The 113,620-nt window shown below is 45.2% G+C and overlaps 6 protein-coding genes across 12 annotated transcripts; 2 read left to right on the top strand and 4 right to left on the bottom strand.

Annotated features, from left to right (window-relative positions):
- Positions 1–656: 656 nt before the first annotated feature.
- Positions 657–2,456, bottom strand: LOC146261640 (inhibin alpha chain-like). The gene is made up of 2 exons (XM_084668613.1): positions 2,408–2,456; positions 657–1,111 (listed from the first exon to the last, which is right to left on the bottom strand). The coding sequence occupies exons 1-2, from the start codon at positions 2,454–2,456 to the stop codon at positions 657–659; spliced, it is 504 nt and encodes a 167-aa protein (XP_084524739.1).
- Positions 2,457–9,650: 7,194 nt separating this feature from the next.
- On the top strand, positions 9,651–26,822 carry LOC146261639 (LIM domain only protein 7-like). Its single transcript, XM_084668699.1, has 30 exons — positions 9,651–9,751; positions 9,942–10,029; positions 11,358–11,428; positions 11,591–11,660; positions 11,799–11,905; positions 12,919–12,949; positions 13,048–13,161; positions 13,400–13,571; positions 14,006–14,177; positions 16,941–16,970; positions 17,826–17,952; positions 18,180–18,322; positions 18,619–19,465; positions 19,855–20,181; positions 20,413–20,527; positions 21,720–21,881; positions 22,049–22,206; positions 22,374–22,437; positions 22,632–22,691; positions 22,925–22,960; positions 23,370–23,395; positions 23,478–23,585; positions 23,682–23,971; positions 24,352–24,399; positions 24,502–24,557; positions 24,662–24,851; positions 24,962–25,198; positions 25,478–25,586; positions 25,934–26,036; positions 26,113–26,822. The coding sequence occupies exons 2-30, from the start codon at positions 9,961–9,963 to the stop codon at positions 26,133–26,135; spliced, it is 4,065 nt and encodes a 1,354-aa protein (XP_084524825.1). The 5' UTR covers positions 9,651–9,751; positions 9,942–9,960; the 3' UTR covers positions 26,136–26,822.
- A 10,090-nt stretch (positions 26,823–36,912) lies between these two features.
- LOC146261638 (BTB/POZ domain-containing protein KCTD12-like) lies at positions 36,913–38,187 on the bottom strand. Its single transcript, XM_084668136.1, has one exon. The coding sequence runs from the start codon at positions 38,139–38,141 to the stop codon at positions 37,287–37,289; it is 855 nt and encodes a 284-aa protein (XP_084524262.1). The 5' UTR covers positions 38,142–38,187; the 3' UTR covers positions 36,913–37,286.
- A 6,029-nt stretch (positions 38,188–44,216) lies between these two features.
- Positions 44,217–51,337, bottom strand: LOC146261637 (poly(rC)-binding protein 3). 3 transcript variants are annotated; one of them, XM_084667614.1, is made up of 12 exons: positions 51,263–51,337; positions 51,102–51,125; positions 50,328–50,360; positions 49,970–50,086; positions 49,695–49,826; positions 49,329–49,457; positions 48,717–48,860; positions 47,873–47,914; positions 46,889–46,967; positions 46,114–46,169; positions 45,183–45,352; positions 44,217–44,271 (listed from the first exon to the last, which is right to left on the bottom strand). In XM_084667614.1, exons 1-12 carry the CDS (start codon positions 51,335–51,337, stop codon positions 44,217–44,219), a joined length of 1,056 nt encoding a protein of 351 aa, XP_084523740.1. The 3 variants fall into 3 exon arrangements, with proteins under 3 accessions (XP_084523740.1, XP_084523741.1, XP_084523739.1); XM_084667615.1 differs by having other exon boundaries at positions 46,114–46,166; positions 48,786–48,860; XM_084667613.1 differs by having other exon boundaries at positions 49,970–50,096; positions 50,329–50,360.
- A 12,853-nt stretch (positions 51,338–64,190) lies between these two features.
- On the top strand, positions 64,191–70,994 carry slc19a1 (solute carrier family 19 member 1). Its single transcript, XM_084667591.1, has 7 exons — positions 64,191–64,510; positions 65,318–66,063; positions 67,508–68,137; positions 68,424–68,601; positions 69,800–69,992; positions 70,116–70,257; positions 70,447–70,994. Exons 2-7 carry the CDS (start codon positions 65,650–65,652, stop codon positions 70,648–70,650), a joined length of 1,761 nt encoding a protein of 586 aa, XP_084523717.1. The 5' UTR covers positions 64,191–64,510; positions 65,318–65,649; the 3' UTR covers positions 70,651–70,994.
- A 730-nt stretch (positions 70,995–71,724) lies between these two features.
- On the bottom strand, positions 71,725–110,408 carry LOC146261635 (collagen alpha-1(XVIII) chain-like). 5 transcript variants are annotated; one of them, XM_084667590.1, is made up of 42 exons: positions 110,159–110,408; positions 90,520–90,926; positions 90,133–90,267; positions 89,154–89,234; positions 88,967–89,023; positions 88,690–88,765; positions 87,543–87,700; positions 87,405–87,422; positions 86,972–87,178; positions 86,773–86,799; positions 86,556–86,618; positions 86,342–86,425; positions 86,046–86,096; positions 85,730–85,864; positions 85,142–85,195; positions 84,976–85,017; positions 84,213–84,296; positions 83,735–83,866; positions 83,530–83,595; positions 83,421–83,447; positions 83,219–83,317; positions 83,096–83,131; positions 82,783–82,869; positions 82,530–82,565; positions 82,246–82,305; positions 81,932–82,009; positions 81,793–81,828; positions 81,546–81,599; positions 81,188–81,259; positions 80,850–80,909; positions 80,459–80,489; positions 79,621–79,674; positions 79,498–79,532; positions 77,899–78,015; positions 77,626–77,782; positions 77,344–77,408; positions 77,103–77,231; positions 76,876–76,908; positions 76,187–76,642; positions 75,876–76,073; positions 75,568–75,677; positions 71,725–74,285 (listed from the first exon to the last, which is right to left on the bottom strand). In XM_084667590.1, the coding sequence occupies exons 1-42, from the start codon at positions 110,244–110,246 to the stop codon at positions 74,069–74,071; spliced, it is 4,212 nt and encodes a 1,403-aa protein (XP_084523716.1). In that variant the 5' UTR covers positions 110,247–110,408; the 3' UTR covers positions 71,725–74,068. The 5 variants fall into 5 exon arrangements, with proteins under 5 accessions (XP_084523716.1, XP_084523711.1, XP_084523713.1 ...); XM_084667585.1 differs by lacking the exon at positions 110,159–110,408 and adding an exon at positions 97,983–99,310; XM_084667587.1 differs by lacking the exon at positions 110,159–110,408 and adding an exon at positions 98,631–99,307.
- Between the last annotated feature and the right edge of the window lie 3,212 nt (positions 110,409–113,620).

The following is a 113,620-nucleotide window of genomic DNA, read 5'->3' as shown; positions in this document are numbered from 1 at the left end:
CCAGATTCTAAGGGTAGCAAGCTAGGTAACCATATAGTAAGCAACAAAATGATTAGTTGACTTACTTGTCCGAGGTTTGTAGCTGGACCAAGGAGTACTGATCCAGAATGTAATTTCAGCCGGTCAACAAGGCCAACTTTGTATTGGCTCAAGTTAAGGAAACAGTGGTGGCTGAAATGTTTGGCGCAGACATGCAAAACTTTGAGAGGTTGTGTCGGCGCATTTCCAGCGTAAACAAAATTAAGGTACTGATTGTGCAGAGACTCGGATGAAGGAACTAAAAAAATACTTTTGTTTTCATTTGTACATCCAAGCACTGAGCAACTGTTATGCTTTGTTTGCTTGCCATGATGTCTCGCCATGATGTCTCTCCAGGAAAAAACGATATCGCACTCGCCCTTGCACGGTCGTAGCTCAGTTTCTCATGGGCGGGCCAGAGTATCTGGGTGGGCAAAGTAGAGAGACGGGAGGTAACCTTCCTCCTTGTGACGTCACAAGTTGGAGATTTTCAAACAGAGCAATTGAGCCTTCATTTTCTCAAAGATGGAGAAAAACACCCAGGGCTTGGTTTACACCTATCGACAATCCTAGCCACTGGGGCAGGGCTCCAGACGAACTTTTCCCTTGGTTGCACTGGTGCGCCTAACTTTTTTTGTTTAGGTGCACCAGCACAAAATGTAGGTGCACCCACACCTCGCGCGGCGAGGGGAGCGGTCCGGCCCGCGGGGCTGGCTGTGGAGGTGGATGAACGGCGTTTTTTCGGGTTCCCCGGCCTCGCGGCAGTCGCAAACCAGGCAGCGCACCTGCAGGACAAAGGAGCTCTCTGCCAAGGCGCCGTGGAGGTGGAGGTTGAAGCGGTACGTGACCCAGCCGTCTGCTGCGGCCTTGAACGGACCCTCAGCCGCTTGGAGGAGCTTCTGGTCCGAGGTGAGGATGAAGAGAGGGGCGGAGGAGGAGTTGTAGGTGGATGCTGCTGCCTCCCCAGCGTAGAACCAGAACAGAGCAGAGGTAACCACGGCCTCCTGGCTGTTGATGGAGGGCTGGAAGTAATAAGTGAAGTGTCTGGAGGAGGGGTCCTCAGATGGAGGTTCTGCAAGGTTGCAGGTCGAGTCTGAGAAGACAGGAGGGAAGGAAGGTGGAGAGATGAGAGACAGGAGAGAAAAGGAGGTCAGAGTAAAGAAAGAGAGAGATGGCGCTGTTGTGTTGTGTGTGCCTGCTCCCTTTTCTTAAAAGTCTGCCAGTGGCCCAATCACTTATGTCACTGACTTTGACTGTCTGGAACTAAGCACCGCCTTTCTTTCGAAAGACTTTTACCTGCATCTTGTCCTCACCCCTTATGGCTTCACATGTTGTTGTAATCAGGCATTCGTCATACGTCTGTTTATCTTTGATAGTTGTTCAGTCATCTGTTGTGTTCTTCAGCAAAGTGGGAATTGGGAGGGAGAGAAAGACACACGTTTCAACAGAACGACAGAAAGAGAGACGAGAAAAAGAGAAAAGGTGGATGGTCACAAAGTACAGATGGTGGGATTGAGGTTCGGAGAAAGAAGTAGATGGTTCTAATTAGCGCCGGTAAGCAAGTTAGTATGGCAACTCACAGTTGGCCCTCCTTTAATCCTTTAATGTTATATTCAGTATGAGTTACCTGTTGTTCAGTAATACATTTTACATTTAGTCATTTAGCAGACGCTCTTATGCAGAGCGACTTACAGTAAGTACAGGGACATTCCCCCCGAGGCAAGTAGGGTGAAGTGCTTTGCCCAAGGACACAACGTCATTTGGCACGGCTGGGAATCGATCTGGCAACAGCAGGGGTGCTGGAGGTGTGGTGTGTACATCAGGGGTGGGGAACCTTTTTGGGGGTAGGGGGTGGGAACCTTTTTTCTGCCAAAAAAGCTTTTTTTCTCAGGGGTGGGGAACCTTTCTTCTGCCAAGGGCCATTTGGATATTTATAAAATCATTCGGGGGCCGGACAGAATTATCAATTTAAAAATATGCCTGCCATATGTGGTCAAACATTAAATTAACTCACCCCTAATATGATGGCTGGAACTGCTTCTCTTTGGTGAGGTTTGTGATGTTAGCTGGCAGGGCCGAATGCAGCCTGCTTTGACTGGGGGTCCAGTGAACAATTCTGGTGGGTATCATGATTGTGGAAAGGGATCGTATACATTTTTATATTACTACCATTTTTGAGAATGCTTATCGATCCGAGTGTTAATCAGGTGCGGAGCCTGACGTTGTAAACATTCGCCCAAACCAACTACATATTCTGGGTTTGATTTGATGCTAGAAAGGAAATTCCACACGTAATGCAAGCTCCCAGAGTGCACAAGCAACATTGTTTTTTTTTGTCTGTTTTTGGAGAGATAATGAGTTCAGTAAGATTCCATAAAAAATATCTTACCCTTGGAGAGCATGGCCAGTAGTACGATGGACAGGAAGCTGAAAGACATGGCTGTCTCGAGGTTCTGATCCAGTGACTGACGAGCATTGGACAGGCATGGCTATAAACACTGCTGACTGCACAAACAACACACCCTCTATATGCACATGTTCCAGAGAGTCTACTTCAACTTTTGAGTCTGGTGTGGAGTCTCTGGTACCTTCTCCCAGATGGCAGGAGGCTGAACAGGGTGTGGGAGGAATAGGTTGCTTCAGCTTCATGCTGATTGCTATAGGGTGAAACAGGTGTTGTAGATGTCCGAGAGTGGGGGGGGGGAATGGGGCACCAGTGATCCTGCTGGCTGCATTCACTATACGTTGCAGGGTCTTCCTGTTGCATGCTTTAGTGCCATACAGTGATGCAGCTGGTCAGGATGCTTTCAATGGTGCCCCGGTAGAATGTGCACATGATACTGGAGGTGCCGGGGCTCTCGTTCTCTTCAGTTTGTGGAGGAAGTAAAGTCGTTGGTGATCCTTCCTAGCTAGTGATGTGGTGTCGGTTGTCCAGGGGAGTTCCTCAGCGGTGTGCTCTGCCAGAAATGTTGCACTGCTGACCCTTTTGACAGCAGTGCAGTTGATGATCAGTGGTGGGTGCTTGGCGGTACCTCTCCTTCGTTTTCTCCACATAAAGAGAGAGGTTGTTATTCTTACACCACTTGGCCAGAAGGCTCGCCTCCTTCCTGTAGTTTGTCTCGTAGTTGTTGCTAATGAGTCCCACTACAGTTATGTCATCTGTAAACTTGATGAGGTGATTGTGGCTGTACCTCGGCACGCAGTCATGTGTCAGCTGGGTGAAGAGCTGGGGGCTGAGCACACATCCTTGGTGGACCTCAGTGGTCAGCATGATGATGCTGGATGTTTTGGTGCCGACCCCTTCACTTCTCTCAGTGAAAAAGTCCAGCAGCCATATGTTCACTCCAAGCCGGTCCAGTTTCCAGATTAGCTGCTGAGGGATGATGGTGTTGAATGCTGAACGAAAATCTATGAACAGCATTCTCACATACGACCCTTTAAGGTCCAGGTGTGTGGGGCTGGGTGGAGGACAGATGATGGAGCAGTTTGTCCCATATGCAAATTGAAGAGGGTCCAGGCAGGGTGGGAGGATGGATTTGATGTGCAGCATGACGAGCAGCTCAAAGCACTTCATGATAATGGAGGTCAGTGCAACAGGGCAGTAGTCATTGAAGCATGATGGAGGTGACTTAGTTGGCACAGTAATAATGTTGGTGGCTTTGAAGCACGTGGTAACAACAACCTGACTCTGAGAGGTGTTGAAGATGTCTGTGAGGACATCTTTGAGCTCCTCTGCACAGTCCTTCAATACACAACCAGGTATGTTGTCTGGACCAGCTGAAGTGTGTGGGGATGCCAGATTTGAGGTTTGAGTGAGACAGATGACAGAGGCAGAAAGGTAGATGATCATGACAGGGATGATAATTAAGAAGGCTGACTAGGATGATTGTGGTATTTTTAGAACACGTTATACTTTTTAAAATACTGTTCAGTACTTTTTCAGTGTCAGGGATGTTGATCAGCCTGATGAACACTAGTAAGTCTGAATGAATGAGCTAGTGAAGACATGTTTTAAACAAATATATAAAGATGATGTTTTGTTCTTGAGTCATTTCATATTTAAACATTATGAGCTAAAAGGTTTTTAGGACTGCTTTGACATGAGGGTGGGATGGTTGACATATGAACATCACTGATATATTCAGCTCAGTGTGACAAAGGCCAGTCAGTGTTCCATGTCACTGTCTCTTCCCTCTCAGCACCTGCAGTAGGTCTCAGCTGTAGCAGTGCAGTCACTGTGCAGTCTGACTGAGGGAGGTTTTTGTACGGCTCTGTATCACTGTGTGAACACATGGACACTGTTCGGGTAGTGGAAACTCTGACAGTAGTAATCTCCTGCATCTTCAGCCTGGACTTTACTGATGGTCAGAGTGAAGTCACTATGTGATCCTGTACCACTGAATCTAGATGGAGTCCCAGACTGAAGTGTTGTAGAGTAGTAAATGAGGAGTTTAGGAGCTTCTCCAGGTCTCTGGAGGTACCAGGCTAAACGGGGAGTAGAGCCTCCTGCACCATACACATCACTGCTGGTTTTACACTGCAGAGAGACAGACTGTCCTGGGAGAACAGCTTTCACTGCAGGAGTCTGAGTCACAGTGATCTGTCCTCTGGACTCTGGGTGTGAAAAGAGAAACAAAACATACATATAGCAAAAAACAGTTAACATCAGAGGTAATTCTGAAATTGATCAAATTCTGTATCTCTTACATGAAAGAACTCTCTTACCCTGTATGTAGACAGCTAGAGTCCAGATGAAGATGGTGATCAGAGTCATGGTTGTTGTGGGTTCTGTTGTCATGAAGGAGAAGCTCTCAGTCAGGAGGTGTTAAACTCACAGGACTATAAACACTCCCAGACCACTGAAGCATGTGCTGCCTATGCAAAGTGTCCTCTCTGTACAGTCAGACGTTTTTGGACTCACAGAGAAACTGTATTTGAAGAAATGTGTGAACTGAGGCTTGATGTCTCAAAAACCACAGTATGTTTCTCTCTAGTGGTCAGTGTGGGTACTTCAGAGTGTGAGTGGGTTAACAGAGTCCAGAAGACAGAACACTGTAACTCAGACTCCTGCAGTGAAAGCTGTTGTCCTTTAAATCAAAATCAATGTCTCAAAGACTCATTATACCACACTCCACAAATGAATATAGAACAAGTATAAGTGTTTTACAGATTCCACTATTGACAGTGACAAGGGGACTCGGGGGTATCATGATTACGGAAAGGGATTGTATTATAATTTTTTTATTGTTACTATTTTTGAGACTGCTTATTGATCCAAATGTTAATCAGGCTCAAAGCTTGACGTTGTAAACCTTCGCCCAAACCAACTACGTATTCTGGGTTTGATTTGATGCTAGAAAGGGAATTCCACACTTTTTGAATCAGTTTTAATGAGTTCAGTTAGATCCCATTAAATGAGCATGGCCAGTAGTATGATGGACAGGAAGCTGAAAGACATGGCTGTCTCGAGGTTCTGATCCAGTGACTGACGAGCATTGGACAGGCATGGCTATAAACACTGCTGACTACACAAACAACACACCCTCTATATGCACATGTTCCAGAGAGTCAACTTTCAACTTTTTTGTCAATTCTTCCATATGAACACGACACACAGAGGATCAAAATGAAGTTTCCCTCAGACCAACAGTGCATGAATATAAAAAGGCAGACATACAATATTTTACTAATATTTTTAAAACAGTATGTAGAAATATTAAAAGACAAGATGTACAGATGAATCATGTATGTATTAGAGAATTGTGTACAACATATACAACAGATGGGATATTGTCTTTCATTGTGTAAAGTGGCTGGTGCTTGAGATGGGGGAGGGAAGTAAAGAGTTAAAAAATGCGTATGGAGGGATTTATGGGAGCAGGGAAGAGGAGTGGGAGAGCAGGGAGAGAGTTCAGCATCCTGACAACCTGATGTGTGAAGCTGTTCAACGGTCAGGTGGAGCTGGCCCGGAGGCTCCGGTACCTTCTCCCAGATGGCAGGAGGCTGAACAGGGTGTGGGAGGGATGGGGTGCATCAGCAGTGATGCTGATTGCTAGAGGGTGAGACGGGTGTTGTAGATGTCCGAGAGTGGGGGTGTGGGATATGGGAGCAGTTTGTTCCATATGCAAATTGAAGAACGTCCAGGCAGGGTGGGAGGATGGATTTGATGTGTTGCATGACTAGCCTCTCAGAGCACTTCATGGTAATGGAGGTCAGTGCAACAGGGCAGTAGTCATTGAAGCATGATGGAGGTGACTTCTTTGGCACAGTAATAATGTTGGTGGCTTTGAAGCACGTGGTAACAACAACCTGACTCTGAGAGGTGTTGAAGATGTCTGTGAGGACATATTTGAGCTCCTCTGCACAGTCCTTCAGTACACAACCAGGTATGTTGTCTGGACCAGCTGACTTGCGGGCATCGAGCGTGGAGAGAGATCTTTTCACACTGGCTGTAGACAGACAAACAATTTGGTGTGTTGTCTTGTGCTTCAAAGCGACCAAATAAGTTATTGAGGTTGTTTAGTGATATTGCCAGGTCTGTGGTGGAGATTTGTAATCTGTGATGGCCTGGATACCCTGCAACAGACTCTGTACGTCTCTGCTGTCTCTGAAATGTCTGGTAATCATTTTAGCATATTGCTGTTTGGCCTTCCTGATGCCACGGGACAATTTTCCTGTCAGTCTTTGGGTTAGCCCGGGTGGTGATGGTTTTGTCGTGTGTGACATCAGTGTTCTTGGTGATGAATGCAGTGACGGTCTCTGTGTACTCCTGGATGTCTGTGTGTTCATTGTAAGTGGCTACCTGCTTGAACATATTCCAGTCTGTGGTGTCAAAACACACGTACCTGCTTCTGAAGCAGTTTGATGACTTTCACCTGTAGTCTGAGAGCCGGTTTCAGCATGACGGTGATGTGGTGATGTTGTCAGAGGCACAAAGGTAGTTGATCATGATAGTGTTGATGATGATGATTAGGAAGGCTGATTAGGAAGGCAAAAGGATGATTTTGGTACTTTTAAAACAAGTTACACTTCTTTTAATAATTGTCCAGTAATTATTCGCTATAAAGGATGTTGATCAGCCTGATGAAGGTATAGTCTCTGATGCACACTTAATGTGAATGACAGTCAGTGAAGACATGTTTCAAACATAATACATAAAGTTAGTGTTTTTTTCTTCAATAAGTCATTTTCAATCTAAACGTTATGAGCTGAAATGTTTTCAAGATTGCTTTGACAAGAGGATGGGATGGTTGACATATTGGCATCACTGGTATATTCAGCTCAGTGTGACAAAGGCCAGTCAGTGTTCCATGTCACTGTCTCTTCCCTCTCAGCACCTGCAGTAGGTCTCAGCTGTAACAGTGCAGTCACTGTGCAGTCTGACTGAGGGAGGTTTTTGTACGGCTCTGTATCACTGTGTGCACACCCAGACACTGTTAGGGTAGTGCCAACTCTGACAGTAGTAATCTCCTGCATCTTCAGCCTGGACTCCACTGATGGTCAGAGTGAAGTCACTATGTGATCCTGTACCACTGAATCTAGATGGAGTCCCAGACTGAAGTGTTGTAGAGTAGTAAATGAGGAGTTTAGGAGCTTCTCCAGGTCTCTGGAGGTACCAGGCTAAATGGGGAGTAGAGCCTCCTGCACCATACACATCACTGCTGGTTTTACACTGCAGAGAGACGGTCTGTCCTGGGAGAACAGCTTTCACTGCAGGAGTCTGAGTCACAGTGATCTGTCCTCTGGACTCTGGGTGTGAAAAGAGAACATGAAAGGGAAAATAAATATTAAGGATGAATCTTGATGATACAAAGCATACGCATTGCAGAAAACAGTTCACACCAGAGGTAATACTGAAATGTATGAAATAATTTATCTCCTACATGACAGAACTCTCTTACCCTGTATGTAGACAGCTAGAGTCCAGATGAAGATGGTGATCAGAGTCATGGTTGTTGTGGGTTCTGTTGTCATGAAGGAGAAGCTCTCAGTCAGGAGGTGTTAAACTCACAGGACTATAAACACTCCCAGACCACTGAAGCATGTGCTGCCTATGCAAAGTGTCCTCTCTGTACAGACAGACTCTCCTGGATCCATAGAGAAAGTGTAGGTGAAGAGATTTGTGAACATGGCTTGACGTTGTTTCTCTATAACCAGTCTCTGTCACTCTCTAGTGGTCAGTGTCAGTACTGTGATTATAATGAGGACTGATTACGATTGTGGTATTTTTGAAACTTAAAATAATTCTTATATCACATCACAGTTGGCCTCCTTTAATCTTTTAATGTTATGTTCAGTATGAGTTACCTGTTGACCAGTGTGCAGACATAGCCTACCAAGAGAGAACCACCAAGTCGATTTTAAAAATAAGTGAGAAATTCAAGGAGATGGACGACATCAAATTAATTCTCGAAGTTGAAAAGCACAGGGAGTTGTATGATCCCCAGCACCAATTTTACAAGGACAACGTAGAGAAGGATCAATGCTGGGATGCTGTTGGGGCGGCTGTTGGAAAAGCATGTTTCCTAAATATAGCCTATGCCGTTATGTACCATGTCAGCGTGGAAGCCGTGCATCTGTTGTCACAACACCTTGCTATAGGCGACATAGGGTGCCTAAGGCGGCATGAAGAGGGGGGCGCTGTTTCAAACGAACGATGAAGTCGGTGATTAAGATGCCAGTGAAACACACATATATAGATATATAGATAGCACAGTACCCACGATAATATCGGATTTCTGGAATTAAAAATAGATAAATAGATGTGCAGTGCCCGTGATGCAGCTTCTGATGACAGTTCTTCTCGGTGGCTTTTGTATGTTTCTCAGATCACATTCTCTGTCATCTCTGAAGTACTTGTTCAACTTCCTAAAAGCAGTTTATCATTATTTTAAACAAATAGCCAATGCTCTGGTATATTCATGTAAATGATTATGTAGCCTAAGGGGTGTTTGCTATGTTTACATTAACTTTTGTATTCCTTTGTGCTATGCAATGCTGTAAAATAGTTTTGCGTTTTCTCCATGTATTTGGAGGTCATTCATTTATTCCAAGATGTAAACTATTGTGAAGCGAGGCAGACTGTGTACATGGAACATATAGGCTAAAGGTCATCATAATCATTTAAAACAATGTTATCATTTTCTTATTATGCCAACTAGATTTTGAAGTTCAGCTGTGTAATTGCCATGCAAGTAACTCGGCTATGCAATGAGTAATATTACGTAAAGTAAACTAGGTGATGGGCTGTGTTGTCTGTGATGATAAAGACACTCAAGACACTTGAAGTGAGATTAGACAATGAACGTGAGAACTCTGATGGTCTGTGGCGCCATCTGCTGGAAACATGAATGGAGCAAAAGATTATTCACTTTTCATGAAACCAAAAAGTGATGTAGCAAATAATTAACTTAAGTCACCTGTCAGTCAACTAAATTAACTATGAAAACGAGAGTGAAGCATGAAGACATGTAAACAAAATTAAACAGGAAGAGAAACCTACACCTCAAATTGGGACACAAAACAAGAGAAGATTGCAGCTGAAGAGCGGTCTTATGTTCGCGGAGCGGAAACGCCCACAAGACCCGAGAAGGGAATTTGTTGAGCATCATATAGTAGTTCGTTACCGAAAGGTGGTTGAGTTAAACCTGTCAATTAACGGGAAAGCTTTAACGGGCGAGCACGGACGTTTTTTTTCCTCCTAAAGTTTTCCCGGCGAACCTTGCAGTTACAGGTGAGCTGTGTCATTTGTTGAGAATAATAGCCTGCCATGATCATTTTTGCCGCTGTGTTGGCAACATTGTTTGTAGAGGGGTTAATACGTGGAGAGGCCATGTAGTTATCCGGTAAACCATTCATCAAATCACTAGCAGTATACTATGTTTTAAGTCGTTATTTAACGACTCATTTTGTTTGTCTTTCAGGCACCTTGGCGGATTTCTGATGGAGTGGCGTGAGCACACCACCGTAAGCTGCGAAGATGCCTACAGCGAGGCGCAGCGGTGGCTGGAGGTCAGTCTCGTTACAACAGCTACTATTCTAAACGATTTGCTGCTCTATTCCAAAGACTGTGCTTGATTCCTTCTTATTAACCTTTTTACTAATTGACACAGTCTAGAACATGTTTAGTCAGTCAGTTAAGTCAGTAATAAATTGGACAGTTCTTGTAGCAAACACATTATTCCCCCCCCCCCCCCCCCCCCCCCCCCCCCCCCCACACACACACACACTTGGCTATAGTGAGTCCATTCTATACTTGATAGCCCTTACATCATCACAGGCAAACAATGTGGTAAGGGTGTTTTGAGAACACGATAATACTGAAATGGCTGGTAGTGCCAATAAAGTAAGCGTTTGCTTAGTTTTACAGCTTATGTGCTGATACAAGCATTTTTTGCATTAGCAAATTAGCTCAGATAGACATTGTAGATTCAAAGTCCTGTAGGCCTCCTGTGTTTTTCGGCATGCTAGCATGAAAACTCTGTTTTGCATAGTCGTTCAGTTATGAATTGGCGGCTGTTCATTGCCGTCTCAGAGCTGAGGTAGTTGGTAGCACTTCTGGTGGACAAAGGGGAGGGGGAAAGCTGCATTGCAACCTCACAGAGAACACAGAGAGTGTATGAGTTTTGCAAGGGGTCTAATTAGGGTGAGCCAGTGATAAGTGGAGAGGTCAATTGTGAGCCTAGGGGAAGATCAGAAAATGAGAGGAGCGCACTGATGAGGGACCCATCCCCTTTCACCCCACATTCTCTCTAGCCCCCCCCCCCCCCCACCCCCCTACACACACACTGGTCCACCTCACTATGAATGAACAATGGGGGCCTGCTCAACCCCCCCCCCCATTTGTGCCTCCTCTTGGTTACTGAAGTGACCCCGTCACGTACCTGCTCAGCTGACCGTGTGAATCGCCCTCAATCAGGAAGCAGCTTTCGGGGTCATTAGTACCCCTGGCTGTTATGGAACCCCAGTGCAAAGTGAACCTACCAAGACCTGGCATTCCGGTTGGCACCCGGCCCATGTCATGCTCTCTTAACTAGCTGTTCCCCCCCAAATTATCTTTCTCTCCCGTACTCCAGTTAACATTGGATGAAGGAAGGGAGAGTAGGAGTGGCTGCTCCTGTAGAAGTCAATAGTGTGTGTGTCCATGTTCCTGTGGACACTATGGTTTGTGTGTTCCTGTGAAAGACATGATGGTATGCTAATTGGAGGTCATTATAGTGAGGGTCAGGTCTAACAAATTGTTAGCCAGGTGTCTGGGGCTGATGGACCCAATAGAGGGTGTGAGAACTGGGATCTGATTGGAGCAGACAACTATGAATGCCGTTTTCCTGTCTCCACAGGAAGTGACACACAAATCATTTAGAAGTAGCAACTTCCGCTGTGCCCTAGAAGATGGGGTCCTGCTCTGCGAGTGAGTACTACACTATACTAGACCTGATACTAGGGACATTAAAGCAGGTGTAGTGCTGCCCAAGTATTCTACCCTTACTTAGCAAACAAAAACATATCTTAAAGCCAAACTACTAATAACAAACATAACATACTTTCTCTTTACACCTCTCTGATTTCTCAGTCTGATCAACCAGTTGAAACCTGGGGTCATAAAGAGAGTTAACAGGCTGTCTACTCCCATTGCTGGACTGGTAAGTGTGTGTTTGTGTGTAAGCTTACAGAGTACCTGTGTATGCCAGGAAGTCAGCTCTGCTGCGGTTTCCTGACAGGCAGATTTTCTGCTGCATGGCTGATCGAAACCTCTCCTCCTCCTCCTTGCCTCCTTGCAGGACAATGTCAACGTGTTTCTGAGGGCTTGTGGGAAACTTGGTCTGAACGAGGCTCAGCTGTTTCATCCTGGTGACCTGCAGGACCTGTCCACTCGTGTCAACCTTCGGTGCGCACACACACACACGCACACACACACCCACACACACACACCATTCTCCCTTTGACCCCGTATTAATAACAGGAGATCCCACTTGTCCTGTGTGTACATTTATCGTCAGTCATTTGGATTTCCATGTCAAGTGAGTCTGTGGTTTTGCAAATGTAACTGAAAACTCAAACACAGGTCATCTGGTGACTTAACCAAACAGAAAAACGAAACCTAGAACAGGCAGGCACATGCACCCACACCTCGTTCCCTTTATAACTATATACAGTAACCAGAGCCCAGACGCACACACAGTACACATGCTAAGTCACTAAGAACAGTTGGAGCATAGTTTTGGGGTTCAGCCTGGTAACTTTACCACTGACTGAACTGGGAGGATGTCAAAGCAAGGAGAGTTGGGATCGGGAAGGTTATTTATAGGAAGACTACCTGGTCGGGCTGCACAATTTTTGCAATCACAATTGTGGCTTCCCACAATCAAATTTGCGTGATCGAGCGATTATTTAAAATGCATCATTCCGTATATGTTTTTTTTTTTTGCAAAGCCAATCTAGCACTACGTAAACCAATGGGTGCGTTCAACATTGGCTGCGGCTGCATGACATGACCAGCGAGAGTTGCCGCTTGCAGTCGGGGAGGAGTTATGAACGGCTCCTTAAAGTCGGACATTCCTGCCTCTCGTGGTTTGCTGCGTTGACATCGTCATGGCTGATCACTGTTGGCTTACTTTATCACTGACAAACTGCATGGTATAATTAGCCTATATGATCAATATTTATCAATATAATCGTGATGATCCTTTTGGCCATAATCGTGCAGCCCTACTTCCTGGTGTGTGTGTGTGTGTGTTGGTGTGTGAGAGAGACTTTTGCTGCTGACTGCTATTTACACACTGTCATGTTGACATTCTAGTGTGGAGTGTGTGGTACCAGTTTGTGCCTCACTATGCTATATCTTAACCGAGCCACGATGAGTAGTGTGCAGCTCCTAACATCTCTCTCTTTCTCTTTCAGACGTGACGAAAGCAACAGAAGGTTAAAGAACGTGAGCACTTTAGTTCTGTGTTTCAGTGCTACGTGAAAGTCTGCTTATGTTCGCATGACATCCTTACACCTTTTCTTCTTCTCCCCTCTCTCTCTTAGGTTCTGATCACCATCTATTGGCTTGGTAGGAAGGCCCAGGTGGACCCCTGCTACAGTGGGCCTCAACTCAACCTCAGGGCCTTCGAGGGCCTGCTGGGCATTGCTCTGTCCAAGGTAACCACTGTATGTCGTTCTGTCACGGCTCTGTCCAATCACAGCATCCATATACGGCTGGTATACTGCATGTATGTCGCTTTGTCAGAGCTGTCAGTCCAGGATTGCTCTCAATCCTCTACCCTCAACAGTCATTTTCTATTCAAATCACTTGATCTACAGTCTTTCCGTCTCTCTGTCTCTGTCTCTCTCTCTCTCTCTGTCTGTCTCTCTCCCTCTCTCCTGCCTTCCTCCTCAGGCTCTGGAGGAATCATCGGGTCCCAGGGTGGGGGCAGGTTTGAGGGACAGTGGTTACAGTGAGGCCTGGTATCCAGAAAAGGAGCAGCTCCAACATCCAGCCTACTGGAGGGAGGAGTCTTTGGATGGCCTGGACTCCCAGGAGACATGCACCATCAGGGCCAGCAGTCAGGGTGAGAACGCCCAATGTCTCCTGAACGCACCTCTCGGTACCCAGGAACCCTGATAGCTTTCACCGCAACACTCCTCCTGCCTATGGCTCTTTTAGCCATCTGACATGTTCAGAATGTGTTTTTTTTTTCCGAACGCACCCCTGCCCTGCATGCTCTGCTTTCGTCAGTGAGACATTCCGGCGTGTTCCACACGGGGGTGTGGAGGGATGGGCCCGGGACTGGAGCCGGGCCCCGGGGCAGGGTGCGTCACCCTCCTCCGCTGGACCTCTGCAGGTTCTCTTCCTGTTGCCTTTCGTTCTTCATTCCGTGATGCTGATCTCTTTTACTTTTCAGTCTCCCTTCGTCCCTCCGTCTTCTCTCTCCCTCTCCCTGCCCTCTTACTCAGCGGGCCTCTGCCCTTGTCTCTCCACCCCACTCCCTTTGTGTCTCTCCAGGTTGTGGGAGCGAAGCAGAACAGGGCTTCAGGATGGAGAGCATCTCCAGATCCACTGACGCAGCGGCCCAGCGAGATCGGGGGTACGTCCCAGCACCCCTGCGCAGGAAGCGGCTGGGGCAGGAGGAGGACCGGAGAGCGGCGGGGGCGGCCCCCCCCAGCCCTCTCATCAGGTATGGTCACCCTGCTAGCTTTACACTTTCCCAGCACAGCCTGGAATTGGCTTTTACACACCCCAGCTTGAGGCATTCCTTAAATACTGTTCGAGAAGCTTAAATAATTGTACAGAAACCACAATATGTCTGTATAAGCTTCATATATATTTACAAATCGTCAAGGTATTTAAAGATCAAAGGTTGTACATACTTTTTAAGGAAGCTGAAAATGCTCTTGCATAGTTTGTCTTTTTATGCTATGCTGGACAGCAAGCAAGTTACTTTTGAACTTGAACATGAACATTTGAACATGATGGAAAAAGCTGGATCTTGTGGTCCTGTCTCTTTCACAGTATAGTTGTTACTGAACAGCTCTGTAGCTTAGCTTGGCTGAGCTGGACTCTAGGCTACCAGGGCTTCTTGTGAGCATCAGTATTCAGCATGTTGGTGTGATGAAATGTGCTGTGGCTTTGCTGAGACTTACTTACATGGTGAGATACGTTGCTTATTTATTTTTCTCTGCAGATTTGGCATTTCTATATATATTTATTTGTCATAATGCCTTGTTGCTTGTACACTAAAAACCTGACCAATAAGAATGTACACATGAACTAGTTGTTAGATTCCGATTGCTGATTGTCTCCACCTTGACCAAAACCCAGACAGGACCACACCCCTTTTGATTACCATAGCGACAGTGACTCTGACAATGCTGATAGGCCGGAACCAGACCTGGTGACTGATGATTGGGCCAGCCGCAGGTTTCACTTCCCCACTCCCGCCCCTCCCACAAACTTTGCCATTCCCATGAGCGTGTGGGGAAGACGGTTGACCTTGGAAAGCCCTCAGAGGTGGGCAAAGGTCACGATCCCTCTCAGACGAGGCTTGGTCTCTCCCAGTTCCGACTGGAGGTCAGTGTTTTTGATGCTCTGCAGTGCATGACCTACTTACCCCGCTGGAGCTAACCCTGTTAGGTAAAAGAGAGTAGAAAGCTTGATCCATTGACATCATTAACGCTACTGTGGTGGCCACTGATTGGAACTGCACTGTGCGTGTGGTGTGGTACGTTGCCTTGGTGTATTTGAGGTGTATTTGATTAACTTTACAGAGGTTGCACTCTGGAACCGTTTCATAGGTTTCTTTGCACTGGGTAATTGAAATCAAGCACACCTCAAGTAGCTTATCGCAAATAGCGCTTGACTCCAAGTGTGGTGTGTACCTGTCTCCGGGGCAGAAGCCCCTCCACCTCGCCGTCCTGTATCCCCACGCCACGTTCCGACACGGACCGAACCTTGGACGAGGAGATCCTCCTACGGGCTCTCTGTGAGAGAGACTCCGAGGACGAAGACTCCTCCGAAGGGGAGCTGGGGGAGGCGGACCCCGTCCTAGATGACCTGTACACCAGGAGGGTGGAGCAAAGCCTGCACCAGACCTCCAGCAACCCAGCCTTCGACCGCTTCCTGCCCCAGTACTGGACCCCCGAAGAGGAGACTCGGGTGGGCCGCATCAAGCTGGGCTCCCAGAGGAGACCCTGGTACCGCAAGATGGTTGGCCTCAGGTTAGGCCTGGGTGGGGAAGGCGGGATATGGTGGGTTAAGGAGTTGGCTCCGGGGTAGCTGGATTTGAAGTTTGGGAACTGGAGCATAGGGCTGACTTGAAGTGATTTGGCACTTGGGGTTGCAGTGCTCTCAGCTAGAGTTGGGTGGTGGTAAGAGTTTGAGGCAGGCTTCTCAGAGAAGACCCTGTAGGGCCTCATGGCAGTGCTGTTGGTCGGCTGGACTTGGGGCTGAAGAATGAGGCTTGGTGTCTCATAGGAGACCCAGGTACACCATGGCACAGGGCCTTTGGCCCGAGCCTGAGGCTTTCTTGAGCGTTTCCCCTCATGTGGTAACTTATTTTCTTTCTGTCTTTCTCTCTTTGTCTTCCTTTCTTTCCGTTCATTCTCACTCTCTTTCTCTCCTACCTCCCTGTCTGTAGCAGGAAGATTTTGGGCTCCCATGATGGCGACATCACCTCTGGCTCAGCTCTCCTGTGTCCCACCCCCCCTCCACTGCTTCCTCCGCCCTCCCGCACCGCACCTGAACTACCTTTGTGAACTGTCACAATCTCTATCCTGTGTTGTGTTTCTGTGAATCATGCAAACGACATGCAGCTCCCTCATCTGGATAACAGTGTCTGCTGAATGACCAAATGTAAATCTGTTCTCTCCGTGTGTGTTATCAACCTTATCTCCAGCCTCTTCTTGGTTCCACACGCGTTTATCTGCTATTGAAATACCTCGGATGAGGGCTTCTTGACAAAGAGATGCTTGTTCTTCTAGAGTTCTACTGAGACTAACATGACATACGCACTTCTAGAGCAGGCTCAGTTCGCTGTGTGCCTCTGTGCGAAAGATACCGAGAAATACTGCAACGTGCTGTGTTTGCTAAGGATGGACCAAAGCGTCTGTATAACTGAATCTGCAATAATAAAATACTCGTCACAAGAAGTAGCTGTTTGTGTAATGAATGTGTGTGTGTGTGTGACAGAGATGGAGAAGACCGATTTATGTCTATCACACCATTGTGTGATCAGGGTCATCACACGTCAACCACACTCTTCTGTCAGGAATAATGTGTCAGGGACAATTCTGTTTTCAAATGTGTTGGCATCTGCATGAGGTTAAAGTTCTGGACTCTGGTTCTTTCAATCATTGTTAGTGCTATTGACCGTTATTATGGTTTCATTATTGGTTTATGTGTAATTCAGTGACACTTTGGGTTGGTTTTTCTGGTTCTCTAGGCCCCCCCAGGTCAACCCTGGTTGGATATGGTAAGTTGACATTGCCTATACCCCCCCCCCCCATCCCCCCCCCCCCCCGCTACCCTTGCCCTGAATGTGATTGGCTGTTGCATGGTTGTGGTTGCTTGGTTGTTTTCCAGTCTTCAGGTCAAGATTGCCAGATCTCACAGAAGTTGTTTTCAACAGCTAATCTATATGAAACGGGTTGATGTTTGGTGCATGATTACCTAGAATGCGTCTGTAAGTGTATGGTTGGGATTGGTGTACTTTTTTGCCTCTGACTGTGTGTGTGTGTGTGTGTGTGTGTGTGTGTGTGTGTGTGTGTGTGTGTGTGTGTGTGTGTGTGTGTGTGTGTGTGTGTGTGTGTGTGTGTGTGTGTGTGTGTGTGTGTGTGTGTGTGTGTGTGTGTGTGTGTGTGTGGGGGGCTCTATGACTTCCCCCTCCCCAGTCACTCTGGCTGGCTTGTGACCCAGCTTGCTGCTTGCTCTCCCTCCCAGCCTGATGTGATGCTGCAAGTATGAATGCTATGTGGCCCTGCTGTGTACTGTGCTTTTATGTTCTTGCCGTCACGGTGATCATAAGGTTGACGATAAGGTCTGCTGTTCATCTTATGTCTACTGCAGCCAGCTCACTTGTCTAAAGGTATGGTTGCTGTGTGTCCATGCCTATGCCTGCTTTACAGCATGTTTGACTTCAGTGTTTGTCATGACCTGACCAGAAGTGGGCGCTGTTTCTCCATGCATTTTTCTATCCAACGTAATGACGGTACAGTTAAGATAAAGGGGGCCCTCGCCTGTCATATCACTGCCATGTGTGATCAGCCAGTCCCCCTATAACCAGATAACCAGTGTTATGGTAGTGATCAATCTCTCCTCACCTAATCAGGAGCAAGTCTCTGAGTGACATTGCCGTGAGCCAGTGGACCCAGCAGCCTGTTCGCCAGGGGTCCGAGGGCTGTGTTGGCATGGCAACAGATATCAGAGTGAAGGACAGCGAGGCAAAGTGGCAGGATGTGAGGCCCAACCCTACTATCCTGTACCCTACTCCACTGCACCCTCCTCTACCATACTCTACTGTACTCTTCTCTACTCTATAGTACTGTATCTTTTCTACTCTTGAATATTATAATAATGTACTTACTATATTCCAGTAATATACTTACTACTAAGTTCCATTTTACTCAGCTGTTAAGCCATAAGGTAAATAATGGCTTTGTGTACTGGTGTGTGGTTGTGTTAGGCTCTGACCAAGTGGAAGAATCGTCGCAGGAGCACCACCTCTGACCTGCGCAGGAAGGGACAGGAGAGGGACGTGACTGGCGAGCTGAATAATGAGAGTGGCCCCACAGACACGAGGTCACTAGGCGGACTGCAGGACGAAAGGTGTGACTTGTCACTTGTCTTGTCACTCACAAGACGTAAACAAACTATTGCATGAAACATGCTTTGTGAAGAAATAATTCATCTTCAGTGTGATCATGACTTCACTACCAGGCTTGTTTGACACCTTTTCTTTGTGTGTGTGTGTGTGTGTCTCAACCCAGACTGAGTACCTGCTGCTGTCGTTCATGCATGATGATAGCACCGTAATCTGACCCCATCCCTCTTCCTCCCCTCCCCTCTCCTTTCCTATCCTTCCGCCTACTCCTCCCTTTTCCTTTCATCCTTCCATCCTCCAGGGACCAGCAGCCTCCACGCCGTCAGGCTTCCTCCTCCTCTCCCCTCGATTCCCCCACAGGCAAGGAGCCCTCTGCTGTGCTCAGACCCCAGACACGAGCTGCGCTGTCCCGTGGCGTTGCCACCGAGAGCCCCTTCCCCCCCCTGACCCTCCAGGCCCAGGGGCCTTCCAGCCCCACCATGCTTCCCTCCGAGGCCTCTCCTCTGGACGAGAGGAGTCACGCCGTCTCCCTGGCAGCAGACGGCGCTGGAGGAGCTCCCGTTTCCACTGTGGACTTCCCGTCGTCCTCCCTGACTGTGGAACAGGACCGGGCTCGAGTGGTGGACAGAACCACATCTGTGCCGGGTTGGAGCGGACCTGCTCTCCCGGAACAGACCAGAACCACAACCAAGCTCTCCAATGGGACCAGTTCGACCCCTGCCAACAGTGCTGTCCCACAGTCGTCGTTCTCCACCATGGACCCCCCAGCTGATACCCAGTTGCTTGTGTCCGTGGACCTCACCACTAGGGACTCTGTACCAAACCTCCATCTCCAAAACCACCCACCCCAGGGTGGATCCAGACCCTGGGAAGAGGCGAGGCTCAATGGCCACCCTCCCATGGATAAGCAGCCTGAACGGGGCATGGCTGAGCCAGACGCTGGCCTGTACAGATACAGCTCCAGGACCGGGCCCTGGTCAGGGGGGTCTGGGGCGGCCAAGGGCAAGCTTGGCGGGGCCAGAGTATCCGCCACTCTCCCCCGGGGGTTTAGAAGGTCAGAGGGTAGCTGCCGCCTCTCTGTGGTCGTCACACCGAGGCCTTTTGGAACCAAGTCCTCTTTAGTGTCCACCCTACCCAGGCTCTTCAAGGTGAGTGAGGTGTGTGTGTGTGTGTGTGTGTGTGTGTGTTTGGGAAATTTGGCGTGTGTCTGGTGTGTTTTGAAGCCGAAATGGCTCAACGCGTGACCTCAGCTGACTTCCACAACACTGGACCTTCACTGTGGCCACTTTCGTGAACACTAACTACTCACCTACCTGGCTTCAGTCAGTCATCCACATTTTATTGGCCCACTAACGGCTCTGCACACTGTGTGTGTGCTTGTGCAAGGGCTTGTGTTACCCAGTGTTCTCTGCTCACCTTGCATCTCTTATGAATAATTGAACGTGCGCTTGGTGACCGCTGCTAAACACACGCGCGCGCGCACACTCACACAAACACTTTTGTTCCAGCGATTGAACCTTTCCTTCTTTTTGTGCAGGTAGTCAACCGTAAATCGGTCACTTTCAATGCAGAGGAAGACCAACCACCAACCCAGGCTAGCCCCTCCTCCCTCAGACGGGTTAAAAGTCAATCCTGGCCGGCCGACACTCAGAGTAACAACAGCGAGGAAGATGGAAAGGATGAAGAGGAGGAGAGAAGAACTTTGGCCTCCCTTCAGGCCAAAGCGTCACGCACAGAATCACAGACCCCCGTCCAGGCCCAAGCTTACCCCCAGACCCCCTTCCAGACCCAGGCACGTGGTGGTCGTGCTGCTCTCCCTTGCCCAGACACCCCCAGACCTGGACACAGGCCCCACATCCCACAGGTGAGGGGGAGGGTGTGCCTTAGTAGATGGTGTTTACATGCCAAAGATGCGCGTGAGAGTACGAGAGAGCGTATGTGAGAGTGTATGCGAGAGGGAGAGAGAGAGTGTCTGTTTTTTTTTTTGTTGTTGTGGGATTCTCACCTCGTCCTAGTCCATCATCATGTCAGAGGGTTTTAGTTACCGGCAGGAAGCACAGGATACCAGATCGGCGTGTGTGTGTGTGTCTCCCAGCGTCGTCACAGTGACATGAGAGTGAGCTTGAGCCTGAAACCCAACAGCAGACCTGACTTTGGTTTCCAGACACAGTGGGACTCTACAGGAGCGCACGTCCAACTGGTCCATCCAGGTAAGTTGGACCCCTCCTCTCAACCCCCAGGCCTGTGACAGAGCGAACCCTTTGTTCTCCTCATCCAGAGATCAAAGATTGGGGACTTGGAGAGTTTACCCGTTCGATTAGAAATTCATTGAGTTGGCTGCTCACCTGGTGCTAACTGTTCATGTAGTTTGCGAAGTATCAGAGGGTATTTAAAGGCGTACGTGTGATATTGTTTTGTTGCTCCTACTGTTCAAAGGGTCATTTAGGTTATGTGAGTCATACTGTTTGTGACAATATGATGCGGTTGTTTGTTAGCGAAGGGCTTGTGTTGCAGATGAGTCGATTCACTGGAATCAAGGCAGGTCTTGGTGGAGAGAGTGGAATTAAGCTCAGGCGGGGAATGTTTTGTCTGTAAGTGATCCATCCAAAGTTCAGGGAACGTTCTAGACCTGGGGGGGGGGGGGGGTTGTCATATTGTTTCCTTCACTGCATTGCAGGCATCAACAGGCAAAAGACCATGTTTATGATTTCATACTCTACATTTAGGGGGTCTACAAAGGGCTCCAAGCTTGTTGTCACAGGGGCACTGCCCCTCCCCCAGAACCCCCCTTGCAAATGTTCCAAAGGGAGTGTTGTCACTACCTAGGTTTCTGAGCATGTGTCAGTGGGGCATGTTTGTGTCTGCCTGTGTGTGTCCTGCGAAGGTGTGTGTGTGGCCACGAAGCATGAGAGGTTCATGAATGTTTGACGAGGGAGATGTGAGAAGTGTGTCTTCCCAAGGCGCATCACACTCAACACCAGACTACCTCCCAGTGGATCTCTGACCACAACTGGGGTCAGGGATCTAATCTGGAAATCTTTGACCAAAACCGGGGTCAGGGATCTGGTCTGGAAATCTTTGACCAAAACCGGGGTCAGGGATCTGGTCTGGAAATCTTTGACCAAAGCTGGGGTCAGGGATCTGGTCTGGAAATCTTTGACCAAAGCTGGGGTCAGGGATCTGGTCTGGAAATCTTTGACCAAACCTGGGGTCAGGGATCTGGTCTGGAAATCTTTGACCAAACCTGGGGTCAGGGCGACTTACAGTGAGTACAGGGACATTCCCCCCGAGGCAAGTAGGGTGAAGTGCCTTGCCCAAGGACACAGACTGGAATCGAACCTGAAACCTTCTGATTACTAGCCCGATTCCCTAACCGCTCAGCCATCTGACTCCCTTCCCCAGGTAGCCCTGCCGAGCAGTGCCAACTGCAAGTGGGTGATGAGATAGTGGCGGTGGGTGGGCACAAGGTGGCGCAGATGAGCTTCAAGCAGTGGAAGGGTACCATGAGCTCCGCCATGCATACTGGTAGCCTCACCATGGACGTACGTCGCTACGGCAACAACGGTGAGAGAGCTTCATGTTCTCGTTATCGTTACAATGTCGCAGCCGTCGGATTCCTCCAGCCAATATAGAAAAATGTTGCAACGCCAATTGAGCCATTTCACCAATGAGTTGATCAGTCAATCAGAGATGATGTTTTCTCGGTCCTGTTGTGCTGTATTGTGGTCCAGATTGGGCCAGTGGTGCCTCGCAGCATCAGAGCTGTCATAAGACCGTCAACCTGACATCGGGAGCTTCCACTCTGATTGGTCGCCCCAACCAGTGTGCAAATGAGCAGTCAGAAGACGCTGACGTCTCCAAGACAACAGCTATGACCAAACCCCTCCAGGTCAGTGGAAGTCCTGCTTCAGGGGACGTGAGTATTAGATGATCAGTTATGAGAGGAACGTCTTACCGTGGATCCCCAGTCGGAGTTTCCACGTCTAGAAAGTTCCATATGGTTTGTGTTCCAGGGTCTCCATTCCACAATCCTCATGTTTACTCTCTTTATTCCAGGAGGCGGCATCTAAAGTCAAGAATGGCAATTTCCACGAAGACCCAGTCCCCATCAGAAGCCGAGGTAACTACAGTACATAACAGGATCGTAACATTCAGACGCATTACAGGGTAACTCTCACTGTCTTCCGACAACCTTCTTTTCCTTCCGACACTCCTCATCTCTAACTCGTCCTCCTTCCCTCTCTACCTCCCCTTCTCCTTCTCTTCCTCTCTCCCTCCATTTCCACTGACGCGTCTCCTCCTTCCTTCATCTAGAGGTGAACCGTATTACTCTGAGAAATAGGAAGAGGAGAGCAGAGTTCTTTAAGCAGAAAGGTAAAACTGTGAACGCGGATGCAGCGTCTCGCGGCTTGGTAGTGGGGCACGTAGCTGCTTCCGAGTGTGCCAGATCATTCTAATCTAGAAACGGCCAGGCACGTGGAATAATAATCTAGATACGGGTTGATAAAATAAGCAGATCCAATCGGGAATCATAACGTTTTCTCCGCAATCCTGGTTGAATTCTGTTGGTCTGCTGTCTGTCTGTGATGTGTAACCTTTCCCTTCAGGGTCATCTGGGGTCAGCTCCTGGGTCTACCTCTGTGGTAATCATTTACTGTGTGTGTGTGTGTGTGTGTGTGTGTGTGTGTGTGTGTGTGTGTGTGTGTGTGTGTGTGTGTGTGTGTGTGTGTGTGTGTGTGTGTGTGTGTGTGTGTGTGTGTGTGTGTGTGTGTGTGTGTGTGTGTGTGTGTGTGTGTGTGTGTGTGTGTGTGTGTGTGCGCTTATGCATGCATGCATGCAGGGATCAAGAAAATAACGCACTACACAGAGAGCAGCTTTGCTGGTGCTGGCTGGGTCATATCCCAACTGTGATTGGTGTGCAGTGCTTTCTTTTGTCTGAGAAATGGCCCATCACAAGTGACTTAATTTTGTTTAAACACTCAAGAGGAAACTCGGTTTGTATTTATGATTTTTTCTTTTTCTTCTGTCAATCATGCTCTCTCTCTTTTTCAGGGGGCTCGGAGTCCGCTATATCAGACGTAAGTCAAACGAGAGGCAGACATCTCTTCAAGAAATGTGTGTATGTGTGTGTAGTAATGTGAATATGACCCCCGGCCCCAGCTGCAAGTGCCCTCCATCAGCCCCCTGCCCTGCAGCTGGTCCTGGGACCCAGAGGAGGAGCGCAGGAGACAGGAGAGGTGGCAGGAGGAGCAGGAGCGCCTCCTACAGGTCGGGCCTGTCAAAACACACACTCACATCTACATAAAAATGCTGTATGTGACCACCTGACTCTCGTGTGTGTGTGTGTGTGTGTGTGTTTTGTAGGAGAAGTACAGGCGTGACCAGGAGAGGATGGAGGCAGAGTGGCATCAAGCTCAACAAGAAGCAGGCGGGGAGATCTACAGCAAGCCAGAACAGACCAATGGGACTGCCGGCTCTGCGCCTATCTCCAGATCATATCTGAGCCAGCCCACGCCCTCTACCAATGGTGTGACCAATCACAAGAATAATACCGAGTTGGACCAGGTCCAAAAGGAACATGTGTGGGAAGAGGCGACGTCCGAGCCAGAGAAGCAGAGAGAAGAGAGAGCTGGACTGTTTGAGCAGAATAACTGGTGAGGATGAGGAGCTAGTACTGAACTGTCCGAAAAGCTTTGAACCGCTTTACTTTTGTGTTGTTATTTGAATATTATAGTGTACACGCTTTGAGTTTACTCATTGCCTTGAGTTTGTGCTCTGGCTCCCTGACTCTCTTCCTGCTCTGCCTCCATCTCTCCTCGCCCCTCCCCTTACCTGCCTCTCTTCTTGCCCTGTCTTGCACCTTCCTTGCCTCTCTCCCTTTTTCTGGCCCTCCCTCTGCCTATCCCTCTCTCCCTGCCAATCCCCTCCCTCCTTCCCTCTCTCTTTGCCTATTCCCCTCCTCCCTCCTGCCCTCCCCCTTGCCCATCTCCCTCCCCCTTGCCCATCTCCCTCCCCCCTGACTATCTCGCCCTAGGTCAGGGGGCTTCTCCTATGGCTTCACCAAGCTGTCTGCAGCTGACAGGTCAGTCTCTCTGCTGAGGCTGGGGCACCAGTTTGTGTCGATAGTCTCTGCTGTTTGTAACCACTGGTGAATTCTCTCCCGCGTGTGTGTGGAATGTTTCAGGACCAAGTCCAAGTCCACCCCGGCGTTGGATGGCCTTCATAAGCAGGAGACCAAAGGTCAGAGGAGCCCTAATAGCTCTCGCATCTCATAACTCACCTTAACTCCTCGTTGGCTTTCCCCCCCCCCCCCTGAGTTCTGGCCTGTGTCTGGTGGTTGGCAGGAGCAGGGCAGGAGGAGCGGCGAAAGAGGCGTAGCCAGGGGGGGGCGTCCCACGTGGAGCAGGACAGGCAGCGGATCCTGGAGGAGATGAGGAAGAGGACCCAGCTGCTCACAGACAATAGCTGGATCCGCCAGCGCAGCAGCAACAGCATCTACAAGGAGCCCATCTATGTAGGGATACCCATGAGGAGGTAGGGAGATTGGGGAAGGCGTGTGTGTGTGTGGAGGGGGTCAAAAAGGTGGAGAGCAGGAAGGGGGGCGAACGGATACGAGTTTTGAAGAGCTGCTCCTGACTCCATAGATACGAGTCCCTGGACGACTTGGACACCACCACTCCCATCTCCTCCTCGGTCAATCAGAACCGCCCACACTCTGCTGCTGGCTACTCCGCACCCAGTAGGATATCAGCCTCCCGCTATAGTCTGGGGGCGGGGTCATCAGAGCATCACCCCTCCTGGTCCCGCCCCCCCAGCACCTCCCCCACCCCTGGAGAGGAGCCCCATAGCCAATCCCAACCCAGCTTTCAGCCTGCTGCCAGGTATGGGCCAATCAGAGCACAAGCTGTGCCGCTAAGGTTGTCGGTTTCTGTCCTATATTTTCCTGTGTGTGCGCGCATGTGCATTGGTGTATGTTCACCAGTGCAGTGGACGGTATATAGAGTACGTCCTCTTCTTAACAACCACTAATTCCTGCAGAGATTACAGCCGTCACACCTGTGTGTGTGTGTGTGTGTGTGTAAGTAAAAGGTATACGACGTGTGCACGATATTTCCTGTGTACCCCCTCCCCCCCTCGTACGTGTGCCTCCTTGGCTGCAGGTTGGTGAGTGGCAGTCTGGCATGCTGTGTGTGTGAGCGGCCACTGGGCAGGGGGGCAGCCATGGTCATCGAGGCCCTGGCACTCTGCTTCCACCTGGCCTGCTTTCAGGTGAGGGGCCTGGGTCTCAGGGCCTGGAGCCTGGGGCTTTGCCTGAGTCCTTACTGGGTGTTGGACCTGTTCGGCTAAACCACTCTTTTCTTCCACTGCCTCGGCAGACACTTCCACTCCTGTGCACCTGAGCCTTTTTTGGGAGCCCCCCCCCCCCCCCCCCTCTCTCAATTGTTCCCGCACATATCCATCCTTCCTTCTCCAGCGTGTCCCTCCCCGCCCCCCCTCCCCTCCCTGACGGGCTAGGGGCACTGTTGTACAACTAGCAGGGTCTCTGGTTGGCTTTGGGCTGTGCGGTTGGATTCTTCACGTCTAATCCTCTCACTGACCACATGTGGTCTCCCCAGTGTGTGGACTGCAGGCATCCTCTCGGACAGTCAGAGGACGGAGCCCAGGTCAGGATCAGCGACCGCAAGCCCTACTGTGACCGCTGTTACCTCAGGCTCAGAGGTGAATACAGCTCTCGGTCAGTCTCTGCCTTTCTTTAGCTGCCTGTCTCTCAGTCACTCTAGTTTATCCCTTTCAGTTGGACCCCCCGCCTTCCTGTGACCAGCATGCATTGCAACACATCGAGGAAGAAACGGCACTCTTAAGTACGACCTTGCAGAGGCGAACCACGACCACTCCCACGAGTATACAATGACCACAGAACCACCACAAATACGTCCTTCTGTCTGTTAGTTCTTCAGAGGTCTGGGTGTTAATAGTATGTTGTCTAAATTCTATATCATTAACAGAAACAGGGGTTTCTATTTAATTGTCCTTAAGTCTTTAAAGACAGAGAACTGTAGGGAAGAAAGGGCTACGCAGTAAGTAATTAAACGGGTTGTACAACATGTTTTTTTTCACAGTGATTAAATACACTTCCAAATAGCTTGACTGAAATTAATATATAAAAAATTATTACAATCACATGCTAAATTTCTGTGTGTGCAAAAAGAAAAATCGTTGTATTCTCTTTCTCCATCTTGTCAGCTTTTTAGAAATGTTCTTTATTCGAAGGAGAGTATGTCTTTTCTTTTTGAGATTCCTGTGTTTATACGGTAATAGTTCTAGACACATATCTGGTGAAAACCATGTTTTGGGAATATAAGTCAGCACTGGCTACATACCAGGGGCACTTTGTGGCAAATATGGGGGCTGGGGTGGTAAATGTGTGGGGCTCAGTGGAAACAAGGGCATTTTAATTAAACTGATATAAATGTATTGTTTGTAAATAAAAATTACTTAACATGAGTTTGTACTTCTGCAGCCTCTATTAAAAGCTGTACTGCCTGACAAATTGTGGTAGTGCATCCACTACTACTACTCTATAGGAAATACAAATGGATTTGCATCTAAAAAAATATAAAATAAATTGTGAGTTTAGTAAAAGTGGAGGTGTCACCTTCTGTCCAGCAGGTGGCAACAATTCAAATAAGATTTTCAGGTCCACCTCTAAATTTGAACACTGCATTTGACATTGTGGCAAGAAGTCCAAAAGTCTTACAACAACAAGAGCCTTAAGAGGGTGGTATTTTAGTCTCATTCTCTGTCTAGTTGTTTTCATTTTCTGTTTATACTAGAGACCCCCTTATAGAAAGAGACGCACACGCCGCTTACATAGAAAGCCTTCCATACACATGAGAGGCCATGGGAAATGGGGACTCGTGAGGGATCAAGTGTTCTGCTACCGTCCCATGCCCCTCGCACACACACAAAGCATCTCTGAATTGTTTTGTTGAGACAGGATATAACTGTAATAATGGGTAGACTAACTGTAATGTTTAACTTACTGTTGGCATTAACATCACGTAACATTATTAGTGCCTGTATGAACAGAACCAAGCTCTGGTGGCATGTTGACAATAGAAAGACAGCAAACGGCAGTATTCAAGTTCCCCTTTTCTATTCTCTTGTAGCTGTTTCCTAAACTCTCTAGTAGAGAGTTTATACTGACTGCTGTGTTCATCTAGCAAAATAGATTTTGATTTCAACAAGACCAACCTCCTTAAATGAAGGCATTACAATGTCAGTGTGTTATGAAACCACATTAGGCAAACTGGAGTGGTTTCATGCAGGATGCTGATCTGTTTGTTCTAAAACACTCCGGACATTCAGATGGAAACTGGCAATTCAGCAGAATGGTGTTTGTTGGTTGGATGTGATCTCCTCATTGACTGACAGAGAAGTCCATGAGCCATCAGATGTACTTCCTGGATGTACAGTGGCTTTGGGACTACATTTCCCAGATGGGTAATCCATCAGACGCATTATGAATGGTACTTGGATTACATTTCCTACATGAGTTTGGTTAACCCTGGACCTTCCTCATTTGATTCTTGTGACTTCCTGTATCAACATGCTGGGGTCATATACAAAGCATTGACCATGTGTAAGCTATTTTTACAGGGGAGTGAAAAACTGAATGTGTGTATACCCTCATGGGATTTGTTTTGAAAGACTGCATGTGGAAAAATACATGCACACTACTTATCTCTCTCTTTAAGACATGTTGTATGAAGACTAATGTCTCCTACTTCTCTCAACTGTTTACGGCAGCTGAGATGTTTACACATACAATTAAATTGGTTCACTCTAACCAACATTCCACTCTTTTCCCATTGGACAATAGCTTAACCTTTTGACTTCTAACCTCTGGTTTAATGGTCTCTGGAGTGAGTGAGAAGAGACAGTGATTCTCTCTGGACCAATAAGAGGGCCAGATTAAAATGTTAAACAATTTGAGTTCCTGTGGCTCTTGGCCCAATGGTTGGAAATGTTAAACGTTGAATGTGATTGCGGCTGAAAGAAATACAGACGAGAGGAGAGAGAGGCCCAGAGGCTGGAGAACAGAAGAGATAAGTCACATAGTGACATGGTAAATCAGATTGCCTTTTTGTCCCCGCTGTGACCCCATACGTGACTGGCCTGTTGGGAGCAGTTGAAAGATGGAGAGCTGTATTATACATACTTTTTTTTTTTTAAGTGAGAGAAGGAATAGAGAGAGAAAACAAGGGAAGATGGGGATGAATTACCCTAGGGAGATCCAGAAAGAGTTTGGGCAGAGAACATGATGTTTAGGTTTTAGGGAAATTCCGGGAGTTGGAATCAAGGGAGAGACTGGAGAAATGGGGTCAGACAGAGAAAGAGGAGAGGAGATGGAGAAAGAATAGGAAGAGTTGATTTAAACGGCTATTCCATCCAGCGATGCTGTCAGATAATCGAACTGTTCTGACAGATGGATGACCCAGTTTAACTCGGAGGCTGGGTCCAGATCTGGTCAACCGCAGACTCTGTCTCTTTTTGCCCTGTTTCTCTCTGTCTTTCGCTGTGGCCCCTTGCTTTACTCTGTCTGGTTCTCTTTGAGAATATTTGGCAAGGATTTAGAATTCTGACTTCAGCCAGCTGGTGAGATGAAAGAACAGGGGATGGATAAACAGTGGAAAAGAGAAGGAAAGTTACGTAGGCATTTACGAGTGGATTTCTGGAATGGTTGACTAATGATAGGCCATTTTTTGTGCATATGTAGAGTTTGGGTTTTTACATAAAACACGTAAAAAAAAAAATATCTGCTGAACCTTAAACTCAAACGACAGAGAGTTTCAGGCAGGGTGCATGTTTTGTAGCTTTTCCATAAAATAGATAATACATCCCAGAATTGTATTGACAGAGCACAGGGTTATTGTACTGGTTCTACTGGTTCTCATGGCGTTCCTGATTACCGTTGGAATGATGAGGCAAGGGATTCGTAGGTTCCCACTGCAGCTGCAGGAAGTTAGTGCTTGGTTGGTGCCCACTCAAAGGCTGTTGTCAAGGAGACTGTCAGCGTGGTGATGGTGGGGGTGAGGTGGGGGGGGTGGAGGGGCAGGTGAGAATGAATCACTCTTGTACCCATCCCTAAGGAGTCCATCTAACTAACTTGAATGCTGACCTTTGCTGGAGAGATTGACAAGAGGTTGAATAAGATGACAATAGGGCAGTATCAGACAGATATGCAGATTTACAAGCTGGCAAATAGACATCCAAGCAGGCAGACACACAGGCAAACAAGCACGTGGGCAGGTAGATAAGCAAACAGGCAGACACAGAGTGGAAAACATAGACAGACAGATAGGTACAGGAGACAGGCAGGCAGACAGAGAGGTAAAGAGGCAGGCAGACAGAGAGGTAAAGAGGCAGGCAGACAGAGAGGTAAAGAGGCAGGCAGACTGGTAAACAGGCAAGTAGAGGGGCAGGCAAGTGTGTCAGACAGCTGGCTCTATATTGGCAGGTGTGAATATTCCAATCAGGAAGTGTGAATGTGCTGCAATCTAAATGGTTCCCTCAAATGAAATGTTTCAGCTCAAGGAATACGTTCAGTCTCACACCTGTTGTTTACAGTGTGTGCCCGCGTGTGTGCCCGCGTGTGTGCCCGCATGCCTGTGTGTGTGTGCAAGGGTTCATGCATGTGGGAGTGTGCATGTGTGTGCGTGTGCATGTGTGTGCATACCATGTGTATATGGAGGCGGTGGAAATAGATTCACTGGAGAAAATGTATTTATCCATTTTTTGTGGATAAGCGAGTTCAGTTCACAGACCACACAAATAATCAGTGGTAAGAGGTTGAGCAGCGCCAAAGTGCAGTGTCCTAACCTTCTCCACTCGCACAGTCCAGCCCCCATCCCCCATCTCTTTAGCAAGGCCTTTTTCACTCTGCCTTTGTACACCAAGCCCTTTTTCAATTGATTAATTGGTGTATTGGAAAGCTCTGAGTGGAAAGAAACATCTTCATGGTCGTTAAGAGAACCTACGTCACTGATTGCCATGGAGATATGACTGTCCATCTGTCTGTCTCTGTGCCTGACTCGCTCATCACCGTGGTGACCGGCAGGCGCGGTCCTGGTTCAGCGATTGGCTGAGAAATGAGGGGAATCTTATCGGCGTGACACAGGAACCAGGAAGGAAGAAGCGGGAGGCGTCTGGAGAATGTCTGTACTCTGGAATACTGCTGTCACTGCTAGGAGACAAACTCCAGATCACTAGGACAGACAGACGGACAAACAGACAGATGTATAGCCAGCCAACCATGGAGACAGACAGACAGACAGGCAAACTGTTGGACAGATGGACAAATAGTTGGACAAAACAGACAGACAGACAGGCAGGCAGACTATTTTCAGGTATATGGTGATACTGCATCTCCACTACGTAATTTGATCTCTCTTTCTATTTTCCTTTCCATGCCTCTCTCACTCTCACTCCCTCTGACTCTCCTTCTCTTTGTGTCTCATCTCTCTCACGCTCTCTCTTTTCGTTCTCCATCTCTTTCTCTTACTCCTTTCAACTCTCTCTAGTCCCATGTAAACCCACTTTCTCCCATTCCCTGAAGCTGGAACAGAAAAAAACACAAATCTCTTTTCTTTCTGAATTAGTTGACTCTCCAGGAATGACCCCAAGGAAGATTACTTATTTAAAATGGATGTAAAGAGGCTTTGTATCGAACCTCCCCCCCCCCCCCGCCCCCCGCCCCCCACAAAAAACACCAACCAAATGATCAGGCTGTTTAAAGGACGATGGAGTGGGGTGTAACCATCTGACTCGATGAATAGATTGATCGTTAAACGCATCATGTGCTCCTACAGCAACACAAGAGCACACACACACACGTGTACACTGTGGTCATGAGAAAGTGAGTGACATTATATGCCATGTCTAAAGTGCCACATTTCCAGCTACTGCACGACTCTGAGCTAAAAAGACAAAAGTAAGAACATAGATCACTTTCCTTTACCATTTTTTTAAATTCATATTTGATAAGATGAGGTCTGTCAGAAGGCTGGCCGGAAAGATGCACAACTATTAAAAAGAGTTCACTTCATTTGAAGGAGCTGCTCGGATCATGTGACCTTTCCACGGCAGAGTGGTCAGATGAGTGAGGCACATGGTTCACAACCGTCCTTGTGTACAATGGATAGACAAGTTGAAATATCGTGTACACAGAACATTTCCTTACATGGCCAAGCATAACGGTACAGTACATAGGTACAGTAGAAAAGGCTAACAGGTGATAACATCATAACTCATGGAAGTCCTGTTTATACATGTTTCCTTCTTACTGTCTCAGAGGACATAATGCGTTCCATATCTATATGCGGACTGCAAGAGGCCCACTTCATGACCTCTTGACCTCAGCAAGAGACAAGTCTCTTGTATACAAAAACTCTGCGTATCAGTATTGTACTCTTTAGTCTAATTAGGATTTCTCTGTGCTACTTCTTTGTACGTTTGTCATTTCATGAAGCCTAGTTTCTTGGCATTTAAAGCGTCGTTTTGAAGAGAGGCAGAGAAAAACACGGGGGAGGAGAGCAGAGGACAAAGGGAAGAGGAAAGAGAAGAAGGGGAAGAGGAGGAGAATGAGGAGGACAACAACCTCCATCGAGCTCAGTGGGAGCGGAGGATAACCCCTGTCCTCCTGCCTCTCTTCCTCTCCTCCCTGTCTCTTCTCCTCCTCTGCTGAGCGCCCATCCTTTGTTCCCTGCGGCTGATAGATGCCGGTGGCCTTTACCGGTGCTTTAACGGGGCTCAGCTGGCTCACCGGGAGCAGTGCCGGTGTACCACTGGGCCCCGGTATGCTCACTGGCAGCAACCGGAGACATTTACACAGTCCCCTTGGTCTGACTGATTTACTGCAGTATACAGAACAAGATGAGAGGGAGAGAGAGAGGCAAGGTAAAACTCATAGTTGTACAGATAGATTTGTATCTCTACAAATATACCGTAAGAACCTCTTTCAACCTCCCTCTTTCTTTCTCTCTCCCCTGTAGATGGGAAACAGAGAGAGATTCCTGGACTGGAGTTGGGTTTATTAAGAAGGAGACTGGAGAATATCAGAGACAGTATAGGCAAGCCTGGCATTTATTTAGCAGAGGGGAGCTGAGATGATGGCTGTTGCTATATTTCAAAATGGCTAGACACTGAATCTGGCGTTTTAAAAGACGGGTTCATTTTTCTAGGGAGATTGGCTGGGCGTTGCTCTAACTGTTGTCACTGTTGCTGGGGCAGAAGAGTGTGTGTGTGTGTGTGTGTGCATGTCTATGTGCGTTTTTGTGCACGTCAAGGGGTGTAGTCAGACCCGTTTTTCGGTTCCCCAGTTTTTATTACTTTAATTTCCTGTTTTCTTGACCAGCCTTTCTCTTTCTATTCCTCTCCTGCTCCTTCTCACTGTCTACCTCCCCCCTGTCTTCTCCTCTCTCCATCTGTCCAGTCCACTTCTCTTTACAGAGGACTTATAAGCCTGATCACACCGAGTCTAGCAGGTGCTGAACTTTGGTCTTCCACTGCCCAGACACCAAATTGTCAATCCTAGCTGTACTCATCAGACCAGGAAGAAGTCTACACATGACAACAGCTTCCTGCACTAGACTGGCAGTGGGTGGAGCCCTGAGTCTGCAGTTGGAGTTTGTGGAGGGAAGATGGTGACAACTCAACCTCCCTTCCACACACACACACACACACACACACACACTTCCTGTTTGGCTGTACTCTGTTCTGTTCTCGCTTTGGGTTTAAGGAAGGTTGCATGAAGCATAAACTGTGACCTCTGGTGTGAAAGTTGCAACAGGCGGACAGTCACAAGTCTTTGTGACCCACACTGTGTTCCACAGAATACAGAATTGTTCTGTGCAACATCAGTGGAAGTCGGAATGGCTCCCCAGGACATAACCACCCCCCCCCCCCAGCCCCCCAGCCCCCCATGCCATGGTGACCACAGTGCCAGACCTCACTTAAACTGTATTTTCAGATATCTTCCTCACCTCTCCCTCTATCCCTTGCTCCATTCCTCCTTCTCTCTATTCCTCTGTTTACAGTAAAGAGTGGAGCTATGATATAATAGAGCAAACTGTTTTATTGGTTAACAGGAAACTGAAATTACTTTCCACTCTTGCCCACAGGATTTGCAATGAGGTGTGTGTGTGTGTGTGTATATATACGGTTTTGTGCAAGCATATGTTTTGTGTGTTTGTGTGTGTCTCTTTGTGTGTACGTGTGAGTAGGTGTGTGCAAAGCGACACAAAAATTCTGACTGACTGGCAAACTGAAATAACGTGCTCTGCAAAGATGAGGTGATTGGGTCAACAGTGATGCTAAGCTAGGCAAACACACCACTTGTCTGCACAAGCAGGAAGACAGCCTAAGATTCTGATCCAGAATCATTTAAGTTTCCACTTGATCTTCTCCATGATCAGTGAGTGCGAGTGGCTAAACTGACCCATGAACAGTGAAAAAAGAACTTCTCACAGAGATTATAGCTGTGAGGGTTGCAAAACCAATGATAAGACCAAACTGAATAACTCATTGTCGCAGGTTAAGGGGTGTGGGGTTTCCACACCATCAAGCTCATAACAAACTCAATGCAGATGTATATTTCATCCGTCACATGCATCACAGTTTCTGGTGTCGCTCTTATATACAAACACTCAATCAATGAATCGCTCATCAAGACACAGCCTGTCTGGTTGCTGCAGGAAGTCCCTACATGGCTCGGGGGTGGATTAGTTGGGCTGCCAGATATCTTCCCTCAATTACCAATCCCTTCACCTTGTCATCTGCCACAACATGTTGTGACATAGATTCACTGTCTCTACCAACACACACACTTGCACAACCCCCTTTATTCCCCTGCACACAACACACACAAGTAATGCATACACACAAGTTTGCCATGTCTACAGTAAATCAGTTGGATGGCCAACCAAAAGCATTCCCTACATTGATGTTTACCTTGCACCCAGGCAGTAGGAGAATGCGGAGAGGTATATTGTACCTGCCAGCTGTCATCTTGTTTGTCTAGTCCGTGCTTGTCTCAACAGTGAATACATGCCGAATCATTGATCCGGGAAAGTCAATATTCATTAGGCTCTGTAATGCTATAGTTTCTATAGAAAACACTGGAAACGTATTTCTCAGACAAGCAGAAGCTGAGCTATGAGATCTTATTCCTCTCACAGAGTCGAGATTACTGTGACGATCAGGTGATTACAGAATTAATTTCAGACACAAAGACAGCCCGATCGGATAGGGAGTGGGGGAGCGGGTGTACACACTGTAGGTTAGTGAAGTGTGCTGGGCTTCTGTACACTTTAATCTGTGCCTCTGTTATTGGACCCAACATTGTCTAGTTGGTCTCTATTGGTCAATGCCAAAGCTGTATTATATCTCAGGGGACATTGAGGGAATGTTCTTTTCATTTCCACAAAAAGGGACAAATTGCGTGCTTTGTTCTGCTGCCAACACCTCCAGTAAAAGCTTACACACTGTATTCAGTTGCTTCCATGAATTACGAGAAAATATTTGAAGTGTGTGTTTTGTAACATGTTTCAGGCACCACAATTTAGACTATTGATGACATTTTTACCTAGAAAGTGCCTCTGACTCTTTTAAGGGAAGCTATGAGAAATCTTTTATGTTGTCTTCTCTAAATGGACGTTTGACATTATGACACTCTTCATTGAAGTCGCACTGTTATGATGATTACAAAGACAAAAACTATTCAAGACTGTAACAAACCATAAAGCTAGAGGAATGCCAAGTAGCTGGTGGAAAGTATTTTGGGGAAAAACAAGGACAGTATATTAGCTGCACCTGATATCGGTCGTAAAAGTTGAAAGGGAATCAGACCAAACAAAGAACAGGGTTTATTACTGTAATGTCTCCCATCCAGACATCAGAACAACAAGAAGCCTTTTGTCTGATCCCTTGACCATCTGATTGGATTAGGAGGATGTGAGACAAGGGACAGTTCCTGCTTTGGACAAAAAGATCTAAGAGATCAGGGACTGGATGTCTGGCTGGACGCATACTGTGTCACGGAGGAGAGGAGAAAAAGAGAAGAGGGAAGAGGAGTAGAAGCAGTGAGAAAATGAGAGGATGTAATGAAGAGAGAGGAGGAGGGGATGAGTAAAGGAGAGATGAAGAGAGGGCCGGTGAGGTGGATATGAGTAGTGGAGGAATGAAGGGAGGTGGAGGAGAGGTGAGGAGGGAACGAGTACTGGACAGATGAAGATAGGGGAGGAGAGGAGAAGGGAATGAGTGAGAGGAGAGGATGAGTCGAAGGAAGATGAAGAGAGAGCAGAAAAGGAGGATATGAGTAGAGGACAGATAAAGGGAGGGGACAAGGAGAGGAAAGGCGAAGACAGGGGAGAAGAGGAGAAGAGAGGATGAGTAGAGGAGAGATGAAGGGAGAGATGGGGAAGCCGTCCCGGCGGAGACAGTCTAACAGACAACAGATGTATCTGCAGACAACACCACAGAGAGAGGAAGTCCATGTATTCCTTTTCCTGTCCAGATGGTAGTATCAGCTGACAGATGGGGGCTCTGACTCTTGAAACTGTGTGTTTGTGTGTGTGCTTGTGTTGATATGTTTGAATTTGCGTAAGTGAATATGTTTTGACTATGTTAGCCAAGTATTTAGGAGGGAGAATGTGTTTGCGGTCCATGTGTATGTTTGCATAATGCATTTATGTAAATGTATGCCAGATAAGGAGTGCGCGTCAGCATAACAACTTATACCCTAGTTAGTGGCTGTTGTATACCACAACAAACCCAGACACGTATTGCTCTTTTTCCCAGCTGTCTACATTTACAACACAGCACACATTCACACTCTTTCACACACACAAATACCCAGTCTCCTGTCCGTAACACACCAGTCCAAAACACACTTCTTTTTGTATTCAATCCCAACTGCCAGTGTAACAGACGTGGTCTTGCAAGTTCCGTCAAAGGCACTGTCCGCTCCGACCAGGAGTCGAACTCACCACCTCTGACTTCCCAAGCGCCACCACCACCAACTACACCAATGAAAACCTAGCAATTCATTGACTCGGGTGGCCTATTACATACTTGAAGAGTGAGTTTCACCACAGACCGGTTACACCAGTGTAAATAGAAATGTTACCTGGTCCTTGATAGTTTAATGTTCACCCACTGGAAGATTGACAAGCAGTGTATGTGTGTTTTTCGGTGGAAGTGTTTCTGAGTGTATGTGTGTGTGTGCCTTGCAGAGGAAGTCAATGGTCCTTCATGCCTGAACAAAGCCTGTTGTCTCTTGCTGGTGAGGATATCATGTCTGACAGCTGAAAATTCTACAGAAGAAAGACTCCCTTTCAATCTGACATAATGGACGTTCGCAAACATGGCCACTTTCCTTGTAAAGGTCATCTCTGCGTCCTGATTCCTAGCCACAAACATGTTAGATTGAAGATTGACAACTGGTTATGTTCTTGGGAATAAATTAAGTGGGTCTGGTAACAGCCTGAATACCATCTTTGCAACAACTTCTGCATTTTAAGAACAAACCATGTAATTCTTCATGAAAACATGAATTTTATTGTTATTTTAAATCTGATTAAGTAAACATCTTACATTTACAGGCATACTGTATACTAGAAAGAGACTGAAATACATCTAACATTCATGTAGCCTATTCCATATCTTAATTCATTTTGTATATTAAGTTACAGACCTTTGGGTGAACAATGAAATGCATCAATATTTACAAACTTCATACAGACTTTAATTATCATCCGAGGCCATGAAATCAGCCAAGTGTTCATTTACAAAAGTTAAGGCAAAAAACAGGGAATGTGGAAAACAGTTTGAACCAGTAATATTAAACTTTTGGTTTTAGGCAGGTTTAGGTTGAAAGTTCCACCACTGGTAACGCTTAGTTCCAAACGGTTAGTCACGGGAGAACACGTACTCAGTGTAACTGGTCCAGATTTTGTCCTCGTTTGGGTCGTTACTCGTATACGCACAGGTGCCCGTGGAACTACAAGCCACCATGCGAAAACCGACCTCGGCCAGCCTGTCAAAAGCCTGCTCGAGGAAGTTGTATTTCAGGTAGTACCGGGAGGTGTACCTCTCTGGGGGTCTGTCTGGGTCTCTGCTCTCATTCAGCGTGTCCCCGAAAACTTCTTTGGCCAAAGACGTCTTGCTGCACACAGTTATCCTGGCCACGCGGCGGAACTTGGCGTCGGTCTGAATATCTCTTCCGATGGTGTACGACCCTCTATAACCGACCGTTATGTAACCCGCTTTTCCCTGGAGCGGTGAGCGAGGAAAAGAGCTGGTGACGGTGGACGCGTGGCATGCAGTCTCTGTGGACGGGGTTGTAGAGATACTTGCGCGACTGAGTGCGCCCGCAAGAGCAGCCTCCTCCGGATCTACCACGTCCTCCGCAAGGGAGTTGTCTTTGCTGACGGCAGGTCTGAGGCGTTGGGAGAGCTCGTGCAGCTGATAAAAGTCAGCCTCCTTTTGCAGTCTACCCCGCTCTTTAAAAAACTCCGGAAGAACCAGGTTAAGGTCCCGCAGGTATTCTAAAATATAACGGAAAAGAATACCGTCCCGGTCTAAGAAGTAGCGTCCTTTGCTATCCGTCGGTAAGTCCGTCGGTAACCGTTGAGTGAACAAAGTCCACAGGAGAGAGTTAGGTACGGCCGTTAAGGTTGCGTGTCGAGTTACATACAGCTGACCACCGACGTTTAGCTCGATTATCTCAGGAAAACAGCTAACGTGACTGTCACTGTGCGCCATGGCTGCGGTCTGATGCTGTATCGCCGCCCAGGAAAAGAGAAAATACCTGCGTTCAGATTTTGTTTATATCTGTTGGGGCTGCGTAGGAGGGGGAGGAAAGATGTTTTTTTCTCCGAATTGTTAACTCTTTGTATACACATCTCTCTCTCTCGCTCTCGCTCTCTCTCTCTCTCTCTCTCTCTCTCTCTCTCTCTCTCTCTCTCTCTCTCTCTCTCTCTCTCTCTCTCTCTCTCTCTCTCTCTTTCACACACACACACACACACACACACACACACACACACACACACACACACGCGCGCACACACGCACATCAAAAAGTGTCCCTCTTTGGCTCGGCTGTTTTCAGCAATCTGGTAAACCAAATATTGCCTGGCTGTATTTTAACAGACAAACGGATTGCACCGGTATTCGCACATCTTTGAAGTTATGCGTTTATAATTCATGTGTATAAAGCACAACTGCAAATTAAGTCTATAACGCATATCTGAAGTTTTGTTCCGTGTAACTTCTGACCGTGCATCTTGCTGAAGCTGGATGTTGGTTGATCTGTGCTGCTGCAACAATGTCCTCTTAGTGGTTTTTACTGAATATGACATGCCTCGGAAACCGTCCAAGAGGGATGTGCATCTTCATCACTGAGGCCTATGCGATACACATCTCGATGCATTGCAAACGATCCGATACATTCAAATAAACATATGAAGCGACTACTAAATGCGATAGATTTCACCCCATATTGCAATACAACAATACAAAAAAAGATCTAAAGCCCGAATGGAGTGACACGTCCCTCACCCCAGTGTTTTGCAACTTAGAGACAACTGCTATAAAGGGAAACAGTCTACTTTTTGGTCGACTGCTTATGTTGTAAACCTGTGATACAATTCTGTCATCGTGGAAAATTGGTATTGTTGTGTGCTTAAGTTTTTGTAGTAAAGACAATACTTTGTATTCTTAAAATTCCGCATTTGCCTCCTTTTTCCTTTTCCTTTTCTGAGTTCCTGAGTAGGTATTTACTGTAGTACGCTTGTAACATTCTAGGTTAATGATGAACACTTTTCACAGAATTTCACTCTTATGCCTCATATTGGAAAGCCCAGAAAGGGTAAGTAGATGTGAGGAAAGCATACATTTAAGACACTGTCAGGCCAGATGTGGGGGAGGTGATACAGACTTCTCCACTGAACTAAGGCTGGAAGTACTGTATCATTGGGAGAAGATAACTCATTCTGGGATGGGGATGGTTTACAGGATACAGATGAGACTCATATACAGGCCTCTTCATGTGTTGCATGGGTTTTGTCATATTGTCCAACTTAAAACATTCGTAGAAATGTGGTGGAACCCGTAGTTCTTCTTCCTATGACTCGCCCAGAGAGGCGCAGCCTAGAGACGTGATGAGAATTGACCACTCACAGCAGTGGAGAAGGGAGAGCACGCTTGAGAAACAGTTTAGAGAATTGTAATCTATATCAATATACAAGTTTTGTCCACACATTATTGGTCACATTTCTAAACAGTAAAAGCATAGGTCCTCTTCTAATTGTTATATATAAATAAATCAGATTTTACCGATGCAAAGATGTTTGAAGCCTATATCACAAGCATCCCAAGTTCATCGAAATTGTACCCGGGACACAGTTTTTTATTGGGCAATCACATTGTGGACTTTTCTACGTATCTTCGAATCTCACCATCCACAATCCAAGCAAGTAAAACCATTTGACACAAAACTCTTGCTTGCCAAGATTTTCTCATTGCCCAAGGTTGGTTGAATATAGGATTAATTTTGCCACTTGATGAGTGAATAGTCCAACAACAATAGAATGATAGGACAGCTACAATGCATGGAAATAGAGATAGCCAATCTTCACAGAGTAAGAAAGAGACAATTGTATGTATTGGAAATTAATTGGGAGGTACATTTATAGATGAAGTAAAGGAGAAACAATTTTTCTATGTGTGCCTTGATACTCCAGACTCATCTAAACAGCATATAATGTCTGTCATTCTTCTATTTGTTGACAAAGCGGCCAAAATACAGGAGTGCCGAATTTATTGCATGCCAGACACAACTGGCAGGTCATGGAGAAAAGGAGAAATATGGCCTTGATATCAGCTACATCAAGGGGCCAAGGATATGATGGCTGTGCTGCAATGTCTGGGGTGTGCAAGTTATTAGCTTGAAGCTATCATACAACAAAGTTCAAGTTGAAGTTCAAGTCTTTTATTTGTCAGGTACACAGAACAACATAAGGTCAAACTGGGCACTGAAATTCTTCAGACAAGACAAAGCAAGCACCTGGCATAACATAACATATAAGTACACAGAACATAATTTACATCAATGCTGAGCTTAAATAAGTGAAACTTCCTAAATATACAGATAGCAATAAATAATTGACTATACTAACCCTAATACTAAAACTTCCAAAATATACAGATAGCAATAAATAATTGACTATACTAACCCTAATACTAAAACTTCCTAAATTACAGATAACAATAATTAATACACTATACTAACCCTAAATGCACATAAAACCTATTTCAACCTATTTATAACCTATTCTAACCTAAGTGGAGTACAGTACAATGGTGGAAAATTGCAGATCAGTGACTATGTCAATGACCACACAGGAGCCTGGTGGCAAGGTAAAGTGAGGTAAAGTAGTGCAATATTACTGATAGTGCAACCAGTAGCTAAAAGTGACAATGTATAAGTGACTAGTGTGCAGTAAATCAGTGTCCATTCAGAAGCCTGATGGCCCTTGGGTAGAAACTGTGTTTTTCACTGCTTTGTAGAAACAAAGCAGTGAAAAGGCATCATATGACACGTGTTGTAAGAACACAGCCTCATATAACTCCTTTGATGTCATTGAGCTACTCTACTGCTTCATGCTTCCACTAAAAGACATGGCTTGTTCATAGATGTCCAAAAGGAGGATGAAAAATGACTCCAAGGGACCCAAGACACTGAAGGCTTTGAGTGTCACAAAATGGGCAGCACTAATTTTTCTAATTACCATAGATTCTGTGGTGGAGACATTGGATTGGATTCAGACCGGGAGAAATCAGGAACTGGAGAAGGACCCCCATGGCCCCAGCTCAAATTGTGGATGACACATCTGTTTGGCGCTTAATTTCTATGGTATAAATGAAATAATGTCTTGAAAAAATCTCAGAGAGAAAAAAGCTTTATTTGTTTTCATACTTACCACACTTTTTAAAGTAAAACCTAAGTAATTATATATTACTTAAAACTAATATAGATTTGCACATTGCAAACAATCCAACTGAAAATATATGACAAGCTTTGTTACATTTCCCCCAAAATACAACAAAATATACAGCAAAGCAAAACATTTTTCAGTCTTTTCTTCAGTATCTGTTGCTGTCACAGCACAGAAATCAAGACTATTCTCACAACAGTAGCCTACACAATTCCCTCATGTTTTACACTCACAGAAAACGAAATGAATGAATAAATAATTGCACATGTCACCTATTATTGCGTGATTAGCATTATGACTTAGTTTGAGTGGATGTGTTTGCGATTAAGCATAGCCACATCAGTAAAGACAGTTTCAATACACTATCTCAACATATGTATATTAAAGTTGTGGAAATTACACTGACCTCACTGTTTAAAAAACTCACTATCTCAATGATGTTGTATATGAACAGAATTCCCGTTAAAGAGATGACCAGTTCTAAAATGCAAGCTTGCCAAATGAAAATAAATGTAACTTTTTATATGACGAACATTCCATTGAAGTACAGCCTATGACAACTTTTATAATGAAACGTGTAATACACAAACCCATAAGAATATCAATACTAGAATTACTATTTCAGTTTACATGAAAATGTAAGAATTATTGCAGAATAATGGTTTACTATGCATCGCTCAGTACATACAGCATTTGGTCAATATACATATCACGTTTAAAATGATCAAAGCGCTTAAAATGTAAGCTTAGCATTAGAGAAACTCAAAAACCAAGCAGACATGAACAAAATAAATCAGTTGAAACATTGTCATAGAACCCTAATCAACACATTTCTGTGTTGACTGGTTGAAAGCCGTTGGACCGTAAGTGATTGACCTGTGTTAGGAGGGTAACATTCAGCAGCCATCCGTCAAGACTGAGCTGTCTTCAGGAGGCGTAGAACACTACCCACAAGTCCCTTCTCAGCAGCCTTACCAATAAGAGAAAGGAAGTCTGATTAAACTAGATTTATAAACAATGCAACAAATATTGCCGACACTTACCCATGAAATCAACTAAACTATAGACAAAACAAATCAAGCTTGATTCATCATGAAGCAAACAAATGCAAGTCATAATGCAACATTATGTAACACTTAATAAATAGCTTTTATTTTAAAACGAGCAAAATGACTTGTCATCATCTAATCTGTTTTTGAGCAAAACAAGTATTAAGTAGCAGATGTTTAATCCATGAAAAATTAAATAAGACATTCAAACAAACCTAAAGCGTCTTAAAACAAGTAAACCATATGAGAGAAAATAAAATGAAGATGAACAATCGTGAAAAAGAGACTGAGTGGTCAAGTCCCGCCCAGTACCCCATGGGTTCCAACCCCACGAACCCCAAAACATTCCTCGGCCCAAACAACATATAGGCCTTGTCCTAATCACTTGCTTCCTTCCCGTTTCCTTCCATTGCTTCCTCTCCTTCTTGCCTGCTAAGCTGCAGTCCCACAGACAGAGGAAGGAAGCCATTGAAGAGAATTTGGACACAGCACTAGCTTTAGGCCAAACTAACTCCTCCCGCTTCAGAGGCAGTCTTTAGTATAATCAGGAAGTGGGAAATAGGTCTATTGCATGAGTGTCGCGTAGCGGACAAGTGTGGTAACACCACACTAGTCTTAGTTAGAAACAGTAAAAGATATATATCAAGTAAACAATCATTTTTAGTTTCCAGTCATGGATACAGTTTTTTGCCACTGATTATTATTTTATGTCACTAATTTCCATTCATGCAGCAGTAAATTCTGTTTATATAAGGGGGATTATTTAAAGGCTGTGTAGGGAAGCTTTTCATTGTGGGGTAAGAGGAGGACCAGACGTGAATGGCAAAACAAAAATGGGATGAAAATGCTTGGCGGAGAGGATCTGGAGCAGCACAAAGAGACAAACCACAACGAGCAGGAACATTCACACACTGAACTGGCACACTCTAAAACTACAGAAGCACTGTACAGAACACATGCAGAAGAAGTAATCATGTCAAATATAGGAAATAAACATTGTAAAGGGGGGTCTAGGAGTGATACCATTGGCTCAAAAGGGTCATGTGATGCAGCAAAGACTTATGGGTAGAGATTGGATTTGAAGGTAGACAAATATCTGAAATGGGGTGGAAATAGAACCATTCTGCTTTTTAAAAATATCTCTTTTCTAAATAGCTCAAAGTATCATCAAAAGTTGATAATTTGGCTACATCCCACCACACATTCTGCCGATGGCATCACTGAGCAGCTAGAAAATGTAATGAAAAAGTGTTTTTCTGACTTTTACTATTTTTTTGTTTTTTTGGGGGGGAAGGGAGGTGGATTTTGAAATCCAATGACGCAGCACTAACAGAGAGAGAGATTGAAACAGAAATAGATAGAGAGATAGATGAAGATAGAGAAGCGAGACAGAATAGAAGAATAACACAACTTTATCCTATTAAACATTCAACATGCTTCAACATCATTTCTAGAAAACAAAAGAAAAATCTAAATAATCAACAGACATTTTATTCTGTCCTCTGAAAATGTTGTCCCCCCCCTCTCCTTAAGCCCTTCAGCTTTAGAGGAGAGGGACAGGGAGATCAAAGGGCAATCCAGGTTTTATCAGTCTCATCCAGACCCCGTTGGAATACTCTTCAAAATGCAGAAAGGGAGGAAGTGAGGGTGTGCGGAAGTGAGAAAGGGAGGATACATTTCCTAGAGTATTGAGACGGGGCCCCAGAGTCCAGTGGGCATGGTCAGGGTCGTGAGGTGCGGGTCATCATATCTGCCGTGGTCATGTGATGGAGGGTTTTCAGCCAGTCAGGTTCTCAGGATGTAGTCATGGAGGAGGGGTCGTTCCACATGGCTGCCACATCTCTGAACCTGCACAGAGGCATGATGGGAAAACAAACCAGCATTTAGTCGCAGGTTGAATGATGACATATTTATGTATGTGTACACAAATGTAACTGTCACTGTATATGTTTTTTTTAGCCTGTGTGCAGATCTTTCTGTTGAATGATAAGGTAAGGCAAGGTCATCTGAAGTATCCCCACAGGGTAATTTGTTGCACAGCCAGCAGTACATACAATCAATTCATAAACGATTGACACAAAAAAACAAATAACACAAATCTAGAATCTATTGGTCCTGCATCTTGGCAGATGATATCTGTGACCAGATGGAAATAACCTGAACTCATTGAACAGGAGGTAACTAAGGAACTGCGCCTTCTTCCTGCCTCTGACTGTTGGGAGAGGTTATTTAGGTTTGTGCCTGCAATTCTTCTGCACATTTTGACAATATACCTTCAACCATGTTTCTGTATTTCAAGGTAAGAGACCCAAACCAGCTAATACAAGACAAAAAGAAAACTGACTCAATAAAACAGGAATAAAGCCTCCTCAAAAAGTGGTGTCAACTTTAAAACTTCTAAACTTCCAAAAGAAATGCATACAAGGATGGGCCTTTGCACAAACATTTACATGTAGTCACAAACAACATCAGTATTTGGCTAAAATGTTCATTTATGGTCAATTATTGTCCCCAGATACTTGAACAACTTCAACAGTCTGGTCATAAACAAAAGCAGGACGAATAGAGGGAGGCTTCTTCCTAAAATCAATTATCATTTCCTTTGTTTTGGACACATTTATGTTCAAGAACGAATATTTGCCCCAGTCACTAAATTCATCCCACCACAGGACCATTATTTGTTTCAGTGTTACTGAGAAAAGACACTGAGGAGGGACAGGAATGATGTCACTTGTGTGTGTTTGTGTGCATTCCCCAACCTGGCGTTGATTAGGTACTGAGCCAGGCTGATGTTGGCAGGGGTTCCGGTAATGGTGATCTGGCGTTCTGATGACCCTTCCATGGCGTTAGCAATTTTGATCTGTGCCCCAGACATCTGTCGGATCTCGTTGATTTTGGTTCCCTGGCGCCCGATTATGCAGCCTATTAGCTGGGAAGAAGATGGAGGAGGGACTTACAACAAGGGAATGATGAGGGAGGAGGGACACAGGCAAGGCAAGCCCCCACCCCCAGCACAGGGCCCAATGGATCTTGTTCCAGTGATTTTATCCTAATAACTCCAGTTATTACAATTCTCCAATTCTCCAATCATTATTTGTCTGTTCTAAAACCTTGCTCAAAATAATAGCTTTTTCATAAAGATTTTTGCTGAATTATGCTGAATTTGAAAACAAATCCCAAATGGGGAAAGTAGCACACCATTTCTTTGCTCATGTCAAAGGCAGCATAGATCTATTATTAAGCCAGGACCTTATCTAAGTTTTGCTAGCTTTAATTCACCACTCTGCACTGAAACTAACAGGACACCATCTTCATTGATCTACTTAAAAATAGGTCTATGTGGCAAGGTCATCACACACAAACACAGACTCTCACATGCACGGGCACAGACACACACGCATACAATTCATGCATACAATCACTGAGTAACATACAGGCCCAGATTCACGCACACACCCACAGACACCAACACAGACACAGATACAATTAGTCATGGATACAAACACACACTCTCCGTCTCTCTCTTACACACACACACACACACACACACACACACACACACACACACACACACACACACACACACACACACACACACACACACACACACACACACACACACACATACACAAACACAAGTACGGGAATCCAGTGAGATCCTGTAAGAGATTAAATGGCCCTCATACTCACATCATTGGGAATGGTGAGTTCATGAGTACTGGCCTGGTTACTGGCATCCAGACCTGCTGTGGATGAAGAAAGAGAGAGAGAACGAGAGTGGGAGAGAGAGAGGATGAGGGTGAGAGAGGGGGGCGAGGAAGAGGAAAGATCCAAAGGAAAAGATAAAGGGAAAAAGCAAGAAAGAGAGGGATGGGAGTTCAAAGGGAAAAGGAAAGGGAAAGACAGAGAGGGATGGGTGAAGAGAGAAGAGAAACAGCATAAAATAGAGGTGGATGGGGAAAGGTGAAATACTCTAATATTATGTAGCTTTCTAGACCTGCGACTGGTTTTAGGGATCTTCCTGGAAAGGCCACAGATGGTCAGGACCCACCTGTGTGAGCCCAACAAACACGCTGTGTGTTTCACATGTTTTTGTTAGTCGTCCATTTCCAGAGCCTCAGCCCTAAGATACATTCAGTATGTACCCACCACAACCTCAGACAAGACCAAAGAAAGAGCGAAAAGCAAAAAAAACGACCTCCCCGTCAACGTCAACAATAGCAACCACCAGGGGGCGATGACACTGGCAGCACAAAGACCGACAGGAAGAGAAGGCGGAGGAGGAGGAGGAGGAGGAGGAGGAGAAGGAGGAGGAGAAGGAGGAGGAGAAGCAGGAGAAGAAGAAGAGAAAAGGAGAGACAGACCTAAAGAGAGACAGCGAGAAAAGAGGAAAGGAAGAGTGTGTCTCTGGAGGTGTAGAAGAGAAGGATATTGGTAAAGGGTTGTGTTGTAGGTGACTACGTACCGGGGAAGGCAGGGGTGGTCTGTCCAAGGGGGGTAAAGGGGGTTTGCTGCATAGCCAACTGGTGGAGCTTGGTCAACTGCTGAGGGGGGTAGGAGGGACAGCAGAACTATGAGGTCATTGTTAAAACACACGCGCGCGACTTAACACACACACACACACACCCAGGTCTGTCACAGAGAAAGGCTACAAGAAGACAGTGAGGATTGGCGGATCCGCAGAGACACAGAGGCGTGGAAGAGAGTGAGAGAGATAAACAAAGAGAGGGGGGGGGGGGGGGTGGAGGGATGGAAGAGCAGAAACTCATGGAGGACTTGGCCTGAGTTTTAGGAGCATCTGTTCAAGTGGCCTTTTTAGTGGCGGTGAGTATTTGTTGATTGTATTTCCTGGTGCTGTAGATTGAAACACGTGGGTCAGCACAAGCTCAGCCACCCTTACCTGACCATACAGCTTGTGGATTCCTTGTTGCAAAAAGAAGCATTGGCCTTGATTTCCATCTTTAGTGAGCTACCCTTCCTCAAAAACATGAATTGAAGAGATGTAAAAAGAGAGTTGAGTGAATTCAAAAGAGGTATATAATGCCTGGAATTAAGGTTGCTATATGGTAACGATTTCATTCTCCACAGGCACCTGTGGTTGTTTGCCACAGTATATTCGAACAACAAATCTCTTCTTCTAATTTCTGTTTATTCTGTCTCTCTCTATCCCCATGTTTTCACAGGCCAAGCCTTATGGAGTTGGGCTCCTGACAGAATCCAGAGGAAGAGAGTAATTTCAGAGTTGAAAGAAACAGAAATTACCCCTTAGAGAAGTTTTATTAATATTATCGGTTAATATTAATACGAGGAGTGGAATCAGAGAGGGAAATAGGTTGTGGGGACTGGAATAAGATGGAGAGTAGAGAAAGAGAGTCATAAAAAGAAAGAGAGAGAGAGAGAGAGAGAGAGAGAAGGTGAGGAAAGGCTGCAGTGTGTTTTAGAGACTCACATCTGGATGCGGGATGGCATACTGTCCCTGGATGGTGTAGGCCTGGGGGAGGAAGAGGAGAGCACACTTACCATCTGTGGACTGTAGTTTCCCAGTACTACCACTAGATGGAGTGGAGTAGCTTCATTATGAACATCATACACCAGCTACCTTACAACATCCTGTAGGTGCTTTCAGTTTTATATTCTCAATAAATTACCCCTCTACATTGATTACATAGCCAACTAAAGTATACATAGTATATATATAATCAAACATACAATGTAAAACAATATGACAGCAATATGAAGCAAAGCACATGCAGGAATATGTTTTCTGAATGGAGGTCGGGAGACCCATGTAATGTTAGAGAATAAGATCAACTGTGACTAGATTTGATTTTTTGTGTGCAAATGCTCACTTGAGTTAATTGAGAACTAGGCAACTAGCTCTACTCATGATGATCTAAACTGATCCCAGATCAGATGACCTGACACAGGGAGAGTACAGGGTGCTGGTGCTTGCACTCAGACAAAAGAGCCATCCATGGACCTATTATTGAGGGGGTCTTCAGATGAACGTATTTTGATTTTGTTTCCATGTAACTGATTCAAACCCAATATTTCCAATGGTGTAAGAACCCGTTTGTGTTCTCAGAATTGTGTGGAAATGTACTGAGGTAATCAAAATACATTCATATGATTTGTGTGCTTGGGTGGGTCATAATAGGAACACGGTGAACATGGTCATGCTAGTGGGTGTGAGGCAAGGTTGTGGTGAGGTTGTGACAAGGTTGTGACAAGGTAGTGTTGAGGTTGTGACAGGGTTGTGTTGAGGAGGGTGAGTAGAACCTGGAGACACTAACAGGCAGTGGCTGGTGCTGCAGTAAGAGGCTGAGGTTGGCTCCCGAGGCCCCCAGGGGGTCCGCTCTTACCTGGCCACCTGAAAAGAGGACCGGGGTGGAGGCAGGCTTGGGACGGTAGGGGATAGTGGCACCTTTAGGGGGGGACTGGGGAGAGGGGAAAGAGGGGAGAGAGGGTGTTAGAGAAGAGGGAAGTGTGTCTGAGAGAGAAAAGAGAGAGTATATGAAAATAGTTGTGAGCGAAGGAATGCGTGAGAGAGCAAAAGTCAGAGAAAAAGAAACTGTGAATGAATATTGTAATAGTGTGTGTGTGTGTGTGTGTTTGTGTGTGTGAAATAGAGATACAAATAAGGTACAGACTAAGGGATAGCGCTTAGGGGGAAGGCAGTCAGTGACATCACACATGCATGTTCTTTACAGACACCATGTCGTGACATCACTTTCTGGTCCACAAGAGGTGCGTCGAAAATGTAGATTGCCCTGACTGAATCGGACAGTGTGGATTATTGAAAACAAATCCCACAATGAATCCTACAGTTGACGATCAGCCGTGAATACTATTTCTAAGAGTGGGTAGCCTTGATTTGACTCCTGAGTCATCCCACAGTACTCTACCTCCAGCATCACCACACAGATCTGCTTCACACACTGGATGATGGCCTCCGGGGCACCAGAGATGGTGACTGCTCGTTCTGTGGAGTTGGGCAGCATGTCCCCTGCCACCTGCACCTGGGAGCCGGTGGACTGGGGTGGGATGAAAGGGGGAAGAGGGTGGGGGCGGGGGGCAGTGTGCTGTTGTTAGTCCTCAAACCCTTCCAGTCAGGCAGCAATATACTTCTGTCATCACCACCCACCCCCACCAACTCCCCCCACCCCACCCACCCACCCGCCCCCATTGCACCACTCACCTCTCACATCTGTTTACTGTTGATCGTTCTCGTTAAAGCCCTATTGAATGCATTAGTAGCCGTCATTGCTTACCTCCCGCATCTCTTTGATTTTGGAGCCCCCCTTGCCTATGAGGGAGCCACACTGGCTGGCCGGCACAACCAGACGCAGGGTGACCGGGGGCTTGCTGGTGGCTGGGCTGTTGCTCATGGAGTTTATGATATCCTGGGAGGAGTACATGAAGGATGAATGGAAGGAAAGAAGGAAGGAATCAAAGAAGGAAGGAAGGACAAAGTCAGTGTGTGGCATGACAATTTGTGTGTAGACCCCGTGTCTGCAAATGTATTTTGTGTGTGTGTATGTATTACCTCTTCAAACTTGTAAGCTATCATGGCGAAGGCCTTGAAGATGGCGTCTGTGGGTCCAGTGATAGTGACTATCCTCTCTGGACAGTTACCCTCAGAAATGTTGATTCGGGCGCCACTCTGGAGGACCAACACACACATACACACACACACACACGTAAATACATTGTCCGTGTTTTGACCGAATATGCATATATGCAATATGCATCTTTTTAAACTTTGCCCCACAACAGCTTCACCATGTATTTTTCTTTTTTTGGGGGAGATACATTATTTAATTAATTTATAAATCCATCCATTTGTTCACTTTTGATTCATTGGCTCATTCATCGATTCATTCATCCATTTATTCTGCACCTACCTCCTCACGCATCTTCTTCACCGTCTCTCCTTTCTGAAAGGAAAAAAACAGACAGATTTATCAGATACCTGACCAGACCTACAGAAAGAACAGATACAGTCAACTCCAGAATTATTGTCAACCCTTGGCAAAGATGAATAAAAAAGTGTTATAAAAAAGTCACGTTTTTGTAATTCATTTCCATTTCATGTTAGAGCAATCAAACCTTCAATCGAAGAAAAGTTAATTTGAGAAAATCAGATTTGAGAAATCCGTCAATTATTGGCACGACATTGAATGCTTTGTACAAGCTCCCTCCTTTGCCAATAAAAGTGCACCAAGTCTTCTTCTTAACATCTATTAAGGTTGGAGAATACAGAGCATGGAATCTGAGAGCATTCCTCTCTCCAGAATCTCTCTAGACTATCCAGGGTCTGAGGTCCTCTCTTGTGCACTCTGCTCTTCAGCTCAGTCCACCGCCAATAAATCTGGCACTCATGGTTACTAGAAAAACATTTATTTCTTAATGACAGATGAATTTTCTCAAAATAAACACTTAAATTGAAAGTTGGATTGTTCTCTTTTTTACAATGTGACATGAAGTAGAATTACAAAAGGCAACCTTTTCATAACCCTTTTTACTCATCTTTGCCAAGGGGTGGCAACATTTCTGGATCTGACTGTAGATCTATCAGAGTTTGATTTTCCTCACAGTTGGCTCCTAGCATGGAACTGATACACTTGTTTCATCTCACTGGGTACAAAACATATGCGCTCAATTATTATAGTTCTTACCTTGCCAATAATGCTGCCCACCTCCTGGAGAGATAAAAAGACCTGAGTCAGTATGAACATCCTGACGCTAGTGTTTGGACAAGACAGGTAGCTTTGATGTCCTTCGTATTGGACTGCGACCCCTTGTGGCTTGCTATTCTCAGCAGTGGAATGCAGCCTACCTTGCCGTGCATCAGAAGCCTGATGGTGAGGGTAACGTTCAAGCCGCCTTCTGACTGGACTTTGGTGGGTTCCATGTCGGGATTAGAAGTGAAGGAAGGGGTTTGGTTGTGTGAAAGAGGAGCGTCCCAGGGCCAATGAAAGTATGATGGAGCAGCCAGCCAACCAGTCACCTGCAAGACGTAAATAAAGTTCCTTTGGTCTCCATCTTCTCTGCATTCTGTGTTTTTGATTGCACAGCACAGGGCTGATTGTAAGATATATGGTAAAACACATATATATTTAATACATATGTGTCAGATGAGTGTGTCAGTCTGGCTGATCCTAGGGACTAATAAAGGATGTTTGTGATTGGACGTGGCTCACTCAGAAGCCTGTGCACCTTTCTGATCTCTCTGACCCCTGTGATGTAACAACTCCGATTGTTGTGCTAGCGTTGACCACAAGGGAGCACTCTAACAACACAGCCAGGAGAGGACCCGTAAACAGGATAGAAAAAAATAATATAGATATCTAAAAAAGGAAAGAAAATAGGCGACAGATTGAGATCGAAATAGGGTGTGGATTGCAGGAAAAATACCAGTTTCACTCAAAACACCAATAAAAGATAGACGGTGTACAATCCTCGGAGCAGGGGTTCAGGCCATGTAATTTGACAGTCTGGATGGTTAGATGATCATTTGGGGAGATTATAAAATAGTTCAATAGTTAGGTTGAATGTTGAAACATGGCATGGTTGGATGTTGGATGGATTGTTTAATTGTGTGGTTGTGTGGTTAAGTAGTTGGATGATAAAGTGGTTGGATGGTTAGACATGGTCATATGGTTTCATGGCAGTGCTAGGAGTTGTGTGGTGCGGTGGTTGTGGTAGTGCGATTGTGTGTTTTGGTGGTTGGTTAATGGAGTGATTGGTTGGTGCAGTGGCAACACAGATAGACTACAGGAGGTCTCACAGATCAGGCTAGGGAGGGATTCTGCTGCCAGATGTCTCTCTCTCCAATCTCCAACAGGAGGCCAGATTACGTAAACAGCCTTAATCTGGGTTTAAGAGGCGGGCCTGGCCAGTGGTGGAGTTGTGGGCCGAACCAAGGGACAGAAATAAACCCTGTAAGACTGGGGTCCTATAATCAAACACGCACTGGAGAGAAGGAGAGATAGAAAGAGGTAGAATGAAAGAGAGACGGATGGAGAGAGACATTTTGAAAAATAGAGATACGTATTGTCTTTGGGGGCTGAGGCAGTGCTATTGCTCGGTAGACAACATTTTTAATGGCATTTTGGAACTTTGATGGCACAATCTTCAACTTTGCATGACTCAGATACATTGTGGTTGGCAATTCACGACCAATTCACGACCAGTAGGTGTGTATATGGAGAATGAAGCTCTATCTCTCACTGTAAAATACTGTCAACCGAAGTTAAGATTTAGGACTGTCTTTTTTGGTTGACAATTTCCATTTAATTCAACTGGAACCAATTACATTTGATTTTTATTGTTTTCATAAAACATCTTAAAAGTGTGTTAGAGAATGTGTGTTTTGTTATTCTGTCCTGTGTTTGTTTTGGTGAATACGTGTGTGTTTGCATGGTTGACTATGTCCGTTGTGTCTGTGTTTTTACAGTGTATATGTGTCTGTGTGTATAGTGTGTACATGTGTGTCCGTGTGTAAGGTAACACAAGGTAAGAATACACACTTCCCTTTCGGCGTCTTTCCTACGTGAATGAGGTCATCATTGAATTAGATATGTACTTCCATGGTGAAAGCCTGTCCTGATCTTTGCTGTTGCGAAGCACAATAGAATTAGGTCAAGGCCCTCTGAATCATACTGATGGGTAGGGGTGTGTGTGTCTGTGTGTGGGGGGGTTGGGGGTTCCCTGAAGCCAACTGGTTCTATGTTATTAAAACAGAAGGTGCAGAACTTGCAGCAACACACTATCCATCCAACTATCCAAACACCAATGGGATTCTGATGTTCATATTTGAATTTAGTTCTAGGTGAATTTATTGAACTCCAAGGACGTTGAGAACTACAGTAGTCTACTACCACTTATACATTGACATTATACATTGATTCTCATTATGGGGTTCTGAGATCACTAATGTTCACATCATCCTAATGATCTTCATCATGCAACAAACATTTGCACACACGCTACACTTAGTTCCTAGTTTTTTTCCCACAGTTACTGATGTTGATCAAGGAGAGAAGTTAAAGTATTAACCAGCTGAGTGTGATAGCATAATTTAAGCAAGAAATAGAAAATAAATAGAGAATTTCTCGTGACATCTGATGGTGAAAGTGGGTCAGGGCTGCTGGCCTCCTCTACAGCCGCTATTGAATTAATCACGCTTTATGCTCGGATGGACAGGACCGCAGCGCACAGAATGCCTCTTCCTTTCTCCCTCTCTTCCCTCCTACCCTTTCTCCCCCTCATCCTCTCTCCACTCATCTGCCAACAGAAAAGAGTAGCACTATTCGCACTATCTGGGGAGCTCCACTTTGACTCCTTTTTCCTTCCATCTTTAGCTTCTCCTTTTGTGCGTCTCACAATGTGCAGTCTCCAAATATAAAGGTGCACTGGACTGCACATAACAGGAAACTCTTCACTATAACCATGTCTAGAATGGTAGAGAAGTGGGAAACATATGGCAGGAAAGTCTGTGAGACTCTAAATGGTTGAGGTTTGTCATAATGACAGGTGAGAGACTTAAGTTGGCTTCAATTTCCCCTATACTTTCTCTCCCACATGATGATATCCATTCTTCCAAATGACTCTCTCAAATCACAGACCCTGATTATTGTCAACCTCAATAAGTGAGTGTGAGAGAGTAAGAGAGAGAGAACCCTGAGAGGTGTAATAAAATAAATAAGAACATGTTGTGTGGTACAGTAGGAGCAGTATACTAATCTAGGCCAACCCTTGGTCATCTGTCCATACTAATCCTCAGAGCTACAGATATGTCATTATGATATTTTCACATAAACCCTCCATAAGCATAGTACACTGCCTAAGCCCAAAGCCACAGTATCAGAGAGAGAAGGAGAAAAATAGAGAGGCAGTGAGTGAGGGAGCAATCACTAACATCTGATTGGTGCCAGCTACCTTTAAATCTTGATTTAAACAAACAGTTGGAATGCTTTGTTCTTTTGGGGCATTTTCTTTGCTTTTATTGTGGCAACACCGGTGTCTGTCAGCTCTAGTGGTCTTTGATCAGATTTCTTCACTGAATCATTTTAACCTTTAGACACTGAAAAAGCGAAGGAAGTCATCAACAAGTGGGTTGCACAAACAAACACACAATTTGTTGGTGACAATTGGAGAACATGAAGGGGGTTGAGGACAGAGACAGAAGTATTTGCCAAGCTTTAATCATTGAGAAAAACCGTCTGAAGTGTAAAACAACAGAAGTATCTGTACCATGAGTACCCAACTTCTGTTGGCTACATTAATGTCACCAAACTTTGCACGCCTCCCATGCATGAGTGTCCTTGAATAGACCTCGCCCCATGGGGGTAAACCCAACCATTTTTGTTCAACATGTCAGTACATTAACCAAACCTTAAAAAAGACTGGCAATTTCAACCCAATGGCAATTTCAACCCAATTTCTCATTAGTGCCAGGAGGGTTTCACAGAAGGAAGCTGCACATGCTCCATATGCTTTTACTTTGAAATTAAATGTCTTTAGTTTTGGTCTTGATTATCACCCGTATAATTTTTTACTGTTTGGTGGTAAATCCTGTTTTTACTTGTAGTGGTTCAAAATATTTCAGAAATTCAGAACAGATAAAAACCCAGAGCTATACTCCAACTTATTTCAGTGAGCATTTATGTATGATAATTGGCCATGTTTATTATCACTTTGAGCATTTCATAAAGCCCCAAAATGAATGTTAATGAGGACCCACAACTTTTTGAAAACATGAAGTGGCGGGCTGAGGCTGAAATTGGGGTGTTTCGTAACTCTATAATGAGTAATGTACAGAAGAACCACCTACGGCGTGGCAGGTTTGTTCAGTATCTCTCTATCATTCAGCTTCTTTAATAACACTTACTAAGAACAATTCCAGTTATCAAAAAGCACTTCAAAAGGCTCTAAAGGTCCAAATAAATAATTAAAAAACAGACAAGGGTTGAATACAATAGTTGCCTATTGAGGTCTCTAATGTATGCTCCCAGTTTGCTGGATTTGAGCAGCTCTGGCCTTGTTTGGCACTCACACGGCTTGGTGAGTAGGCCTGGGTGGGGGCGTCTAGCAAACCAAACCAAACGCCCCTCCTCTACGCCACTATGACAGCATGCACTAGAGCTGTCACCCCACATCAACCGCTCGGGCGTTGAGACCAGCCTCCCCAGCCCCAGTCTCTCCAGCCTAAGCTTCAGTCTCTTCAGCCCTGACTCTCATCCTAATAGCCTCAGCCTTAAATTTAGCCTGAGGCCCAGCCTCTGTTCGCCCAGTAACAACCCCCGCCTATATCCCTAGCCTCAGTCCCAGCCTCAGTTTGTCCATCCCCGGCCGTAGTTTCAATTTCCTTGTCCCAGCCGCCACCATTAAGCTCTAGCCTACAAACGCCAGAGCTAGCCTGTCCACTGCAGAGTGTAATAATGAGTAGATGGCAGCAAATATGCTAGCTAGTCCTTAGCTAACATTAACTCTGATTCCCCCTCAAAATCCCCCCTCTCTCCCATTTGTCTTCAACAGGGATGACAAAAAAACAAGGTTATTAAACTCCTGTATAGCTACTAGAGTTCAGCAGAGAGCAGGGAAGCGGCAGAGCAATGCGCAGCACGCGCACCATGTTGTAATGAGACAGAGGAGAGCGTGACGTCGGCCATTTTAGATTTGCCACAATCCAACATGAGATCATGATGAAGTCACTGGATACGACAGATGGACGGACGGACAAAAAAACACCCTGAAAAGCCAGACATGCTGGCTGGAATGTCACTAAAGAAGCCATTCAAGCTAAAGAGGTCTCGTGCAAATCAAAAGATTAAAAGTAAACTATTGTGGAAGAGTTTGATTGTAATAGTATTACGCTGTTGGTACCCAACTATTTCCATTCTATATGGCATGATATTTGGTTGAGCACTTGTGAATCGTCGTCTTAACAGTATTCCATCCATCGGTGAGGATGAAATAATAAAACAAAAGATTCACAATACAATAGTAGTAATCATGATAATAAATAAACAACTACCTTGCCATTTTTAACTCCTGATATCAATTCTAGATGTTGCTGCTTTTTAAACCTGACTGTCTCGTCATGGCCGTACATCTTTAGGTGCACCCCCTTCTCTACTTTCACCAAGAAAATTGGAGCTAACACCTAACGACATCTCCGACTAACAAGGCGATGGATAGAGCTAATATCGTCCTGACGATAATTGGGGATAACGATCGTTGTGAAACCCAGACACATCAACTCAATCGGCTATCAGGTTTAGTTAGCGCTCACAAAGGAACAAGGTCAACGCTTAGCTTCATTGTCGTTCTCTATAGAAAAAACATACTCATACATGTAATTTGTCAGACTGGTTAACGAGTGATGTCGGAGCAATTAAAACCATCAGGGACTCTAGCATGTTGGAACAGAGTTTCTAGAAATGCCAGCAAAGGCTACCACACCAGGGACTATGGGGGAGACAACAGTTACCGGGGTACAAACAGGAGTCACACTGTCTATTCTCAGGGGGGATATGGGAATATTTTAACAGCACATGGGGTTAGTCTTTGTATTTGACCACTGGAGGGTACAGAAAGATACAAATTGGTGGGACAATGAATTAAGTTGAACCTATTGTCATTGTACATAGGATCGCAAAGCAAACCTGATCTAAATAACGACAGCAAATTAGATAATGAATCATTGATATGTCAACGAAACACATCTGTGAAGATAAAGTCCTTGATTATGAATTATTGATGCAGTTTCCTGACTCGGCATTGGTCAGCTTTTCATGCAAGTTTGAGAAAAGAGGCTCAACAAGCTTTTTTTAAATCCTGAATAGTTTGCTACTACTGTACATACTTGATCCTATATTTAGTATATTTTTATCCATGAATATTTTCATTAAGTTGATGACACCATTGTAACCAACCATGGCCCTGAAAAAAAACACATTTAACATCTTAAAAAAACAAGCTTTACCTTTGCGCTGCTTCAAACAGATGGCGACTACTTTCGACGTTTCGCAAAAGATGACAATAAAAAAAATGCACAGAGAGAAAATGATTTTTCCTCTTTGGCTCTACCCAGGTTGAATCATGGAACTTGATTGGACAGCGAGACCAGGTCACATGGGCGACGCGTGGATTCCGTCACTTCTCCGAATTATACGAGGAAACGAATACGCCTGGCATCCTGGTTTAGCTATACTGTATATGATTTGGTTGTGACATCCCAACAGGAAGGGTGCAGATATGCAAGGGGCTGACTGTCCCCTTATCGCCCCCATATCACACCCCCCCCACGCCTCTTCCCCCACACACCACCCAAGGGGGCAAGGGGAGGGTGCCCAATGAGATACAGTGGCATCAGGGATTGGGGTTGGGGGGAGGGGTTGGGAGTAGTGGGGAGGGGGATGGAGGGGTACGCATCAGAGCTCAAGTCCCCCTTGGGCATTCCTGTGGGACAATTGAGCACCCAGTCAGCCGGCCCTCATCCATCTACCCAGGCAACCAACCAGCCAGCCAGCCAGTCAGTTCATGTATTGATCATCTATTGATGATCATAGATGTGCGAACCAAAGTATTGAATATGAAACTATGGACAGAGAGAACTACCAACCTTAATACCGTGACAGACTCCTTGGTTCCCCTCCTCCTCACACTATACTTCCTACCCTCTAGTGTACTATAGCCCCTGAGGCGCTGGGCACTGGAGGAAGGTATGGGGGTTCGGTCAAAAGGATACAGAAGGGGTGCAGAGGTCACATGAAACCACAGACACACACACACCAACACACACGCACACACAGACACACAGACCACTACCGTCCTCCTGATTCTATGTTCCCTGGATTTTAATCCGCGTGTGTGTGTGCATATATCTGTGTGTGTGTGTGTGTGTGGAATTACAGTGAGATTTAGAGGCATTCCGTCCAGATTATCCAATCCAGAGTAAATCCAGTGCCTGTGTCAGATGGACAGTTGTGCAGGGTTTAATCCCACGTCGTCAGGCTTTGGCCCTAGCAGCAGCAGAGCGCTGGGTGGTGTGTGTGCAAGGGGTGAGCGGGGGCGGGGCTAGGGGGTTGTTGTACACACATGTCTCCCACCCCCCACAGCAATGACCGCCATACAGTGTGTGTGGGGGAAGAGAAAGGGGGTGATGGGGGTACACGCATTGGATTAGGGTTGACCTAGACAGAGTAGATGGTGAGGCTGCAAAAGAGAAAGAAAAAAAAACATGATTTAACCCAGATGCCCTCTTCTCCGTGCCATGACTGTAGTTGTAATCTCAGTTTAACATAGAAAACCATAAGATCCTATATCCCAAGGTTTCTAAAAATGTGCATCTTGTTTGGCCCCAACCCCCTCGCTCCTTCTAAACACATGCTGGTAGGCCCCCTCCTCCCCCCCCCCCGTCAGTTAAACAGCCCATGGGATAAAGCTACAAATAGAGCATTAAATTTGCTCCACATTGAATCATAAAAGAGGAAGTGGATGTTGGCTAAAACAGAGCAATGCGTCAAAGAAGATGTGCTTTATATTCACAACAATGATGGCGTTCCTCTTCCAAATCCCACACTGGTATTGCAAAATAGCACTAGCTCCCCCAGCTCAGCCCAGATCAATACCAAGCCCAGTCCAGTTCAGTCCAGCTCAATACCCAGCTTATCCCAGCCCAGCACAATACCTAACCCAGCCAGCACAATACCTAGCCAAGCACAGCCCAATACCCAGCTCAGCCCATACCTAACCTGTCCCAGCTTTTCCAAGCCCAGCCCAGACCAATACCTAGCCTGTCCCAGCCAGGCCCAGCCAAATACCTTGCCCAGCCCTGACCAGCCCAGCATGGTGTCAGGGCATGGGGAGCTAATGTGGGCAGAAGACCGTGAAGGACAGAGACATCAAAGGACAGTCGATCCCGGGGACTGTTGACTGGCGCCATGAGAGCAACCAAAAGGGGCGGAGCTGACCCCTCTGAGGTCATAGATGAGTCTATGTCTTTGCATGTATTTGTGTGTATGCCTTTGTGATCCAATGTTTAAGTAGGTTCTGTTGATCTTGTAAAGAAGATGTGAGTGTGTGTGTGTCCTCTTTGTTAGACTAGAATAACAATCTCATTGATTTGAAAGGACAACAAATCTTGGTCTGTTGGTATTGGATGTGTAGAAGCTAGTTCAAACTCCAGAAAACCCAGACCCGAAGAGGAGGGACATACTACACACTGTACAGTGTCCATACTTCATTGTCCTTAGACTGAAGAACAACACAAAGCACCTTCGAGTTTCTCTGCTGCTTCTTTAAAAGGCTTCCTCTCAAATGCTCTCTCTCCTTGTTGTCTCTCTATGGCTAATGGAAAGTATGGCTTGACCCCCTTCTGTTCTGTGGTCAATGCAGCCAGTAATGGCTCCACATTGCCCCCAAGCTAAAACCAATAATGAATGTAGCATGCTGTCTGAAATGGAACGTCCGTTATCCGTGACTCTTGACTGTCTCTGGCTCACAGAAGCAAATGCGCCCTTGGCTTCGGACAACAGGAATGTCAGGGTCGGTAATGCTGGAATGGGCAACCTTTTTGTTTGTTCAGTCATATCCCCAATGTTCTCCTGGGAAATGTACCTACGAAAACGAATACACAGCAAATCCCAATTGAAGATCCACTGTGACAGGCCAAGTCATAAGAAGATTTCCAAACATATTCTCAGTTGCCGTCCAATCCGGTGTGTTGTGTAAAGAGCAGGTTGGTGAACCTGTCCTGTGTGGTAAGGATGGGATTACAAGCTGGAAGTATGGGTGGGTAGAGGGAGTAGCAGAGGAGGATGAGAGAAAACGAGAGGGGAAATGGATGACAGACAGAGAAGAGGGGATTGAGGGTGGGATAAGGTTGAAAAAGAGAGAAGAGGGGGTAGGAAAGGTTGGGGCTGTGATTTGAAGAGGATCTGAGGAGGAGAGCTAAAGTGAAGACGAGAGTAGGAGGCTGGTCTCTTTATAATATCTGTCTCTTCAATTAAAGATGTCGAAAAGGGACTTTGCTTTTTTGTTACAAGGATGAAGCCATTAGCTGCAGGGTATCTCTCTCTTTCTCTCTCTCTCTCACTCTGTATGTATTCATACATACATCTCCCTTTCTCTCATCTCTTTTGAAATCTCTCACTTTTTCTCCATCTTTCCCTCCCTCGTTTTCTCTCTCACTGACATGTCCTTCTCTCTGTGTCTCAGTCTTTCTTTTACAAGCTCCCTTCGGCCACCCTACTCAGCGCAGTGACCCTGCCCTTTTACACAGCTCACACACTCACTTTTAACGGGGTGTCGCATGGACACAGAGATTATTAGCATAAATGTGTGTGTGTTGGTGGTGGCGTTATTGGAGGCTGCTATATGAACGGTTAGCTCCCATAGCTGATTGTGTGATACGTATTGAAGTTGAACATGCCAGGGGCTGAGATCCACCCACACACATGAGAGAGGTGACATCATCCATGCCCCTATACCGCCATCCTCAAGAATATGGAAATCACTCAAATCTTCACATGGTTAGAGGGACTGTACACACACACACAAAAATGCAAACACACTGTTTGAAAACGTCAAGAGAAGGCCCCGGGAAAGCGGCTTCTCCTCATATTGTGTAAAACACCAGACATCGCAGGACACACGTAACACACATGGCTGCAAAACACCAGGCTAAGAGGGGTATTGCATATTTCAGAGTTACCAGACACACAATCCCTCACACAAACACACACACACACACATATACACACCCTTATGAGCAATGCTGAGGCCCTTGGTGAAGACTGCCTGTGAGCTAAAGCTGCCAGTGTGACAGAAGCAGTTGTGGTGACAAAGGACACAAGTTCCCCTGGGTGTCAGAGATCAGACCTTAGAGAGAGAGAGAGGGAAAGAAGCCAGACACATAAGGGTGGAGAAGAAAAGGAGAGATGTGGGACGAGGAGGGTTGAGACAGTGGGGGGAGGCTAAGAGGAGAGATAAGGAGAGTGGGAAAAGAGAGAGAGACATAAAGGAATAGGCAGAGTGAGAGATGGAGAAGGAGAAAGAGGAATACACACGCAGTATGGGAGAGATGACAAAGCTTGTTACAGTGGTAGAGGGGGAGAGGCAGGGGCGGTGGCAACTAGAAAGTTGTCAAGAGTTCAGCCAAACGCTGGGCACTTACATCCAAGTCATTAATGCAATGTTTCATGTTTTGTTTTCGGCATCATTTTACCAGTGTATGATGGGGCTGAAAGCAGGCTGGCATCTCTACATGAGAATGTTATTTGCACCTGGGGATACTTCACACGGCTGGGAGGCCACACACACACACACACACACCATATGTGGGCTTACTTAGCAAGCCTATGCATGGCTGGCTTTCATCATTAGGAAACATCAGAAATACAAAAAAAAATTGAACATCTTTTTCCCCTCTAGCATGCACAACACATCTTTTTGACGGAACGTTTCTGGCTGCTTTGTAGTAAGCTCCTGTTTGAGTGTGTGTGAGAGAGATTTTGGGGGTTAGCCCTGCAGAATCTGTGACCCACCTGTGTTGTGTGATCATAAATATACGTGCATGTCGGTCCTAAATGTTTAAATCCGGTTGATTATTCCACCTGATGTGTAACACCACTCGAGGATGAAGTGTGTGTATGCACATTTGTGTGTGTCTTACCAAATAAAGGTCCGGTAGACCTCCCCGCTCGTCTCCCCTTGGGCAGTAAAGAACCTTGTGTTACCCAACATTCTGAAACATTAGAGGAGGTTCCACTTGTCCCTGCCTAAGCCTCCAACAGAACACAACCGCGGGCAGGTACAAGCAAACTAAACACTCTTTCATGACACGTTTAGAGACATCTGACTCACTTGTTCATCCACACATTTCAGTTTGTCTAAATACAGCAAACCAATAACTAATTTCATAGAGAAAACATTTATTATCTTAAACTGTCAGAACAAAGATTTAATTATGGAAATCTTCTGGACAGTAATTGTTGCTTTTGTTAAGAGTAAAATAAACCATGTGCTTAGATTTTTGGGTTTAACTCCTATTAGATAGCTCCTGATGTGGTGGGGACTGAAGAAGTGACTTGAGGTGAAGAAGACTTTTAGGACAAATTTGCTGAAATTACTTCTTACACACACTACTGGACTAACTGGGAGACAAGCTGTAGGCCAGAAAGTGGTCAACGAGGGGATGTATTCAGTTCAACATGTTAGCAGTGCCCTCTACTGGAACCTGTGTTAAAATTCAATTCCATGGTATGACCCCCTAACAGCGCCTCCTTGTGTCTTTCTCTTGACTAGAACCCTTTTGAATCGGTCTCACTGTCTATGCTGTCTTTCCCACCACTATCAAAACACATATTACAAAACAGTAAAACACACACATATATATATACACGTATATATATATATATATATATATATATATATATATATATATATATATATATATATATATATATATATATATATATATATATATATATATATATATATATATATATATATATATATCTTGGTCACTACAATAGATTTAACCTTGCTGCAGTCACTATAGAAGGATCAGATCCGAAATAGACCAAGGTGCTGAAAAATCAACTAAGCTTCCAGTAGAACACCTTTTAACATTTACTAATTGTGCCTAGACAATGGAGGACTTATCTGACAGTTCATTCCTCACAAGGTTTCCATGCATATATTTAAGTCAACGAAAATATGCAGTGACTCGGAAATCATGAGCTTTGATGTGTACCAAGGCTTCCACCTGAAACCTGAAGTGAAGTGCGTAAATGCAGGTATACCTCCGTGGAAAATAATTTACCGTGAGACAAGCATTGTGATTTGTTGTGTAAATAGTGAGAAACATCAATCTAATTGAAGTTAGCCAGTGGTTAATTCACAGTCATTCATTGTAATGTCAATGCATTTGACAGCAATGACCGTTGACAGGTATGATCTCATAGCCTGGTCCTAACCAGACCCTTGTACATTTCATTTATACAGAGGGTCTGGGATTGCTCCATTGACAAGCGTTAACTTCCTTGAAGGCGGGTCCTCTGTTGAAGTTTAAAACTATTGGATCTGCCCAGAGCCAATCTGACCTGCCATAACCAATCGCAAGCGTTCGCCTTAGCCAACTCCTTCATCACTACTGTAACGGAGCTAGCTGCCGTAGCTAGAAAATCAAACTTTTCCCGAACCCTGTGGGGAGGAGGGCCACAACATCACTGCCACCAACAAAACTCAGCAAGGAATTTTCTTGCTTGGGCTTTAACTTATGGATATTCGTTGCCACAACCGCAGAATAGCTTCGCTTGCATCTTTCTCCGCGGCCATTACTGAACTACTCAAACTAGTGCACGACATTAACGTCATAGTTCTCAGCCACTCCCTCTGTTCGCTGATTGGACCTACAAAAAATGTGTTTCTGAAAACCGACTTCAAAGTCAAACTCCCTTAGTACATAAGCAAAATCCAAATTGAGCGGAAGTACGTAGGAGGGCAGAGCCAGGCTAATTATCTCTCGCCAAACTTGATAAAACGTGAGAGCCCAGACGATTGAAGCGCTCTGGTTCGCCAATGTTTTTTAACCTGAGAAGCAATTCGATCTTTGATTTGAGTCATGAGTGGGAACACAAACGAATCCAACTTTTCGTATTTGCCATAAGTGTGTCTAACACAGTTCTCAACTGTTCTAACCTCAGGACCCACATTTTACTTGGTTATTAAGTCACAACCCAAAAAATGATTTCACAAAACAGTGCAGTAAGTATTTGTGTTCTAGAATGCAGGTGGCACGGTATGGACAGGGCCATAGAAAAAAATGCTATTTTCTATGGCTCTGGGTATGGAGCCTTCGCACATTTCAAAATAAAAGCGCACCATCGAAGGTTTGGTAACTTATAAAAAGAAAAGTTTGACTTTGTGACGGAGCCGAAGCATCCGCCGCGACCTTTCCTCCACACTCTTGAACTTCAACTCCCACAAACATCGTCTGTGAAAAATGACGGCCACGCCTACTTCACGAATCTGTTCTACACACATGTCAGAAGTACTCTGTACAGAATGAAAGGTAAGGAAGAATTATGGATACATAACTCTTTAGCTAGCTACAGTAGCTGGATATCTCACTACTTGAGCTTTGTACCAAACTGCAACCAGTTTGTTGCAGCGTGCTGTGTGAGTAATAAACTAGCTAGCTAGTTGGCTACTTATCTAGCCATAGACTAACATATCTAGCATAGCTAACATTAGCAACTAATATATTGTCTTCGTTATCAATTCATCCATTCAGTTTAACGGTGTTGACTTACGATGCTATGACTTACGATGTGACCTGCATATTAAACTGGCTTGCTAAAATGTAATACAACTAGTAAAAAAATGTAGCACTAAATGTAAACTAAACTGCACGTGTAGCTATTGTATTGCCTGCGTTGGCAGCAACTAAAACACAAAGCATGGCAAGGATTGACCGTGGATATTGGCTTGCTATAGAGTCACTGGTTTGCTGCCAGATTGCAATAAATCAAACACTTTTAAGCAACTAGCTAGATACGAGTTTTGGTTTCTTTGCTCAAAAGTGTTTGATTGCAAACTGTCAGCAAACCAGTGGCCCATACACGTAAACAGACGCAGGAGGAGTAAGCCCTGACCATAGAGCAAAAGGTTTATGTTACAAAACACAGTTGTTTACAACCAATAATGTATTATCTAACCTCAGGGTGTATTAGCTAATCAACTATTTGGGTTGTCAGGAGTCTGTTTAAGTCTATCTACCTCTATACAGCATAACAAATATGGTAGACAGTGTATGTTTAAAACTTAAATGTACAGCTAGAAAAGGATTGAGTAAATGATTGCAAACTTTGTTTTTCAGGGTCAAAATAACCGCAGATTCAGCTGTCAGCTACTGTCATTCAATCATTGTCAAGTTTACAGAATGAAGCAAACATCGTCATTGTCTCTTGTGTGGACTGTACATGCAGAAGAACTGCATGTAGCATTTTAACTCCATTCATTCCATTGTCAAACACCCTCACTCGCGTTTCCATGTAATGTTTAACACCAGATTGAAACAATGAGGAAACCACGGACAGAGAGATAAGGCCGGGCAGAACAAGCTGGCTCACTAACTGCCAGAGGTCTTCTGATTTTGAGGACTTTTTAGCTGCATACGTAGTCACAGCTATTCCATCGTTTTACCACCTCATGTCTATGGAATATCGACTCCTCTTCACATTGTTCAAAAGATATACAGATGTTCGTTGCACACAAGAGCAGATAACCCCACTGTTGATCCGAAAGTCAATATATACACCTACAGACACACACATAATGGTGGACAACGATTCTCTAGCTGGTGGTGACCAGGTTCAGGGCGATGAAGAGGAGGCCAAGCAAGAACTGAAGGAGCCTGTCACTGGAAGTCAGGAGAAGGGGCATCCAGATGTTGCTTCCCCCGTGACTGAGCCCCTCTCCCCCCAGTCGGGCACAAAGGCTGGCACACTACAGTTGTCCGTGTTGTTCCTGTGTTTCTATGGCTTTATGGTGCAGCTGAAGCCCGGAGAGCCCTTCATTACTCCTTACCTGCTGAGTCCTGAGAAGAACTTCACCATGCAGCAGGTCAGTGGGCACGCTTGTGTGTGTGTTTTGTGCGTTGTCGTGTACCTCGATGTTTCTGGTGACCGTAAACTTTCAGAAATATTGATATCAATATTTTGGGATGGTCATATTTAGTTAATTCCACATTCTTTGGGACATTCACAAAAAGGGGCTACTATGAGGGGATTGTTGAATGACAGTACATTTTCATTACACACACACTTTGTTTTCATAAAGCACACACTTTGTAAAGACACGTACTATCCCCAAACCTTAACCCTTGTGCTGCCTTCGGGTCACATGACCAAAAGGTTCATAACAAACCATCGTTGTGTTTACCCAATTTTACCCAATACAAAGGCAAATAAAAATAATTTTCTTTTAACCTTCACAATGTGGGGGGTCTGAGAGCCCAACAGTTAAAAGAAAATGCTTCACTTTGTTTTTGTATGTGGTAAAATTGTCGCAAAGGAAGGTGGGTCACAATGACTGATGGGTCAGAATGACCCGAGGAGAACACAAGGGTTAATCAGCACCCCACCAACAAAAAATTATGATTCTCCATTTTCTTCCACTGTACTGCTGCAACACACTTGTTGATTGCAATGGGGCAGAGGTTACCTTCCTGAGGCAGGACAAAGTTCACATTCCTGCTAACTGGGTCAGTGTTGGGCTTATCGGATTGGTTAGTGTAGACTACTGGACTCAGCAGGATCCAAATGACCCTAACGGTCTGAAATATGCAGAATCATGTGACGCTGGGGGTGGGTGTTAAATTGCAGTGTTGTTTAACAGAATATAAAGCCAGGGCTTCAGACTAACTTTTCCACTGTTAGCTCTGGTGCTACCAACTTTCTCAGTTGATTGCACCAGAACCTGATTTGGTTCATGCCTTTGTTTTGGTACAACATGGTATTCATCAATGACCGTGCAAATTGATGCGTAGCTGTCCCCATTTGCATACCCTAGTTTTGCATAGATGTAAGGATTAACTGTGGCGCCAGATTTGTCAAAAATCGAGCGCAATATAACGTTCAGGGTGAGCAGATATTATTCCACAGGCACACATTAACTGTAACTATATTTCTGCTTGGAGAGCTCTCACAGGGTAACTCTACCCACTCATTAGAGCTCTTTTGGAACTGTTGTCTGCTCTCGCAAGTGAATATGACTAGACTAGAGGCACTGACCCTCTTATGATTGGTCACCATTAATGCCACTCAACACTTTCGAGCAATAGAAATCAGATGCCATAACCATGCACTCGTACAAATACTCTCAAAACACACTCAAAATGTGGTCGTAGTCTGGAGCCTTGAGTTTAGGGATTAGTTGAAACTCTTCTTCTAGGACCCACAACAGGAAAGTTTGCCAAGTCTCCCTTTCATCTAACAACAACATGTTTCCCATGCACACCATCTCATTAACCCCCCCCTTCCCTATTGTCCTTTCAACGCTGCTCTAGGTGACCAATGAGATCACACCACTGTTGTCCTACTCGTACATGGTGGTTCTGGTCCCTGTGTTCCTCCTGACTGACTATCTTCGCTACAAGCCTGTCCTGATCCTCCAGAGCCTCAGCCACGTCTCCATCTGGCTCCTCCTTCTCCTGGGCTCCTCGTTGCTGGAGATGCAGCTCATGGAGTTCTTCTATGGCATCACAATGGCCGCTCGCGTGGCATACTCCTCTTATATCTTCTCCCTGGTCACCCCGGAGCTGTACCAGCGGGTGGCCAGCTTCTCCCGCTCCTCCGTGCTAATGGGGGTGTTCACTAGCTCTGTGCTGGGCCAAATGTGCTTCTCCCTTGGGGAGGTGTCCTACTCCACTCTCAGCAAGGTCTCTCTGGGCTTCGTCAGCTTCGGCCTGGTCCTCTCCACCTGCCTCCCGTGGCCCAAGAGGTCCATGTTCTTCAATCGAGCCCACCGCAAGGCCCAGAGAGAGCTGGCTGAGGCCACCCAGGCAGAGCTGACTAAGATGAAGCTGGATGGAGGGACAGGAGAGACGGGGACTGCAGTTCCTGAGGGACCCACTGCTCCTAACAGCAGAGATTCCACCTCATGGAAGGATTCGATGTTCATCCAGATGCTGAAAGAGGCAAATACAGCTATATAGCTTAAAAAAAATTAAAAATAATATACATCAGTGGTTCTCAACCCTGGTCCTCAGGGACACCCTTTCCTTCATGTTTAAGAAGTTTTCCTGCACCAACACACCTGATTTAAATAAATGGGTCGTTATCAGGCTTCTGTTGAGCTTCATAATGACCATTCATTTGAATCAGGTGTGTTGGAGCAGGCAAACAACTAAAACATGCAGGGCAGGTGGTCCGTGAGGACCAGGTTTGTGAACCACTGGACTAGACAATATGTGGTTCTTGCAGGTGAGAAACCTGGTGCGGAGGCCCAGTCTGAGGCTGTGGAGTCTGTGGTGGGTGTTCAACTCCACTGGATACTACCTGGTCATCTTCTATGTCCACATCCTGTGGAACAAGGTCTACCCTGCTACCGAAAACAAGAATGTGTACAACGGAGGAGTGGAAGCCGCATCCACACTCCTGGGTAAGGAACAAATGAATTGACAAATAGAAAATCTAATTAAGAATTAATACAATTCAGGATGCACTTCGCTGAAAGCTGAAACCAAAAAATACTTTAATAAAAATATAAAAACCTTTAAAACAAAAAAAACTTTAAAACATTTTTATCAGCTCCATTCCCACTCCTTATCTTTTACAAACACTGCAGATTTCAAATTTAATGTCTGTCAGAAACTTTGTATTTCCACACTGCTGACATGAATCTCATGTCATTGTTATTGGGTTAGTGAGAACTGGTTTTAGGAGTAAGGTATTATTAAGATATCAACATTTTAATAAAACAACTTTGTTGATGGTCTGTTACTGTTAGCGGACGTAAGGAAAACTAATGGGGAATATGTCAAATATCCAATCTGCAACTAACTTGACTTTGGTCCCGTGAGAAAGGCTAGATCGAACAAGAGTGAAATTTGAGCACCGGCATATTTCTATACATATTCTTTTGCGAATTGCAAAAATACAATTTTCGGCCGACATTTCTGTGCATCCCTAATTATACTCTATTTGTATTCAAATTAATGGTCATAAGCAGGCTTCTGCAGAGCTGGAACGACCCATTCATTTGAATCAAGTTGGTTGGAGCAGGGAAACATCTAAAACATGCGGAACAGGGGTGCCCTGAGGACCAGGGTTGAGAACCACTGCTCTAGATGTGTGTAGTTTCAGTTAAAATGTTTTATAGCAGTGGTTCTCAACGCTGGACCTCAAGTACCCCTGTCCTGCATGTTTTAGATGTTTCCTGCTCCAACACACCTGATTCAAATGAATGGTCGTTAGCAGACTTATGCATAACTAGATAAAGACCCATTCATTTGAATCAGGTGTGTTGGAACAGGGAAATATCTAAAACATGCAGGACAGGGGGTACTTGAGGACCAGGGTTGAGAACCATTACTTTACTGTCCACTTCCAAGCAAACATCTGTGTGATGTTGGAGCAAGCTCTTCAAAAGTAGTGTGAACATGTGATGTAAGAAGTCAGCCTCTTATCTATACTGAGTTGGCAATTTAGCAGTCAACCGTCTTCCTCGTGGAACAACTGTTCAGAGTTTATACCTCACCTTTCTCTCGTGAGGAATCATGTGATCCTCCCCCAAAAATCCTGGCCACACGACCCACACTTTCCCCAGTGCTTACTTGCCCTCCCCCCTTCTTATCTAGGTGCGATAGCATCGTTTGCGGCAGGATTCGTGAAGATCCGCTGGACGGTGTGGTCAGAGCTGGTGATCGGTGTGATCACGGCGCTCCAGGCAGGCCTGCTGCTTCTTATGGGGACCACAGACAACATCTGGGTCTGCTACGTGGCCTACTCCCTCTTCAGGGGGTCCTACCAGTTCCTGGTACCCATCGCCATGTATGTCGGTGATTATTGGAGTCCACTTCTTGGAAGTATCAAACAAAACGGATTGATAATTGCACGTGTACAACACACTGTTAACTTGCCTCCAATCTCCTGTCCGTTTCCATCTCTGGGTAGATTCCAGATCGCCTCGTCCATGACGAAGGAGCTGTGTGCTCTTGTGTTCGGCATTAACACGTTCATGGGGACCATCCTTAAGTCGATCATCACCCTCATAGTGGCAGACAAGAGTGGCCTGGGCCTACCAGTGCACTCTCAGGTAGGAGCAGGGTAACCACAGACATACACACAAACTATTAAAGGACAAATGCGTGTGCATATGTAAATGTCATTACAGGATAAAGCACACTCAGACACATTTGTAAAGTTGTAGACTAAATATGAGTTCATCATAGGCTTGTCATGTGCATTGCATTGTTGTCGTTAATATTGATGATCTTTATTCCAGTTCCTGCTTTACTTCTGCTATTTCGCTCTTCTGACCGTCATCTACTTATCCTGCGCTGCCTGGGTCATCTTCCGACACTACAGGAGCCAATCAGGAAGAGAGGAAGGGACCACAGACCAGGCCACACCCACTGAACTCAGCCCTGTGGTAATGGACCAATCAGAGGCAGAGCCTCTCTCTAATGGGAAGAATGGGGATGTCTGAGAAAAGCTCAACAGGAAAAGGTCCTCACAATATACTGTTATCCATTTCCTGCTACTATAAACACCCAGAGATGGGGAGAACGTTCTCCTCAGAGGATAAAAGACCGTGGAAAACACTGGAGGTTGGCAGTCATTTAGGATGTTATGAGAAAGTATATCCCATGTAAAGGAAAGGACAAACAAGAGTTACATGTGCTGTTGAGGAAATCTCATCTGTCTGTATAGTAATCAGTGCCTTGGACCTGTTGTGAACACTTGGTCCAAGTGTTCAAGCTGCAAATCCTCTGAAATTGATCGGAAAATGTGTAATGTCACTGCTTAGTCTTTCACTAGTGAGTGATAAAATTATTTTTTTTTTAAATGTAATCCACTTAAGTATGTTGTTCTTTTGGAATTGACAATTTATCAAATCACTGGTTTACAGGGACCAATCTGAAACAGTCAGTGAAGTTGGTCTGACATTAGATTTCTGGATTCATTTTCCCAGGAGTTTTATTTGATTCAAATGTGCCCGTTTTTGCATCGTAAAAATGAGCATGATGTACTAAACCTCCATTATGTTTGGGACAGTCTGCTGTATACTACTCTTACGGGCTACTAAAACGTTGATAATGCTGTACATCGTGTTATCACGGTGTTCCTATTCAGTATTGTGTCCCCCTTCACTTCCCCTCACTGGGTTCCATCTCAGGTGATCACACAGTACATAGCCCCAGGGGCTACATTTTAACTGAGGAGTGAGTTTAACCAATGAATGTTGGTTTAACCAATGAATGTTGGTTTAACCAATGAATGTTGGTTTATAGCTTACAATGAGCTTTCTCATTAAAGGTTCATGATTGCTATGTGATCAATAGGTTTGGCTTATGACAAGCATGACGCCATATAGGCTTTGATTATTGGGCTGCTGAATCTCCCCGAGATGTTGAATAAGTTTACACTCCGTCATTCTGTTCATCCTGATCCATTAACGGTCCTGGCGGTTCTAATCATTCAATGATTAAAGCTCCAGTACTTCAACAGTAGTTGAAACCTATTTTCCATAGTGAACACAAAGTGGAGTACAGTCTAACTTTATAGGTATTACGTTTATTCTTAAGTATTTTTTAACACATTTTTCATCATAGTCAAGTTACTGGAGTAAAAAAAACATGGCTTATGTTGCTGTGAAATTCAGATTCATTTCTTTGTGCTGTTCTCCTTGTGGGTTCTCAGGAGATGCATTGTTTTGAATGAGCATGGATAGGTGGTTGCTTCAGCAGTTGTGAACACAGTCCTGTGATCCAAAGGAATGGCCTAGCTGGAGCCATATTAACCATTTTAATAGGAAATTGTTTGATCTATTTTATCATAGTTTATATCATATCATAGTTTTATCAATTGAATTCAAGTAGATTTTTTTGACAACATTCTCGCACCAAAACTATATTTTCCTCTGGTGTCAAATGCATGCTGTAACTGCAACTTTGAGTGAATGGTATTTCAAATGGAGCACCTATTAACCCTAGGAATATATGCACTTGGTTATGGAGTAGAAAAATACATTTTGGACATAATTTTCAATGTTACTTAAATAATTTTAAAATATCCCTGGCCTATTATTATGGCAAGTTACTATTATGTATGAAAGTACAGACTTATCTTAGTTTTTTGGTTCGAGTAAACACTATGTATGAGATATTTGTACAGATTTAATTCAATGCAGAATCAACACGTTTAGATACTGTGAAAATATTTGTTGTAAAATACATTTACACTGAATACTTTTGAGTACATTGCAGAAATATAGTTTTGATTCACAAATAAATCAGTTGAATTCAAGTTTGAGTGTGTTAATTCTGTCTCATACATTTATACAGAAAAAATTAATTGGTGAACAAACAATTAATCATTAACCAGTGGCTAAAGAGACATGTATTCACACTGTCTGTCTGAACATATCCAATGTCATGTCAGCGTGGTTTTGTATCTCAAAAAGCCTCATCAAAAAAAAGAACACTGGACAAGGTTACAGAGAGTAATTAAAACATGTTTACACTGTAGCATTATCAGCCATTTTGTATGATACGGTTTAACTAAGCATTTAAGACAAACATTGTGTATCTCTTACAAGTAATTCCATTTTACTTGACAATACTATTTATTACTGTATTAAAATACTCAATCTTGAGAATGCGTTTTATGATGGTTGACATTTGAAGTGTTCTTATGTCTCTATGGAGGCTGCTTTATTCATGGTTTCTATTCAAGCATGGTGATTACAACTACTTTTGTGTCAATCAAAAATAAATATTCCATTGTTATTATCACAACATTATTGGAAATATCCATTTCCCTTGAATGTCCAGTAGCAAAATATAAAAGTAAAATACATATCAGTCAAGGTTAAGAACAGTGCTAAAATCGGTTAAATGTACAGATAACAAGACAATGATACAAAAATTACAACAGTGGATAATGAAGGAAACAGTTAATATACAATACTGCAATGTTTGGCATGGCTGGAATGGAAGTACAGTTATGTGCCTAAATGACTGTGGAATGACATTGGTCAGTTCTGTTTCAAAGGCCAGACTGGCTTGTTGATGAGGCATTGCTCTAAAAAAATCTAACTTCAAACTCTTCTAACTTAAAATGAACTGAGAAGCTTTTAAATCAACTCTTTATAACGTTTCAATTTCAACTATATCGTCTTATGTTACTCATCTGGGGCATTTAAGATGGAATGCATCTGGTGGTTTAGATCTGTCTGTCGGTCTGATTGTATGGTGTATTTGCTTCTTTGTCTGAGGGAGTTTGAATGGTTGTTTATGTCACTACTTGCATGCCTGTGTGTTTGTGTTAGGACTGTTTGGTCAGCTGTAGTGAGTGAGCCAAGAGAGAGGACAAGATCCAGATGGTTAGGAGGTCAATCCCCATCTGGTTCTTTCTTATCCAGACCCAGAGCAACCAAGCAAGAGGTGATGGGTTCACATGACCCAGTTTGGCCAGCTGGGGGACAGAATGTGATATATTTCACCTCACCAGCTCAGTGTGGGGAACTTACTGGGTCCTGGAGTTGGATCCTGGTCACTGATTCACTGGTAACCTAGTCTGTGTCTAAAACAGCTAATCTGGAGGATGAATGTGAGTAAGTGTACAGTACAGTACACGGAAGGAGGTGAATCCTGTAAGATACTATTGCTCTATTTACAAAGCACCATACGCGGTGTGTTAATGTTTGTGTAAATGTATTTTAGCCTTTGACATGTCAATGGAGTAACTATTTCTAATGAGCAGACTGAGAAATGTTTGCGAGGTTTGCATGTGAGATTGTCATTGCACGTACAGTATGTACACCTGCCTCTGTGTGTGTATATATGTCCTGGCTCGCTGTGAGTGTGTGTGTGTGGTGGAGTGCGTGTGTTTGTGTTCCAGGCCTATCTCTTGGAGGGCCCAGTGTAGCTATTCTCAATGCAGAGCACGGCGTAGGAGTTGGCACAGCTACTGGGGCTCTGCTGGAGAAGATGGCCGCCATCCCACAGCGAGGAGGCCATACCCGTCAGCGCCTGCTCGCCCACGCGCCATGCCTCACAGTAGTTGTCCACCTGATGGCGACCCCCGCTGGTCGAGCCGTGCCACAACATCTTCTCAGGCCTACCGGAGAAGGAGATGACGATCAGGACTGCGTTTCCCGATACCGACGGAATCGTAGCAACGATCGAGCAAAAAAACGAAACCATCGATATTTCTTACGCGCGTTTCCCAAACATGCTCATAAGGAGCAGGCTAATCTATGCGCTTTCAAGAGCTACGAATTTTCAAGAGACACTTTAGTTACGATGTCTTTGGGAACGGCCTGTAAAACTAAGATTCGTCGTACGATGGATTCTACGTTCAATTTAGGCTTACGATGCTTTAGGGAAACGCAGCCCAGGCTCAGGGCCGGCGCAAGGATTAAGCGAACTAAGCGGCTGTTTAGGGCCCCTGTGGCTACCAGAGGGCCCCCAAGAGCACATGAGATTACAGTTTAATGTAATAAAAAAATATATATACTTTTTTTTTTATAGGCAACGATAAGCAACACTGAGGGGCCCCAAAATCAATTTTCCTTAAGGCCCCTGCCCATAAAGGCTTGGGCCGGCCCTGCCCAGGCTGGTTTATGAACACAAATGTCCTAAAATAAACAGCAAACAAATGATAGTATGCTATCTATGAGAACTATAATGTAAGAGCAAACTTTACGTCTTGTTAGTGTGTGCATTATATTTTGTGCTTTACTTTGATACTCTAACCTCTCCTGTCGCTTCAGTTCCTGCCCTTGTTCTTCTCCTGCGCCCAATTACCTGCTCCTGGGATTAAATGTATCAAACTCTGTGTGAATTTATCTCACGCCAAATATTATTTTCCTAAATCTGAAACTTGGTGTAGAGACACCCCTACACATGTTTCGGCACCAATTTTCATGCGTATGCGCCTTCTTACATTTGGCCCCTGGTCTTTGTCTCTGATATCCCAACTTACATACTCTCTGTCCTTCCAACTTGTAAGATTGTCTTTGTTCTCCTAGTGAGTTTAGTGACTTTCCAGCATTTCTTCTTGTGTTTCATCATTCACTTTTTGACTTTGCTTTTTTGGGGGGGATTGTTGCCACTCCATGGCTGGATTTGTTTGCCCGGTTTCCGACTGCCTTCCCGTGTATTACTGCCTGGTACTAGTAAAGATACCTACTTCCGCCTCGTCTCCTGTGTCTGTCTCTGCATTTGAGTCTCTGTTCTGCCTGGGATCATTACAGACACTTGAAATGATTACCTGAAAATTATTAAACTAAAAACAACTACACAAAAGCTGATATGTTTTCAGCCATTCAGGGACAGTCAGGGTTCTAAGGAGAACTCCTCAGATTTGGTATTTAGACCATCGAGTGTGGCTCTCTTACCAGGCGTTGTCCTTGAGGATGTCCCTGCCATCGAAGGAGTATATAGGCACATTGTCTTTCACTCCCACATCACTGAAGATGGCCTCCCAGCTGTCAAACAGCACCTCGTCCTGAGACCACAAGGAGAGCAACACTGGTTTAGACCAAAATCTACTATATACTGTATGTATGTATCTATGCATGTATGTATGTATGTATGTATATATTTTATATACTGTTAACAATAAAACACCCATCAAAATCAACTGTAACAAACCTAAACAGTGTGTAAAGATTGATTACAGATACTTCAGTTTGGACCCCTGTACCTTGAGGTTCACTATGGGTATGCGGTCGCGGTCCGACACACGGACAATGCTGTGTAGGTCCTGCAACCTGGATGACAGGAAAGCCCGGAACGTTCCTTTCATGCCAATTGCCCGTGCCTGGTTGAAGCACAGGAAGTCTGCCCCACGAATGCCCCTCATGGTACCCGTTTGGGGGGCATTTAGGGCAATAAGATGAAGCTGTGGCGGGTGGAAAACAATTATACTGTTAGAACAAAATGGCTTCCACAAAATGGCCTCTGCAAAGTCAGGTTGAGCAGGTGAGGCTTGAGGTGTCTGTTGTCTCTACTCACTGCCTGCCCAGCGGTGTGGTCGTGGATGGGGGTATGGGGCTCGGGGCGTCTCTTTGGGGGTGTCACTGGGTAGCGTGGAGGGTAGTGGGGGGATTCGGGCTGAGCAGGTTGGGCTGGCTGCCTGCTGTCCGTATGGTACCGGTCCGAGTAGCTAGGATAGCGTGGGTCAGTGGGGGAGGGGTACCTGGGGTCTGCATGGGAGGGGTGCCTTGGGTCTGGCTGGGATGGGTATCTAGAGTCCGGTTGTGAAGGGTATCGTGTCTCTGGGTATCCTGGCTCTGGGTTTTCGGGGTTGGGGTACCGTGGGTCGGGTAGCACCGGGAACTGGCCCTGTCCCTCTCTGAGGGGTCCCTCAGTGGCCCGTCCACCGTAGGAGGGGTGTGTCCCAGAGTGTGGGGGCTGGTCTGGGGCGTAGTGGACCACAGGGGGGGGCTCCACAGCAGCTACCTCGTTACCCTGGAAACGAAGATTGTTTATGATGATGAATGTTGTGTGTAATGTGATGGTGTATAGTAAAATGTTTTTTGTAATGTGGTGGTATATAGTATGAATGTTGTGTGTAATGGGGTGGTATATAGTATAAATGTTGTGTGTAATGTGGTGGTATATAGTATAAATGTTGTGTTAAATGTGGTGGTATGGCATATGAATGTTGTGTGTAATGTGGTGATGATATTTAAAGGGCTCACCTGATCAGGGGGCAGAGGGATGTAGCCTCCAAGCTGCAACAGAGAAGCAAAAACACCATTGCATGTAGTATATATATATATATATATATATGCATTAATATAAAATAAATTGTTTATGCATTATTTGGCACCTACATGTAGACTACCTTTAGTTTGATGTGTGTTTAAGTGTGAGTGTGTGTGTGGGTTTATGGCGTGTGACTTTCAGTGAGTGTGTGTGTGTGTACCTGTATTTGCCTGACACCGTCCCTGACCCTGAGGTAGAGATCGGTCTGTTCCAGGACGTATACCAGGGTCCCCTCCGCCTGCCTTCGGGCCGTGGCTGCCATGGTGTCATACGAACGCAGCACTGTCACCTAGGAGACAGATACACGATCATTCCTCCCATACATCCACCAATGCATGGAAACACCTGTTCATCCATCTATCCATCCATCCATCCATCCGACAAAGTTGGAACTAACTCACCCCATTAGTGGAGCCAGGGTTCCCAGGAGGGCCAGGAGGCCCAGGGGGACCTGGGATACTAATGGCTGGAACAGGAAAGAGGAGTATTCACCGCATTAGACAGAGAAGTGTTTGTGTGTATACGCTTGTGTGTGTTTGTGTAACGAGTGTTCACCTGTGTGTGCAAGATCAATGTCTGTGTGCATGTGTGATTTAAATGTGCATACAGTGTGCAATGTTTGTGTGTGTGTGTGTGTGACTTTCCAACGTGTGCCTGTGTGTGTGCTTGTGATCACAGCTCACTCTGTGAGGGTCTGTAGGCCCCAGGCAGAGCTGATCCTGGAGGACCTGGGGGTCCCGGTAGTCCAGGGATCCCAGGCTGCCCTTCATAGCCTCTCCCTGGGACACCTGGAGGGCCCTGGGGGCCTGGAGGCCCGATGACTGACTCTCCCTTGGGGCCCTGAGGACAGAGCATCAGTCATAAGAACATCATTGGCTCAGCAGCTCCTGATATGAGGTTTTCAACCAACTGAATACAAAAGACACATGCATAAATAGTTGTTTATTCTGGTTTACCGGTGGTCCTGGAGATCCCTGTCCTCCACTGTAGCCATAGCGAGGGTCATAGTAGCCCCCTCCCCCACCTGTCTCCCCCTTCTCCCCCTTCATGCCTGTCTCCCCCTTCATCTCGTTCTGGTGACATAGAACACATAACACTCAGCCATCTGGGGTCCGTTCTTCATACGTCGCTTATTACATCCGAGATCAAATGACACATCCAAGATGACATCATTTTGCTCATCATGATCTGACTAATTCGGTTCTTCGAACAGTGCACCCCTGTTGTTTATGATTAGTATAGCTGGATTGAGTTGTCTGGAATAATTGCCATTCATGCGTTTGTTTAATAGAGGGTGTGTATCGATAGTAGAAACCTTGATCAGCAACGCTGCTATTGGCTGCTCACCATGGCCAAAAAGAGCGCCCCGTTTTTTTTCCCGCAAAAGAGCCAAACAGAGCAAGGTTGCTCAAAAGCTTACTCCAAATTTAAAGATTCAATCAGAACTCCAGGGAACACCTCAAAGTCTGCAAAATCTAGGAGAGAGGGCTGGCAAAGAGTAGCGGACAAATAAAATGTATTGTGACCACGAAAGATGTTTGATTGCATATTACAGTGGGATAGGCCAATATGTTTTTGTATTTTCATATTTTCATAATTATTTTGTTTGGCATCTTTAATGTCATATAATTGAATGTGGATCCAACAAATTAATGATGTAAATGACACCCTCACGAGAAAACCGCTGTCGCGCTGTGCTAAAGGGTCTTGTCTATCACGCAATGCTCGATTAATTTGGGTTCATGTTAAATTCTGTTAATTACCCTTTCACCTTCCGCAACAGGTTGTTGTCGTAAAAATTGACAAGACATGGCTGTGTCAGACTTTCTGTATCGCCTCTGCGTATAAAGCCGCAATCAAATCTTGCTTACATAAAATAACCCTGCTCCCGAGCAGGTTTAAGATAACGGACTATGACAGCAAGTCCAGAATGAGCATCGAAGAACCGAACAATTAGCCTGGGTGCCAGCCCAACTGAGCCCCGCCCACAAGAAAATGTGGTTGGGAAGTTGGGTGTGGGGTCACTAGTTTGGTGAAAAACAATGTCTGAACAGGAGCAGTTCGGACCAATCAAATTGTCAGGGCAACATATTACGTTGCTTTGATTGGTTGCAGATCTATCCAATTTAGCCCAACGAAACGGTTTAAGGCTCATATTCTGACTAGAATTGGCCGGGTTTCTCAGATTCGTTAAGAAGCTTTTAACGCTAAGAGCTTCTAAGGAGCGTTCTAAGAGCGTTCTAGAGCGCTCTTAGAACGCTCCTAAGATGCTCGTAGCGTTAATATTAATATTCTAGAACTTTATTCATATTTCAAATACTCAGCTTTTATAAAACAGTATTTGTTCATTTAGTATGTTGTGTTATATTTTCAAGAGCAGTCATTAACCTAATTCATTTTGATAATCATAGCTGTTAATGAGTATCTTCTATGTGTATATTGTCATTCTTCTTTTGATGTATTTTGTAACTGTACACAGGGGCGTACGTAAATGCTTGAATTTTGAATACAAAAACAAGTTATGAGGAGGCCGAGGTACTGTGGCTGATGCTTACCTTGAAGGTGTAGATGTCAAAGTTGGAGGTAAGTCCTGCGATGGAGATATCATATTGACAAACTGCAATATGGAACAATATACTTGTGGTACTCTCCACACCACTGTGTGTGTGTGTGTTTACCTGGTGTCCCAGGTATTCCTGGATGTCCTCTGTCTCCTTTGTCTCCTTTAGAGGCTGGTGAAAAAGAGTGACCAGATCACTATATTAGCACACGCCATTTATCTACAGTACACAAACCCTATGTACGGTACTAGGTCTAGTTGAACTTTTACGTTACATGTTAGAGACAACATATATCATTACTGAGCCTATCAATACCGTGGTCCAGACCTTTTCCAACATTATCTACTAGGCCTGTCATAGCCGCGGGAACATATTTTATCAAGAGGGTGCTGGGGGGGGCTTAATGTTGCGGGGCGGCAGGGACGTACTGGGAGTAAAAATAAGCCCACCAGAACTGGCCCCCATATACGCCACCACTGCAGCAGCTGCCCTGCTAATGCAAGCATATTCAGTGTTCGATGTGATGCAAGTTGGGGAGTTCTATCCTTAATGCGAGCGCGCGTAAATAGCTATAGATAGCAAAATAGTTGAGCTTTATGTAAAATAAACATAACAATTTTTCAATTGGTAAAACCTTGTCTAGTGAAGATGATTTCTTTGTCTCTTAATTTTTCAGCCCCACCCTACGTTTCTCAGCCTGGTTTTCCATCGTCCTTCTTCTCCCGGTGCTCCCGATGGCCAGTCCGCTACTGCGGAGCTGTGCCACGGTGGTGGATTTTTAAGTCCTATCAATTTAAATTCTCGTGCTGTCAGGGGGTGCTGCAGCACCCTCAGCACCCCTAGTTCCCGCGGCCATGAGGCCTATGAATCCTACACATTGGGTGTTTGTGTTAGTATACAGTCGTACTGTAGGTCACTGTCACTGTCACACACTGGCCATGAGCAGCAGACTCACCGGGATAATACTGTGAAATATCACCATACCTCTGGAAAGAGAAGAAAGTGCAAGGGAACACATTAAGTCAATCAACATATGTATATTAACTTGCACGTGTCACTGTTGCATTTCATCTTTTTTCTAGCATGCAGGTTCAAATGGTATTATTTCCCAAAACTGCTTGGGAGAAGGCCACATTGTTGGTTGTGTTTGTGTGATTTTGCTGAATTTTCCAATGAGGGGATAGTGTTTCTACTGTCTCGGACATCATTTTTTTCAAATTTGGGAGTAAACCACCATGAGGTACAGTACAAAGATTAAAACGAAGGTTGAATGCATCTCTCATTGCATCCCTGCTGTCAGAGTTGTGAAGATAGCAGCAGAGCAGATGTTGTTTGGTATTACTAACCCCTTCTGCAGACACAGCAGGGCCAGGGGGGCCAGGGGGGCCTGGGGGGCCAGGAAGACCCTAGGAGACAAACACAAACACATTAGTATAGGAATTATAATGGCTCATTTATACTTGAAGAGTGTACACGCATTTTAAATTCATACTCAGCCCTGCATCAATAGCTTCTTTTCAGATCAGTTCAGTCATAATGCAAGGCATTTAGATTTCCCTGGGCTCATGTTTGATCAATCTCTGACAATGAGGTGCACTTCCTGCTGAGTGTTTAAGACATGTGGAAACCGTCCAATCACAGCAACTTTACCACTGAACTTACCAATCGAAGGAGTCATACTTACTGGGTAACCGTATCCTGTACCAGAACCTGAGTCGCCTTTCTCTCCCCTGTCACCATTGAGTCCCGGACGACCCTACAACCCACACAGAATTACACAAAACTATCGAGAAGATACAATCACACCAATGGCCTGTATAATGACCAACACGAAGGAAGAGTCATTAGAGGACTGTGTTTTGTACATCATTTATTTCAATAATTCCAACTTCTAACCCAAATGGTTCCAATGGTACAGTTGATATCAATTCAAGTCATTATTTAAATGGAAACTTGACACAATATTTGTATAATACATTATTGATAGGTATTTTTATGAGTATAGATAAATGGTCTGAATGTAGTAAGTGTAGTTTACTCACTGGTCGACCAGGAATTCCTATCTCTCCCTTTAGTCCATTAGTACCAGGCAAACCCTACAGGAACATGACCAAAAGACACCTAGTGAGAACTATCACAATACCTACATCCTGCTTGGCCAATCCCACAGAGAATACTTTTGGTAGATAAAAGACACTGGGTGACCATTCAGTGGTGCTGCAGAGTGTTTGAGAGTTTAGTGTGCTTGAAAATGAACACAACATGTGAAGATAACCCCTCAGTACTTACAGGAGGTCCTACAGGTCCAGGGGGGCCAATCTCTCCCTACAAACACACACACACGCACACACACACACCCACTAAAATAAAGTAATACAGTACAATAATTTGTCTTCGCCTTACAGAAAACTGGTGGTGTGGTTCTCACCCGTTCTCCTCTGGTTCCCCCAAGATAGCGGGGTATTCCATTGCTGTCCAGGATCACACCAGGCTCCCCCTTCTGGCCCTGGGGAGGTGCAGCAGAAACCATGTCAGAGGCTAGGCCAGGCTAGCTGAGGATAAACTAGGCTGGGTAAGGCTAGGCTAAGATACGATAAGATCGTGTGCCAACATACACCGAATTAAGACAAAATGAACTCAAAAAAGCCAACCGAGGATAGGCTCATTAAACTAGACTAAATCCGACAAGGCTGGGTTTTACGATTATATTCCGATTGTGGTCAAATCCAGCCCCTGCTGTACCTTAGATTCATAGCCAGGCTGTCCTGGCTCCCCTCTGTCTCCCTTGGGTCCCACGGGCCCCTGTTGAGAAACACAGACATGTTATCAGTCATAAAATGAAGGGTATTTGAGTTATTATCTCACTCTATGTGGTGGGGAGAAGTGAAGGGTGTGTATACGAGTCAAAGAGAGAGTGAGAGAGAGACAATAACAATATGTGCGTATGATCAAGCATTGCAACAGCTGATGACACAGTTAAAAACACAACGTTTGGAATTGGTTGGTTCAAATGTGGTAATACTTACTGGGAAACCTGCTCTTCCAGGGACACCAACTCCAGCCTGACAGAGATAACAGGTGTCACAACGCATTGTCATTTATCATCATTGAGCACCACAGTGACAAAAACAATACAAAAGCATGAATGAGTGCTAAATGGATTCTTATCTGCTGTTCTCCACTGGAATATACTCCACCGTACTTCAGAGAGACCAAAACACAGGTGAGTAGGTGTGTGTGTGTGTGTGTATTTATCTGTGCATGCGTAGCTACACTCACACTGTCTGAGGTTCTGTAAATGATCTCTCCTGGGGGGCCGGGGGGGCCAGGGGGCCCAGGAGGTCCTCCCGCCCGTCCAGGCAAACCCTACAACACCAAACGCACAGATCAGGACAGAGACAGCCCTCATTCTACAACAGCCCTCTCACAGTATCTCTGAAGAGAGAATCCATCCCTCAAAATAGCCCCATTTGTCCAAGTGGACAATCAAGAATTGTCTTTTGGCAATAAGATCATGTCTTGAATTATTCTTAATCAGTAAAAAAACACGTTTTATGTGTATAAAATTGATGCTCAGCAAATATGAACTTACCACATCCCCTTTCACTCCTCTTTCTCCCTTTTCGCCCTGTTGGAAGCGACGAGAGTTCATGAAAAACACAGCATCCCATGATAATCTCAGGCAGTGGGACTAGGACAGCTATATTACTCCTACCCATTTTCCTGGGAATCCATCTAATCCAGGAGTCCCGTCACGGCCTCTCCGTCCTTCACTTCCCTTCTCCCCTGGAATCCCCGGGAATCCAGGCCTTCCCTAATGAGGAAGGGGAGGAGACAGGAGACATGATCAGTAACAGTCTCCAGGTAATTGCAAATGTTGTCATACAGCTCGTTCGATGGGTTCAATGGGTTCCTACCGGCAGACCCGCAACACCAGGCGGACCCTGAAACAAAGCAGTTGTTTAATGACTGGGTGTGTGTGCGTGGTTGTGTGTGTGTGTGCTGTATGTGTGACTAGACAGATACCTGGGGTCCTGGTATTCCGATCACTCCTTGAGCACCACTGACCACACTGGAACCTTCCATGTCATGCTGCAAAAAGAAAATGTTTACACGTTGACATTGATTCCTGGTCAATATATGACCGGGAGACAGCATTATCCATTTACCAATATATCTATCCATCCACCCCTTCATCCATCCATCCATGTAGATTAGTGATAATCCTTACAGTGCCCACACGGTAAGGTGGTCCAGGGGGTCCCGGGGGCCCTGGAGGTCCAACAGGCCCCATAGGTCCAGGTAGCCCAGCTCGGCCCCCCACCCCTGGGGTACCTTCCACACCAGAACTGCCCTGAGAACCCTAGAGGTCCAGACACAGGAGGTCAGAGACACTGGGGTAGTAGAGAGAGAGAGAGTGAGAGTTTGTATGCATCTATGCATCCCTATTGATGAATATATTCTGTGTCATTCCACTGTTTAAACCAACTGGCTCTGAGAAAAGTCATTGTGAATCCAAACACACCCTGCAGCACATTCACACCCGCAGACACAGACAACACTCAGATGCAGAAGTCAGAAAACAGTTAGAACTACAGTCGGACACCCAGCCAGATTCACAGCGAGACAAACAGCCGGACATGGTATCGGGTCAACATGCAGAGCATCCATGAGAGGAGAAGAAGAGAAGAGCCAAGCAGAACCAGTACCTGGTACCCATCACCGGAGGATGAGGAGGGGCTAAAGTAAGACACCCAACCGGAGAAAAAGTCGCTGGCAGAATAGGAGCTTTGCTATAGAACAAAATCAGCATCAGGGACACAGTGTAACGTATGAGCGGCAGAAGCGACACATACTAGATCTGCCTGCTGAAGAAAAGACTATCACCCGATCTGCTCTATATAACCCTTGTGTTCTCTTCGGGTCATTCTGACCCATCAGTCATTTTGGCCCACTGTCGTTTTGCGACAACTTTACCGCATACAAAAACAAAGTGAAGCATTTTCTTTTAACCGTTGGGCTGTCTCAGAACCCCCACATTGAGAAGGTTCATTTGTTTTTGTATTGGGTAAAATTGGGTAAACACAACGATGGTTTGTCATGAAACTTTGGCTCATGTGACCCGAAGGCAGCGCAAGGGTATGAACACATTTACCAGATCTGCTCAATATAGACCTGTTCCCAAGACCTGCTCTATAAAAGCACAGCCTCTGAATTGTGTTTAGGTTGCATATCAGTGTTCATCTGTAAGCAACGGTTAAGCCTTTTGCGACAAGAGAATGTAAAAAGTATTACTTGTACGCATACAATTTGGATTAGACTATCCTTAGATCTGCTCAATCGAATATTCACACACACATATCAAAACACACAGACTAGATCCGCTATAGAGTGAACAGTGAACATGGCTGCTCGATTGTGAGCGAGACCATCATAGCTGAAATGCGGCTCTGGATTGATCCCCGATCTCACCTTTGCTCCCACCGCCCCTGGTAGGCCAATACCAGACTCTCCCTAAAGATGAAGGAGATGGGGAGAGAGTTAGGGAGAGGTATAGTGGAAGAGAAAATAGAGGCTAAAATAGATCAAAATCATACAGAGAGACAGTCAGGAAGCAGACAGCGACACGCTCTCTCACCCTCTCTCCTCTTGGTCCAGGAGCACCTGGTCTACCTGGTGGCCCTGGGGAACCCTGAAACAGAATCCATCAACAATCAATAAATACCTACACCTACTACAAAATCAAAATCTTACCAAAAGTACATGTACAATCTCTAGTAAAATGTTCTTAAAATAAGACACAATCCCCTAACAAGGAACATTTCAGTGAGATATAAGGACGTTTTTTAGACACTGCATCTTGTTAAGTGAAGAAGTAAGAAAACACCTTGTTTTGAGTCATATCTCAGATGAAACACTTTTCAAGTGTTCGTATTTTGTTTAAGATGTTTTAAGAAAGCTGAAGAAGCTCATTTTAATGTGTTCCATTGGCAGATGTATCCACTTATCACAAGCAAAGAACTTCTTGTATTGATAGTTTTTTTAATCTTATCTTTGAAATTGTATTTTTCTCAGTGTACTATACATCAGTCAATCTGCTGGTGTCATGTTTAAACGGTTCCTAAAATGTATATTACAAAATACACCTTAACATGTGATGGGATGTGTGTATAAACAGACTAAAAGACAGAGAAAGACAAAGTTAGAATGCCAAGGAAGTTCTTACCGGTCTCCCTGGGACCCCATCCTGTCCCGGTGGACCGGGGGGGCCAAAGGCAACCTGTCCATTCAGTCCCGGGGCACCTGTGCTTAAACACGGTCCGCCTGGGGGGCCAGGGGGGCCAGGAAGACCAGGAGCACCCTGGATACACAGGTCAGGTCAGGGTCAACACAAGTTTGACTGTAGAAAGTATGGTTAGTCTTTGATTTGAGATGATTTGAGATGGCAAGCATAAGAGAGGCCAGAAACCATTTCAAATTTAGAATACCTCCAATTTAAAGTAATGCCTGAATATAACAGTTAGATGTCACTTTGGACATACCCTAAACCTCTCCAGATCAGGGAACCCAGAACCTTCCATGTCCACAAACGTCTGGGTAGAAGAAAACACAGGAAGACAAAGGAAGGTGGGTTAAAATATTACGTAAGTATAAATATGACGTTACGTAAGTACTGTATGTTACCTATTAAAAGTACGTTAAAGTCAAACCTGTCAGGCATACAATGTTGAACAGTAAGCTGTGAATGTACAGTATATTGTAATTGATAGACTAGTATTTTGATTGATCAATGAGGTTGAATGGTCACAGTATGAAGACCATTGACTGTCTGACTCACAGGGTGATCTCCTGTGGCGGGTCCTGGGGGGCCAGGTGGACCGGGGGGCCCGCGGAGGCCTGGGTGACCCTCCCCACGATCTCCCTGACAGAGACACAAGGGTCAAGCAGTCACCAGAAGACACACACCTATCTATCCAAAGGACTGAAGACAGACCCAGTGAATGAAATCCAGAAACCTCTGTATGTTCATCCGTCTATTTGCCCTGCTTTACCTTGGGTCCTTTGATTCCAGGGATTCCTGGTGTTCCTGGGAAACCTCTCGGTCCAGCTGGGCCCTGAGAGGAAGAGGAGGAGGTGGAAAAGGAGGAGGGGGTGGTTTGTGAAATGGTGAGAAACACAGCTTAATGTTAGTCATGTAGCACAACTGACCACTGACCACCAGTGACTGTTTAAAAAAGTATGAATTGAGTTTAGTGAAATAATACTCACTGTTTTCCCATCTTCTCCTGGGTCACCCTGGAGAATAAGATGCATTGAGATGTTCATACATATCATTAACACAAAATGGCTGCTTCTTGCTCTAGAGTCTAGAACAAATACAAAAAGGCTACGGACTATTTCTCCCTCCAACTCAGATCAAAGATGGCTACAGTTCAAACTCTGAACCAAATTTAAGATGGCTACTCACTGCTTCTCCCTCTGGTCCAGGCGGTCCTTGTGATCCCTCCACCCCTGGCGGTCCCATCGGCCCTTGGGGCCCAGATATCGGCTGAACCACTGACCCATCCCCCAGCCTCACTACCTGGGCGGCTGGGCCCGGGGGCCCAGGGGGCCCGGGGGAACCTGGGGAGCCACGATCACCCTTGTTTCCAGGGTATCCAAACCCTGAGGCTCCCTGAGGGCAGATGGGCAGATATTGATCAGTGATCATTTACCTCAAGTATTTCATACAGCAAACAATTGGTTTATATGGAACTGATCTATTGAGTTCACTGATATGAATTGCACAGCACATACTGTGTTAGCAGATAGTATTGCAACATGCAGCTCTTAATACGGTGAATGAAGAGTCGTTAGGCACTAACATCAACTGTCATGAATGTACAGTAAATCCAACCAACCTTAATCCCTCTGTCTCCCTGTTGGACGAATGAGAAAAAGACACATGAAAATCAGGCGGACATAGAAAGGCAGAAACTTCGATCACATAAACGGACGCCACACATACACAGGAAGCATGCCTTTGTGGAGAACCCTACCTTCTCTCCTCGTTCTCCTCCTCCTCCTCCCTGAGATATGGAGCCAGATCCAGAGCTGAAACGTGTCCCTGAGTCACCCTTCGGCCCCGGGGGGCCCTGGTCCCCTCTGCTTCCCTTCTCTCCTTTGTCCCCCTTCTCCCCCCTCCCACCAGAGGGACCTTGGTGGAGACACAGACAGAGGAAACCAGTGGAGAGGTCTGCTATATCTTCCTTAGCTTAATCATCACATCCTTATCATCATCCTTATCATCTTTGTCATAAACATCATCAGCATCAACACCAGCCACAGCAGCCCTACCACCATTACTACCACCATTATCTTCATCATCAGTCAGCGAGGGTGAGCACACCAAGCAATCTTCTCAAATCCAAACCATCGTTCCCTTTGACACTGTGCCTTATCCCACCCCCAATCCATTTCTGATACCCAGAAAACAATACCAGGCCCCAGAGCATGACACAAGCCATGCACACGGCTTGGTAAGAGCAGAGACATACAGTGAGCAACGGAAATCCGTGACTGTCCAATCAGCTCGTCCTATCAGGTGTAGGATGGCTCATAGTCACCGGGACCCAGTAAACCAATCAACACATATTTAGAGGGCTAGTGATCTGGTCCAGCTCTGGTTGGTCGCCCACCTTGGGGACTTGGGGACGGGGTTCTGGACTCTACTGAAGGCTGACGGTTCCTGCCAGCTGGTGTCAACAATAGCAATAACAACAACAACAAAACAAATGTATACAATGTGTATACAATGTGTACACTTAACACAATAAAACAAATCTATATCTGTCAGTATCTGCTTTATCACTAACACAAAGTTCAATGTCATTCCCTGGCAAAGAAAAGTGCATCATACTGTATTGTCCACAAGGGGGAGATAGTGTCCAGGGGAGGGAGAATAAGAGAGGGACAGAGAGAGAGAGTTTTTCAAGTCTAGACTGGTAGGTTTATGAGCGAATACCTGTTTGACAGGTTGTTTCAATGAGAGTTTGTGTTGGCTGTGGAGGCGAGGTGAACTTAACAACCTTCTGTGAAGTTGGTTCTATCATTGCCACCATGGAAAATTCCAGACACCGGCAAACAGACACATAAAACGAATGCAGTCATGGAATATGTCATCAGAAACAGCACATATCCACCCACCTGTCTCTGTGACCCTGGCTCCCTTTGATGATGTCAGAGGGGGCTCTGGGACAGGCTTGGGGGATGAGGAAGTGACCTGTCAGCATAGATACATGAGGTTGATTAAACTTTCATTTCAAACTTTCATTACCGCAATTTGGAGTGGGTAAGGTAAATCAATTACACAGAGAGTATTTGACAGTATTTGACCAAAGGAGAAGATGGTTCAACAGCTATATATACACCCATTATTCATATTCATATTATTCATATTCATATAATAAAAAAAAAGAGATACCTTTGTTTGGTCAGTCTTTGATCCATCTCCTGCTCCACTACCATAGTCTCCAGAGGCCTGAGAGAGAGAGTTGTTGATTTAATTAGACAAATATCTGAATCCTGAAAGCCGTATCCATCCTAGCCATCAGGCGCATAACCAGCTGAACGACATTTAGACAACGAGTAAACAACATGTAAACACTCACAGCATCAGAATCGTCGTCGTCTTCACACAGTCTTTCAGCTGCTGAAGGGTTCCCCACAACTTTGAGGTCAGCTATTGCTCCCTATAAGACGGACACACAGACAAACACACATGCAAAAAAACACACACACATACTGTATTTAACGCAAAGATTCTTTTACAGATGTGAACACAAACACAAAATTAACACATTTTGGAATACTACTGTGTATCATATGTGGATTTAGTAACGCCAAAACCTGGAATTTCAGCTGTTCTGAAATGACATACCCCCCATACACACACACACACACACCAACACTCTGCTTCTTCAGGAGATGGAAAGAATAACAAAAAGAACAGGGAAAGAACACTCCATCATATTGGCTAGAACAACAACAGCTGTGACTGCCTCTCTCTTTTAGACTGGTTCTGGAGCAGGTCTGGAAGAGTTCTGCTACTGTCGGACGGTTGGTACTGAGGGTAGACGAAGGGTTGACATGCTGTATAATTAACCATTTGAACATGTGATCTCATGGGGAAAGTATGATTGGATGAAAAAAGATCGACGGTGTCAAAGACAGAAGACAGATTCCTGAGGTATGAGAAATGACAATGAATGAAATAATCAAACAAATTCATTTGAAGCTGCATTCCGGCAAAAAGCCCCAACAAACACACACACACAAACACACTCACACACACACACTCACACAAACACACTCACACAAACACACTCACACACACACACACAAATGGTCTGCATAGGTCAAATTCCATGTGACCATCACATGTGGTCAGATGGGTCACTGATTTGCTGCAAGGTCAGAGTTGAAAAGTCAGTTAATAGATTTGCGGAGGGGAGGGTCATCGATGGACTCTGGTGGCAGTGACCCGGACACATACCTTGCTGAAGCCCCTAAGGGGACCATTAAACAAGATTTACTCTTAACTCTTAAACATGCACATGCACACACGCACACAACATTGCAACACCGTACCAGGAACTTGTCAGGGTCGGCCCCACCAGCTTGACCCACAAAGACGCCTGCCCTCCCGTCCAGCTCCATGTCGTCAGGTGAGCGCTCAAACTTCACCACTTGGGGTGTCGCATCGCAGCCCACGTAGAAGGACACCTGTGCAGGGTACAGAGTAAAAACATACATGGATCAATGGAGTACATGATTCTAATCCCACAGTTGGTCCTGACTCCTGGCCTGAAACTCTCTTGAATGTTCTTTCTCTCTTGTTGGCAATCTTTCTGAATAAACTGTAAAAAAAAAGAAGCCCATAGCTGTCTCCAGCCAAACCACTGTCCATCCTTGCCATTTATTCGAACTGAGTTTAGATCGGATTACAAAATGAAAGGAGAAAAAAAATGTATTTACTTGGTCGTCAGTGACAGCCAGTGAGAACCGGGTCCAGACGCCCACCAGAGGGGGCAGGTCGAAGCTGGCAGCCTGGTACGAGGCGTCAGAGTCAGGCTCGGTGTAGAAGAACAGCAGCCTCTGCCTGCCCCTCTCCACGGTGCTTAGCTTCACGCCCACGTACATGAACTTCTGGAAATGGTCTGTGATGGAGAACAACACGGCGGGCTTGGCAGCGTCGGGCTTCACGTGGAAGAGCAGCGAGAAGTGGCGGTAGAAGGGGTTGGAGAAGTGGGCCAAGGCGGGTTGGCCCGCCGCGGCGTCAGGGCCAAACACATACGCCGGGGCACCGCCTGGGCCGTAGATCCTGCTGATCTCATCGGGGGGCGGGTCGCCAATCAGCTGAAGCAGCGACACGCCACTCTCCTCTGCAAGGGTTAAGGTTACGGGGAGAAGGGGAGAAGACCGAGTGTCAGGACTCACACGGAGGAAGTGCTCTAGTTGGTTCGTGAAAACTGAGGATCGTCAAAACAAAACTCATCTTTGACTTGGGCACCATCCAAAACATTGAATACGCTGAAATATTGATATGTATATGGCCAATGGTATACATGTCAAATTTTGTGGAGGAGGAGGTAGGGAAGGGGGTTGGTATTTCCATGATGCCCATGGTTTTGGAGGGATGTCTAACAAGCTCATATAGTTGCAAGGGTCAGATGTCCACATCCTTTTACCATATTGTGTATAGTGGTCTGTTGACACTGAGGTACGTCATGAAGCAAAGCAATGATTGACAATATTCATTCATTTCTAACTTTGTCATTAGCTTTTACTCATTTGGTCAGCTCAGCTCACAGGGATCGGTCACGGAGGGCATAGAGCAGCAAGGTCAAAGGTCAGAGTGCAATTGCAGCAAGTTAGGCAGCCCTGTCAGTTGGTTCGTTTCTTAGCCAAGACCACCTGGCCTAACCACAGTCCTACCCTAGCATAAATGTTAACCTCTAATGTTACTTATTTACAGAAAGTTATCCTGAAAATACAGTTCTGACTGGAGGGGACACTTGGAAAATGAGTAACCAGAAATAACCACCAGGTTAGGATTCAAGTAGTTGCTATCATTCACATATGTCACAGAATATATTTTGTAGGCATTTTAATAGTCTCTATTGACTGACTCCAGACTATATCTACATCTCCAGAATAACTCTAGTTCTCCAGACTATTGTATCTCTAGACTATGTCTACATCTGCAGATTAACTCCATATCTCTAGAATATGTCTACATTTAGAGACAATGTCTGTATCTCCAGACTAACTCCACATCTCCAGACTATGTCTACATCTCCAGACAATGTCTGTATCTCCACACTAACTCGATATCTCTAGAATATGTCTACATCTCCAGACGAACTCCATATCTCCAGACTATGTCTGTATCTCCAGACAATGTCTACATCTCCAGACAATGTCTACATCTCCAGACAATGTGTACATCTCCAGTCTTCTGCTGGAAGTTTCCATCCCTCTGAGGCCTGGTCTGCCTCTAATTACCATTGCACGGAAACACTGCAGAGTCCCAGTTCCCATACACTAAAATAGCCTGCAGGGAAACATGCAAGAGCTACAAGAGACCCATAATGTTCACATGAAATTACACCTCCAGGGAACCCAACGCTTCTCCTTAGACAGAACAGGACTGTCCAGGGACAGATAGAACGAGACCGGATCCTCTTCCGGGGTCATAAGATCCATCAGTAATCCTTTATCATTTGTTCCATTGCACAGTGGGTATGATTTGTGTGCGGGTGTGTGAGAAAGAGAGAGAGATTTAAATGTTAAGTCTTTATTGGGCAGTCAAAACTGACAGCTACCCACCAGTTACACCATCCTGGACATTACAAAACGTAATCACATTGGTGCAGGATCTTAGGACGCCCAAAAAACATGTTAAAATGTTTACACCTGGTCCAGAGAAAAAAAAAATCAAAGTTGTTCTTGACTTTCGGGATGTGAGTCCCAAGCTACGGAAGTAAACACTTAACTGGACAACATGAGCTGGCATAAGAGGGACTCAAAGGGATAATTCAAAACATATGTTTTCACACACCAACACCAGACTGTTGCTGTCCCTAAAAAACACACACACACACACACATACATACTGTGCACACGCGCACACACTCACACACACAGACCAACACAAAGCCTTATTATGTTATGTTTTCTGAATCTTTATGTCAACTGAAGCTTAGCCAAAGATCCTCAGGGATTTCAGCCAATTAGAAAGGGTATCGGGTTGAGTGGGAGTCAGGATCTCATGTTAATGCACCTGCCATTGGTCAATCTGATAACACAGAGACAGCTGAGAGCTGTGTATAAGGATAACTTGCAATCAAGTTATACACATTTGAATGAAAAAAGCAAAAACAATTCATGAATGAAAGAAACATAAAAAGCTTGTTTGTGTGAGTCAGCATGTGTGCCCATGTAGGTGCGCTGGTATGTGTAACTGACTGTGCTTCCAGAGACTGGTGAGTGTGTGTGTGTGTGTGTGGGGGTGTGCGTGTGTGTGCGTGTGTGTGTTAATGTGTGTGTGTGTCCATGGGAACAGGGAACCACATTGGAATTCAGTGAGTTCCTCCAAGCCAAGGTCCCTAATGCCTGCTCTCAGCCAACAGGGCTTGCCAGTTGAAACATCCTGATTGGCTAGGGACACGAGCTAATGACCACTCGCAGACTGTAACCAATCACAGCTGTTCAGGAGGAGCTTTGCATGCAGAGATTACAGATGTGATAGAAGCATTCAAGCCAAAATGGATGTTGCAGTGCTTCAACATTTGCTGCATATGTACCAAAATGATGATTCAACAGTATTTTAGTTTAGATGATTCAACAGAGTTTAGTAGATTGAACTGATATATATATACCTTCCAATATATTGAAACCATGCAAACTAAAATCGTTACAAGTACACATGCATCCAGTATCTAGCACTAAGAGAAAACCACCTGTCTCCGATGCTAAAAAGTCAATGGGTTCAACTATGGAAACCCCCAGCTGTGATCCCTATGGAAGAGCACTTAGTGGGTTGAGCACTTCCGAATAATGAGTGTGCGTGTATGTGTGTATGAGTGTGTGTGCATGTGTGTGTGTGTATGTGTGCATGTGTCTGTGTGAACTGGGCCAGACCTCCAGCCCGTCAGTGAACACTGCTGACAGAGGTGAAGCAGCTGTCACATTTGCAGCTCTTTGTTCTTAGGTCAGCCCTTAATTCATGTTTGGCACCACCGAGTCCCTGGGCGATTAAATATGACAGAGAGATCATAGGGAGAACACACACCAGGCCTCTCCAATGTCATCTGCCCATTTGGGCCTGGTTGGCAGCTGGGTAGAACCCTATAGTACATGCTAATGGGACCGCTCAAAGATTTTAAGAAGGCCTCGGTCAACACAGTGAATGTAACCATGTTAATGGGAACACTCTAACTAAAGATTCTCAATTTACTAAGATCACCAAACCTCAACAAATGTCAACACGCCTCAAACACTATTTTGACCATGTCGGTGCTTTAATGACTTAGACTGACCTGCAGTTTGCTTCCCTTGAGTTGAGTTCCAGATGGACATATGTGCTGCAACAGCTTATTACTGATGTAGAGCTGGATCCCCAAGGCACAGAACACAGTCTTACAGTACTGTATGTGAGGGAGAGTTGGCTCGGGAGACCTTGCCCATACTTGGACATCGGGGGGGAATTGAACTCTGCATTGCTGTTTGATGTGTCAGCGCTGCAAAACACTACAGGCAGAGTAATAGTCTCCACTGCAAAACACGACAGTCAGAGTAATAGTCTCCACTGCAAAACACTACAGTCAGAGTAATAGTCTCCACTGCAAAACACTACAGTCAGAGTAATACTCTCCACTGCAAAACACTACAGTCAGAGTAATAGTCTCCACTGCAAAACACTACAGTCAGAGTAATAGTCCACACTGCAAAACACTACAGTCAGAGTAATACTCTCCACTGCAAAACACGACAGTCAGAGTAATACTGTAAAGCTGGGTGTCAAACCTGCCCCCACCTCTCATATGCTAGTCTGGAGTTTCTGGACGGTCTCAACTTGATGGCTCTCACACCCCATTCAAGATGTGGTCTGATTGGTTGTTCTTGTGTATAAAGGGAATTGTAATGCATTGTTCTTTGGATTCTTGATCTCCTGAGACCTTCTCCTCAGTTCTCCCTTGTCCTACTGTCCTACTCCTTGCTCACCTCTTGCTTTCTCTCTGATTTACAATGATCATGGTAGAGTAGGTAAGATTGAAAGCTTTCATATTGTAACGTGTTTGCCTTGTAATTGATTTCATTCATTTGCAAAGTTATTAAATGCGTATTTCATTTAACCGTACTTTGACCATTCTTGCTCTGATTTAACCCATAGAGTCAAATACCTGGAATTCTATTGGTATTGGCATTATTTGCTTCATGCAAATACACTGTTCAGTTTCCCATCTTCCTTTAAACCATAGGGGAATTAGTTTTGGTTGTTATACAATATTTACCCCCCTACAATACTCTCCACTGCAAAACACGACAGTCAGAGTAATACTCTGCACTGCAAAACACGACAGTCAGAGTAATACTCTCCACTGCAAAACACGACAGTCAGAGTAATACTCTGCACTGCAAAACACGACAGTCAGAGTAATACTCTCCAAATGGCACTAAAATGTCTCTCTGCCTAACACACCATGCCTGCACGGTGTTACGTTACATTGTGTTCATTTAGAAGACGCTTTTTTCAAGGCAATGTACAAATAGTGCATGAATAAAATACAGTAGAAGATCAAGGATCAGAAATGGTTAGTTCTACAGTCTTTTGGTGGTCAGAGTCACGAAACAGACTGTGTTTCCCTGCCACTTCACAGAGTAACCACAACTCAGCTACCAGGCATAGTAGACTATAAATGATATGACAGTGCTACATGACATCTCAGTAACGTAAGTATCTCGATCACAGTAGGAAGCAAATCAGTCAGTTGCATTTGTGGGTGACACCACGTGACAGCCTGTCATCCTGCTACAGACAGCCAGACAGCTGTGTTGTATGCGATGCTGAGAGGCCTCACTCAGACCAGGAATTCCATGACTCCCACCCAGTAGAGAACCCAGATGAACCTATCCTGGCGCACCATGGTTAACTCCTCTTCCACACAATGCTCTCTCTCACTTCCCTGTTCTCTCCGTCTGTCTCTCTCTCTCTCTCTCTCTCTCTCTCTCTCTCTCTCTCTCTCTCTCTCTCTCTCTGTCTCTCTCTCTCTCTCTCTCTCTCTCTCTCTCTCTCTCTCTCTCTCTCTGTCTCTCTCTCTCTCTCTCTCTCTCTCTGTCTCTCTCTCTCTCCCTTTCGTCTCTCCCACATCCATGTCCTTTTCTATCCCCACAACCCTCCCTTCTCTCTTTCCACCTCCCCCCTTTATGTCTTTCTCTGTTCATCTTCACATGACCAACTGGTGATTTAACTGCCTTACATTCTCTTTTAATAGTTTCCATGGCCGCAAACACAGAACAGTGGGCGTGACCTCCGACCCTTGGGGAAGATTCTGAGCAGGCCTGTCTGGACACCAATCTGATGGTTCCTTGTTCTGGCGGGGGCATGCAATGACACCCTCGTTCTTTTTCCCTGGCAGAAGGGCACAATTGCCACACTCTTCCTCCAGAGCACATCTCCCCCTGCCTCTCAAGCATGTCCTACCAGCACCCTGCCCCCCCTCAACCTCAAGACCCCCCACCCTGGACAGGATGAGACGGGGGTATTGTTCCCCTGGAGACGGTCCAGCCATCTCCCAGTCTGTCGCTGCTGATCCTCCTGTCTGATTGAGGCCCACACAGAGACCAGGACCTCTAGAGATGCATGTGGGCTTCCTAAGATAGCCTGGGGATGGCCATGTGACTGAGAGTCTGGAAGCCTGGGAGGGTGCGTGAGTGAACTTTAGCGTGTGTGCTTCTGCATCTGTACGGTCGTCTGTAACTCTGGCCATGTGCAGGACCTGCCACAGTAGGGAATGGAGTGCTGACAGACTTACAGTGTTCCATAAACACACTAGAACATATGGAGAAGTGATGTCAACGGGACCTGGAAACACACACACACTCACAAACAGGCATTCAAACACACACACACACACACACACATCCTGTAGCTCAATGAGCTTCATTAAAGGATCTAGCCGACAGGATCTTTGTTTCAAGATTGTGCTCTCTTTTGTCCCTTTTGTCCCTTTCATTTTCCCGTACAATCTTTCTGTCCATCAAATACACACACACATGCACACAGACACAGCTAAGGATGACAACATTCAGCTCAACACTTACATCCTCCAAAATTTGACTCTATAAATATGTTCAAGAAGGGTATATGTTAAAGCTAAAAGGTTATCTAAACAAGCACCCTATTTGGTGACTGTCTGTACAGTCTAAGAAGATCCTTAAAGCACAACACATCATAAACTATGTGAAACTAACGAGACTCATTGGGATAAGTAGACATTTGGATAAATATAGCAAGTTTTATACATATACTTTCCTGTGTGGAAATGTGTGTGTGTGCTCAGAAACGCTTGTTTTACGGGGATGTGTGTGTATGAGAGAGAGAGAGTGCATGTGCATATCTTTGTTGGTGTGTAAGTAACAGTGTCTCCTCCCTGCTTGACACCAGACCTAAACTTATAGAATTCTGAACATCGCAAATAATATTCTTCTGCGTCGGTCTTTAAAGGAATACCCCTGCAATTAAATCCCCCAAAGACCTAAATCATAAATAAAAAAGTTAGTTATTTTCACCTTGCATGTTATTCTATTTTAGCCTGGCTGCTAGCCCAACTTCTGGGGTCGCTAGTTTTGGGAAAAAGTATGTCCGAACAGGAGCTGTTCAGACCAATCAAATGGTCAGGGCGGCCTTTATATAATGATGGACAGATGATCAACAGTAACGTAATCAACCACGTCACCAAAGAGCACTTGGGTTGAATTTGTTTTCAACAAACAACATACTACGTTGCTCTGATTGGTTGTAGGTATATCCAATTGAGCAAAGAGGCATTTGTTTTACGAGTTCGGTGGTAACAGGTAATGGTAACAGTCTACATCACTGAGCACGTGCAATGTAGCAATCGCAATGTCATGACAACGGCACAAGCGACACGTGGCGACAGGCTTCAGCTCATACGTGGTTTGGACAAATAGCAAGAACGGACATTGCGGTGGCTAGGCCACAACAGTGAGCTACTGCAAACGCACACGTACCAACACACATGCTCAGAATCACAGTCACACAGTCACTATTATACACAGCAGGTACAGAGACACACACATGTACATGAACACAAGCAACACAACAGATCGCACACAGACTGCACACATGAGACCCGCGGGTTGAGAATGTATCTCGGGGGGTGACGGATGCATTCTAACCCGCGCCCGTTTACCTTTGCGGTTACTAACGGAAACGCACGTCGGACAGCGCTGCTCCTGATCCTGCTCGGGGAGGAAGTGACACGCCACAGGAAGTCGACCCTCATCCAGGACCGCCCAGCAACTGTCTTGGAGGATGTGGCAGAAGCTACGGCAGGGTAGGAGAGGGTGAGGGGCCGTCTGGGGTGGAGCTGCCTGGCGAGGGGGTACCTGGCGGGGCAGCTTGCCAGGAGGAGGACACTGAGGGGCGAGGAGGAGGCAGAGGAACCACTCAGCCCCATGGTGACACCCGGCTTGCGCTAGCCACGCCCACTTGCGAGCGACAGCCGCCACCTCGTCTATGGAGGTGTGGTTGAGAAAGTTGGGCAGAGCGAAAGACTTTCCCTTCTTGCCAGAGCAGATTGGCCAATCAGAGGGCACGGGGAGGCATTGCGGGTGAACCAACGAGTCAGACTCCTCCCGCTCTTGGATTTGTGAACCCGCCCTCTCTGTTATATTTGTGGGGAGGATCGAGCTGTCTTCCTCAGAATCTATGCTGATCCCTGACTCTGAACTAGACCCAAAACTAGGCACCACTCTGGACACAGATCCTGAAACGAATAAACCCGTCTCTGATCCCACACCCGATCCCGTCCCAGCCTGCTCAGTTGTGCTAGAATTACCCGAATCCTGCCTGCTTCCTGGTGTGGTCGGGTCCGTTCCTCCGAGTCGTTCGTCAGCACCCACTGGTTCTGGGTTCTCATCCCATGCCTGCACAAACTTACTGATGCCGCTGGCCACGTTGATGATCTCAGCCCCGACTCCCGCCAGGTTCTCATCTTCTCCTCTTCCTCCAGCCTCTGGCTCTTCTGTGGGTACCTGAGTTGGCCCCGGATTCTGGGACCAGAACCAGGCCTCCAGGTGGACAGGGCTGAGAACCAGCAGGAATAGCAGAGCCAGCCTGGCGTGGTTCCGAGACATCCTGGAGGCTTCAACCACCAGTTACTTCTCCTTGTTTCTCCTCTGGGTCACTGGGAGCACAGTCCGTGATGATGGTACGCCAAATATAGTCCGGAATAGTCCCAGAACTGATGTGTGTTCTCTAAGCAGTAGTTACCAAGCCCTCCTTCTATTCGGCTGATCGACAATTAAATCCAGTCGGTCTGCTAGGCATTAGTTGACCCCCACACACTCCGTTTCTCACCCTCCTCCTCCTAGATATGCTCCGGTGGACAGACTCTCTCATTTGGCCCTCTGCACAATCTCTCTCTCTCTCTCTTTCCATCCCTCTCTCTCTTCCTTCTACTTCACACACACACACACACACACACACACAAGCACACACACTAGAGGCAGAGCTGTTCCGAATAAGAACCTTTCATTGGTTAATCTAAATCTCTTTCTGACAGTGGCTCCTCCCTCACATAATTTAGTGAGTGTGTCCCCTCAGAGAACACACACACACAAGTTTGCATTGCTATTCTTGCGGGAACTTAAAATTCAGTTTCATTCAAAATCTTGTTTTCCCTAACCCCAACCTGAAACTTGACCTTAACCCTTGACTCTGACCTGTGAGAGAATGATTCGCAAAGAGACCCATCGTCAGCCGGCTTTAAAGGCAAACTTCCGAAAGTCTCCACAGATACAACCAAGAGGAACTCAGAGTGGATCAAGTTGCCACACAAGTAAACACATGTAACACCACTTGGAGTTAGCTTATGAATGATGACCAAAGGAGAAAACAAATGAGAGAAATGGGTCAGAAAGAGGAGAGAGAGCCAAAAGAGGGAGAGGAAAAGAGTAACAGGAGAAACAGATAGGAGGGAGAGAACAGGAGGGTACTGGTGAAAGGAAAGAAAGAGATAAAAGAGAGAGAGAGAGAGAGAGAGGGGGGGAGAAAATGATAGACAGAACAGGAGAGAGAGAGAGAGCAAGGGAGAGAGAGCAAAAGAGAGAGGGGGAAAGAACAACAGGAGGAAGGTGAGACCAGCGGAGAGTGGATAACAAGAACAGGGAAGGCAGACGATGGATACAACAGAAGGCAAAGTGGACAGAGCAGAGAGAGAGAAAGAAGGGGGAGAGAAAAGGGACTTCAGAGCACTAATGTAAGGACAGAGGGAGGCCCCTAACCGAGCACATCTCCACCAGACATGTCTAAGACAGGCCAGGGAGAATGTCTGATTGATGACGAGGGAAAGAGGGAAGGGGACCGTGCGAGGGATGGAGGGGTGAAAGGGATGGGAGAAGGGAGGCCCACGAACGGGGGTTAAGTTGTTACACACCTCCCCCCCCACCTCCCCCCACCTCTAGTATGAAGAACGAGGAAGAGGGGTTGTTCCTAGTTGGGTGATCCTGGTCTCAGCCTGACACTCACGGCACATATGAAACTGCTGGAGCGAAAGGTTGGGCAGAACAAGAGATGATGAGCGAAGGAGAGCAGCTGAGAGAACAAACACACACACACACACACACACACAAACACACACACAGTGGGCGTAACAGATTGGATAGCTGTCTTTAAGCCTCTTGTTCCCATGGGGTTCCCTGTTGCCTCATAGGAGGAAGAACCTCCTTAATTACCCAGCAGCCTCTCTCCTCCACCCTCCTCCGCTCAGAGCCAGGGCCCTGGTTCCCACCGCCTGGCTCAGCTCTCCTGATGCCCACGCACCCTCCTGCCCCCATCTCCGCCCGCCTGCCACCGGCTCAACCCCTCCAGCTGCTGTACATTCCTGCACAGCCGTCTCCCTGCGCGCGCGCACACACACACAACCGTGTGGGTTGTTCACGCACAAAACAGCACGTCCCTCACACCTCCACAGGCTGACCCAAGAACGCACCCTGGGAAGTGGTGAAGGTTCAGTATGATAATCCTACCGCCGTCCAGCTTGAAATGTTGATGTTCCCGCCTCCTCTCTTATACCCTACTCTCTTTCTCCTCCATTCCTCTCCTCTACCACCTTCTCTCATTTGTCTCTCTGTACCCCTGAGGGCTAGGAATGGTAAACAACAACCAGACCAGCCAGACCAAACCAGAGCTAGACAGGTGACCTGGCCGGGGCCAGGCAGCATACATCAACAAACCTGCTCCCCATGTGCCAGTGCTAGATGCAGTGGGTATTTGTGTGTGTGCTTCTAAAGTATGTGTGTGCGGGGAGGATGTCCTTTGGTGCACAAACTGATGGTACACACACACTATCTCTCTTTCTTTCTCACACACACAAACAAACGCACACACAGCAATCAGTAATTGTATAGCCTGTGAACTCCAATCTGGGGCCATGCAAAGCCATCGTGAGAACACATAGCTAACGCACAAAGTATGTGACAAAGTGTGTGGGGGGTAGAGAATGATGTTAAGTAAGTAGCAGCATGAGTAATTCCTTGTATCTGGGAGTGTGTGTCCCAATCTAACCAGTAGTGGGTGGTCTACCTACTGGACATCATAACTGTCAGGACGGATGGGTCAGATGGCTGAGCGGTTAGGGAGTCGGGCTATAAATCAGAAGGTTGTTGGTTCGATTCCGGCCGCACCATATGATGTTGTGTTCTTGGGCAAGGGACTTCACCCTAATTTGCCTCGGGGAGAATGCTCTGTACTTACTGTAAGCTGTAAACTCTGGTTAAGAGCGTCTGCTAAATGACTAAAATGTAAATAAAAATAAAATAAAAATCTGCTTATAATACAATACAATACTGTGTGATTACAAAGGATGTAAAGGTCCTCCCATTCTTAACAGCTTTCACCCCACTCCGTACACAGGGTTAAAAAATGGTAATATGTGCCCAAAATGTAGCACTTGTCACTATCTCTCTACCTATATCTCTTTCTCCATAGCACTCTCTCTCGCTCCGTCTCTCCTCTCTCATTACCTGTCTCTAGTTATTTTCCTAACTCTCGCTCACAGACACACACACACACATCTTCGGTTGCTGGCAGTGCAGGAGACCAGTAGACTTTGTTTGCCAGATGATTAGTTCAGGTTTGAGGAGAAATTTAGAGAGAGACACCATGACAGGACCCCACAATGATAACTCCACACAGCTGTGTGAAGATACCCCCCCCCCCACACACACACACACACACACACACTGTGGTTGTTTCTTGTCACAGTGACAGTGTGTCATGAAGTATGTGACAGTAGCATGCCATCCAGTGGTGAGTACAAGACATTAAAATAGTACAGTACAGTAGAGTAAAGTACAGTAGACCAACTTAGCTACAGTGCTGTAACAGGTATGCGCTACAAAATTCTTGTTTGCCCATAGGCAGAGCTTGAGGTGGTCCATTGGATTGACTTTCAAATGACTATTAAAATATTTTGTGCCACAATATTTGAAAAAATGCATTAAAAGAAAACTGACAAGCAAATGTGCTGCAATACATCCGCCCACCAGAGGAGGGACCCTTGGTCTCTGAATATTATATATTTACAAAAGAGTAAGTATACATTGGCCGTAAGTGGTAAATACAGGGTTAGGAATTTAAAAAATCATTTTGGAGATAGTAGGCAGAACATTTGACCATCTCTATAGCCAGTTACACTTCATTAACAAAATGATGCCATCTGCTGTCCAGTTATGACATGAAGTGTCTCTCTAATATCAAATATACAAGAGCCTTTATTAGATTTTTTTTTTTTTTTCACATACGGTCAGAGCCCTGTAGAAAAGGTATTTGACAAATAGGAATCAGGTAGAGCATACAATGTAGGAGCTAGAGACTGGAATGGAACCAGGCCAAAGTCTCCAAAAGATTTATCTGTGTCCCCTTGACTACAGCCTCAGCAGACTTTGTCAACCAGGCCCGTTCAGAGGAACAGCAACCACATAGACAAAGGCATTAAAGACTAGGGCTAGATAGACTTGGCAGAGGTGGAAATGCACATTGCAGAGACTTTCATCCAAAACATTCAAATAGTACAGCTGAAGATCAAGGATATTGAGAGACTTGTTGCTCTTGTTGGTTAGTTAGTTGTCAGTTAACTCAGTTACTTAGTTGTAACTGACGTACATTTTTTGTACTCGCTGTGAAATATATTAGTTTATTGTTGCTTGCTTTTCTACAGGTACACTCTTGCACTTTTGAGGTTCATGTTGTTTAACTGTAACTTGTTTAACTACATGCTCTTTTGGTTCTTCCCTTTGGGACTCATTTGTTTTTTCACAATGTATGCTTCATGTTTGGGGCTATCTCGTTGTTATGATCAGTGACCTATGCACTTTTGTAAAGCTCTCTCTGGGAAGTCGCTTTGGATAAAAGCGTCTGCTAAATGCATACATGTAAATGTAAAAGTGCAGAGCTCTACCAGTATTGCAGTGGTCAGAGTCAAAGAACGGTCTGTATTCACCAGCCACAGTGTCAATCAACCAGAGCTATGCTACCAGGCAGGGTGAAGAATATTCATATTTTGTGGCAATCTCTTAGTCGAGGCGGAGCTTGAAAAGGAGTTAGAAGGTGGGGATGGAGAACTGAAAATAGAAAGATTAAAGAAAAATGACCCTCCATGATGCTCCTATCACACCCTGCTACCCCTCCCCAACCCAACTTCGGCATTCCCAAGTGGGATGTTGGCAGGAAGAGAGGCATAGCATTGTGAAAGCAGAGAATGTGAGACGCCAAACATTTGTTTTTATATGAAAGCACCATTCACTGAGGAATACAAGACCACATATGGAGTAGAACACAGAAGAAAAGTAGTTCTAGTCCATCAGGCCCCAATCTGAGACCCCACCAATGTTGAAGCCCTATCAGGTGGTCCTATCACTCCCAGTCCCCAGAGACAGAGGGATTGTGTTTCCTTCTTCCCTGTTTTGTCCTGTTCATCTCCTCTTTCAGCAAGAGTCTCAAAGGAAAACCAGAGGGGGAGAGAGAGGAAGAGGGGTAGAGGGTTAAGGGAGGAGGAGATACATTGTTATCCAGCACAGGGAGGGAGGGAGGGAGGGAGGGAGAGAGAGAGAGAGAGAGAGAGAGAGAGAGAGAGAGAGAGAGAGAGGCTGTAAACCTGCAGACTTCAATACCAGTCTGACATTCCTGAACAGGAGAGGCCCACACCCTGCAGCCTGGATACCACACAGACACACACGCACATACATGCGCACACATGCACACGCACACACGTACATACATACACACACACATGCACACGCACGCACACACACAGACATACACACGCACAAAGATGTGCACACACGCACATACACACACATACACACACACACACACACACACACACACATACATACATACATACATGCATACACACACACACACACGTACAGACAAGCGCACACATGCACGGACATTGCAGAGTCAGGAAAAGTGAACAGGAAAAAACAACTACGACTAGGTCACAGTCATTCTCACGCACTCCTTCTATAAGCTATAAGGTACAATATGTGACCTGTACAGTGAGACCACAGAGAGAGCTGTCATATGAACTCGTGTCATGTCCTCGAGCCCACCTAACTAAACACAGCTGTCACAGCTGGTCATACACTGTAAAACCCTCAGGGTGGCTCTGACCTGGGTTGAAACACATCACCTACACAAATCAACCACCCACACACAAACACACTCCCATACACACTCACAACTCTCAGTTCACATACAATACACACTGAAAATCGACATAACATATACACACCCATCGCCCCAGGACAATCACACATACGTAATAAACACACATGACAACAGGAACGGCATCGTCAGACTATGACACACATACACACTTAAAATGTCATATGTCAAACCAAATGATCCCATTAGGATTGAAGTGGGGATCATATCAATGAGTTGCAGGATCCAAATGCAACCCAATATTTCTGGGGTAGTGACCATTCCTTTAGGCTGGAGGGGGAGCCATGATTTGTGTTTGACCTCCGTGGGGAAAAGAGGAAGTTAACCTAAACTTCCTCTCATGTCCCTCTATCTCCAATCCACTTTCTCACACGTACACTCTCACATGAACCCACTCACATGCATGCACATACACTTGACCTTCTAATGCGAGGTGCCACACAATTCCCCCCTCCCCCTACGCCCCAACATCCTGACATGGAACATTGAGATGGTATCTCCCATGAGATCATACCCCTCTGGGGGTCATAGATAGTTCGGCCGTTTTTCATCTATTGTTTCCAGAAGGAATCCCTCCCTTTGTGAAACTGGTTTGCTGCTGGTTTGCTGCTGCAGATTAGGAGCAAGGGTAGACCACTGGACAGAGATGACCATCTTTTAATCGTTCCTAGACATCCATCTACTGTATTTTAGATCATATTTGTCCAGTGAAGTTCTCCATGGAGAGGGCTTCTTTAGTTCTGGTCCAGCATAAACCTTTACTCAGTGTCTGGGAAAACAGTCCACAGTTTAGGTTGGAAAAAACATGATCAAACCCCACATGTCTTCATAGTAGCATGGAAGGGGCTGAGTCCTACTGTTGAGGAGAAGTGCAGATGAGGTAGGCTACAGGTGTTGCAGGCCCCCACATTCACCCTCAGCTCCCGCTCTGAGATAGCAGCCCAGCTGGGACAACACTGCATACCAGCGCATCCCAGAACACCTACTGACACACACGCTCCGATGGGAGGAACGATAGGACACACACAAGGTTGAGGATGATGATGAGGAAGAGGAGGAGGAAGAGAAGGAGGAAGAAAAGGAAGAGGAGGAGCCTTTCATTAGCCTATTCATTCCACAGAGCTGGGCCATTTATATGTTATTCATTTAGCACGCGGTTTTATCCAACGCAACATACAAACAGCATATCATAAGTACAGCAGAAAATCAAGAACCAGAATTGCCCAGTTTTAAATGTATTTCAGTAGAAAGTGCTGAACGGTCGATATTTGACCAAGCACAGTGCAAAAACAACCAAATCAACTACAAAATGGCACAATCCTGATCATAGAAAAGTCCTTCAATAACAAAAGCATCATATCTCAAGTGAAGCATCATAAAATATTTTGTAAATGCAGACCTTTTAGAGCAGAATGATGAATACCCTTTGCAAAAGTCGTTCCGGAGTATTGCATCAGTCAAAAAATGCATAATGAAGAGGAAAAAAACATATATAAGTCGCACTGGACTATAAGTCGCATTTATTTAGACATTTATTTGACAAAATCCAAGACCAAGAACAGACATTTCTTGTGGAAAGGCAAGTTATTCAATTACCGAATAGCACACAGAACAACAGGCTCAATAGATGTCCAGTATTCAGCTACACAATAGCATAAAGAACATACCTAGGAGGCTAAATAGGCTAAATAAGCATAACAAGCCAGCGAGTCCAACAAGAAAGTTACCGGTAAACTAGTTCACCAAGCTCCCAATCTCATTCCACATCACTGAATCCGTTGAATTATATGTATTTTGCTAAATAAAACACACCTGACTATAAGTCGCAGGACCAGCCAAACTATGAAAAAAAGTTTGACTTATAGTCCGGAAAATACGGTATTGTGTTTGTTTTGTCTAGTATACCTATGTGTATAGAGGTATAAGATGATCAAAGGTTGATTAGTGAGTTGAACTATGGTGACCTGAGAGACGCTAGAGAAGAGGGTTCTCTGTCACCACCTAAGCCCTTTACAGGCGGGTAACCAAAGTGATTACTCAAGAACACTGGTATTATACATGGTAACCTTGGTAACTGCCATCCTCTAAGATTGTTAAGAGGAAGTAAGGAGGAGGAAGGAGGGGAGGGTAAAAGGTGTGTGTGTGCCGGGGGGAGGGGGGGTGGACAGAAGTAGGACAAAAAGGAGGATTGAAACATCACTTGTTCTTAGAGCATCAATAAAACCTTCATGATGGAGACCTGAGAGGAAACTTCAAGAACGGAAGACTGAATTCTGTTCCTTGCTAACAAAGGAAACTAGCTTGAAGGCCAGTTATTGGTGAGTGGGTTTGTCCCTGTCATTGAACCTGAGGTAAACATTTAGGGTCGTCAGATACCCGCCAAACCTGCTTGATGAAGGTCAGAGGCTTAAGCCCTCTCATTTGACCTCGACACACCCAGGCTCATCGTTAAAGGTGCCATTTAGCTAAATTGGCTTCAGTTCCTGGACAGGACCATTGTGATTACAGTGCTGCAGTAATACTTTGAGCTGATACTACAGTAGCAACAAACTACAAAAGCTTCAAATATAGATAACACTAATCTAAATAGACATTTATAAACACAGCATTCACAGGCAATGTGGTGAAGAGGAAATTCAAGTTGAAAACCGATCACATAAACGTTGTTCTCAAGATGTTGAAAGTGAAATCCAAACCATTGTCAGATCAATCAGAAACGGATACAAAAGCTAGACTTTTGGTCTATGGTGAGGAACTAGCAGGCTATTAACAGACCAGCTAACTTGCTAACCACATGGTACACAGTATACTACCTTTTCTCTCGATTCTGAACCAAGCCAGACATGTTCACTCTCACACACAACCAAATGCACATGCACACGCGTATGCAGTGCACATGATCTCCCCGCCAAGCCCCACAGGGATGGATTCCTCATCAGAGATTAAGTACAGCCCGTGGCTTCACAGACACAAAATAATGAGCAACAGACGTCTGTCACTCAGAAGCCAAGTTCCAACCTTCTGTACCTACTAGCCCTGTACACATGACAAAATGTTGCTATGTAAACTTTGTAACAATAAACACTGATCAAACCATCCATTAAACTCACTCTCACTTCCTCAATCTCAACCCTAACATTAAACCGGTAACCTGTTGAATATTAACAGACTTCTGTTGGTGATTAGTAGATATTTGCTGCAGCGTCTGAGTGACACAGAGACATGAGATTACTTCTGATCATCATAACACATTCAGCTGTGTGATTGTAACTGTTATGGAGGATCTTGCCCTTACAGGTATATTCAGCAGCTGTGCATAAATGCAGGAATCCAGATGCTGTTGAGAGGTTATGGAATAAACTGCCACTGTGACAGCATGGCTCCCATGTAATCATCCTATCAGATGCAGGGCTACACAGCAGTAGATAGTTCCTCTGCAATCGATGACATCCTGTATAAACTTCAGCTAAAACAGCAGTGGACACTTATAACTGCTAACAGATCCTTCTAGAAATAGACATTCTACTCGATTGTTCGATCAAATCATTCGAGTAGAGGCTGAACTACCAGTTTTTTTTTATTTTTACCCGACACAAAGTTGTAGTAGTATCGTAACCATCATGTAAATGGTGATAGATAACAATGTTGTAATTATGTAACAATACAGAAACTAATTTAAATGCTTTTATAAGTTGCAATATTTATAAGTGAAAATACATCATATTATTTAATATGTTAGAATGTTCTGCTGTAAGGTTAGAATTGTGTAACTGATCTGCCATCTGCCATACAGACACTTGGCAAAGTGTCCTCCAAAATGATTACAGACTTGGTAAATTCTTGATTGTGATGGCAGAGTTGCAACACCTCTGGCTTTGTCAATTTAGCTGGGTGTCGCATGTCTGACAGTGATGGGGAACAAGTGTGTAACTGGTTGAAAAGTTGTGTTTATCACTTACTGTCTCAATATACATTTTTATATTGAAAGCAGAAACTGTAAAAAGGCCTCTCTTCTGCTGCACGAGAAGATGGCTTCAACTACTGAAATCGGTGAATTCATCCTCTCTTTTTCTGTTTGTTAGACTGAAATGGCTACTATAGTAGTGTACAATGAATGTAGTGTACACAAATGATGATACATTACATTTTATCCCGCCTCCACTGACATAGAAAAAGACAAGCATTCAGACAGTCAGGCAGACGTTCAGAAGAGACTGACCTACTGTACACAGACAGACAGACATACTGTACACAGACAGACAGACATACTGTACACAGACAGACAGACACCGACAAACTGTACACTGACAGACAGACAGCCAGCCAGACAGACAGTCATCCAGGAAGACAGACAGACAGACACACACACACACACACACACACAGACGAATACACACATGGACACACACAGATACAGACAGGCATACTCATGTACACACATCTCCTCCCCCAAGCACAGAGACAAAAGAAGCAGTGATCTTGAGCCCTTGTACTGTACTTGAGTGTGAAGCAGAAGGGCCGGGGGACAATGTGGCCAGTGACACCCTGGCCGGGTCAACAAGACATGGAAACAAAGCCTGATGAAGTCAGGGGGAGAGGAGATGAAGTGCTGCCTGTTTCCTGGGAAAAGAACCGTCCAAGCTTGGAGAGGGGAAATACTGAGCACACCGCAAATCACTGCCCTGAAGCAAAGTAACACAACTGTGAAATACGTGCACACATGCACGCACACACACATATACATACATACACACACACACACACACACAAGAAGACACGCACGCACACAACACCGGCATGCTTGCACTTTCAAATACCCTTTTGACAACCCAGGAAAATAGCTGCTCACAACTCTGCAGCTGATTGATTTCAGAGTGAAACAAGTGACATTTAACACTGAGAGCACAATCATTTGTAGAGAATCAAAAGACCATTAAAGTCTTGTTGGTTTTCTTGAATAATATCACATTGTCTAACAAAATTGAATCAAGGTATGAGACAAGATACGACATAGGTTGAGCAGCAAAAAAATATGCAGTACCATCTGTACTTTTTATCTGGTAAGATACATTTTTTGTAACTAGTCATCGCTTGTGTCTGACGAGGGTGCAGGAGGGATTTCTGTGAGTCAGAGCATTGATGAGAGCTGGCTATTCACAGTTCCGTTACAACAAGTCCAGGCATTGAGCAAAACTACCAACCTCATTCCACAATCCCACAGCAATGGATTAAATGTCTATCAAACCTCTTTATAACCTTTAGGATGTCAATTTCTCTGCATATTTATGATTAAGAAGCAAATAACCCATAAATAGTTAATTTCTGGTCTGAAAGGGTTTTGTGGAACCTTAAGAACATGAAATTAATGAATTTAAAGAATACCTCAAGAAAGTTATATCGTCCCACATTCTATTTAACAGGTCTAATATGGGGCTTTTAACTTGCAATAGCAGACAAGCAATAGCAGACAGTTCCAATCCACCCAAACCCGTTATGATTTGATATAATATGATTTTAACACAAAAAGATATGATGGAATCAGTCAATGATTGCTTCCAGTTCAGTACAGATGTAATGATGTTTTTGCGACTTTCCATTAGTTGGAAAGTCCAAAGGGAATTCACGTAACTTTACCTGGCCTCTGGGATTGCGTCCCGGTGACAACCAGAAAGATGAAGCAGGTACACAATCCGAACCGCGACCACCTGCCCACTCCTTGCATCTTTCCTTTCTCGTCTACCTCTTCCAATTACCTTCCGAAATTCCCTCTCTGATAACTTCAGAAGCTTTGTGTGGGTTGCATGTGAATGTCCTGTCCGATAACAGCCTACCACAGTTTCTCTAAACCGACGGAGAGGAGAGGTTGCCCCGCCACGCACCTTCAGGTACAGCGTTAATAAAATAGACTGTATGACAAGCGGTAGGAGAAAATCCGCTTCAAGTGTGGAAACCCCCGGGTCCTAAAGAGCTGCAGGATAATTCCGAGAGCCTAAACAGCCGCCCATCTTTTGATTGACAGATCCAATCTACACTTGGCATTCGACTGTTCTCCCATTCCCAAGGACAATTCACATTCTTTTCGAACAGGTGCAAGATACTATTTTGCAAATGAGATCTGTAATTATGTTGATTTCACTTTTTGGAAAATGTATTGTTTGTCTTGGTTTGCCTTGTCTACATCAACAGTGCAATAAGAGTCATGGGGAAGCTGCATTTGAGGCACGCTTAAATGTGCATTATCAGCAATGCACCCAATTGGAGTTATTAGGCTTATACCATACCCCATGTCCAGGCATGTTGGCCTGGTATGACAGCATCTGCCTATGACCTGTTTTCCCTCCTTTGTTACACTCAGAAAGTGAGAGACATCCATCAAGTAATAGCATTTAAATTGTATAGTCTTTTGTACAATGCATGTCACAACAAGCTTTACATTGTTCCACGGATCAATCAACTTCAACCCAAAGAAAAGACTAGAATGATATTTCCTTGGTGGTACAGTACGTTACTGGGCATGCTCAGTAAACTTAAGTTAGTTGAAGTGAATTCAAAGTTGGTGCGGCACAGTGACATTGTGATGCAGGTTTACGTGTGGGGTGTTGCACAACCAACAGGTTGCTGACCAACAAATGGTCATTGTAGTTCATTGTCACTAGAGGGCAATGTGTTCTATTGTTAAGTTTACCTTTATTTTAGCAGGCAAATCAATTAAGAACACAGTTTGACTTTCAATGATGGTCTGGATGAAAATGAAGCAAATAAATACAATGGAGGACAGATCAAAGCTAAAACTCAGTGGACAAACAGCATACACAGTCGGACCCAGTACAAAATGAGAAGAAACACAGAAGATACAAAGTCACAAACCCGACTGGATCAGAACAAGTCTCCAAACAGAGCACACATTGAGATCCAGTATTACAGGTCATTCTGATTCAGAACGATCTGTTAATGTCATCGGTTTACCGAGTCAAGAATAGGGAACTCTGCCAAAGCTTGTCTCCTGGCCCTACAGTAGAAGAAACTCAGCCGAGTCAAACTAAATATGCGTGTCTGGCAGCAGTGGGTCGTTGTCAAGACACGTCTCCTTAGACGTGTGAACCTTACAAACCAAATGAAGAATCCCCCTGACAGAGCTGAGCTGTGGTGGTCGAAGCACACAGCCCTCACTCAGGAATCCATGTCGTCTGAATCCCCATCTCTTCTCTTCTCGACGTCAGTCTTGTCTGCACATGTAAGATAAGTCCATCCTTCACTGAGTTGCACTGTATCTGCCACCGTGCTGCCCCGGGCTGTGTTCTCCAGGCTTAACTGGGGCCCTGTGCTTCCAGAACCTTCCCCCAACATCCAGATTCCATCGATCTCCTCGCTGTCAGGAGCACAGGAAGGCAATTTTGAAGGTGCCACTTACTATGTACACACTACAGGGAACACCTGTGTGGAAGCTGCCTCTCTGGTCTTCAAGGTCTACAGTCAAATCATTGTTATTGATGAAGATTATGGGAGGAATTTTCTTTTTTTATGGTTGAAACGATGCTGGAAAAAGCAGAGCGGTAAGATACATTCAATTAATGCCAGTTGGTACTCTCCATAAAGACATACATCCCAAACACAACCACACGGACACACTAACACACACAGACACACCCCCAAACAGTCAGAGACATACACAGTGAGGAGGTCTTGATTTAGTGCAGAGGGCATGGTGATTATCCTGTGAGTGTGACCTTGATGTGGATGTTTGATATTGAAACACAATCTGAAGAGAGAATCTAACACTCTGCTTTGGAGTTCTATAACTGTCATCAACCTCAGCAGCTGGTGAGACAGGAGAATTCCAGGAGTACCTACTCACCTTGCTAACCCTCCTATTCTCTGGTGAAGGTCAAAGAAAATCTCAATGAAACCAAAATAACGGAACTAAATAACAACACCTAGCGTAAACACATGATGAAAACTAAGTATTTGTACGGTAAAACAGACAAAACATTCAGATTACAGAAATATCATCATCCTAATAGAACTCCTGGATCCTGTAGAACCTCAGACTGGCATCCGTCTGTGACAGCTGTCCCAGCTATCCTCTGATTGAGTGGTCCAGTGTGTGTGTGTGTGTGTGTGTGTGTGTGTGTGTGTGTGTGTGTGTGCGTGTGAGTGAGTGAGTGACAACACCGGATTCAAAGGTGTCACCAGGAGACGATCACAGAACATGTTTACCATTCAACTGAATGTTCCTATACCAAGTAGAGTTCTATTGTTAACCCTGTAGAGCAGGACACAGGACATGATATCCACATGACGCCACAACACAGACACACGCACATAGGGCATGTGCCAGATCCCTATAGGCTCAGATGCAGACATCACTCTCATATCTCAGTCCCCTGTAGAGAGAGAGAGAGCGAGAGAGAGAGAGAGCGAGAGAGAGAGAGAGAGAGAGAGACAGAGAGAGAGAGACAGAGAGAGAGAGAGACAGAGAGAGAGAGACAGAGAGAGAGAGACAGAGAGAGAGAGCGAGAGAGAGAGAGAGAGAGAGAGAGAGAGAGAGAGAGAGAGAGAGAGAGAGAGAGAGAGAGCGAGAGAGAGAGAGAGAGAGAGAGAGAGAGAGAGAGAGAGAGAGAGAGAGAGAGAGAGACAGAGAGAGACAGAGAGAGAGAGGGAGATAAAGTGAGTGAGTGAGAGATACAGCAGTGAGAACGAGATATCCTTATCTCCCTGGCTGTGTATCAGGAAACACACACACACACACACACACAATAGCATGGTTCCATGAGATGGTTCTTTCCAGTCACACACTTTGAATAAGGCAACATTATTTGGTAACTTTTAAGTCATTGATCAGTACAATTGTCTCACATCTGTAGATAGATTGTAGACTCTGAGGGGTGGAAACTATGACTTTCACATAACATGAAACGACTCATGACACATATTAAGGACAATGTGTAAAGGGGCAGGTATTTGGGTGTAACAAAAGATACATGTGATTTGACCGCAGGTGGCACATCTGTCACAAATCCACCTCCACAGATGGCTTTAACTGACAAGTCAAGTGCATCCCAAGCATTTGTCAGTCTACAGAACGCACCCCAGGTC

Source organism: Hypomesus nipponensis, chromosome 12 (assembly GCF_054491055.1).
Source record: "Hypomesus nipponensis isolate SF chromosome 12, ASM5449105v1, whole genome shotgun sequence".
Lineage (NCBI taxonomy): Eukaryota > Metazoa > Chordata > Actinopteri > Osmeriformes > Osmeridae > Hypomesus > Hypomesus nipponensis.
This window is presented reverse-complemented; position numbering and strand designations above follow the sequence as displayed.

Coding starts and splice junctions, on each gene's coding strand:
- LOC146261638 (XM_084668136.1), bottom strand. CDS start 38,141: ATGGCGCACAGTGACAGTCACGTTAGCTGTTTTCCTGAGATAATCGAG.
- LOC146261637 (XM_084667613.1), bottom strand. CDS start 51,337: ATGGAACCCACCAAAGTCCAGTCAGAAGGCGGCTTGAACGTTACCCTC. Junction 49,827..49,969: donor TAGCTTACAAGTTTGAAGAG/GTAATACATACA, acceptor TACTCCTCCCAG/GATATCATAAACTCCATGAG. Junction 44,272..45,182: donor CAGTACCTAATCAACGCCAG/GTTGGGGAATGC, acceptor GCCTCTGTGCAG/GTTCAGAGATGTGGCAGCCA.
- LOC146261640 (XM_084668613.1), bottom strand. CDS start 2,456: ATGTCTTTCAGCTTCCTGTCCATCGTACTACTGGCCATGCTCTCCAAG. Junction 1,112..2,407: donor ACTGGCCATGCTCTCCAAGG/GTAAGATATTTT, acceptor CTGTCTTCTCAG/ACTCGACCTGCAACCTTGCA.
- slc19a1 (XM_084667591.1), top strand. CDS start 65,650: ATGTCTATGGAATATCGACTCCTCTTCACATTGTTCAAAAGATATACA. Junction 66,064..67,507: donor AGAACTTCACCATGCAGCAG/GTCAGTGGGCAC, acceptor ACGCTGCTCTAG/GTGACCAATGAGATCACACC. Junction 68,138..68,423: donor TCATCCAGATGCTGAAAGAG/GCAAATACAGCT, acceptor TGGTTCTTGCAG/GTGAGAAACCTGGTGCGGAG.
- LOC146261639 (XM_084668699.1), top strand. CDS start 9,961: ATGGAGTGGCGTGAGCACACCACCGTAAGCTGCGAAGATGCCTACAGC. Junction 11,429..11,590: donor GATGGGGTCCTGCTCTGCGA/GTGAGTACTACA, acceptor CTGATTTCTCAG/TCTGATCAACCAGTTGAAAC. Junction 11,906..12,918: donor TCCACTCGTGTCAACCTTCG/GTGCGCACACAC, acceptor TTTCTCTTTCAG/ACGTGACGAAAGCAACAGAA.
- LOC146261635 (XM_084667585.1), bottom strand. CDS start 98,928: ATGTCTCGGAACCACGCCAGGCTGGCTCTGCTATTCCTGCTGGTTCTC. Junction 83,867..84,212: donor CCTCCGGTGATGGGTACCAG/GTACTGGTTCTG, acceptor CTGGACCTCTAG/GGTTCTCAGGGCAGTTCTGG. Junction 83,596..83,734: donor CACCTTACCGTGTGGGCACT/GTAAGGATTATC, acceptor TTCTTTTTGCAG/CATGACATGGAAGGTTCCAG.